Source organism: Strigops habroptila, chromosome 1 (assembly GCF_004027225.2).
Source record: "Strigops habroptila isolate Jane chromosome 1, bStrHab1.2.pri, whole genome shotgun sequence".
Taxonomy (NCBI): domain Eukaryota; kingdom Metazoa; phylum Chordata; class Aves; order Psittaciformes; family Psittacidae; genus Strigops; species Strigops habroptila.
This window is the reverse complement of record NC_044277.2, coordinates 11,747,226-11,853,578: the sequence shown is the minus strand read 5'-3', so window position 1 is coordinate 11,853,578 and position 106,353 is coordinate 11,747,226. Positions and strand designations below refer to the sequence as shown.

The following is a 106,353-nucleotide window of genomic DNA, read 5'->3' as shown; positions in this document are numbered from 1 at the left end:
AGTAATCACTCTTGCTAAAACAGAGACACTCTTCATCAGCACTTAGTAGTTGCTGAGGCCATTCAGGAAGATGTAAAATATTTGTGTTTGGGCAACAGCATCAGCATCTTTCTAAGGAAGAGACTTGAGTGACCAGGATAAAAGATGTGAAGTGCAAACAGGGAGCCAGGGGGCAAGGCTGGTCACATCCACAAAGGTGACTCTTTTGGGTGATGTTTGCTATCTTGCTATCTCCTTGTCCTGAAAAGGGAGGTGAGTCCACAGAGCCAGAGAAACCACCCTCCTTGCTTTGCGCGTTCTAATCTGAAGTTGCACTTGAAATAATGACTGTTTTAAATACATATTTGCCAAAAGCACAAGGAAAATTCTCATGCCTGCAGCACTGAAATAACAAGATACTTCCTCGACTTTAGTTGCATGTTTGATATTGACTCAAACTGGTGTGAACACACCGTGTACAGGGGTGTTGACTCACCAGCCTACTTGGCAGAAACTCCCAATTTTATATTTGTACCTGGCCTACCATTTGACCCATGCTACAGAAGTTGCACCACATAACAATCCGAATGACCTGAGTATCAAAAGGAAGCCAAGAACTGAAAAATAGCCATTGCAAGGGGACAAACTGAGTGCCATCAGCAGAACTGTAGATGGGAGTTTGCATTACATCTCCTGCCTCCTCTCCACGCTATGCCTGAGTAATTGGCAATAAATGTGTCAAATTGATTTCTCAGCCTGTAGGTGGTTTTGCTGCACATGTGGATGAGTTTTTCTCTGCAGGCAAGCCACACTAGAAATGGAGTATTTAAGAAAAGGCTAAGATTCTCAGGTGATATTGTTCCAACAGCTCAGCCTATTTAAAAAACAAAACAAAACACTGGCAACAAAAGACACAAAAGGAGACTCTCATGCCTTGCAAAACCTTTAGTGATAGAATCATGATAAAATAAAGATAAACCTGGTCCTGGAAACACTTGTGAAAAATTTTTGGCATTGATCCTGTCAAAGAAATGGCCCTGTGCCCTACTCACTAGGAGAAACCCCTTCCAACTTGCTGCTCTGATATGAGAAAATGCAACATTTGTCCATCGTTTTCTTCAACTGAATTAAGCTAGTACTGGCTGAGTAGTTTGCAAGAGCTAGTGAGAGCTGAACACCATCTGGGATGCCTAAATCAGGGCCAAGTTATCAGATGTTCAGAAGTGCCAGTGTGGCTATTTGTGAAGATGTTTGCTATGCCCCAAAGTTACTGCAGTCATTTGGAAAGCTTGTTTGGTTAAGAATCCAATCCTGAACCAGCTGAATCACAATCTGCCAGTTCAGAGGCAGTGTTGGTGTTTTCTAGCCCAGGTGACCCACACAGTCAGTATGAGGAACAGGGAGCTGTTTAAGAGGGGAGCCTTTGCCTCCCTATAAAATCAAATGAGGGGGCGAGTAGCACCTCATATTGGTAGATGGGACCACATCTGAGAAGTCTCTATCAACCATATTGGGAGTTTTTTTAGGGGCTCTGAATTACAGGGTTTGGGGAACTGGGCTTTTGGGGGACTGTAGTACCTATGCTGGAGGCTGAAGAGGCTATCTGCATGCTGCCCTCTGCTGTATTTTGTTTTCTGGAGCTGGTCTGCAACGACGTTAGGGCATCAGGAAGAGAGCCTACTACCTATTACTGCTGTAATCTCCTGTTTAAGACCTTCATGAAGCTCTGAAGCTGAGCCATATGAAGACATCACCATTCTGGTCTCATTCTGGTTTGAGGCATCACAGAAGAAAATTAAGTAAGGAGGCAATATAAAAACTGCTCTACATATTATCCCACAGGTATTATGAAGGCAAAGCAGGGCAGATAAAATACACGGAGCAATTCCAAATCCATTAGCAGTGGATGTGCTTAGAAGTCCCATGGAAATTTGTGGGCAGGTGTTCATAAATTGATAAAAATTCATATTCTGAGCAATGCTCACAAAGCTGAGGTTGGAACAGTAATGGAGAAGGTGTGCAAGGCACTGACACTAAATATTCTCCATAACTATACATACAGAGAAACAAAGATGAGGCTGGGAAATCAGAATTAATGGCAATCTGACTTAAGAAGGAGGAGTTATATTTTCACAGGGACTTGAAGGAATTAAGTCTGTTTAATGCAGAAATTAGGAAGAAATAGAAGAATCATTGTGTATAATCGGGGACTCAGTATGACTTACACCAAAATCAAAAGCATTTCAGTAGTGTCCTTGCCTCATGAAGCCTAAACTATGGAATAAGGTCCAAACGAAGAAGCGTATGGTGTTAGAGATGCAGTAACTACTTAGTCATGCAGACGGAGAGAAGGTATACAAATGATCCTATGGGCAACGTTAACTTTAAAGCAACTTGTTTGTAGATAATTAGGTTCAGGGGCAACAAAGGAGGGTAATAAGATGAATTTTGGAAAGGAGAATGAAAGATTACTGTGGGCAATGCTGTGTGAGGTTTTAAAGCACAAAACACTCCTTCGTCCATATGATCAAGCAGCTGAGGCTTGGAAGCTTGCCTAGAGGTGGGATTTGTATCAAGGACACTGCTGAGAAAATTCTGTAGAAGCTTGTTTCTCTTTGAGTAAAAAAAAAGCAAAATAGGCATCTGCTGACATATGAGCATAAAAATGTCACCCACAGGATTTCAGATTCAACTTAAATGAATAAACCTGTTGTGGATTAAATAAACCAGCAGAGCATATCTATATGGAATACCAAGAAGTGCAGTTGCTAAAAAAACTTCCTTTCCCTTTCCTAACACAACACGGTCAAGTTTTTAATGCACAGTTATGTTTTTAACACATGACTTTGTCAAGGTTTTAACTACAGTTTTGCAAACACAACTGTTTGAATGGTTTATACAGAATTTTATCACAGAAGAAAACCAAAACATCTATGTCTGAGCTGCATGGGAAGCTGTAAGAATGCAAATGAGGAGAAGAAATCTAACTGATTCTCATGGGAGAAATTTGGCCATGTAAATTCCAGTCTCTCAATACTGTAAGTGAGAGTGAGAAAGTGATGCATGTGAGGCAGAGACATCTCTTTGTATGATACCTTCAAACCATTGGAAAGGGCTCATGTAGCAGCAGCAGGGGCTCCAGGTACAACCCTTAGTAAGCTACATTTGAGGCTACTAGGTGAAGAATGTGGTTGTGGCTTTGCCTGTGAGGCAGACAGATAAGGTGTCAGTGATCACACCACAGGACAGGTCAGTCTGGTGCATATTTACATGATGTCTTTTCTACTTGATGCCATTTGCAATCACTGCAGAGCTCTTATGTGGTGTCGGCTAATGAAGTATGGGGAGACTGCATTTGTAGCAAGACTATAGTGGTCTTGCTGATGGGAGTATGTCAACATGAGTAACTTTCTTCACAGTGTTGGTTATTAGATACATCTTCTTATTGTGCCAGTAGGTGTAATCTTAATACCACAAAACTGGGAAGGACTAATTGGGTCTTTTATTCCACCTGCTTTCCTGGGCCATGGCTGCAGATGTTGAACCCAAACCTGCTGGGAGAGCTCAGGGGGTTCCCCTGGCAGATGTCCACACCTGCATAAGTTGCCTAGAAGTATGTTAGGTCAGCCAAGCCCTCAAAGTGCTTCTTCACCTCCACTGACCAAGAGGCTCCAGATGACTAATTCATATGTGGACGTTTAGTCTGTGGACAGCTGGAAATGCTTTGCTCTTCCTTCTCTCCCCTCCCAATTCAGCTGTTACAGACCAAGAAAAACAAAATAAATCCAACTCTTGGGGGCTTGTCCCTCTTGCAGGGTTTCTGAGGAGTATGCTCTGCCATCATACCCCAGCAGATACTCCTCTTGCTGTATCTGCTGCTGCTATCTCTACTAACTAATTCAGAGAAGAGAAACAGGGTGGCTCCTTACCTCCCTTTCTCTGGACAACTTGGATCTGCAGGAGAAATCATGCCCAGGCTTGTGCTTTATCGAGGCTGTGGCAGGGCAGAGATGGGCTCAGCCTCCCTGATATGCTTTAGGCTGCACAACAACTTCAGTTAGGCATCATGTCATCTCTGTGCCTTGGGGAGTTCCTGTTCAGAAAGCAGAGAGAAAGGGGCCATCCAATTTTTATGGCAGGTCATAGTTAATTTGCATGAGAAGTCTTCTTCAGTGCATGGAAAATGTTTTTCATAATGCATGATGTCTATTCCAACCCTTTTACATAAATAAACATCTTTTCAGGACTGAATTTATTAATGAAAACCCAGCAACTTCCTTCGAGAAGTCTGAACTGCTCGAGAAGCCGAAGATGGTGACTATTAACGGTGAATTTGAAAAACCTTTGCTTTAAAAACCTACTATATTTGAAAACCTTGTACTCTGCTCTGAACGGAGTAGCTTTACCCTGAGTTTGTTCTAATATATCAACATTACATGGCCCTGTGCTAAGTAGCAGCAGCCGAACTGCTTTGTCTGTTCAACACTGTAGTTATGATTCTTATGCAAAGTGCTTCTACAGACAGAAACAGTGAGAATTGTTTCCTGCTTGTCTTTGCCATTCCTCTGATGATTTTAAAGGCCCTAATGTATCCCACCCATTTGTCCTTTCCAAGCATCACTGTGCTAATTGTTGTAGCTGTAACTTGTCTGGAAGCTACATCATGCCCTCGGTCACCACAGTCATTCTCCTCTGTCCCCTGCCAGTTTCAGCTGTCTTCTTCTGGGAGGGCTGCATAGAATATTAGACTGCACAGAATATTAAAACCAGGTCTATGGAGTGGCATAATACTTTTTGTCACAGAAGGAAGAAATAATGGATACTTTGTCCACAAAAAGGACTCTCAGACACAACCAATGCATAAAAAAAATGTCCTTGTAAAGAAATCCCCAAGTGATTTTTTCACACTAAACCTCTCCATTTGTACTTCCCCTTTCCTTCTGAAGTGTATGAGAACCTCTGGAGCTTTGCCTCTTCCTTGGTGGAGCCCTTTTCCTCATTGCCTGCTCTCCCATTTCTGTCCAGCAATGTGCTTTGCTCAGACTGTGCTTCTACTCAGCATTTTTGTGCACTACAATACATTACTCAAACCCTGCCTTGCAAGCATAATGACACTGTTCAAGCTAGTAATGTATATATAATGAAAGCTAGCCACACCTTTTGGCTACTGTTATCTAAACTCTCTAATCAACTTGCCTTGTCAGGGGTTGAGGAAATACTAGTGTGTAAACACTTCTGAGTCACAGTGGTTTCTAGAAATCACCTGCCTCGGGAGCGTGAAAGTGCCCAGGCTCACATAATCTCTCAGCCAGGGAGCTCTCTCCTATCAGCATTGCATGGCTGGAGATGGGTCCAGATAGACCCATTTTTGCTTTTTCCCCCCCACTATTCAAACACAACAAAGTTTTCCATGTTTAATCATTGGGTAGCTGTTTGAGTTATTACTGTCAATTAATACCCATCCAAACCCTACTGTTGGAGTATAGCAGAAGTCCCACTGTGGATTTCCAATTGAGTCAATCATTACCTCTCTGCAAAGTCTATTTGTGCTACAAAAATACTCTGCTATTTTTATGAGTATTTATTAACCCTAAGATATTGGCAGAGTGAAAGTATCAACGCATTTCTCCTCTTCCTTTTCTCCCTGCAGACAGCAGACCATCAGCTCCAGGGCACTGAAGTGTCCCTCATTTCAGTTTAATTTATTTCACTTCCAAACTTCAGCAAACCAAATCAAATTACTACCACGGTAATTCTGAACATGTGTCTCTGCACAGAGATTAATGCAGTTGAATTTGTCCACTTAAAAAGTTAATTCAGATTAACACCCCTGAGCCCCCTGTGCAGTAGAGCCATCAGTGATCTCCCACAGAGCCAAGAGACTGGCATCTTCCAGGAAATTAGAGAAATAAAAATGCCTAGGGTGAGATCAGTGTCACTTAATCTCATTTCAGGCTGGATGTGAGGAAGAAATCTTTTACAATAAGGGTTGTAAAATACTGGCACAGGTTGCCCAGAGAGGTGGTGGATGCCCCGTCCCTGGAGACATTTAAGGCCCGGCTGGATGTGGTTCTGGGCAACCTGATTATGTTGAAAATGACCCTGCTTATTGCAGGGCAGTTGGACTAGATGATCTTTAAAGGCCCCTTCCAACCCAAACTATTCTAAGATACTATGATAAAGCCCCTTTCTGGTCCATGCAGAGAAGTGAGGCACAGCTCTGCTGGCCTCCTCTGGACAGGCACATTAGGAAGCACCCTGGAGCACAGAATTGAGGGCATCTTGTCCCTGATGGGTATCTGGCACCATGTGAGATGCTTCTCCCTACTGAAGATGGGTCAACATCCTAAATGTGAAGGAATTCATTATGTCAATTCTGTAATCTAATAATCAGTGGCAGCTACAATTTGTACTGAGCTAACTGTGCTCTAGAAAAATGCCCCAAACAATTATGAAACAATGGGATATGGGATAGAGTTTATTTTCTTCCTAGTAGTTGCTACAGTGCTGTGTTTTGGCTTTGGTCTGAGAATAATGTTGGGCAAGCAGCTGTGTGGTACTTAGTTGCCAGCTAGGCTTAGACCACAACAAGAACTCAGCACTGTGAAAGGCAAACTCCCTGGAATGTGGGAGCTGATTGAGGTTCACCCTGAATAGCTTGGAATGACTTTCAGAAAATTGAGTTTCCATCTTTTGTTTTATTTGAATCAGTTTTTGGAACTCAACTCTGCAGTGTTACCTACTGAAAACTGGTGGGTCTCACTCAGTTTCCCTAATGTGCTGTATCACAAGCAAAATTGGAACTGTAGTAGCACAGGCACATAGTGCCATTAGGGATACCAGGGAGCTCAGCCACCCACAGGGGTTGGCAAGTATAGCACAGGATCCATCGGACACCCACAGAGCAGTGAAGGGAGACCAAGTGGTCTCTGATGGCCCCTGTTGAGGCAGAATTGCTCCCTTTGCATCCTTATTTTGGAACCTGGATCCTCTCCTATCTCCAGTTGCTATCCAGATGAGCACCTACCTAGACATACCTAGAGCCCTCCCTCAGAAACCTGCTAGAACTACTTTGTCAGAATAAACATGTCTTTGGGTGAAGGAAGGAAGAAACAGCACTCCTGGTACCTGGTACCTTCAGAGGCCACACAGGGAACTGATAAATCTAGAAAAAATATTTAAGATTGTGGTTTCACCAGCACTGGAACCAACCTGATGGCTCCATCTTTCCTCCTGTCCTTCCTCCAGCTCCCTGCTACTTAATGGCTCTCCCTCCTTTCCTCCTAGCTCCAGACTCCCTGGTTTCTCCTACAAGACAGTTCCAAATTGTCCACTCATTTCTGGTGGATTAGTGAGTTAAACTAGTTCAGAGCACTGTTGCTATAGTTGGCATAACATAAGCAACAGTAACATGGCTTTTAGCAGAAGAGTGGATTGGTAAAGTGGAGTGATGCCCCCATCCCTTCTTAGCAGCAGTGAGCTGTTGAATTGCTTCAGATCGCTGAGTGAAACCCCACCAATGACGAATGTCTAAGCTAGGTGGTATGAATGTGACTCTGTGTGTTTTCCTTAGCACCTAGAACATCTGTGCTGACTAGCCAAGTGCTGAAACAGACATCAACCCTAAAAAAATCAAATAAGAAAATCCTAACAAATATTGATGGCCTTTATTGTGTCCCTCTGACACAGCCTGTTTTTAATTGAGATGAAAGCAGTTTCCGTTTAGAAAGACCCAAATTAACCTTAATGATGTAAGACATTCATCTTGCCGAGAGATCAGGCTTTTCTTCCCAATTTGCTCCTCAACACAACCCCTTGGCAACTCTCGAACATGAATTGCAAAGCTACTGAACTGAGGATTCTGCTCATGAGTACTGAACAATGTACTGCCCAATGAGCCAGGTCTCCTCTTTTTGTGCTAATTGTATTAATTGCAGCATTTTGTTTATCCTTTTGTGTGAATGACATTTTTTAATACGTGAAACAGGTTTACTTTTGCAGAACTGGAGAGCACAGTGAAGCATATATATATACATTTGATATGAGATATCCAATGATCAGCTAGTTAACACCCTCTGTATTTGGTCAGCAGGTTGATGTTTGGTTAGTTTAATTAGGTTAAGCAAGACATTGCCTAAAATATGTCCGTGCTTTGTCCCCAGGTTTACACTTCTATTGCTCCAATGACTAATGGAAATGCTGCATTTGCTGTATTGCTGTGACACTGTACAACACCATTTGCTGTGTGAATAATTTGAAAACGTTTTGATTGCAAATGCCCCAGGGAAACAAGAAAATAGAATCATTCCCATATTGCAGCTGCATCAGCTGTAGTTCAGAGCGCATGTATGACTTGTGCAGTCACAGTAACATCAACATTGCTGCAGGGAGCAGATTTCATCCTCAACCCGTGCTGTAAATCCTGATATACCTGCACACACCTTTACCAGTAGCAGAATATAGGATCATAGGACAGGATCCCAGGAGAACTGAGCTTGGAAGGGCCCTCGGGTGGTCTGTAGTCCAACCTCCTGCTCAGAGGAGGTGAGCCATGAGTGCAGACCATGTTGCTCAAGGCTTGGTTCAACCAGGTTTTGGAAATGTGCAAGGACAGAGACTGTACAACCTCCCTGAGCACTTGTTCCAATGTTGGACTCTCCTCATCATGAAAACATTTTTTGTATATCCAGGACATATTTGGAGCAATATCCCTAAAGGGAACTAAAGTCCTGAGCTTTTTCTTGTGCCTATCCACTCCACCAGTCTCTAATATCTCGAACAAACTCCCATTGATATCATTGGGATATTTGTACACAGGGGAGAGCAGTCTGGACTGGCAAGCCTGGGGAGAGTGTCTATGCATGCGAAGAAGGACCAGGAATTGTATTAGTGCAGCAAATACCTGAACTGCACAAAGCCCTGTGAAACGAAATGCATACCCCATTTGTGCATTGTCGCACCCAAGAACATCAGGCTATTGTTTTTCTGGAGCTGTTTTGTGAGCCAAAATGCTGCCTCAGTCATAAGCTGGTTCTTCTTGGCCACAACAGTGGGGAGAACCCACTCGTGGCAGCAAGGAGAAGGAAAAAAATGTCTCTGTAAAGGAGCACAATGAGCAGAACCCAGAGAGTTTTGCTAGGCTTCGCTAAGCAGCGAACTACACTTGTACATCTTAGTGCTTTAGGAAACCTTATCCAGAGTAAGACTCATGAATATAATCAAGTGTTTAAACAGCCTCACCCTACTCTGGCAGATATTGCAGTGGGTTAATCATAAACACAAGCAGAATCCCTATGGCAGCCAAGGGAAGAAGAGTGATGTGTCTTGCAGGTGCTGGATGAGTTGCTGGAGGCCAGTTTGGCACCAGAAAACAATAAAGTGTAGGAGATGGAGGAAAAAAAGCCCAGGTAATGTCTGCTCTATTTTTCTTCTTTTTTGGGGAGTGGGGGGACAGTGAAGATATAAGACATTCTGCAGTGAGAAAACTGAGGTTTAGAAATATTTCAAGACTTAGAATTTTAACACTGAGGTGCTTGTGTGAGGATTTCATTTGTGTCAGCAAGTTTTGTATTTATGATTTTTATACTTTAAAAATCTTTAAAGGAAGGTCATTAATTCCACTGAACTGCAAATGGGAGGAGATGGATGTCTCTGGCAAGCATATTTTCTGGTGTCTTTAAGGTTTTCTTTTCCTATCCACTGTTTTTTAGAAGTTTAGTGTCTTCAGAATTACCCTGTTTCACACTTGGTGGGCATTGACCCAGCGGTGCAAGTAAGAGAACAGACAGAAATCACTCACGTGCTCTGGTTCAGGGCTTTGAGGCTCAAATGTGTAAGAGTGGCTTCTATCACCACATCAGCTGGTTTAACATAACTGGTATCTCTCTTCATAGTTTTGTGATTCTGCCTTGAAAAAGTATGGAGAAACAACATGCCATGTTTTCCAGGTAGATGCATGTATGCTTCACTTTACCCAGTAAGAACTGCTTTTGATTTCAATAAGATGCATCTAAGGGCAAAATTTGACACTTAAATTTTTTAATGCTCAGGTGCAGCAGCTGGAAATAATCTTATTTTCCTGAGATCAATCTAAATCATGAGCTAAGGATCACTGATTCACGGAGTGCTTTTTTTTCATAAGAGATAGAAACTCTTTTTTTGCTGAAACAGAACAAAGGACTGTATGGTGTTTGTGCCTATGAGTGTAGTATACATATATATGTATATATCCATGGTTATTTGTATGTTTCTGTATTTCTCTTTACAGTAAGGTTATTTAAATAGGATATCTTGCTTATAGTGTATTTTCTTGTTCCTACCTTCTTTTGCAGTAGAGCTGAATGTGGTGCTAGCAAACAAATTTTGCCCTGGCTGTAGTAGACCAAACCCAGAACTTTTTCATGGATTTTGTAGAGTCTTTACAGGCTCAGAGATGTGGAACTGAGACCAAAGATTAGCCAAAGTGCTTAGAGGATTTGCCTGAGAGTCTACCATAAATTAGTTTATATAAATAGTAAATAAATGGTAGTTAAATGGTTAAATAAATTTAATGTAGTGGTGAATTTTAATTTGTGCCTGCCCTAAATTCTAGGACAACTGCACAAGGTTTTGTGTGTGAACAGAAAGCCATGTTTTGTTCCAACAGTTTGCTTCCTTCATTGAAACAGGTTAACAAAATGTGCTTAACTCTGGTAAGATTTAGATCAACTTTTCTATTCCTTCTGCTGAATTGGATTTGTTCTGCTGAGAATATTGCATGATTTTGGAGTCTGAGTTATTTACTGTTTCATGGGTCTGATTCTGCAGACAACAGAAATCTTCTCCGTCAGATGGTTTAGTCTTTGCACCAGAGAGTTCCCAGGCTCAGGGTTTTTAAAATTCACTCTGAACAATTTATTAGTTTTGGAAAGCGGTAATAGTTTATTTTTCATGGATTAGATACATCTGGTTTCAGTCGGTGTAGCTGGATTTTAAGAAACCGTGGTCGTAACATGCGAAGTGTTGTAAATAAGCAGTGCTAAAGCACTTGGGAATCTGAATTGTTCACAGGAAAATGTGAAATAGCACAATGAGAGGAATCCAATCTAAGAATTAGTAATACGAGTTCCTTGCTGCTCCTTTGCTTAGATTGCTTTCTGACATCAATAGATTTTTACTTTGAGGATGCTGAAGTACTTAGTATTTCATTCAGTCCATGATCTCTTTTTCTTATGTACTGCTATTGTAACTTCAGAAGTGACCTGGGTTTCTATGGGTAGCAAGGAAATATGGGTAATATTAGAGCTGACATTCTACTTGTTGATTCTGATTTTCTCGCAGATGCAGTTCTGGGGTAGCTCTAAAGAAATAACTAATGGCACAAGCTAGTCCTTGCATGTGAGCATGGAGTTTCTTCCAAAGTTGTCTTGAGTTGGATTTTGATTAGCACTATGGTTAGGGGGGATGCATTGTAGCTCTTGGCTACAATGTTGTGTTGCTATGTCTCCCCCACAGCATATGGTTGTGTGGTGTTTAGCTGCCTGCGGCTTAAGCCACGACATACATGCAGTTGTGGCTGGCCTTTGCTACTTCCTTAATTAGCACCTCTAGTAAGTCACCTGGGGCTGAGGGGCAGCAGCAATGTGTCCTACCTGTAGCCCTTGGAAGGCCCCCAGGATTTGTCTTTGGCAGTAACCTAATATCTGCAAATAATTGTTTAAGGTGATATTATTCTTTTTCTCTCTCTCGGGACTAGTTCAGGACCAAAGAAGGAAGGAGTTTCTTTGGCCTGACAGGCTACAGGCTATCCAGAGCAAAAATCAAATCACCCTGCAATGGTTGCTGTCTGAACTTGGACATAATTTCTATACCAGCTATTTCATATAATGTTCAGTTTAAAACTTGGTATCTATAGAAAGGCTGAAGGTAACATCTGCTTTTCTGGCTTTCAAAAGATATAATGTGTTATGAAGATAATCCTCTAAAGGAAGATTAATTTGAAAGTTGTGCAGAACAGGAGGTTGTTCTGGAATATATAACTGTTAAGCTAAGCATTCTGAGCCAGAAATAAAGGAATTCTTAGCAATTTAAGAGAAGTGAGATGTTCATCCTGTTTCAAGAAATGCCAGAAACACCTGGTACTAGCCTCTTCATCTAGGAGCATCTTTTACATTCGTCAACGACTGTCTTGTTACTTATTAGGACTGGGACTGAAGTGGGACAATAAGAACAGATTTATGATGGAATGGTAGATTTAGGAGGGAAAGAGATCCAGTGTTGGTGATGTGAGATCACAGGGACATAGAAAGTGAAAAAGTGTTGTCATCACATGGGCAATGCAAAAATCATGACTTCAATCTCATATTATAAGCTCAAGAATTGGCAGTAGCTTTTGGTAAAGCTCTGGGAGGGCAACCTCCATCCATTATCTTATCTTCAACATCTGCCCATCAATTCCCACAGCAAACAGTTTGGGTTTGTTCCTATCCCAGAAAGGATTCTTTTGGGATTATCACTTCCCTGCTGAACAGCTAGCAGTTACGTTCCAGTGCAAACAAAATGCTGATAGAACAGAAGCATCTTTTCAAATGTCGCTGCTGAATTGGTATTCACAGAATATTTCATGTCATCACTGGAGAGTGATGAACAGCCAGCAGTATGGAGGTCATATTTGTGGGCTGTAGTTTTGGGCTATGAGTCCTAGTAGCTGTACCGAGCAGAAGGCAGAGACTCTTTTCCCCATCAAAGCAGAGGAAAGCACATGGCTCTGCCTTTGGGACTGTCAGGGTTTGGTACAAAATAGAGCAGCCCTAAGGATGTTTCATATCCGTGGCCCAGGCAGCCTTTGATGACTGGAAACACATGAGTGTGGAAGGGAGTGAGAGGAGTTAAATCTCTGTGGCTTAATTCATACCTTGACAAGAAACTAACTTGGGACTTGGGACTGATCCTATGGCCATCTCCAACCTTACATATTATTGTGTGCCAAGTCCTCCCAGATGGGACTTATTATCCCTCTCCTAGCTCCACAGTAATTTGCTGACAAATCTTGCCAATGGTTTTTGTAAAGTTGAAGATTAAATATGTTAGAAGTACTGTAAAATAACAAGCCCCGTGGGGAGAAGTGGAATGCATAGCTGAGCTGCAAAACATGGCCTTGAATGCTGAGACCTGGCACTGGCTATGAACGGTTGAATCACTGCCTGTGAGAAATGGTGCAGTAAGGGATACTTGTCTGCCTGACTTCTTGGGAACAAAGCTTGGTCAGGAACAATTCCTGTCCAGGATGGAGACCCAGGCTTGATTTTACACCCACAGGGCACTAAGGGAGGCATCAGCGCTGACTATAGGCTGATAACAGACCCCTTCTGACTGATCTGGCAATGAGGCTTCTCTCTGCCTTGCTGGCTGAGCACATTTCTTTTGCAGACCAGCACAGACCCAAATCTGTCACTGATGCTTCATTACTTTGTGAATACAGTAGGTTTTCATGACATTGCAATGCTGCAGCACCAAACAGGTAGGTGGAAGGGGAAGCAGGGGTGCAGAGACCTGCCAGCAGCTGCTCAACTGCTTTGAGACAAACTTGGGATTACAATTCATGACTCCCAAGTACCACCCCCTCTGCACTTCAGTGTGTCTTTCTCTTCCTAAAATAACATTTCTAGTAAAGTAAGTGCAATAAGATTGCATTAGAGATGATGCCACAAAGCTGAGGTCCCTCGGGTAGGGCACTGAATGTGGTACTTCACTGCCACAAAGCATTTTCTTTAATTTTTCAAGTTTGAAACATTTTCCTATAAATTAAAGCATCCATGAGTTCAATATTCAGGAAGAAATACACTCACTGAGGGTAACCCAACAGCATTGCCCCACACCAGCCATGTCTTGTGGTACTTGGCAGGTTCTGGCGCTCCATCCCTGGCTGTCTGCCCTGCAACGTGCTCCCTGAAGCTGCAGAAAGCATTGGGAAAATGCTCCTGCTATGGTCCTGAACAGATGCTTCCATATCTGCACTTCTCTTGGCCCACAATCAGCTCTGCAGCATCACCTAAATAAGTCAAATCCTGTTTTTTATACTTGGCTCTGTCAAACCTCTTATTTTTAAATGGATCATTAGCTAGATGTTCCTGCATAGTTTTTAACATATGGATTCTTCCCTTAAAAATTACAGTAATCCCATTTCTAGGGCCAGCCAGTCACTGGGATAACACACGAATTTATATCTGCTAAAGAGAAGGCCTGTTTAAGCTTCTCAGTTTTTCTAACCAGATATCACTTTCTCTCAAATCAGGTTGTTTCAACTCTTTGAGGGCTCCCCAGCAGCAGATGATATGTGTTTCATGTTCTCTGACATACCATAGAATGATTTAACTACTGTTTATAGCTGCTTGCATTTGGCAGCAGCATGCCCAGTTTGGGACCATTTAGAATCATAGAATGGTTTGGGTTGGAAAGGACCCTTAAAGGTCACCTAGTCCAACGCCCCTGCCATGAGCAGGGACATCTCCAGCTAGATCAGGTTGCTCAGAGCCCTGTCCGACCTGACTCGAATGGTTCCAGGGATGGAGTGTCCACAGCCTCTCTGGGCAATCTGTTCCTGTGGCTCAGTGGAGCAAAAGGCACCGGGTCCCTCAGGGTTTCAAAGGTGATTGAGAACAATATTCTGCACCCATTAGAAAAAAAGTGAAAATAAAAACATGTGGATCACAAAGTGCCAATGGTAGCTGCAAGGAACCATGTTGTTCTGGCCTTAGATGCACTCGCCCATCTCTGTAAACACTGTAGTTTTCATCAGAGCACTTCTGAAACTTCTCTTTAGTCTCCTGATGATCTTCCCATGGGACAGGTAAATGTTTTAAATCCATTAACCAAACAGGCCACTGACAGCTGCGTAACTTCATGGGTGGAAATAGACTCTGTATCTTGACTTTCTTCTTATCCTTTCCACTGGAGGCCTGACTTAGCCCAGGACTGGTCTACCTTTTATGATAGAAGAGGGACTGAGTCACTTTTTTAACTTACTGGCTATTGAGAACCTCCCCTTAGGTAATCTTTCTATTTCTTTACACTCCTAAACATCCTGTAACTTGGGCACTTGGTTTATCAGGCAGCTCAGAGAAACACCCCCTTTGTAAATACAAGGGAGTTTCTGTTCGACCTCAAATTCATAAAATGAAAACCCCAGCACTTTCTGTTCACCCATTCCTGTGGTGCAGAGCAATTCCCCGGGCAGAGGGATTACTGCCCGCTGCCACCTTGCACAGCAGGCAATGTTCTGGTGACATTTTCTACTGCCCTTGATCCAACGGCAGGTAGAGGCCAGGATCTGACTGTATTAAGGCCAGGAAAGGAAGGAGAGGAAGAGGAGTCCCAATTAACTCAGGGCAGCTGCTGAAAGGTCACCTCAGCTTTTGCTACTCAAGTGCTAACCAGGTGCTCAGCTTCTTGCTGAGTGGGGCACATGTTTCCTGGCTTGTTTTGGGTCTTATGGAAAGATTTGTGCAGTTAGGAAAGAAGCTGTTAGGGACCTGGATGGTGTAGGTGGCTTGTAGTCTGGTAGGGAGTCTGTGTAAGGAAAGTTTGGTTACCTGAGGGGATGCTGGTGAGAGAAACTGATCAGCCACAGGCGGGTATCCAGTGTGCTCAGGCCTGTCTCTTCAGGACAGCTTTTTCCTGCAGAGCTGCCAGTTCAGCTTTTTCATTTGCAAATGTTAGGGCAAGGTGGTGAAAATGTTCTGTGCTGGTAATGAGACATTTCTGAATTCAGCCCTGCAAGAGAGATAGGGTTGGAGGTCATGAAAAGAAAAGTTTGAAGTTTTCTTTTTGTTTTGGATGTTACCAAACTGTGAGCAACCTTCCACTGAGAGGGCTCACTGGCTGTTCATGGTGTTTAGGAATTCATCTAGAAGCAGAGTGCTTTAAAAACCTGGCTTTGGTGAATGTGCTGCGTGTGGCATGTCCCAAGGGACCACACTCTTCTGCTGTCAGCCAAGTCTGCTTGGACTGGGCATGCTGTTGTACATGTTGCTATACCCTTCCTTAGTGTAGTTCATGCTTTTCACTGAAAAAGTTATTAAACCTTGTAAGAGAATTAAATAGCTAAAGCAACAGTAACTGCCTGGGGCATAGGCACATTATCATCCAAACCTAAGGGATGTGTTGCTGGTGAATTCTGTTAACACTGTGGTTTTTTTATAGTGGCTTGTTTGTGTTAGAGAAGGAAGGTGAGAGAAAGTAAGAAAAGAAATTGAAGAAAAGTACTCCCAGAAAAAGCCCGAATAAGAACTTGGGGATAATGGTGAACTTCAGAAGGGTGAATGAAAAAAAACCCCATTTAATTTTCTGCTCCAGTGGAGAAAAGGGTATTTTGCACATGCTTTTTAAAGATATAGGATTGCATGAAATATCTGATTTAATTACCATTTCTCCTTCTAGCAGAACTTCGCCCAATTGCTCCAGTCAAACAAGAGTATGATTGGTGCTGGCGAAGGGCAGGGTTGCTTCTAAACAGCTAGGCTGGAAGCTTGTACCTTGTTGAACTGAGTCAGAGCAAATAAGCCTGACATGCAGAGGCAGCCATCTCCTAGAAGTCACCCAAAAGAAACTAAAGGATGCAGAATTTTGGACCTGGCTGATCACTTGGATTAAGCTGCCAAACGTGGTTTTATTTCTCTGCTGCATTTCTCACTCCAGTAAAACTACTGATCGATGCCTCACATGCTATGGGTACTTCACCACAGCTGGGCACTTTGTTATGTATCTTGGGAAGAATGAATCCTCCCCCTTCTGCTGGGGTTTGAATACTTAGTTCCAAAGTCATCTTTAAAGTGATGTTCAGCCTTACGGTAAATAGACTATCCTCTCTATAGGTCAGTTCCCATCAGACAAGGTTAAAAGAACAGTGTGAAAATGGTCTTGTGGGAAGTCTAGAACAAAAGAGTTCTTAAGCCTCTGTAACCTGTTCTCAGAAAGGACTGGAGTATGTCCAAGAGGAAATGTCAAGGAAGTAGTTGTATATACAAGACTGGAGGCAAGAGTTGTGAATAATGTGAAAGTTTACTAACTAAAAATAACACATACTAAGCCTTTTAACTAGTGAGATGGGAGGAGTAGAAGGGGGAACCACAATCCAGAGTCTGGTACATTGAGCTGCGATAGATGGAAGTAATGCAAGTTATGGGTGGAAAAAAGTGAGAAAATGGAGAAAAAGAAATTGTGTTCTTATTAAATAATAAATGGGCATAAATACATGAATACTTAAAATAGGCCATTTTTCCAGAGACTGGTTGCTCAGTCTGCCTAAAATCTAAACCTTTTCACGGTGTCTTCGTGAGTGTAAAATTCTTGTCCTTTTAGCTTGGAGCTGTTGCTTGAAGACAGTATGTGTCTTGCTGCAGGTGTCTGCAGAGCAACAGGAGTTGATGTTTGCACAGGGATAAGTCGTTGTTCTTATTCAGTGTTTACCAACGTGACTAACCAGGCACTACATTTGCTACAAGCAAGTAGCAACCTTAAATGAAGTCTTAAATGCAAGTTGAGCTTGGAGAGCCCATTCAAGATATAAAGGGTAACGACTGGAAGAAAATGAATAGGATGGAGCCCTCAACAATGGTACCTCAGGCCCACAGGTATGTCTAATACCCTCAGGAAATTCTTCCAAGGTTTGAGTTAAATTTGGCTAATTGTATTTAAAGGACTTCTTTGAGAAGGAAAAGAAAATAAACAAGTGCTTTAATGCTCGTTGAACTGCTTCTGGCAGATGCGATTATTATTGCTGGTATTTATCTATCCCATACTGCCTTGTGCTTTCTTTAATCATTTCTACCTGCTCAAATTCAAGGGGAGACTGTCTAAGCCCATCAAGTGATAGCTCAAGCTCCCTGCAGAGGGTACAAAAAGTGCAGGAACAGGAGAAATGAATCTTCTGTGTGTAATAACTGCATTCTTTATTTTGTGGACATATGTTAGTATTTAGTAGATCTGTTAGCCAGCTCTTGTGCATTGACATAAGAAAAGTTGTGGAATATGACCACTAATTTATGCCTGCTCAGGATGTGACTTCTTTACTGTCATGACTCATGAAATATAAGGATGCTAAATGTGTCAATAAAAAGCCATTGCTTTTCTGCTGAAGGGACTTGAACGAACAGAGGCTGTGTGTGCCTGATTAAAAGGCCATTATTTGCAGAAGTCCTGTGCTGCAGTGTTGTTGTCTCTGGAGCCTTCTCAGAGCTTTGGAGTTTAAGGTCATTTGTTGCAGAAGTGTGCACAATTTAAAAGTTCAAATTCTAGGTTGTTCAGAGTGTTTGAACATACGTGGTATTTCTTCTTCCAGATCATCTGTCAGTCATTCTGCACAGAACAGCACCTTGGGAAATAGTATTTTTTAAATTAAAATACTAAAACCATGGAAGAAACTGGGTCAAACCATAGGGTCTCCTTCACTCCAGTTTCTGCCTCCCAAGAGGGGCCAAGGGTGATACTTGGGAAAACAGTCTGTAAACCAGGCATGAGCAAGTGATCCTGCCCTTAGCAGTTTCAAGCACTTAGGAAGATTATGAAGGATAATGGACGCTCTGACCACAAACTCTATAAATTTACATGAAATTTGTTTGAATTCTTTAGTCCCAGCAACATGCCTGCAACATGTCTTACGATTTATGTGTCTCGCTGTAGAACACTTCTGCTCATTTGTTTTAAACTTGTTGCCTGATAATGCCATTGAGTGCTCATGTTTTGTGATCTGGGAACTGAAACTGAGAAACTCCTCCTCTATGCATCTCTCAATGTCATTTGTTATTTGATAGCTCACTTCTAAACACCCCTTCAGCTGCAATTAGACAATACAGTAAATCCAGGTACCTCTCGAGAACACAGTGATCGCATGAGGCTGTGCTAATTGGGGATGAACTCACTTTGCTCTTCAAGTATATTCCAAGAATAGATTATTTTTTCACTGTCAGGCCTTATGCTAGATTAAGCATTATTCTGGCAAAAGCTTGTGTTTGTGATTTGGTCATTCTGACAGAAATGTGATAATGAACCAATATGTGATCCAAATCTAGCGTGACTGCCAGATGACCCAGCCATGCACAGGTCTGGTATCTGTGATCAGGGAACTACCAGAACATAAGAAATACTAGATGGTGAGATCCAGTATCCATCTGGTGTGGTGCTCTGCTTGCAGCAGCAGTTGCAAAAGGAAATGATATTCAGTGAGAGCACATGAGCCTGGCTACTTTCTGTGGTCCGTTCCCCCAGCACCCAGAACATTTTTATCATGCCTGTTGATGAATACATCTCTGTCCGGTCCTTTTAGTATTTTTAGACCTATTTCATCAAGTGTTGTGAGTTTTGCTGAGCAACAAACAGTTTTTGCAACAAACAAGCAGCTGAGCTGCTTTCCCTCTGTTCACCAGCTTAAATTGATAAACTTTGATCCTGTTCCCATTAGTTATCCCTTTTCCATATGAAGAATCCCAGCTGTTTCAGTCTCTCATAAGGTGGCTTCTTCCATTCTTTTTCTGTGCCTCCTCTAATCCTGTTATCTTTCTTGAGATATGGACACCACAGCTGCATACATTATCTGAGATGACAACCTGATTTATTCTGCGATCCCATCTTATGATCTTGTGGGGGTTCACCAATGTTTTAGGGCAAAATGACACTCACTGCCTTCTTCCTAATATCTGCCAATACTTAACGCTCTGTTGGCTTTTTTTGTTGATGCTGCACACTGAGCTGCTCACTCCAGAGATCAGCAGTGATGGCTCCAGGACCACCTCCTTCAGCTTGATTGCCAGTTCAGAGCTTCTCAGGAATGTTTGATTATTTTTACTTCACTGTACCACCTTAAAAACACAGGCTATCATCTCTTTTCCAGGCTGAATACTCTGGCAGCAACCATTACCCTCCTTTGAACACCCTTACCAGTGCTTTCTGTACGTTGCAGAATTCTGAGTTCTTACTGAGAGGGGCAATCAGAGCAGTAAGCAGTAGCCAAAATGCGGTAATTTAGTGGCATATAATGTTCCCTGTCATATTTTTATCTAATTTCTTACACCTACTAAGAACTTATTTCAGTTTTTGATTGCTGCAGTACAATGAACTGAAGTTTTACAGAGAATTATCTACAAAGAGAGCAGAATTTCTTTCCTGAGTTGCAACAGCTAATGTTCTTGTATGGACAGAGTTAGTGTATAACTAATACTGACCACCATACTGTCACCACGCAATTGTGTTTTCTTATTGATGAGATACTAATAGTCGAGACAAGACTTATAATGTCATAGCGTCACATGTGAAAACCACAAGCTTTAGAACTGATACTGTGTGTGTGACACAGTTGGTTTTTAAATAGCAGCTTGTCTTACAGGATTGTGTATTCACCTTCTTAAGCAGCTGAAGCTTTTCCATTGCAAATCCTTGGACCTATCAAAACAGCAAATCCAGTGGGAAATCGGGAAAAATGGAAATGAGTTAAGACAGCTTGTGAGAGCTCCAAGCTGTGAAAGAACCACAGCACAAATAATGGACTTGGGGATAAAGGGAGTTTCAATACTGAATCAAGATAAAGTATCTGACAATATACTGTACAAAACAAACCTTCTCTGGGAAAGGAGATAAATTAAAAGAATAAAGAGGCAAAATATTTCCTTAACTTCTGTAATCCTGTGAAAAGAAAACATGAGCTGAGTATGTCATTAACCATTTATTAAGTTATTTTTTCCTTTCCATGTGTCCAAGAACACAGAAGTTATTTTATTCAGCTGTCTTTGACAATTAAATGTAATGCAATAGATTTCTTCCCTGGGACTTCATTTATTATCAGAAATGAGATACTAGTTTCATAAAAAAATGTTTCTGAACTAAGTAATTATGCTTGCATTATAGTTATAGATTGCTTAGGCTTTTTGTTTTGAATCTCCATCTTTTATTGTAATTATGTTTTACTCTTTGAAATGAGCATTTTAAATTATGACATAATTTACTTTTCATTTACCTTGACCAATACATATTGTGGAAGTGATAACATGAGCTAAGAGTCTTATGTTTTTGCATTTGAAAAGGAAAGAGAACTTTTTTATACCCTTGAGTATTAGGTTCTTTCTGCTTGTGTATATTTGATTAAATTAGGACTAATCATGTGGAGATAATTATTCAACTAGTGCAATACTGTTTGATCTACTGCAAAACTCTTTGGAAAATGAAGATAAGTTTAAAGAAGCAGAATTTTTAAGGAGCTGCAAAAAAAAAAAACCCCAAACACCAGAACAAACAACCTTACAAAATGCAAGGATACAGGCCCACCTAACAATTTTTACATTCATATGCAGGAAGGCTGAAGGCTGTTTTTCTGCTTTCTTCAGTTTCAAATACTCTCAGTCAAGACACTCACTATAGCCGTACCCATAGCCTGACAGTCCTTAGGCACTGGAGCTGGCTCGGATCTGAGCTGCAAAAACCTTTGATCATCCATGAGCTAAATCATTTTGATGGTGCCAAGAAGTTTGCTGAGACTGCTGCTCCCAGGAAGGAAGGAACTTGGAGGCAAAAGCAGGGCAGCTGCTCCAATAAGGACCTTCTTTTGCCAGGAGCATGCTGCAGCTCACTCACCCTGTCCACAGGAGGAGTTCTGGATGGTCTCAGGAGGTGTACTGGATAAAACAGGGTTTGTTTCTGTGTCTGCCCTCTGTTTCCAGCTCTCACTCCCTGGTTTTGTTCCTCTGTGTCCACCAGGAACACGGCTCATGTGCCAACACTAGGAAATGGTATCCCAAGGCTCATGGCTACAGAAATGGACCTTGATAAGCATCTTGGTTTAATGCAGGGTAAATCCAAGACTGGTTTTTCTTGAACAAGAGGTAGAAAGCTGCACTGAGAGTTGGCCTTGTGTAAGGGAACGGAAGGTGCCTCCTCAAGCTAAACACAAGCCTGTGTTTAGATGGCTCAGGTTATTCTTCTGACTTTATAACCAAAGGAGAAGTGATTTCTACCATCCTAGTGTCTTGAGTGAGTTCGATGACTTGCACCATGGAAGTGCCTATTTGTCTCTGGACGATGTGTGACCATTCGCAAAGCAGAAAGCTATTTTCCTCATACATCATTTCTCTGAGCGCACAGACTTCTGGAAGGATTTTGCAGGAAGAAGAAACTAAATTTAAACAATGTGGAGAAATTCCAAGGAGATTCAATATTTAGTAAGATCATTTGCACTCTTTTGCTGACGACTCTGAAGTGCCTTCTTTTTGCCAGCTCTTGTTTAAATTAGACTGCAAATTGCAATTATTGGATATCTGAGAGAACATTATGCAATGCAAGAAGTGATCATGAAGCCTCTTTTATGACAGGACCGCTAAACTGAAAAGAAAGGGCATGAAAGGACTTTTTGGAAAGCTAACAAGCTAGAAATCAGAAGCTGCCATGGCTATATCTTGGTAAGAGGAGAATACAGTTTTTGAGTCTTTTTGAAAGAGTATGAAAATTAATTCAGAGACCCAGTGGACCTGTGGCATTGATAATAGGAAATAAACCCTTATATTTACAGATTTCTGGTGCAAATCCAACATGGTCTGAGCGTAGTCAAATTCTGTGGTATGGTTCGTGTCCTGCTTTTACTATTTATATCAGGGAAACCTCAATAAATCACAGTCATAAACTAGGGCCCACGTTGTCACTGTACATTTGCAGAAGAGAAGAAATTGTCCTTGCTCCAGATTTTTTTACAATTGCCATCTGGAAGGAGCTGGGAGATTCAGTCCTATTTGAACTAATGAACGTTCTTGATTAGCTGAGAAGGCTGATTTTTTAATTGCTTCTAATCAAGGCACTTACAAAGGTAAACCTGTTGGTAGCTTACAGGAACTATTTGCTTTACCTTCTCTTTGGACATGAATTTGTTTTATTGTGTCTTAAATCGGCTTGTTGGATTCAGGAAGGAGCAAAATCCTTATCTCTATTTGGGCATCATGTAACATATGGGGGCTAAACCTGTCAAGACAGATGAAAGACTTTTTCTGCACCCCAAGTCTCTTTTCATTTCCCAGGTTCTTGCAGTGCCATGTTTGTGCCTTGCTGACAGCCAGAAGGTCCTGTGAGGGACATGGGAGACACTTCCTTATGACATCTTTGCAATCTACCTAGAGGTGGCACACAGTTTTATGCCTCATTTAGGAATTACAGATGGGTATGAATAACTTTGGGGACATTATTAAGTCTGGTGTAACTGCATGGACGCCTGAAACCTTCCCTTCTTGGCAACATTCTCCTGTGAAAACATTCACTATCTTGGGGAGAGGGGAAGAAGTAATTTTCAAGATTTCAGAAGTTGATTGAATTTATGTTGAAGTCACAGTGAAAGGAAACATTCTTTGTGGAAATTTGAAGAAAGATTACTTTTTTTTTTGTCTTTCCAAGCGCACAAACTTTCTATCACAAAAAGAGTATCCACAGAACATTTCTGAGAAGCCTAAATGATTTTATTAAGCTTTGTGGATTTTACCTGTGTGCACAATATTTGGAGCACGTATGCCGTCATTGAATGATAAGCAGTGTACATAGTAAAGTGATGGAGCCTCTCTGTTGTGAGGGATTGATACTTTCAGTTCCCTGAAAACTTCATTTACTTAGCTTAGACCCTTACAGAAAGATTTTCTCTGGCAAATCCCTTGCGTAATGTGTGCTGCCCTGCCACCTTGTCAAACAACCCCACGTTCTTCTCCTTTCTCATAGCTGAGCATTGCAAGTGGTTTGTCCTTGCTGTGTCTCCAGTGCTTTTGAGGCACTCTTCTCTGCATGGTCACAGCTGCCCTTGGCCAAAGTAACTGATGGGGCAAGTGCAATAGGAGAGCTCAGGTGCACACTGATGCATTTCTGTGGTGAACCTCTGGCAGACTAAAAAGCTGAGATTGAAATCCAGTTTGCTTCAAAGCTAGATTTTGCTGTTGGCACTCGGTGGCACCTTCTGCAGTTCTGTCTTTAAGCAGTTGTGGTGTTATGGTGTTATGTAAAAACCATAGAAATCATGGAAGATGGCACAGTTTCCACATCAGGCTTTGTTAATGGCCATTCGTCCAGTTGCCCTCTGACTCCTGCTTTGCTTGAGCCATATTTTGTCTTGATACTACATTTCCGCTCTTGCTGGTCAGGTTTTAGCATTCTTAGGCACAATCACAGAAAATGTACAACTTCCATGTGCCAAACATTGCTGACATTCCTCTGTGGCCTGGCCAGTAAGCTTAAATTCCTTGCTCTGAATACAACTTTTAAACGTTATCAGCTTCTCTTTCCAGTTTGCAGTAACTTTTCATCGATAGCTAAATGCACCTCAAGTTTGCAGGTGATTTCAGATGTTTGAGCACTGATTGCTGTCAGGTTTGCTCAGTGCCTAGGTGTCTGCTTGATTAGGCTACTTGGGCTGTGCACTTCCGCAGGTAAGTTTTTATTCCTGCAGCAATTTAGTCAAACAAATCCTCTGATGATAAGGGAAAAAAAATGTGCTGAATGTTTGTCACTGCAACTTGAGGCCAACAAAGAACCTGAAAAATGTTGCCGTTATACTAAATCCTTTGTGTTTGCACTCTCACCCCCTGGTTTGTTTGCCAATAAAGTTAATAGCACAAAATTCTCAAGCAGCATAGGTTGCTTTTCCCTCTGAAATATGTGGTATATTTGTTTCCTTGGAAAAACTATAGTATCAAATCATGCCCACAGAGAGCTCCTCTTGAACCAATGTGACCTATAATTAGGAAAATAGTACCGAGTACAGAGCTACATACTAACAAAAGTGAAAATTTGTGTGGGATTTAGTGAGTGTTTCAGCTCCCAAAATGAGGTGAAAGTATATTTTCAAAATATAAAAAGATGTAATTGCAACATTTAAAAATGAAAGGTTTCAGATATGTCAAAATGTTTTTCTTGACATTTCAAAATGTAAGAGACCAATTAGCCTGCAAACAGAACCCCTTATTTCACTACTATATAATATGAAATCTGAACTATGTTGGTTTCAGCAAGCAGGTAAGATCTGAAACAACGGGATTTACATTTTCACTCTCAAATAAAGCGAAGTGATTCATCTGCAATGACTTTAGATTTCTGATATAAATCAGGTTGGTCTCATTAATTCAAATGAAAAGTCAACAGGATTTTATTTAACAAAAAATAACCTTTCAAGCTCAGTTTGGTTCTACTGATTTATTTTCCTTTTTATTTATTTTAGTTAGCTTTCTTTTTCTTTTTAGTTTAGGCACTCAAAGCCATTATTACCCACTCCTAGTCCAAGCACTGTCCAGTTTACCATTAAGGAAGAACTTCTGTGTATGTTTCCTCTGTTACTGTGGCTGTTTTACCAGACCTTAACTGGCAGCAAGGAAAGACATGCTGACTCCACAGGTCATTATTAAACATTGGTTCAAGCCTCTAAAAACCTTCAGAAACCTGGAGAAATTAAACTGCACGCTCCAGTGCTCAGAGATTTGATTTCTACTCCCCAACCCCTTCTCGAATGATGAATCATGCGGCTTAAAACTACACACTTTGTAGAAGGGATAAAAGATAAGAAAACTGTGAAGATAAACAAAAAGCAGCTGGTCCTTTCCCCACGTGTAAGGATAACTGTGCTAAATTGCCGACTTTAATCTCTCAGGAAGGCAATTGCAGGACAGCTGGCTGCTTCCCACTCCTTCTCCAAAATCTTGGGTTGAAAGCGGCTCTCCATGCACAGGTCTAATGCAGAAAATGGTGTTTCTGTTCCACATTCCTATGACTGGATGTTGTTCTGAGCCCTGCTTAGGGACAAAAGAGAGAAGTCCCATCTTATTCCTACAGCTTTCCTTTCCACAGTGTATCATGTCCTGCCTTGGCTCTAGAGTATGGCAGAGCAGAAGTTGGAGCAGTAGTCAGGTGTGAATTGGAGACTGTTAAAGTTCATCTTGTAGTCAGATTTGTTCTCTGCTTGCAAAACATCAGAACAGGATCAGTGTCCTATTGCAGGATGCATGTTTATGGACCCTGACATGAAGGTAAACAAAGAGTTTGATGGGATGAGGCTGGCTGGCAACTAAGAAGGAAGGTCTGGTGGCTATGGGAGGAAATCGGAGACCCTTTGTGTAGGTGAAAATGCTGTATGATATTTGTAGAGGTATTTCCTTTTGCCCCCCTCTTTAAAACCAACTTCACAAAACACAACAGGTCTTTTTCTCTACTTACTGAAGAGCTGAAGTACCAGTGAAGGAGTAAATTAGGAACGGAACAACCAGCACAAACCTCTGAACAGTCAGCCTTGGCAAATGCTGTTATAAGCACTGGGACAACTGCTTTATCTTAGTTCAGCATCTGTACTGCCTCCTGCCTTGGGGCCATGGGGAGTTTTGCCATTCATTTCCCAAGAAGCAGAACTGCACCATGGGTCCTTGCTGAGTGTCTTGACATGTTTTATCTGTGATGGCAACCAGATGGGGGCCACGCTTCCCTTGCCTGCATCTCGCCTCACAAACACACCTAGCTCCTGGATGACTATGGTAGTCTTCTGGCGAGGAGTTGTGGTTAAAACTGAATTGAACTGAAGGAATAAGGAAGCCCTAATGAGGCTATAGAGCCACTTTAGAGAGGCATGATCTGAAAAACGAACTCACCAAGCTTTAACTGGGTTGGCTAGTTTTAAGCTGGATCAATTCGCTTATCTAGTATAGGAAGAAGTGGAAGGCCCCACACTAGCTGGGGTTGATGCTGGGCTGAAGCATGTCTATAATACAGCTTGAGCACAGGTTGAGGAGAAACCCTTGTCCGGGCCTGCTCATGAATTTGTTGTTGGAAGGAGGTGAGAACTAACTAACTAAATGACAAAAGCTGTTGTGGTGTATGTGCTGCTTATACAGTGGGTATCCTCACCAAGGAAGTTTATGCAAACACTTTTATGTTTATCTTAATTCACTGGAACACTGCTTTTGATCTGGAACCTGTAATTTATGAGAAGCTTTTATCTTTGGTCTTGTCACAGGCATAAGAATTATGTGTGGGAAGTAATTAATTAAAAACTTATCTTGAATTTCCTTTCTTTGCCTCTTGTCTTGGTTTGAAAAGAAACTTTGGCTCTTCTCTCAGGATGTTGCCTGTACATGGCCAAATTTTAAGAATAAAAAAAATTAGATGAAACATAAAATCAAAGCTTTCTCTTGTTTGCTTTCAAGAGAAGGAAAGTCAGAATATAATGATGATGCTTAGAAATCAAAACTCCCTCACAACAGCTCCTTGAGTTAAACTAGAGTCCAGAACAGAAAAGTGCTTGAAGATACACTGATTGCTTTTCTTTACTTTTTCAGAAAGGGACTCTTTGCTGGCATGAAGCTGAAGAAGAAGAAAAAACGCGAGAAAGGGTTGACTATTGCAAACAAAGATGCACTGGGTAAGGCCTCATAAATCAATATTGCAATTGAGAAGAGCAGATGGGGGATTATATTATATCTAATTTCACGTGAGCTCGTTTGAATTGTGCCTTAGGGCTTAGTATTGATAAAAAGGACAGTAAACTCTTTGACACTCCCAAGTAAACAGAGAGCTAATTCTTTTTGCATTACCTGTTTCCTTAAGTATAGTTTCAGATTCTGTGAGTTCAGACTGCTGCATCTGGTAAAGTAAAACAAAAATGTCAGTCTGACTCTTACCATAGAGAGATGACATGTTTTTGAAAGGTTTTTTTCTGCTTTAGAGGTAGATGATCCATTACAGGTGTGTAACTCCTCTAAAAGATCTGCTTCTTCTAGAAAACATAAGAACCCAACCTGAGTATGCTCTGGATGGGCTGTCTCAATAAAGCTTGGACCTTTATTTTGTAGCAATTCTCCTCTTAAATGTAGAGCAGCTATTTTATTTTAATTTTTAACTTTAATAATTATATTTTAACTTATGTGGGTACATTCATAGGACATTCAGAGCCTCCTATTTCTTTCCCTAACAGACCATTAGTTTTCAAGCTAAGGACATGTCCCCTGCATATCCTACCACTCTCATTCTTCTCCTATCACCACAATTCTGCCATTCACCAAAACATATAGTTCAGCCACAACAGTCTTTACCTTTTGTAGTTTCATTTTGCAGTCTCATGCCTCAGATTTGATGGATTTTAAAAACATGGACTACTATGTGTTTAGTGCAGCCCTTGAATTACAGTGTTGTAATAAACCAGTCATGTGTGTCTTGACTTACTCTTGGGTGGAAACAGGAATACATATTTGTGCCATGAACGTTATTTAGCAAAAGGGCACTACTTTTAAAATGATTCTCCTCTGGTCCTTACAGCCAGGGGTTTGGGCTTTTGGAGCTGAGAAAACAAAAGACCATTGAACTTCTTACTAATTACAGACATGTTGGAGTTTATTTATCTTCTGCTCCATGAAATGTACCGTGCCCTACAAGATAGACTGTATTGTAGTTTGCTTCAAGTTTTCCATGTAAGCATTCAGATCTCTCTTTATTTCAATCATTGATTGAAATATTTTTGAATCATTGGGTAAATTGGAGTCCTTCTGCTGCATCTTCATCTCTTTTATTAGCATCTTTGCTGCTGATGTTTGAAGTATCAAAAATGCAGCAATCACCAGTTGTTTCTTCTCTTGACTGGGATTTGGGCTTAGGAGATCTATTGGGGAGGTGTGTAGTAGGGGAATGTTATCACTCACTGAACCATTTGTATTTTCTGTCAGTGGATTCATACAGGGGAATAATTCATGCTGGTTGGTTATACACAAACATACACATGGTTATTGAAGGGAAAAAGGATAGCGATTCAGACAGTAAAATGTCAGGGAGATGGAGATGTAAAGGGAAAGAAGCATTGCAGAGAGTTTACATCTCAACAGAAACAACATGGAACACACACGCTGATGCCTGACCCCCACCTGGTGAGAAGTTTCATCTGATTTATCCTCAGAGCAAAGAAAACAGACTGCTACAAGCCCATAATCAAACAGCATGCTCTAGAGTAAATAGGGTATGGAGGGTAGTCATGGGAACTTGGTGCTACAGGTGCAAAACTATAGACAGATGCCTTTGCCTCAAAGGCTGAAAATCACGCAATGCCTACATGGATACAGAGACAAGTTCACCTTCCCTGTGCTCCAGGGAGGTTGGACAAGAGCCAGAGGGGCAGTTGAGGAGCATATATGTGACATGAGATTGCTAGTAGAGTAACCTTCATGGAGCTGGTTCATGCCTGGCTGCCTTGCAACACAAGCAAGAGTTGTGCCTGTCTGTACCTGTCTGTTGGTTTGCCTCCGAGTAAGGGCTTGTGGAAGCCAGCTGAAAAGGAACATTCAGCCCTGGTAAGAGCTGTCCAAATGAGTTTTGCAGTGGATGGTCCTTTGCTACCGTCACCAGTTTCTAAACACCCCTCAAGTGACCATACCTTTGCAAAGAGACAAGGAAACATCACAACCCTTAGTCTTGTTTTGTAGTGGGAACACAGTACCATAGAATACTTGCAGAAAATGCACTTGTATGTGTTTCATTTCATTTGGTGCAAGGTCATCCATAGGGTATTGTTGGGCAAGTTATCTTTACTGTTTCAGGTACAACTTGGCAGCCTCTAGGCCAGAAATAACTGCTGCTCAATACAAACCACTACTGTATCTCTATTTGTGATACCCAAATAATTAAATATTCAAGTCATGCTGATGAATTTTCTGTTAGCTTTTTGCTACTTGAAATCAGAGGTGATTTTGATTTCTTGATTGCTTTCTTCATCAGGTGATCATGGTGAAACTGCAAATCTTCAACATGGCACTCTCAGAAGACAAGAAGAGGGAGAGGAAGATTTAATGAACAGTGATGCACTGTCCGATGTTTTTGGACCCTTAAGCCCAAAGAGGAAAAGGTGATCCCTTGTGTACCTCACCTAACATTACCCTAAACACCTTTGGCATCCTTTTCAGGAATGGTCTTGCCCTAGGGTAACACATCTGCTGACAGAAAATCCATTTGCTGACAGCACTGATCCCTTCACTTCTGCTCTCCCACATGACAGAGTGGGATGTAATTGTCAGCAAAATATATCAGCTAGAGAGAGATTGTCACCAGATGCTATCCAGTGCAGGGAGAGATTGAAATGGGTGCTAAGAGTGCCTCAACTGTGCTAATGAACTCTGCTAATGAAAATGAGTCAAAGGGGACAGCAGTCTCTATAGCCAAGAGCTTGTGTAGTTGTTCTTTTCATACAGGGGAGGAATGGAGTCAAGTTTAATAGGATCAACAAGTGAAATCGTTCTCGTGCATGGCAGGTAGCTGCACTGGTCTGTGGATGCAAAACATTTTCCTATTATCAAGTGTATAAGAAAGACAGAGATGGTCTCTGCTGATGAAATCAAGCATAACATTTCCCAACAAAGCTACCTGCCATAAACAATGCTTGCTTAGTGACGAAAAGTCTTTCCAACACATGCCCAAGTACCAGCTCTTGCTTAGAAGTGCCTAATGACCTGTTTTGTCATTTAAACAGGGCAAAGCTGATGACCAGAATTCATGAAGAGGAGATGAAATCCCAGAACTACCAGGTGAGCAGGGTCATGGCCCTTATGCACCTGTGACATCCCCAGGCAGGCTGGACCTGAGCCCTGGAGTGTGCATGGTGTCCTTGTGCCCCACAGATTGCCATCACCATCATCGAGGCCAGGCAGCTGGTGGGTGAAAACATTGACCCTGTGGTGATCATCGAGATAGGTGATGAGAAGAAGCAAACAACAGTAAAGGAAGGCACAAACGCTCCTTTCTACAATGAGGTAGGTGCTTTCTTTTGAAGAAGGCACTATCTTCAATGGCTCTGGGTGGCCTCCACCACTTGGTAGCTCAAAATGGGGTGAACTAAGTTTGTGGCACCTTCCTATCTGAGCAGGGAGATCTGTCCAGGAGCTGTTTGAATTTCAAGCTTGACCAAGAACCACTAATAGTTCCCTTGGGTTTAGCTTTATTTGCTCTTTCTCTTCTCAGGCACTGTCCATCCCATTCCCAGCACCACCCACTGCATCATGCCCTACTACCACTGCCTCTGCATTTTTTCAATTGATCCGTTTGGGAGCTTTGTATAAACTGCCCCTTCCCCCCCAATCTCTTTTTACTTCCATTTCACTGTTTCAGTCTTTCCTTGGCATGTCTTGGTCCCAGCTGGTGATAAATGAGACCAATACAATTGCCCAAACCAACCTTTGTGTTTTCTTCTGCCTCCTGTGCCTTTTGACATTACTTTCTGATGTGGGATGAGGGCCACAGGCATTTGTGAAGGGCAGTGCTGTGCAGCCATGCAAGGAGGAGAGTAGAAAACAGATCTGGGCCACAGCAGACATGATCCAGGGAGCAAGGAAAGAGTTTTGTTGTGTGGACCACCACCTTTCCAGTAGCTCCAGTGTCTTACTGGGGCTCTGTGCAGTAACCCCAAAAGCTAGACCATGCTGCTGACTGCGCTGGCTACCAGCACAAGGACAATTCTGATCTGCTGTCCCCTTTTCCCACAGTACTTTGTGTTTGATTTCGTTGGACCGCAGGTGTTCCTGTTCGACAAAATAATCAACATCTCTGTAAGTACCTCAGAAAGCTTAGCACAGTAAGTAAAGGTCATTGTTGTTTGTGTGAGAAAAAGAGGAAAGGCAGCTGGCAACGATTTGTAGGAACATTACCCTAAAGGAATACTAAGCGTGCATTTTCAGGGGCACTCATTGCTGGGTTGGCAGTCTACAAGGTAGAATGTGAAAATTCAGCTTAGTTGACTCTAATCAGCATTGTCTTCCTCCCCTAATTTTCAAGCTGCCGCTTATTTCAAATGATTGAGTTGAAACTTGTGGCTTGCCTCAGTTCCTCAGATAACAACTCTTTCTAACTAAACTGTCTAGGTGCCTTATCCTCAGCAGTAGCTCTCGGGCTGTCTGGGAGCGTCAGTGACATGCTATTAGCATGGAGCATGGGCTCCAAGTGTTCAGTGCTGTATCCCGCTGCTCACTGTAAGTAAAGTCCTGGTGAAGCTACATGACATCTCAGAACAGCCCAGATAGGAGACACACATGCTCTTGGACTTGAGGCATTAGATAACGATTTATAGTTTGGAAGGCCAAGTCTATGGAGCCATACTAATTGTCTTAACTGAGGCTCATCACCACATTTAGCAGAGCTGCTAAGGAATTAAGGAAGATGTCATGAAACTCTGGACAGTGATGTATTTTTATTATTTGGAAATATCACAAGCTGTGCCTTTCATGAGCCATTTTTCTTTTCTTTGCATTTCTACTGCCAGAAGTCCTACCACTTGGCCAGAGAAATGAGCAGTGAGATTTTTGCCCCAGGAAAGGTTCTTTTTCCCCAAAGTGCTTTGTCCATTTCAAATGAGTGCACCAGGAGAGGGTCTATGCGGTTGTGCTTGACAGAGACAGGCAGTGGTCAGGAGCTATAGCAAAGCTCTGTGCAGAACCTGTTAGAGATGTTCACTGTGTATCTGCTTTGCTGAGCCACTAATAAAGTGACTTTCCCCAGCTACAGGAATAAAAATTGTTCATTTACACATGGCCAGCTGGACAGTATGAAATTCATACCTGCATAAGGTGCCTGCAGATCTGACCTTCAGTTATCCCTGAGGACAGAGTTTACTATAGGCTGAATATGGCTCATCTTTTGCATGGGAGTGGGTATCATCTCACTGTTATGACTTATATCAAAAAGTATGGCCACTGTATGTGTTTCTGACATAGTATCAGCACAGCACCAAGGCGCCAGCTCTTGTGAGCTACTGCTCACAAATTCTTTGCTCACAAATTCTACTGCTCAAACTCTTTTGACAAGGATTCCAAATATCCAGCGATGGAGAGAGGAGTGCCAGCTTTCTGAGTGTGATGGGGGTGTGGGGAAATGTGTCACAATTACCTGCTTTAAATCTGCATCGTTTCATCAGGCTCAGCAAACTTACTTGATTTATAGCTGGTGAAGGTGGAACACTAAGAAATTAAAAGTCATTTAGCTAAAAATGGCTTTAAAAACCCCAACAAACCACAACAAAGTAACCCAGCACAAGGCATATGTATGCTACTGAAAAAAGAGATTCATTACCTTGCAACATAGTTTTGGAGAATGCAATATATCAGGGGAATAGAAACAAATAGAGGAAATACGTGTGTTTGGAGTGAAGGAAACTCTGAGGGGTGGAAAGTTTCCCACCACTTGCTTAGATGAATCTCACCTAAGGAGAAACAAAGATTGGCAGTCTCCATTACCAACAATTGTTCATGCACCGAATTTGCTTAACCTGTGAAAAAGAACTCATCTGCATGTGGAAGCTCAATGAAAACAAAAAAGATGAGTGCCATTGTCCATCAGTTCAGCAGTTAATCGAGCTGCATCCAAACCCTGCACATGAGGGCAAAATGAGATTTTCTATTTCTCAGCACCTGTTAATTAATAGATATTTTTTCTTCATTTATATCTTCCACTTCATTCCAGCAATCTTGTAGTAATGCTGTGTTAAAACTGAGATGCCTCTTTCATGCTAAACCTGTGTCTCCAGTACTGAAATACTCCTCAGTTTCACACTATGTGTGATTGTCCTCATTAAGAAAATTTGAAGAAAATCCTTCTGTCATCTACAGAGTCAATCAAGTGTGAAAAGACACCAGCCTTTGATTAGATACAATGTAGATGTGATGCTCCCTCTCAAAGAAGACAAGAGGTGTTTTCTCTAAGCTTCATGCTCACCTCCTTTGTTAAATTAGAAAAAATATGATTAAAAAAAATTACTAGAAAGGATGCAGAGCATTTAATAGAAGCAGTGAGTTATTTCCTCTGTGGTTAAAAGCAATGTGTGCTACAGGGAATGGACACCCTCATTGATTCAGTGGGAACAGGAGCATTTACCCAAGGGCACCCCATTCTAGTCCAGTCTCATAGGAGCGAGGGTCTGGTGCTGTGATGGGACCTGGTATCATTAGGGATTGAGGAAAAACAGCACCAGTGCAGGAAGCATTGGCTTCATACTGACTCCTCTCCCACATGAATGTTGCTTAATTTTTAAGCTTTAATAGTAAAGTAAATAAAACTGCTCCTTTGCCCACTCTTGATTTTTCAGCCCTAGAAACTCTTTCCATGTTGAAGCAAGGAATTATCAAGGACAACTGAGTGTGTTCCTTAAATCACAGGGGAACAGTGGCTCCAGGCTCTTAATGGGGAATGACATTATCCTGCAATGAGAAACCTGAATTTTCTGGTAGAGCTTGATGAAGATTTCAGTGATCTTTATTTTGGAATGTTATGTCTTCTGGTCTTGAAAAATGCACACAATAAAGTCACATGAAAAATCCAGTGCAAAATCACAGAAATCTTGTATCGCAATAAAGGATGTGTAGGTCCAAAGCCAGGGTATGATGTCTTCCAGATTCCTAAAATGTCCTCAGAGCCTTGGTTGTTCAGCTCCAGCATTTAAATTGACCTTGTGTGGACATAAATCCCATGGGCTTAGTTCCTTTTTGCAGTTTAGCCAAGGCATTCAAGACAATTCAGCCTGCTTTCAGGAGCTTTTCCACAACTAAGAAAGACGTTTCAACCTTTTAAGCTGTTCTGAAACCAGGTCAGATACATTTACAGATTTATTGAGAAATACAGTTTCAGAGCCAATCTTCCCTTAGAAGATGTTGCTAGACTCTGCCTTGTCTGTAAAGTGAAGCATATGCATGTATTTGAAAACCAGGCACAGAAATAATTAGGTCCAGGAATCACGACACAGGAAAATTATTAATTAAATTTGAATTAAATTAAATTAAATTAAATTCACTACTTGGCAGGAAGGATAAGGAGACAGACTCGCTGGGGCCTGCTTGCTCTCACATTTACATGTATATGACTTCTCTGATTTCATTAATATTGTGGGGGATAAATCAGAATTAAGTCCTTCATGTACACATTGAAATTGCAAAGAAGCACTCAGTTCTTTCTCCTCTGGGGGTACTCTGTTCTTATGGCAATTCAGCTATTGCACAGAAAGCGATATGATTTCTGCAGCCTAGTGTGAAACCATTTATGCCCCACGTGCTTATATTAATTATGATTTATTTATAACTGCCAGGATAAGTAATATAACTGCATCTGCTCTGAAGACACATCCATCTGACTCCTGCTGTATATAATCCTGGGACCTGGAATGAACCTATGTGATTCTACCTGGATGCAACTATGTTGGTTTCTAAATTAGCATAATCTTGGGTAAAGGACAGATTTCAAATGCTTGCTGTACCTGCTTTGGCTATGTACACCCAGTTTTGGATGGTGGTGGATGTCACTGCTTATTACCTCTGAACCAAATGGCATCTTTGGATTGCTTTTTCTTATGCTGGCTGGATAGAAAGAGAGTGACATTCTTTAACCAGCCTTTTTTCTAACAGGTTATGCACAATAAACTGATCGGGAGCATGCTGATCGGCTCCTTCAAAGTAGATCTGGGGACAGTATATGGTCAGCCAGGTAAGTGGTGCATTTTTTGCCCTTTTTGTCTGTTAAATGAGAGGTGAGGCAAGGAAGGTGAGGAGCGGGAGGTGTGCTGCTTTTCCACCTTAGACGCTTGTGGTTTATGCCAAGGAATAAACTTAACAAGGTTTTTGGAAGGGTTGTTTTCCTATTTGGGTACCAGAGTGCCAGCCATATTTTTGGCAAAAAGTTCAACACTGAAAACACCTTGACAAGTGGGAGGCACTTATTAAGGATGGTTTTCTTTAGGGGATCAGAGTGGGCAGCTGAAGGTTCTACGAAACCTAGTTCCATTCATTCATTACAGAGCATCCAAAGCTCTGCTGCATGTGTTGGAGTGGAAGGAGTGAAGGGAATGAGAGCTGAATGGCGTGTGGAAGGAACAGTTAGGAGAGCATGAGACGAGAAGAGGGGCAATGAGAGAGAGGAGATGACAAAAAGCTCATGGTCCATCCTCAGAGCTGCCCAGTGCCTGAAATTTGAAGCTAGGAAAAGATAACCTAGCCTGGTTTTGGCCTTTTTTTACAACCATCCAAAACCCATTCATCTTTCTCTCTTCCATAATTGCTCAAGGACCTGGTCTCTTCTCAGTCTTTGGGAATGAACATGTTTAGACCACTTGCTATAGATGTCATCCAGATATGCAAAAGGGGAGGGTCATTCAGGCCACCCTCTCTTCAGGGCTGCTGCAAGAGTCAATAGAGAGAAATGGCCTGACTGAACAGTCTATGTCCGTACTCACCGCATTTGCTTCTCAATTCTGTCCTGTATTTCCTGCTCACATTATTACAGCAGGGTGGTGTCTGAGTGTTGACCTTAAGCTCATATCCCGGGTACACTCTGGTCTCTACCTCCCACCCCTTTACACGCCCAAGATGATGGCCAAGGACTTAATTAAGGTTTCAGGACCTTGCTCAAGGGGTGTTGCTTAAGCAGGGCTGCAGCAAGGGCTGTTGTGGGTCAATTTTCTTGTGCATTTTCCTACTGGAAAGATGGAACTGAAGCTGCTTCTGGCTGCTGCTTCTTCCTCTGGTGGCTCTCCATTCTCCTTCTCCCTTTCTTAGCTGGCTGGCAGTGTTATGCCTGGCCGCAGGTCCCAGCAAGGGTTTTGCTGACAGAGAGTTCTGAGATCTTCAGTCAGTTCTTATCAAAAAGTTGGCCTTTACTCACAAAGCCTTAATTCAGCTGCTGAAATCTCATCCAACCTTCCACTAATCTTTAGTCACTGATCTCAGTAACTATTGATGAAAGTGAGTTTGTTCCTGATGAGCTCTAGATCAATCCTTTGTTTGCCTTTTTGATCACACAACAGTTTGAACCCTCAAGCTGTGCCTGGTAAACAAGTGTGCTTCAGCATGGTCCTTCTGAAAGCACAGGTGTTTTGTTTGCAGTGCCCTTTCTGGGAGCAGAGAAGTATTTGCAATTTTTGCATCCTCTATTTGAATGTTTAAGTTTGTCCATCTTACAGGTCATCAGTTTTGTGACAAGTGGGCGCTTCTCACAGACCCTGCTGACATTAGGACAGGAGCCAAGGGGTACCTGAAGTGTGACATCAGTGTGACTGGGAAAGGTGATGCAATACAAGCTATGCAGAAAACAGCTGATACAGAGGAGCAGATTGAAAAGTATGGCAACATTTTCTTTTTTACTGCTTCCTTCTTTACCAAGTGCTCATTGCAGGGGGGTTGGACTAGATGACCTTTGAAAGTCTCTTCCAACCCAAGCTATTCTGTGATTCTGTAAGAGTCCTCTGCCCTCCTTTCAGTCCTTTCCTCGCTAACTCAGGGTTAATAGCAGGATAGCATTGTATACCTGGCTGTTCTGATGTGCTCAAGCAGAGTTTTTACAATCTTCTCAACTAAATTGAAGGGCATGTTAGGGTCACTTCTCTGCAGCTGATAGGGTTGACCATGCTCGGTGGCTAAGTGCCAGATTTTCCCTGACAGAAAGTTCATCTATCTAAAACCAGTCAAATATTTTTGAAGTATTTCTGAAGAGCAGTGAAATATGAAGAAAAAATACGAGAAAAAGCTATTCCTTCTCCTCTATCATCAGATGTGTGTGCATGGATATTTTCCATATCCTTAGATAAACTCAAGTGCATTAGCATTCTCCTTGTAAGATACAGAAGTTTAATGTTATAAAGCATGCTGCCAGCATACTTTAAATTTAATAGGAGCAAAGTTTCTGGTCAGTACTGACATACTGGGTCATGTCCATGGAGAGTCACCAAAAGGATGGAGGGCTGGAGCATGTGGTCTACAAGGAAAGGTGTGGGTGGGGTCCTGGTAGTGGTTTCTCGAGCCTTAAGAAAAGGAGGTTCAGGGATATTCTATATGAAGAGGGCAGGGCCAGACTCTGTTCAGAGGAATACAGTAGAAAGGTGAGAGGCACTGGATGCAGGTTAGAACAAGGGAATTTCAGAATGGAAATATATTTATTTTTTTTGCCATGAAGGTGGTCAAATGTAACAGGGGCCCAGAGAGGATGGGGAATCTCCATCCTTGGAGATACTCAGAATTTACTGGATAAGGTCCAGAGGAACCTGGTCTAACTGGGCCTGGTTCTATATCACATATACAAGTTTGCTGAGTGATGCTTTATCATTTTCTCATGGTAACCAGAAAATGTTTAGTTTAGATGCAGAAGCAAATTCATACACCTTTTTGTATCTTCTCATGACGCAGACTAAATTGAGATGACAATTTTGTTGGGAAAAAAATATTACTTCATTGTCTTAGTTTTCAATGTTAAGAAAATGGCTTCTTTATTCTTTCAGGAACCTCTTGATTCCCAAGGGTTTTCCATCTGAAAGACCGTGGGCCAGATTTTACGTGAGAATTTACAAAGCAGAAGGACTGCCGAAGATTAACTCTAGCATCATGGCTAATGTCACCAAAGCATTCATAGGAGACAGTAAGGACCTTGTGGATCCCTATGTGGTGGTCATGTTTGCAGGTCAAATGGTAATTGGGATCTTCTTGATCACAAATGTAGGCTTTCTTTCCCGTTAGCTACAGCGGGTGATTATGCTGATGTCCTTTAACTTGTAGTTTCATTAATTAATACACATATTTCTGACATCAGAAAGAAAATTTTCGGTTCTCAAATTATGCAGGAACAAAGTGATGGAAACACTTAATGCCAGTTCATCTAATATCAGCCTCACAGCAGTAGGTTAGAGTAAGGCAGCAGGAGGGGAAAGAGAATTCTGTAGATCTGTTACTTAGACATCAGGTTACAAGACAACAGATTACCTAGTGTGGTATTAGGTAAGTGCTATGTTCTGGTCTCCCTAGAATGAAAAAAGGAAGCAGTAAAAGAAATCAGTAAAGATAATTCAGTCTGGATTTTAGGGCAGTGAATTATTCTTCTGTAATTCAGGACCCTTGCAGCTTTTCTGTGGGTAGCAGAAGAGGAAGCATTTGATTAGACTCTGTCTCAGTGTTGTCTGGCTTCATTGCTCCTGGAGCTCCTTCAGCAGATAGCTGCTGAGAGGGGCTTCTGACTTTGGTGGAAGAGGAGCACAGAGGAGGTCCAGGGGCCTGGTTCCTCTGGGGTACATCCATGAAACACCATATCAAGGAGCTCGTGTAAATTCTTGGTATAAATAAAGAAAGAATCAAATTATTTTAAGCCAGAGATGCTTTCTGTGTACAAGGAAGTCTCAGAAAGAACTCCACTTAGTCCTTTACAGATGTTTCAGGCATGAGAATGAGGTCCTTGCTGCTGAAAGCAGATGAAAACATGTTTTGTTGTAAATTCAAATTGCAAAATATTACTTTTCAAACTAGTGTAGATTAAAATGGTCAAACACATACAGCTACCTCAGGTTTAATAGAGGGCTGAAGAAGACACAAAAATAGGTCACTGATGTGAGTTTGCACCCTGGTGTGTAAAATACGGATTTAGAGGTATCATTGGTGGGTATCCTGGCTCAGTTCTCCCCACCAAATGAGAAGGTAGAAGACTGTGATATGGTTCTGCCATTTCCTTCAGGCTACAAGAAATTACTCTGGTCTCTGCCTTCCTAACATACAGGCATATGCCCAGAATGCAAGCCACAGTAATAATATTTTATACTAGATAAATTGGCTCATTTAAGGTATTTCCATTGGTACATGCAGCCTGGCAGCTGTAATGAATTTAATCTTTTATGAGACAAACTGCGCTGCACTACCATTACCCAGGTATTTCAAAAGCCATTTGAAGGCGTGCAGTTTGCAGCAGAAATGCCAAAGTCTGGCTTCACAGATATGCTTTGCGCACAAGGGCCCTGTTCCAGGCTCTGCTGTGTGCAAGTGAGAGTTCTTTAGCCATAATGTGGTCTTTTATTAGCTACGGAGGGGAAAGTAAACAAGCTAGTAGAAAAGCTGAATTACTTTCAAGATAGATAGGGTATTTTTGCTTTAAAAATGACTGGAGAGATATTGCTAAATGCAGTTTGTGCTATACTCGTTGCCATTCTCCAGAGTCTGACCCCTCTGGGGTTAAATTTGTTGGACTTTCATTTCAGGGTAGGACAACAGTGCAAAAGAACTGTGCAGATCCAGTATGGCATGAACAGATTATCTTTAAGGAAATGTTTCCTCCACTCTGCCGAAGAGTCAAAATCCAGGTCTGGGATGAAGGCAGCATGAATGATGTGGCCTTAGCCACCCACTTCATTGACTTGAAGAAAATATCAAATGAACAAGATGGTGACAAAGGTAAAGGGGAAAATGTTCCAGAATATGCCCTAAAGAAAAACCTACTTGCTTGGGATCTGGGCACAGGCTAATCCCAAGCCCAGAGCTCAAGCAAACATCCATAGTTTTTGTTGGTTCTGAGACACTTCCTCTTGCTTAATTTGAAGTTATGTTACCTTGTGCTCAGTGCATGGTTGTCTGCCGCTGACTTTCTTGTTATAGGGCTGCTACACAATTTGGTACCTTCTTTGTGACTGTGGCAATAGTATAGTCTATTAGGGATGACCGACGTATGTTCGTAGTTCATGTCAGTTTTTGTCAGTCAATGAAAGCACAAAGTGCAAATCCTGGGCAGAGCAGACCTGTGGTTTTGACCTACCCAGTAAGAGCAAAGTGTTTCGGTAAGGCTCAATTGGGTGTTTGACAGCCCAAGGAGGTACCATCGACTAGTGCGTTTGTCCTCACCTATGTGAGGTAAAGCTCAGTATCTGGAGTCTTTTCACTGATGTTTGAGTCTACATGTATAGCCTTATTTATGTTGTGTGATCTCTGTGTGGAACATGGTCAATTATCACAGCTCAGCAAAGTAACTCCTTAAATTTGGCAATTTAAATGTGTATCTGAGTCCTTAATCAGAAAATAAAAAATAAATCATATAAATTGAGCAGTGACATGGGCTTGGGAACAGTTTGGAGAGGGTGAGAAAGCCTCCATTCCTCTTCCATCATGTCCCAGTCCTCATTTTATGGGAGCAAGCTCTTTTTTCAAGAGGTGCAAATGCCCCAGCACTTATGGTATGAACACCTTCTAAGAAAGAGCTACATACCAGCTGAGTCCCTGGTGGGACAGGATCCTTGGGCCTAAGAATTGCCCTCCAAAACTGCTCTATATGAGGTGGTCCCCACCTGCATAGAAATGGGTCTAGGTTTGGCTTTTGATGTGCAAAAGGCAAGATTTCTCGGAGCAGACAATAAGGAGACCATGTAACACCTAATGGAAATCACATAAAAGGTGCTTTATCTCCAGGGTTTTTGCCTACCTTTGGGCCTGCCTGGATCAATCTCTATGGCTCACCCAGGAACCACAGCCTCATGGATGATCACCAGGAGCTTAACGAAGGTTTTGGAGAAGGAGTCTCCTTCAGGGGACGTCTCTTCATTCAGATTGCTGTGGAGATACTTTCAGGAGGAGCCCGTGAGTCGAAGTTTTCAAGCATTATCAAGGATATCAAATTGCCATCTAAAGATAAAGACTTCAAACCACCCAAAGGAAAGGACAAAACTGAGAAAGCAGGAGAGGATCGCAAGTCAGCTTCTCCTTCAGATAAGATGAACTCAACTGAAGTGGAAGTTGAGCCATTTGATGTGCCTTCAGAGGTCGGTATGATATAAGAGTCTGATTGACATATGTCTCTAAACCTCCAAGGGAGGCACTGATGTGTGTGTTTGGATTCAGGTCATGTAATACTGCTTTTATGTTCTCCCTGCAGCTTCTCCGTGCCTCCATAGTCTTGGGACCTTCCCATAACAAAGCAGCACAAATGGAGCATAAAAAAATCTCAAATAGGACTTGGCTTCCATAAAACTTATTCTCCTGTCCTATTGTCCCATCTGCATTAGCTGCACCCATGTGTTCCTACTAGAAACTCATATGGTAGATCTACTAAAGGACAGAGGGCCAATGGGGGCAGATGGCAATTATGAAGTCTAATTTCCTACATTCAAGAAAATCAGTAGTTTTCAATTGGATTCAGTAGGGAATCACCCACATCGGGTTTGTACAAATGCAGCGAGATACAGCCTAGCCTGTTTTACCCTTCTCCTTTAACCCTGCACTGTCGATGTAGTACTCTCTTTAGGAGAGGGGCTGCAAATCATGTGCTCAGTTTCCACTGGTGTTTACTGATGTTACTTTCCTAACTTCACCTGTTGCACTGGGTTACATCATGGGAAGATCTGTGCTACGATGCTTTGAGAAGGTTGTGAGGTTGAGGCAGGGCATGTGGGCTCAGGTCCTGAGCCAATCCTTTAGCTTTGATTCTCTGCTCCATCACATCACTTTCTGGAGCAACAGCACATTAGTGCATATGCAAGCTCAAATTTTTTACCCAATAAACAGGAAGAAAAATATTCTCATAACCAATTTCCTTCCCACTTCAGTATGTCATTGATCAGAATTTTGGCTTTTGTAGTGGGAGTCCTACCTCAGTGCTTAAGGCACTCACATCCTTTGTTAGATCTGATTCTTGGTCTTTTGACTCCAGCTGTATGAGTAAATAGGAGAGGAGTAATTATTCTTTGGTCTTGAGGCCTAGCCTTGACACTGTTCTTCCTAGGCCTGTGCCCTGGCATTGCTTGCTTGAATGCTAGCTGGAACAGGTCAAGGAGTGTGTTAGCATAGAAATAACATGGGTAACTGCAAGCCAGTTGTGTGAACCTGTGCCCTGGTCTTGATTTATATGCTCATACAGCTGTCCCTCATCTCTTCTCTGAAAGGTGTGATAGAGGTGACGTGAGAAGAAATGTATTTCCATATAGATTTTCCTTTATATGGAAGAAATCCATTATTGTGAGTGGCTCAAACACTATTGTCTTAGATGCTATCTAAATATTCCAGGTAGAGGAACAAATCCTGCTGTAAGGATTAATAAGTATTAATAGTAGTAAAAAGAATTTATTTCTGGCTACTGGCCTCAGTTTCAAATACAGGATGGATAAAAGGCAACAACATAATAAAGTGATGCTTGATATTCTTTTGGTTTTAACATTCAACAATGTGGCATGCTACAGTAGACACAGTACTTGTATTACAAGTACTGAAAGGAAAAGCGGGAACTGAAGGCATTACAAATAAGGTGAAAAATGTCTCATAGAGCCTGTGAGACAACAGAGGCAAATTACCCAGCCTCACAGCACAACTTTATTGGCCTATTCTGGCAGCAAGAAGATATTAAACATTTGCAATTTGCTTTCTTTAAAATGGGATATCTCCCATATGTGTGATATGTGTGTCATAGTCTCTGAGCCTCAGCTTCATTAGGCATCCTGTGATCTCCGTTTGTGCTGAAAATCATTAAGGTACAGTGAAGCTAAAGCTACTCTGGTGTTGCAATCTGTTTGTGGTGTTAGCTTTGATATGTGATGCTGCTAATCCATTCACCGAAGACCTGTGCCCTTTTACTGTGCATAGCAGAGGTTTTTGAAAATTAGGAGAACATGGACTGTGTCAAAAGCTGTTTCTGCTTTGCGGAAGTCAGGGAAACATATATTAACTCACAGCTGATGTTTTATTCATTGCCTTACTCTGTTGCAAAAGTAGCTGGTACCGATCTTGCCTAAAGGGCTTCAGTATGCTGGTGTCCGTGCTGTGAAACCAATAGAGTTTGCATTGGAAAGACTGCAGCAGTCAGGATGTAAATGTGGGGAGAACTCAAATCATAAAATGTATTTCCTTTGAGCTTAGTCTTTGTTTGGGGCTAATAGCTTGTTTTGTTAATGACCCAAGAGCACTAGAGGTGTCAGCTGGCCTTCCTTGAGTGAGAGTGTCTGCCAGGAACAGGGAGACGCTCAATCTCCAATGGGTTTAAACAGAGTCTAGCAGACTCTTAAAACTCCACAAAAGGTCTTTTCACTTTGCACTGTTTGCTGCTGTGCTGAGACCCTTTTGTTCCTGTGCTTCCAAATTCTGTCAAAAGCTGAAAACAAGGTTACTGGGCTACTGGTTTCTATGCTGTGGTGTCAGGGAAGGCAAAGAGAGGAAGGCTGCACCCCACCCCACCTTTGGGCCTGTGGTTTAAAACACAGTGGGATAAAAGAAAAAATGAAGGACTGCTTGGTTTCTATAGGCTTTTGCACAGAGCTACCATCTAAAATGTGGATACCAGAAATCTTTGGGTCTTACTAGTGTCACGGGAGGCTGCGTGTCAAAGTCTTGACTTTGGGCATGGTCAAAGTCTTGATAGTAGGAATACATGGGCAGTAGGCTAAAGTCATCCTGGTGAAAACAGAGCTGGGCAAGCACCCCTCTATCTGGTTGCATTACGGTGGCAGCATTTGCTATTGCAATGTAAAGAAAGACTACTGCCACACTCACTGATAAATGATTTATATCAGTATGGTAATATTTGGTTGCTGTTGCCCTTGAACTGCCATACATGTGTAGTTTGGATGATGAGTAAAGAGTATCTGGTGAAGATGCTGAAGCCATTTAATAGTGACTACTAGTGAGGCAGAGTATGAAATGAGGGGTAGTGACTTTTATGTAATCGGTTATGATACAACTGGACAATATTGCAAAACCAAAGTCACACAAGCTTATCTCTTTTTCCAATCATATCAGTTTCTCAGAGAAGAGATATTACTTCTTCCTGCAAATTGTGCCTCCTTGGAGTGATGTATCTATGACAGTAACACAGCTGCTAGACTTACAGAGACTCCTCTGTGTTGTAAAAAAGAGTAGAAGGTGAAATAAATGTCTTTTTTCTGCCTCCGTCTTATCCAATAGATCTATGAAGAGAAATTTGAGGAATTTCTTCTCTTTGGGACATTTTTTGAAGCCACAATGATTGATAGGAAGCTTGGGGACAAACCAATAACCTTTGAGGTTTCTGTTGGTAAGTGTGAGTTCGTAAGCTCTTCTCCAAAGCAGAGAGGGAGTCTCAGGAGGAAGGGGATGCTATGTGTCATTGGCAACTGTGTCTCAGTGTTCAGGAGTCAGCTTCGGAGTAGGACTTACTTACATTTGAATAAAACCCTGATCATCATTTCTCTCGATAGCAGTCAAGCTGGGCATACTGATACCTAGCTGTCTCTACTCTCAAATGCCCTCTACTAATACAAATCATCTTTCCCACTATATACAGCAATTAACCCAGTATTAACCTCCTAATCTCTTGGCAGACCAAACTCAAATAATTTACTTCAGGGCAGAGTTCATTCCATGGTGCCCATTGAAATTAGTCACTGGCTGTAAAGGAGCCCCTTTGCAGTGAGGATCCATGTGGACAGTCTTGGCTAACCCTGCTTAGCTACATGTGGGTCTGTGAGTGTAGCATGGGTGTCATGAACAGCCAAGCCTCAAAATGCATGCACCAGCTTGTCCTCTAAGATCCTCCTCGTAAGTCCTCTTGTCTTTGCAAGTAAAGCAGGTCTGTAGAGTGTGAGGAACCTCTTCATGGTGGAGCTGAATTCTCCCCAGGAGCAGACTAAGGAGAAAATGAAGATATTTTTGTGAACATTGAGTGGATAGTTTCAAAGCTATTCGAAGTTTCAACTGTAAAGCTACGTGTGCAGGGAAAGATGCCTGTGACAAACAGGGCAATCAATGAGTGATACTGGTTCCTGCTGAAACTTAGGAAGCAGAGCTGAGAATGTCACTAAACTAATTCCTATAGTTGTGCAAGAAATTCTACTGATTCTTGTCAGAAATAGTCCTAAAGATGAATCTGGCTTTCAATTCTGGACCTGAATGTTTACCAGCTACCTGTGCAGCTGAAATTTGGATGCAAGTTTGGCAGATGGCCATTATTTACATGAAAGGCTGGACCAAAAGTCCAGATCAAGATGTTGTACGGGGTGATTCAGCACATCCTTCTCCTATACTGAATGTTTTCTGCCTGTCTCCCATAAAGGCCGTTAATTACCAATCTGATGAATGCACCTCATTCCTAGTGCTGGTAATTGCCCTTCAAGGCAAAATCCTATCAGAGAAGAACTCTGCTAATGGCTGTGTCATTAGCAGAGTTGTCTGGCATTAGTCTTGAAGCTGGGGCCTCAAAACATTGTTATTACTAACTCTGCAACTCTATTCTGAAATTTGCTTGTTTGAAAATGAACTTTAACACTTCTGAGATCAGACTTTCAAATGATCATCCATATGTTGTAAAGAAGACATACATTTACTGTATAAATCAAACACATATTGGGGCTCCTGAGTCTAGAAATATCACCAGCAGTATCAGTTTTGCTTCTGAATTTCTTTAGCAAAAGCAGAAGTTCCTGGGCTCTAACAACCTGGGATAGCAGCACTTAATGATGTGGGGTAGTATATTAGGTATGTATATATCACATAGGGCAAATAAGGAAGCACTGTCCTGGAGTCTGAAAAGTCATTGGGACTGACATACTCTGTCAGGACCTTTATAAACTATGGTATGGCCAGAACAGCTAATGAACAGGAAGAGATAAATAATTTCTACTGCTATGACTGGACTTTCTGGGTTTTTTTTAAACCTCGTTTAGTTTTATCACTTCCAAGCTAGTAATCTCTTCACTTGTAACCCTGTGTCTCTAGGTAACTTTGGGAATATTACTGATGGGGTGTCAGCAGGAGCTGGAGGGAAAAAGAAGACACGTGGTGGAGAAGCAGAAGAAAGTCTGTTGCACGAGGGGGAGGATGAAATTTATCCTGACCTAGGAGTACCCCTGACATCCACCACACTCCCCGAGAAGCCACTGATCACAACTGGGAACAGGTAGGATCTGTGTTTCAAAAACTCAGCATGCAGGACTCTGGTTCCTATTTTATAATCCTGTGGGACTCATTAGCAAACACTGGCAGCACTAAACAAGTTGTGTGGAATAGAGGCTTTAAAATCCTCAATAACATCTTGCACAACAGTAAATTTTCTGAACTCCAGTGAAGTGAATGAGCTCTGAGCCATTTCACACTCATACTCTGATCTTGGACTCATAGGCTCTTGAACTTCTGGTGTTTGTAAAAGGGCTGTGTTTACCAACTGTACATTGCAAGGCTTTAGGAAAGCATGACTCCTTCAGTGCTATCCCTGGTTTAGAGTCCTATACTGTGATCACAAGTAACAGCTACCCAGTGACCAGCTGTGCATTGAAGAGCTGATAAGATTTTAAGCCCTGCTCCTTTTTCACAGAATCACAGACTGGTTTGGGTTGGAAGGGACCTTAAAGATCATCTAGTTCCAACCCCCCTGCCATAGGCAGGGACACCTTCCACTAGACCAGGTTGCTCAAAACCCCCTCCAACCTGGCCTCGAACAGTTCCAGGGATATGGAATCAGATGGATTCCCTTGTTGCTTCCCAGCATTAACAGTATTTCAGAGCTTCTCTGCATGCCTTTCTGCCTCTCTGCTTGGCTTTTCTCCCACCCTGGGAAGCACTGAAATTAGGTCCATTGACTTCAAGCTTTTCTACTTTTTTTCCAGGAATCCCACAGGTAACATAAGTGATCCTTGTGTTTGTTCTTCCTGGTCTTCGCTGGTTAGCACATGTGATCGTCTCCTGTCATGTCTTTAGTTTCTGTCCTATGAGAGAGCCCGAAACAGTTTTACTTTCCCATGACTACTCCTGAATTCTTCTCTCACCTTTATGATCTGCTCTGTACTCTGTTTTCACAGGAACTACCAGTACCTGCCGTACAATGAGAGGAAGCCCTGTATCCTTGTCAAGAGCTACTGGGGCAACCAGACCTTTCGTCTGTACTCTTCCAACACTCTTGAGAAAATGGCAGATCACTTGGTAAGTGGCAACCATCCTCCCAGGCTCAGCAGAGTATGGCAGTGAGAGGTCAGGTTCCCCAAAACAGGCCTTCAAAATTTTCCCCAACTGCTCTCTTTGCTCTTCATTTTGTGAAAGAGTAGCTTATATCATCCCCTTCTCTTTTTCTTTCTTTTTTTTTTCCCCCAAATTGCTTTAATCTACTAAAACTAGTTGAATATTCCTTTCCACAAATTTTTAATTTCTTTTTGGCTGTAAGGCTATTTTCTTTTCTCATAAACATTTTATTCTTTGTAAGAAGAGCCAAATAATTAAAATATGAGATATAGAATAAATCTGTCTCCTATGGCTCTTGCTTTGATGTCTTCTTACCCAGACCATATGGTTTAACCTATGTTTATGCTGCAGACTTTTTAAAGGACATTTTTTTGGTTTTAGTTTCCCTAAAAACATTGATAGAGACAAAATGGCATATCATCTCATGGGCAGTCACTGTGATGCTTTAGTCATAGTGTTTTCCCATAATGAAGTTTCTTTCTACCCTTGTTTGATGTTGACTATGAACAGTCCCAACAAAGCAGTAGTTTGTTGGGTTTTCTTAAGTAACTTCTAGTGTTGAATATTTTAATTTGGGGCACTCAGATTAAGAGTCCAGTTCATCCCTCCTTTATCCTTATACACTTCATGAGCAACAATACTGAAGTCATACTTATGCAAGGTATCGTGAGAAGGCTTATAGGCCAACGTTGCAAACTCAGGTAATTGAAAATTTAGTATCTAAATATGTATATGGAGAGATATGTTTGTCAGTGTACCTGAACACCCACAGCCCTTGCTGAAAACCCAGCCACTTGTTTAAGTTTGTAAAAACAGACTCCATTTCTCAATGATAGCAGAAGGTGTTGTAGTAGACCTTGCATATGGATTCAGGTGCCTACTAAAGTTTAAGATGTTAACTGCAGCAACTTGCTAAATTCAAGCAGCAGGGCTGGAAACAGAACCAAGGAGAAGTGCAGTTTTATTTCCTACCTAGTGGAGAATGTTTGCCACTGACTTTTCTTTGTCAAAGAGTTGAGAAAACAAAGCTGCTCCGAGTAGTAGAAGTTTGGGCTACTAGTTGGAAAGGCTGGGGAAAGGTTGAACTAAATTATGCTGCTGGAGTCTTCTGTCTGTGCACTTCAAGCATAGTGATATGTCAAAGGTCTTGTTCTGTCAGGTTACAAAGTTACAGATGCCTTCCTCATTCTTGCTGGTCATACAGTGAATAATAGTATTATAACACTGGCAGAATGGCAAAGTGCCCTCCTTTACGTAACGGCTTTTTCATGTGTTTTTCACAGGAAGAATCATTAGAGCAAGTAAAGGACTTGATCAAAGTGTCAGAGATTGCATCTGAGGAGAAAATGAGGACAACCCTAAATGATTTTATCAGTCAAAGCAGGTAACTATGTTTACTGGAGGCATACAGGAAATCGACTTTGTATGTTGACCATAAATTTGAGGATAGACAAGGAAACTGATGATAGCAAAAAAAGTTACAGTAAACTTATTGATACTGATGAGATATATATATTATTTATTCTGCTATAAAAGCAAAGGCCTTCCCAAACTGTGGTTTCTATTTATACAGCTAAAATAATTTATTGTTCTTTTCAATATTCGGTATTCACAGTTGACTACTACCAAACACTGTTGTATTATTTTGGCTTTATGGACTCTAAGCATAGAATGTATATGGGATAAGTAGAATTTAATAAACTGTGTGATAGTGTGATAATAAACTGTAAAAAAGTGCAAGGTTAAGATAAAAACAAAGGATTCCACATGCTGGCATAAATCACCCAGAGGCCTCTGTGTCAGATTTCATGGCTCAAAATAGATATAAACCCTAATTTCTAGATATTAACCCTGTTTCTGTGAAACATGGTGCAGAGTTTTTGGACTCCATTGTTTGGATCTTACAGGTGCTCAATATTTATTTTAGAGAATTCCAGCATCTGTGTCTTGTGGTTGATGTCCTGGAGCAGACAGAGAACATTTCATTCCAATGTATTTTAGCAGCTCACATTAAAAAAATAATACATCTAAGGCCCTGTTATTCTTCTGTCCTAGGGCCTTCATTACCATTGCTGAAAAGAGGCCAAAAGGGTTGAACTACACTGCTTTGGACAAAAACAGACTCATGCTGTTCAAGCAAGAGCTGGTATGTATATTTTTTCCTTTAAGTGTTGATACAATGATGTTAACTGAAACCACACTGGTTGTATATATTTTAATTTCTATTTTATTTCACCATACTGGAATGCTTTGTAGTTAATACAAATATAATATCCAAGAGCATTTTGTTTACTAATGAACCTCACTGTGCTTAATAAAGAGTTGTAAAATACCCCAAAATAATTCAGAACCTGATGTTTTAAAATACAAATAAGCCATTATAATAATGAGCTGATTTTTCTTTTCCATGCATCTTACAATGGGATGATGCTGAGTTCAGTGGAAAACCACTAAATTAACACTGCTGTTAGGCATTTAATTACTGTGGTGCGCTGAACTTTAAGACTAGTAAAGTCTGGCATTTGGTATTCCTGGACCTAGTCACCTCCTGCAGGCAACCAGTGAGAAGAAACCAAACTGGGTGGAGGTTGTCTGAATGTTTATTAATTAGCTTTATTTCTTGTTTGGAGCACAGAACTTAGCTGTGAGCTCTGCCAGGACCAAGACCTAGGCAGTAATCCATGTCTTCTGGGACTTCCATACATGCAGTACACATACAAAGAAAGAGAAAATGGAGGACATTCACATTTTATGTTATTCAGCTCCAAAGAATTAATCACTTTCCATTGTGACAAAGAAGATAATTGTTACCTTGAACCAACTGTCTCCATCTTCTCTTTTCACCTGGAATCAGACTGTTTTCTCCTTCTGTGTCCAGTTCAAACTACTTTATAATGCATAAAAAAATATTTATTGTCTTTCCTGACTGCAGGAAGCAATGTCCAGTGATGCCAAGGGAATTGTTCAGCAGCAGAAAAAGAAGATACCACTGGATGAAATGATGCGTGAAACTCAGAGCTTTATAGATAAAATTCGGTTCTTGGCTGATGAGGTAATCCACACAGAAATTTAAATTTAGATAAGTTTATCCCATATGTATACTGGTGGTTTGGGGACAGCCTGCTTTCTGACCTGAATTCACGCCTCCACTTGTATGGATGCAATGATTTTGGCTGGTATGAGCTCAGGGGTCTCTATACTATATTTCACTGTGTGGGCACTGCTTAGACATGCTATTAAGCCTGAGAATAACAGAAGAACAGACATGCTTGGTCAGGCCCAAATCCAGCCAGTGGGGTCCTGTCCCTCTGAGAACTCTCTATGCTAGCGAACTAAACAGGTCTATGGCTATTCCCTGGGTCAGACATCAAGTGGCACAGCCTGGCATGGTTTGCAGCTTACATCCTTCCCAAAACAGAGTGACCTTGCTCACCGTGCCTCCTGGGAACAGCCCCTGAGCTGGTCTTTACTTCAAACCATGCTCAGGCTTTGCTTGAGGAAACGATTTTTGGACAGGGAAAGGCAATGTTATGGAGCATCCTCACAAGCAGAATAGATGATTGTACACCAGTGCTTAAGTCTGCTCCTTTTTGGTTTGCTGGTATAGATGAAGTTGATGGTATTTCCATGATAGGTACTTTTACGTTAAGCAGTTTGTGGGTAAGTTATTTCCTGAGACAGGATTGTACCCAGCTTTTTAATTTTAGTTTCTCTTGAAATGATTTATGGAGTGGGTGCTCCTTAATCACTCTACAAAGCTCTTTACCTTCAGCTGAGCTTAGGACTGGAGGTTGGGACTACAAAGCCTGAAGTGACAGCCTCTTTTAGTCTGCATGCACATCTGCCACTCCACAGGAGCCATGAGGGCATCAGCTCTTGGTAGAGCGTATTTTAACAGTGGTGGTGGCTTATAGAAAGAATTCAGTTTGAGTTCAATATTCTTCATTATTTAACAGCCGCAGAATACGGTGCCTGATGTGTTTATCTGGATGCTCAGCAACCACAAGAGAGTTGCATATGCAAGAGTCCCAGCAAAAACCATACTCTATTCCCCAGCAAAAGAGCAGAGAGGCAAGGACTGTGGGAAGATTAAAACCCATTTCCTGAAAGTAAGTTTGGGGTGCTCTGCAAACATGGGTAATGCCAGGGGACATTTGATATTCAGATTTCTTCCAAGGATTGTATTTTACTGGCTCATCTTTGTAATGTACTAAAAATGTGCACAGGTTTATATCTGCCATCTATTATTGTTTGCTTCTTACACTTATGCTTGTCCTTCTTTAAGCACGTATCACTGCTAGGCTTTTGGTGTATGTGTAATTAATTCTCTCACTACTTGTTATGGCAATAATATAGCATTATTTATGTATAAATGTACACATAAACAGATAGAAGAGGCACAGCCTCTTTACTGGAAATGATGCCAGAATGCAGCACACTGGGAAGAGACTGGTAAGAGATCAGCACACAGCAACTCAGATAGCAAGGAAACCTAGGTATTCAGAGGTAATACAGCAATTGTTTATGCTTGCTACCTAGAATGTGCCTAGGTTTGTGCAATATATGTCCAAAATATTGTTATGGTTTTATGCATCTGGAAGGAAAGTCGTAGTGGATATACTCCTACGAAGGGAGTGTGACCGGTAGTACCTGGCAGTGGAATATTATGCAATGTAATGGTTACCGTAGCCACCAGGAAAAGCCCAAACACACGAGACAATAGTTACTTTGTATAATGACTTATCAGTGTTTGTTTTTTTCACCTGAACCTGCTGGGAGCACTCCCTTAAAGCACAGCTAAAATGCAGCTAGAAATACATAAGCTCATGATAGTTGCCATAGGTACTCGTTAAGCACAGTGCTATTTGCCTGCATGCACAAAAAATGCCACAATTAACTCTTCTGCCCCTTCAATATCAAGAATTACCCTAGAAACAGATAATACTAAACAGTGAGCTTAGCAGAGCTACATGAAGTGGGAAGGGAGAGGAAAGAAATACCAGTCTTGTTTGTCAAGACTAATACTGGAATGTTTTCTGACCTGCCCGATGGAATAATATTTTTAGTAAAACATGGGACTAACTATTGGAGACCAGCAAAACTGCATGAAATGGAAGGTGGGCTAATCTGGGAAAACTAGAGTATCAGCTGGCACTGACATGCTTGCAACTCTTAGGTAGTTTGCACAAACCTCTGCATACCAGGCAGTATGCCATTTACATAGACTTTCAACAGAGCATTTCTTCCCTAAGAATCATAGAAGTTCTTTGTGCTAAATGAGTCTCAGGGCCGCTCACTGTGGCCCTTTAACAGTGATTCAGTTCAGTGAATGCTCCTTTATTTTACTCTGGGTTGGTAGGATTCAGCATCCAGCCATATCTTTCTTGTGAATTTATGGTGATGGGTGGATTTTTTTCTTCAGTTACCAGGCAAGCGCCCACTGGGCTGGACTGTGCAGGCAAAGGTGGACATCTACCTATGGCTTGGACCTGCCAGCTATGCCCACAGCATCATGGAGGATTTGCCCATAGGATATGAGACCGAATTGCCATCTAACACCAGCTCAGGGCACAGTGTGGTGCCCTCACCTGCTTGCCTGCTGTATAAAAGTAAAGCTCTGTTTCTTCTCCATGTTAGCAATTAAGAGATACGGCCCCTAAAGCTCTAATTCAGAGGGCAGCAATGCCTCTAATTTAAAGTAACTGTTCTAAAATGATCATGGCTTAGCATCTCTTCATTAGAAAAGGCTGGGGGTTTTTGCCAAGTCATCAGCCCTGACACTTTATGGATGTCTAGGAAAGAAAGGACCTGTTTGCTTGCAATTTCTGTTCTCCGTCCCGTTGGTCTGTCTCCTTGTAGTGAGGAAACATCCTTCACTTTTCCTGATGAAGCTACCATGTTGAACACCTCATAGATAAACCAGTGATGGGAGATAAAAGAGTTAATAACCGTGCAGTTACATTGGACATTGATTTTAAGTGAACACAGAAGTCTTACACAACTTCTGAGTGTCCCAGGTATCTCTTTAGTGAGACAGTGCTAGCAACAGTTGCCCTTGTCAGATCCCAATTAGACAAGAGATGATGAATCTTCCCTTCCTACTTATGTGCTGCATCAGTTCCATGAAGCTGACTTTACTGTTTTCTTTGCACTGACATAGCCCTGCACTTCTTCCAGCTGAGAGCCCACATGTATCAGGCAAGGGGGCTCATTGCAGCTGACAGCACTGGACTTTCCGATCCTTTTGCGAAGGTTACTTTCACATCACACTGCCAGACCACAAAGGTAAGTTCCAAAGTCTCTTTCAGTAGGTGAAAACCATTTCTTTCCAATTAAGTCAAGAAAAGGAAAAGTCTTCATTTTGCAAGGAGGTACCTAGCAGGAGAAGTTAGCTGCCTGCTGCTTAAGGGCAACTACTGAGGGCTGACTGCAAGCTAGACAAAAGTTTAGGTGTAACCAGCTACTCTAACATGAGGTTCAGTAGCACTAGTTTATCTTAGCTCAGATGTCAGATTCTCTGGGGCTACTGGGACTTTGCAGCAAGTGAATTATCTTTCTCTACATCTTTTTCTAGATGTTTTAAGTTTGGGCTGTTGTCATTTCTTGGCATGAGGATGAACGCTCATGGTTTTCTTTTCCTATAGTCTATGCATGCAATGGTTGAGCAAAGAATTAAGACCTTCATATGGCTTCTGCAGCCGTGTGAGCCTCTTTGTGATGGAATTCAACAAAGCACACTGTTGACTTTAGAGTGGCAAAGTTGAAATGAGCTGAAAACGGAGAGGTGTGACTCTCTTCACCACTTGAACGCTTCAAAAATATAGCCATAGGGAGTGGTCTCACATCTCCCTCAGGCATCTCCAGGGGGCAAATGGGCAAAGTAGAATTTGGCCCAGGAAAAAATAGGATTTTATAGGCACAGAAATGTTAAGTTTATTCACTGCCTGAATAAAATATTGCAGCCAATAACTTGTATGTTTTTAGAAGATTGCCAGCCAAGTGCCAATAAACTGTAGTCAGGAGCCTTATTTCCATTTGAAAGAGTGATAGCAGATTATGAGGCATTTTGCAGTTGTCATATTTTTCTTCTTTAAATGTCATCTTTGTTAACTGTCTTGGCAGGAAATATATTTAAAACATTGTCTACAATGAACTGCAGTAAGTGTCCACATAAGCCAAATTACAACAAATTAAAAACTATTTATTTATTATCAGTGGTTCATTACTTATTTTTTTTCATAGTGTTACGTATCATTACACTGAAGTAAAAACAAGTCTGAACGAATGGACCCTGGACAAGTGAAAACTGGATTCTGTTTAGGGCAAAGGCTTTATTTTAATAGCATTGGACATGCACCTGCTATCCTAAACCAACAGCTTTCCTCTAAATTTAATACTGAGCTTTGTCTACACAGTCTAGAGGTCATGTGCTTGTGAGGGGTCTGAAAGGCAAACAAGTGAGTGGAGATAATGGAGATATCAGCCTCAAGGTGAAAGAATCATATTCTTCTGGCTGGGAATAGCTGCTGAAAAACACGGTGTCTCAGACAAGGGATTGTTCAGGCTGTGGGAAAGGACATCATCAGCAGGCCAGCACATCCTGCTGAAGGACTCCTAACCAACCAGGTCATAGCTCATTGTACATTTCCTCTTTCTCATTAGATCATTTCTCAAACGTTATCCCCCACCTGGAACCAGATGCTGCTCTTCAACAGCATTGTGCTTCATGGTGACAGAGAGGAGATTGCTCAGTTCCCACCAGAGATCGTCATTGAGCTGTATGACGATGATGCTGTGGTAAACTCGAAATCCTTCTTAGTAAAAACCTGGGCTCTTACATCTCATTGCTAGTGTGAAAGCAAAGCTATTCCACTAAATAGACATTAAATGGATGATCTTGCTGAACTGAGCTCAGTGTTACAGTAGTTTGCAGTTTAACGTCTGAAAACAGCCTTGACACCTTGAAAAGCTGTGGCCATTTTTTCCCCAAGTGAATCTTGCTCCCAAAGACAGGCTTAGAGAAATCAGAAACATCTTGCCCCGACCTCCTTGGCACACAACTGTAAGTATTTTATCTAAGTCTGAGGCGACTCAGACTTATCTCTGGCCATGCAAACTCTGACACCATCTCACTGACTGAATATTGAGCTCAGAATCTTTGGATGCTCTGAAGAGGTAATAAATACCCAGTGTTTCCATTTTTATAGTTGCCTAGGATTCCACCTTGATCTTTCCTTCAAGAGAAGTTGTTTTCTTTCACAAATACTGAACTTTGCGTCATCTTGGCTCCTATGACAGATGTGAAATTCAAATGAATTTGACGCCTGTATTGTCCTTTATTTAGGGTAAGGCAGAATATATTGGGTCTACAGTGGCTGCCCCTGTGGTGAGACTTGCTGATCAAAACTATGAACCACCTAAACTTTCTTACCACCCAGTGTATTGTGGAAATCTTTCAGGAGGAGACCTTCTTGCTACATTTGAGCTTCTGGAGGTAAACTAGACTTTCTTGACCACTACACTTTTACACCCTGTGCTCAAAAAAGCAGCCACGGCATCAAGGCCAATCATCCTGATGAACTGATGGGAATTGCAGCTGGATCAGGATCATTCTGCTGTTGGACCTCATAGTTCCCATGCAACCTCTGTCACTCCCTCCAGCCTGCCAGTAGCCACTGTCCATGCACACACCACCACCAGCCCCTCACATGCTTTAAGCCTCATTTGCCCATCACTTGCCAGTAAATTGGACTCTGGCCTGAGAAACAACTGAAAATCCCATCTCCATTGCAATGACCTGTTCTTTGGAGCAGTACGTGGCCCTGACTTTAGCAGCCTCACAGCTCTTAATACTTCTTTTACTCTTAGAAAAAAGACGTGGTGAATAATAAGGGTTGGATTAGGGAGACTGGGTTTTCGGACACTGAGTTTTCAGTTTAGAGTGGGGTGTATTGTGCCTGGGATTTCAGGGAATTTCAGTGGAATTTGCAGAGCCACTAGTTAGAGGAAACATCTCCCTGCTGAAAACCTACAGCAGTTTAGTCTGAAATCTGAAATGGGAAAAATGTGGGACTTGGAGACATTTTTTACAGATATTCCCAAGATAAAACAGGCTTTTAAGTGTGATGGGCTAATTATGTTCTTTACTGAAACTTGAAATGTTCTACTATGTGGAACATTTCCTCATTATGGTGTGTACCTCGGGGGTAGAGTCTAGCACCTTACCCATAATTTTCCCTCTTTTTAAATTGAAATCCACTTTTTGGTGAACAAAGAGAGCATTATATTTTGTTTTGCCATCTTTTGGGGCAAATGAGGCAGCACTGCTTCTGGGATATATTCAAATATACCTCTGAGACTTCTCTATAGAGTTGACAAGAAAACGTATGGTTTAGCTGATGTGTACTGTCTGTTCACCAGCCTTTTAAAACTAGAATCGGATCTAGAATTTTCCTGTGTGGAAGTCCTCTAAGCAGTTTTGCTCAGGATTTTGTTAAACAGAATTACCATACTTTCTATTTTTGGTAAATAGAATTACCATACTTCAGTACATGCATGTCTTTAGGGCAGACTATCTCCTGCCAGGACAAAGGAGCTTTTTTTTCCAGAAAGATGCATAAACCCAATCTATTGAATACTCTTCCTGCCAAATACTTTAGTGTCACAGCAAGACAGATAGCAATCCAGGTCACATTACTCTCATGGCACAACCTGAGTCCTCCGCAATGTGTCTTGTAAAACTGCATTAAACTGATTGTTCTATGTGCCATTCGCAGATACTTCTGATACTGGTTTTAGTCTTCAAAAAGCAGCGTAAGTTTAAGACTGCTTTATTTTTCAGATTCCTATGTCAGATCCAGACAGACTTCCCCCCCTGGATCCACCAGATGCTGGCCAGTTTTACCCAGTCCCAGCTAACATCAGACCTGTTTTAAGCAAGTATAGAGTGGAGGTAAGTTACTTAGAGTGTTTCCATTTCCAAATCTTAGCTTCATTTTATTATCTTATCAAACTGTAACAGTATGGGATGATGATTTAAAAATCCTGATCAATAGGAATCATGTAAAAATAGCATACGGATCCCAAAATAAATGTGGTAAGCTCATATCAGATTGATTTTCCAAGGCTGGGCATGCAATGCAGTGCTTCCACCTGAGGCTAGAAAGGGCCACATTACAGTCCTCACCTGCCAGGAAGGGACTGCTCCCACAGCAGAGCGTGACTGATGGACCTGCACTCTGTGCAGCCAAAGAAAGTGTCTGCAGGAGATGAAGAGCTTCCCCTTGCACCTCAGCAGAGGTGAAGTTCAGCATCAGCAACCTCCCAGGCTTTTTTTCAGTTCCAAACTTCAGCCAAGCCGTGTTTCCTGCCTGTGTACAAATGCTTGCACCTTTTCTGTCCTCCTTTCTTACACCGTTTGGGTCCAAAGTCTCCTTGTGTTAGAAAGCAGGGAAATGTGGCAGCTTTTTGTGTCAGTGTAATGTCTGGATGCTCCCCAGCCTCACCACTCACTGTAACTCATCCTGCAACTTTCACACCACCTGCTTATTTGCCTCTTTTTCTGTGCCAAGTCAGACCCTGATTGCATTACCTGGTGGCCCTTCCCCAGAAATACTCTTTGCCCAGAAGCAGTTCCAGCTTTGCATTCAACAATCAAGAAATTGAGCTGCTGAAAAGGACAGAACTGTTATTAGCTCTGTTATATAATTTAGTTAAGCTACTGTTTTCTGTACATAGGAAAGAGTTTTTGTTAACAGTATTCATCTTTTACACCTGACATTGTGAGGCAAATAAGCCCATAAACTACTCTGCTGATGCTAAAGGGACAACTTAAAGCCTTAAGCTTAGGTGTTCCTCTGAGTATTGTGCCTTCTCACTGCCCCTGCAGCATGATTGCTTTGTGCTGCTCGTACATTTTCTGTTTCACACTGCTGTGACATTCATGCCAACTAGCTCTAAGGCACCCAGCTTATAGGCATCCTCACTGTAGGCTTCTTGTTTGGGCAGCTGATTAGAGCAGTCACCCTCCCAGAGTGAGTCAGATCTTAAATAGATTTTATCTCTGTCTCCGTTGGTTCTGGAGAAAGACCAGGCACCTCCACTCCTCAGTCCAATACCTTGGGCACCTTAAAATCAGGGAAATTGCGTCCAGATCCAGGCAGATAAATTACTATGAGAACAGGCTTATAGTTGAAGTTCATGTATACGTAGGGAAACATGAACTCTGGAGGGTATCCAGCAAGGAAATAACACAGAATGCATATAACACAACTATTTTTTTAAGATATTATAAGCTATATCTCACACTGGTGGAAAAGGCCATGGAGCCATTGTAACTATAAAAGTGTGCCCCAATTTTAACTGGAGACCCCTGGGAACAGAGCAGGATCTCACTGATCCTCATGCCCCTCTAATGCCCCTTGCCACTCCCTGACTCACACAAATCCCCAGTCCTGCCAGCGTTCAAGCTGGCCATGAAGCTCCCCATGCTCTATTTTGGTTCCAGCCTTCATTTCAGGTTCATGAGACTCACGGCTTCTCTCACCAGGCGTAAGTCCTCTCCTTCAGGGCCCCCCAGTGTGTGCTGTATAAAGTCCTGTTTTTCCTGCAGATCCCTATTTTACCCAGTGTCCTTTTTGTCCTCCAGAACAGGAGCATGGTCCTTTAAAGTAAAGCTGCTTGGAGACCTCTCACCATCCATTGCAGACCTGAGGGCTAGCTCAGCTGGCAAACCTCTGTTAATCACCTCTGCTCATATGGGATTTGTTTGCTCTTTCAACAGCTCTGACACTTTGAACAGAGTCCCTGCTGTTCAGATGAATAGTCCCTTTGCCCTGCTGAAAAGACAGCTTTTGCAAATGTGATTGTTATGGCTTGCTGTTGGCAATAACTCCTTGATAACAGTTGAATGTTATCAAATGTTTTAACTTCCACCATTAATCCTGATGATTATTGGATCTCAGATTTAAGTTGTTTGCTTTTTTTCTGGTAGTCCTGCATTCCCAAATGGGTACGAGGTGATGGGATCGCAGCAGTGGCTTCCCCCAGGCTGAGGGGTATCTGCAGAGTACTGGTGTTTTTCTTTGCCACACAGGTCCTGTTCTGGGGTGTTCGAGAGCTGAAGAAAGTCCAGCTCCTCTCTGTAGATCGCCCCCAGGTTCTCATTGAGTGTGCAGGAAAAGGAGTGAAATCCCCTGTCATCCAGAGCTACAAGAAAAATCCCAATTTCAGTGGCCTTGCAGACTGGTTTGAAGTGGTGCGTACAGCATGTTGCTCCTTGCCTGTCCACTCTCTGGTTAGGCAAGGTGTTAATTACTGATTTCCTTCCTTTCTTGACAAATGCTTTCCTCTGTCTTGATTAAATACCAGGGGACATCACTTCCCATGCAAAAGCTACTGATTTGAAGATGCTTTAAAAGACTTCTGCTACAACCACATGATAAAAGATGATGTTCCTCATGTTATGTCCCAAGTAGGCAAGGAAATATGTTGCAATCAGATTTCTACTGATAGGTTGGAACTTGTTGGCAGATAACAGGCCTATTTTTAATACTTTTTCCTCCTCCTTCAAGAGATGCTTGTATATGACAGCATGGGACTCAACTCAGAAGCACAATCTGTACAGTCCACTCTGTATTTTTAAGTACAAGGCTTTCTTCAGACTTTGCAGAAAACTGTGGACAGGACTATATTGCTGTATGCATTTTGTATTTTGAGTATGTTAACAGATAAGGAGGAGAAGGGAGGGAAGAGTAAAGCCTCATTGATGTGCATAACAAATATTCTATACATATTCTATATTGTCTACAATCCTCATGCTGCTGTCTGTCCTCCTCCAATAGGAGCTGCCTGAAAATGAACTCTTGCATCCACCACTAAGCATCTGCGTAGTCGACTGGAGAGCATTTGGGAGGAGTACTCTTGTTGGGACGCATACCATCAATTGCCTTAAGCAATTCCTATGTAAACCCCAGCTGGGTCCTCAAGCCACACCAAACAGACTAGACATTGTAGAAATTGACAAAGGTAAATGTCCAATCCTGACCCCAAATAAAAAGACAAAGGACCTACCAAGAGGCTTAACACCTAGGCACATACATAGAAGATATGCTTAATTATGTTGAGTGGCAGGGTCCAACTCTTAATGATAGGATTATTTGATGATCACCAAATGTGATGATAACATCTCTGGCAAAATCTTACCTAACTTGCAAAGTTTCAGTTTCAGCTTCTCCTGAGTCATCCCAGGCTGCTGAGTTATCCCAAGAAGAACCATTTTTAGCTGATCACACCTATGCCGAGGTGGAGCAGGGTCAATGTACAGTGGTAAAGCCAGATCCGCATCTCACAACAATTCCTGCCACTGAACCAGAGCACTCTGCCTCTGAACCAGAGAGAGAGAGAAAACAGAAGGTGGGTGTACCTGACGCTGCCAGCTAACTCTTTGCTGCAGACTTTAACCCTTCCTTTTAAAATGGTAATCTCTTACTTTACAGGATTAGAGATTCTGGGTACTGATGTTAACAGCCACGCTATCTTGCTGGCCCTTGAGAGTATTAGTTAGCAATGCAGCTTTGACTCCACATATTTTCTTTACTTCCATTGATAGATACTTCCTTTCATTCCTTTTGTGCTAGATTGTCATCTCATGGGCAAGTACTACTGGAGTAGTAGGATTTTTTTCTTTTCTTGGCCTTGAATGATCTACTTAACTGCGAAAGTCTCACTGTGAATGACTGTTTCTGTGTTCATGGCATTTAGATGATGTACAGACATGGAGCAGAAACTCTGTTTCCGAAAGATTTTATGGTCAAAGTATAAAACTGGTGTCAGTCTGTGGGTAGAAGATAGGAAAATACAGGAAAACAAAGCAGTTCTGGTCAGCATGACATTTACAAAGCAGTATGTGCTCTAGATTGTACACAATATTTTTGTTCAGATGCACATGCTCCTCCTGTGTCTGTAGTTTCTCTCATCACAAACACTCTTTTATTAGCAACAATAAAAGAAGAGAATGCAGGACTGAGTTGAATTTCAGAAGCTGTTTCTGCAGCTACATAAAGCATGCTTCTTTAAACTTTGATGTTTCAGTGGTCAGATGTTCCCTGCATCCTTCATAATTAGGTTGTCAAAGAAACTGCAGCGCTGTCTAGATCCGTAGATGTACACACCAGTCTGGATCTTTCATTTGGTACAGAACAATTTCAACGTATGACATCGAACTATAGTAAGGAAAGAGTCCTCAAGTGAATCTGTAATTTAACCATCTGTGTTATATTTATTATAATTAATTATTCATTAATTATCTGTGTATCATTCCCAATGATCTGTCTTTGCTCTGGCCTCCCCAGCCCAACAGACAACTCTCTCTAAGGGTGTAGGATTAAACACTCTTTAACAAGGGCCAATCTTTAGGCAAGAGTGAAGTTAGTAAGATTTGCCACATGGTGATATTCAGGATCAGATTTTAGCTTTTTATAAGAAGAGCACAGCTGAACTGCAGCAACTGTTGAGACTCTTTGTTCTTCCAAAAGGCAATAAAGTAATAATGGGAGTTCTTAAAATACTTGCAGACTTAAGTGGGAGAAACCAATTTGTATTTGAATGTTCACATCCCTTATAACATCATTACCTATTTCTCTGTGTAGATTTGCCTGTTGTATGGGTTGCTCCTGTGGCAATATCTCAAATGTTCAAAGTTTTAGCATCATCAGTAGGTAATACAGAGATAGCTTTAATAATATGATGATCATCTAGTTGAAGATGTCCCTGCTCATTGCAGGGGCGTTGGACTAGATTACCTTTGAAGGTCCCTTCCAACCCAAAGTATTCTATGATTCTACAATGAAGTGTTTTGCGATAAAAGACAGAGACACTAATTCATATTGCATTTTATTTAGCTCTTGGAGGTTGAAATTTTCTTCATATACATCTATTCATGCTTGATGTCATGATTCAAGTGATTAGTTTTTATCAGGAAAAAAGTGTTTTCCCCATGCTTTGATAGGATATGAAAAAATCCATTCGACGGTCAACAAAGAGGAGAAAAAGAACAATTGCAGATGAATCAGCTGAAAATGTTATTGACTGGTGGTCAAAATACTATGCTTCTGTGCTCAAAATGCAAAAGGTAAGTCACCCAGCATGCCCAAAACTCTCATGGATGAACAATGTTGTAAAAGCAGATTTGCTGCTGAACGATTCCTTTTTGGTATTACATGCATAATGAGGAGTTTGTCCATCGTCTTTTTCTTTTGAAAGGCTAAAGGAGTATTTTCCAATGAGGGAAAACCTGAAGAGAGTAAGTAAATTATTTGCATTTTTCTATTATTTTGTAATATTAATACTTCGCTTCTGTACTATTTTACTGTCAACACTTAACGTCTGGTAACAGAGTACTGTGAGATACTGGGTTCTTTCCTCCACAGCTGACCAGATGGTGGGTAGGGTAAAACTTCATGCACTCTTAGGTTAACATGAGCCTCCTGTCATTCAGATATCATACACAAATATATGCAAAGGCAGAGTCCTAAATGATAGAAAGTGGAAATTATCTGAATCTTAGGTTGCATTTATAACAGGTTCAGAAAAAGGAGCTTCTCTCAATTTTGAATCCAGTCCAGGATCAATGATGTAGGAACAGCTTCTGCTAGGAAACTCCATAGTCATGTGTGTTACTTCAATAGCTGAAAAGCTTTATGTCTAGCTCAGGTTCTAGCAGAACTTTTTTTTTTTTTTTGCACAAGAACCTAAAAGAATTGGCCAGGAATAGGCCCTGTGCGTGTGCATGTATATGTGACTCTATACATGTATACTCACTCCATGGCTTAACAGGTCCTCCCACAATCAAACGGAGCTCTAAAATAAAATGTTTTTGGGCAAATGTGACTGAGCAGACTGGGAAAGAAAACAAATGTTTGCTGTTCACATAGGGTTGCTATTCAGAATTACAGCATCTTCCCATGCCAGAGCTGACAGCACCTCACCAATGATTGAGGTGATTGCTGTTTTAAAGGAGGGAAGCAGGGAAGGAGTGATACAGGACACCATCACACATGGTCCACCAAGCTCATCATGAAAGCTGTTAGCCACAGAGAGGATGACATGTCACCTCTCTGCCTGGGAGGAGTGGTGGGTAAAGAGAGGACCTATGCTTGGCAGTAGTAAAATGAATGGAGAAGGAGTGAGGGGGACTCCCTAAAATGTATTTTGCAGCCTTATCTGAAGTGTTTGATGTGCTTTGCTCACTAAAACCTACATGATGTCATGAAATCTTTGCAGATAATCAAACTTCTGACCACATTGCATTGATCATAGAAGAGGAGCCAGGCAAAAAGAAGAAGGAAAAGACACTGAAAAGGAAACAGAAAGAAACTCCAAACCTAGCAACACTGCAGGTAAGGGAGAAGTAAGGCTAAGAGGTTATTCACTGTCTCCCCAAAGCTTGACATCAGCAGCTGAATTTAGCAAACCTTCCTTATATTTATATCAGAGACTTTAAAATTAGTAAACCACACAAAATGATAATGATCATGCACTTCAGCACATGGAGCCTAGAGGAAATCAGGGTCTTGTACAGCAGATGTGGCCAGCTTGGCCTCAGACCTTTAATTTACCAGTATAAACATACCTGGAGAGACTTCAGTGAAAATTCAGTTTTGTTGTTTGCCTGTAAACCACTGAATTTGGAAATGCCAAAGTTCATGTTGGAAATATTGCAGCCTATTGAGAATGACTTAAAAAAGAGTATGGAAAGCATCGCTGCAATTGCTTGTGCATCCTTCTCCTGGGGAGGTAAAATTCAGCTTACATTAGAATTTGGTTGGGTAACGATAGAGAGAATTCAAAGAAACCTATATGGGTCATGCAAAATGACTGGAGAGATGAAGAGGTTTGAAAGGATTAGGAACTGCTTGGATTATATTGTAGCTGAATAAAGGGGAATTTGAAACTGCTGTTTTCATTTTTAAGAGATTGCAGTGGTCCACTGAATAACACTTGATAAACTACGTGAAGTATTGAAAAAAACCCTATTCTTTTAAAAATTATTTGGTCTTTTTGCCTATGCTAAAGCTCTGTCCCCACAGCACGTTATTACTGTCTGCTTTGCTCTCCTGTTGTGATGCATTAACCTAACAGAGCGGATCAGTACACCAAAGGCACATTGCAGAGAGAAAACAGAAGCAAAGAGCAGCACATTCAGTTTTTCACCCACACCAGTGCTTACAAATGTTCATTCCAGCCCTTCCAGAGCCACTTCTACCTGCTGATTTAACATGCTATTCCAGTAGTTGGGAAGGACTTTGGTTAAGGACAAAAGTGTTCCTGTTTTAGGTGGGGAATTAACTTTTTTTTCCTGAAGGACTTTGCAAAACCTTGGTTTTATTAAAATCTGTATTTTGAGTAAAAATGGATTTCTAGACATCCTGTAATAAAAAAGTTGCTATAAATATATTCACTGCATCACAAAAAATAAGCATTCTATTTTCAAAGATTTATGAAGGAGACTTGGAGAGTGAATTTAATAACTTTGAGGACTGGGTGAAAACTTTCCAGCTCTTAAGAGGAAAATCTAATGATGAAGTTCATGCTGACTCTGAAGACAGAATAATAGGAAAATTCAAGGTGAGCTTTAGTGTTGATTAAATGGGTAATAATTTGGAGACTTTATGTTTTCATGCATATTTCAGATATACCAAAGATGAAAGAAAAAGACATTGACAGTCTGTTGTAAATAGAATTATCTCTTTTTTCGGATCTAGAGTAATATTTTTCCTTTCCCGTTATCTGGTAGATGAAAGCAGCATTCAGCACCACGTGTTCACTGCTGTTTTGAAACAAAGAATTACAAAAGAGTTTTAAATCACAGAAGAGGAAGAAAAGAGATGTTATGTAATCCATATTGTGCTAATGCAACTTAGTTACTGCACTGTCAGCTACAGCATCTTATATGTAATTTTCAGTAATTTAAATGGAGGCCCTTACAGCTACTCCAGTTGGAAACAATTGCACAGCCTCATCCAGGGCACCATCAGGCAAGCTGAAAATGTATTTCAAAGCATGAATAATATTAGTAGGATTTCAAGAACTTTGTAGTTTAGAGGCACTGATTGAACTCATTAATACCTCAACTAGTTTGTAATGCAAATTTCTGTTCAAATGACTTGCTAGTTGCTTTCAGGCAGTATGAGCTACTCAGCAGCGTGAGTTAATATTGGTTTATGAGTTGTATAGTGGCTGCAAAAGTACAGTTGGATTCCGTTCGCACTGCTGTAAAATTGACTCAGTGGAGTTACCAGTTTGCAAATATACAATTAAGGGCAAAATATTATTTTTTAGAATATTAATATTAAGAAAACGAGTTTTAGAACACCTGCAGGTGTTAGTACCTTTAAATTATAAAATACAGAGCTAAGAGCATGCAAGTACTTCTTGCAATCATCTAGACATGGTGATTGCACTATGATTTGATTGTAGAGCAAAAGCATTTTAAAAGATGATGTTTATCACACTGAAGCCTGTGTTCCCTTTGAGTGGTACCGCAAAATGTGTTGTGTATACATATATACTGCAGTGCAAGCTGCGTGAATGGCGTTTTGTTTGCATTCAGAGAGTTGGTTTTGTATTGAACTTGATCTGTTTTCGAGGGAGATAAAAGAGAGTATATTAACAGGGCTCCTTCTGCATATACCCAAGTCCTGAGGATGGCAGTTTGCTGGATGGAGGGCAGCCCCGCATCCTGCAAGGGATACCACCAAACCACTCCGTCAAAGTCCTCATCAGGGTTTATATTGTGGCAGTAAGTAGACAGATGTTCTTTTAACCTTGGAATAACTTAGATGTTTCTTTTCAACTCAGTTTACCTCCAGTGTCTTTGCAGTGAAGCTTCTAAAATCCTTACTTATGTGGTAGAATTTTTTTGGGTCATATTTCAGACAATGTTTTGTGTTTTAGAAATGGGTGTCCAGAGTTGACAAGCTTCTTGAGGACACAGTCTTTTTTCCTAATAGGCACTTAACCTCAGCCCAGCTGATCCAGATGGCAAGTCAGATCCCTACATTGTGCTGAGACTGGGCAACACAGAAATTAAAGACAGGGAAAACTACATCCCCAAGCAGCTAAACCCAGTATTTGGAAGGTCAGTGATCGCTTATTTTCTTATTCAGGGATGATTTCTGTTTTATCACTTGCCACCACTATTAATGTTACTATTGCAAAGTGGGTTTAAGATACTTATTTTTGCCTGTTTGGATGTTTTGTAATTCTGTTGGTTGAAATGTTGAGAACTGTTCTCACCCTGTGTGATAATAAATGCTTTAATTTTCATACCAGTCAAAACACATCATGGAATGCAAGCTGTGAGAGGTTTTGCAAAATGATGCATGAGAGGAAATGAGGCAACAAATGATCTTGTCTGTGCTAATTAATGCAATTGTTAAGTTGCAAGGGAAATAAATATTGGCACAGTGAAGTGTGATTTCACAATCTCTGTTGCTGTTTCAGGTTGAATAGAGTGCCAAATAAATCTCATGATTTTAGGACTAGGATAAAAACCCTAGTTTTTTAAACCCACACAGCCTTCTGAATGGGTGAGCCAGGGGCAAGCTCTCAGTAAACATTAACTTTGTATTTTCAATGTTTTTTACTTATTTATATTGTTAATGCTAATAGCTGTGATTTTTGGCGGCAAGTTTCCTGTTTTAAGAAGGTTGAAAGTGTTTAGAATTGGGATGGGGCTATTCTTTTAGAACGTTAAGACAGAGAAACTATATTAGGTTGGACTGAAAGCCCCCTTGGCCAGGGTCCGGTCTGCAGAAGCGGAGACTCAAAGAAAACAGTATAAGGAAAAAAGACAAGAGCAGATCAGTGCCTCCATATCATGCCATTTCAGTTTCTGTGATTTAATCTCTTCCTTAGCAGAGGTTGCAGCTGAACCACCATCATTATAAACTGTAATTCACAGGTAGTATAAATGCATATACATGGAATGGGAAATCACCATTATGTTTGTTTTAGAAAACATTAGGAATGGGCTGTTCGTTTGCATAGTCCTTGCTGCTGCCAGTGGCAACGCTGGGGTGACTGGAACAGCAACTTCTTGTCAGCAGTAACATCAGCCATAGTAACCACCGCTTGTCATCCTAGAAACCATGGTCAGCATGGCACCACCGACCTCTAGCACTCCCAGACTGTTTTCAAACTTCTCTCTTCTCCAAAACCTGTTCTGCTGTTGCTAAAAAATTGACTTTGACCACTTGGAGAAAAAGGAAAAAACTCATCCTTCAGGAGACAAAGCTCAGTTTTGCTTTGGAGAAATCTGGAGACAGTGTTGTGCTGGTGAGGATGTCCCATCTTCCACCAATTTGTCACGTCCCATTTAAAATCACTTTTATACTTTCAGCATCCGTAAAAGTCTCAGCAATGATTTCTATACCTGAAAAATGCACTGAATGAAAAGGGAGTTCTGATCTTTACTTTTTTGACACTTGTTTAGAACTTTTGCCTGATCATTTTAGTGGGTGACCCCTGATTTCTATATTCAATATTTAACCTGAGGTTTTTGGTAGGGAAGCAGGAGAAAGAAAATGCTTTTGCACCATGTGTTTCTAGTATGTTTGGATAATTAATTGAAATGAAAAAGCACTACCAAAAGAACCCCCACTGCTTATTAGAAGTTACACTGTCCATGCATTTCTTTATTCATTATTCTTTAACAATCTTTTAAGTTCAAAACTGATTTGACTGCACGTAGGTCTCAATTTTTGCTGTAGATCATTTGAATTCCAAGCTACATTCCCCAAGGATTCCTTGCTTACAGTCCTGATCTATGACCATGACTTCGTGGGAACAGATGATCTCATTGGAGAGACTAAAATTGATTTGGAAAACCGTTTCTACAGCAGGCATCGAGCTACCTGTGGGTTACAAAGTCAATATCAAATGTAAGTACCTCTTCAGATAGCAAGAGAGCACATGGTGAGGAACTTGACTGGAGGAGAAATTCCAGATGTGCCTACATACTTTCCTCAGCACTAAAGCATCACTGGAGGTATTTTAATTAAAATTCACCCAAGAGCTTAGCAGTGGCATTGGGCAGCTGACAGCCTCAGTAGGAAGTGGGTATATTAAAATTAACAGCATTGTTTGTTCACCAAGTATTTTAGGTAGTGAACAGCCTATATATAACATATAGCTGCTTAATAAATTGCCTTTGGACAGGCATAAATGGCAAACGGAAAAAAAACCTGTCAGAGAAGTTATGACAGGGCTCTACTCTGCTCTCCATTATTCAGCTGCAAGTGGAGCGATTGCAGCAGGGCTGGTGGGGCTGCTGTGGTCCTGGGGGGAGCAGGAGCAGAACGGGGATGCTGGCATGGCCTCTGTAGCAGAGGTGAGCCACAGACAGTGGTGCTGAGCTCCTGGTCCCTGCCATATGGCTGCATTCTCAAGGACATTGTGCACAAAGATGAATTAATGCAGAGAAAGTCAAACTAAAATAACCCTTTGCTCTGGGCTGGGGCACTAACCTGGGAGATGTGGGTTTGGGGTTCTTCTCCTATGATTTTTTCTCTATTTTACCAACAAACAAAAGGCAGACAATGCAAAAAGCAATCTAGGAGCACAGACCAAACCCCAAGGCTTCCCTTGCCAGGTCAATCTCCAGTGCGATGTATTTCTTCATGAGCTTGTTCCAGGTCCCAGATATCAGCTTCTCCTCTGCATGTGGGAGCCACAGAACACTTCTCCTTAAGTGGAGGTGGAACATGTATCTTGAATCCTTTAGGTAAAACAGGGAACGAGCTCTGGTCCTTTTCTTCTTGAGGAGCATGCCAATACCTGGGCTACTTCATCTAAGCTGTGGATAAGGCTGCTTCAACTTCTCTGTTTTAAGAGAAGAGTGATGGCCCCAGGACCTGAGCAGGCAGAGGGGGTGTCTCCAGTAAGAACTAGTGCTGGACAATTCAAAGGGAAAGTTTGGCTGAGCAGATGTCAGGGCCACTGACCACAAAGCAAACCTCTTCATGGGAAGTCCTGATTTGCCAGTGCACTTTGCTGAAGGAAAACCTCACCCATTTCTTTTCATTCTCTGTTCCCTCCTTGCAGAGAAGGGTACAATGCATGGCGAGATGCAACCAAACCAAGCGAGATCCTCACTAAGTTGTGTAAGGACTACAGAATCAGTGGACCCTTCATGAGGCCAGGGGAGATACAAGTAGGAACAAAAGTCTTTAAAGGACAGACAGTCTTCATAGAAGATGAGAACGGTAACGAAGTACTTCATCATTCTTCAACTGCATTGTAGCAGTACCAAGAGCCCGCCAAGGCTGTAACTGTGGCCATTAGGAAGGGTTTAATACCAACTCTTTAAATCCCAAACAAACCTTTTGTCAACTACCAGGACCTCAGGGAGAGCAACACCCACAGGAAAAGTGATAACAGTTTCCTGACACAAAGAAGTCTTAATTTGCTTCTCACCTGTGAATTTCTCTCCTAATCTAGAAGATATCCCTCTTCAGTAGTTTGTGTTCTTTTGTAAAAAGCCACTCAAAAAAGGAGGAAAGAAAAGCGTAAGAACTCAAAAGGCTTTCTCTGCTTTCCAATATCCTCCCTGCTTTCAATATTCGCACTGGTCCTTCCTCGAGATGCCATTCTCTGGGGTCTCACTTCTTCCAACGGCCAAGCTGAGCAGGTCAGAAGGTGGCATGTTCTTGCCCATGGACTTCAACCCTCTTCCCTTGAGGTGTGATTTGGTTGTCCAGGAGGGTCTTGCTGTTGCCATCACAAGGCAAAATGGGGTGTAGATATAACTACTAGTGCCTATTTACCGCCAGCTGCATCAAAATCGAAGTTTCCATGTCTTTTGTGAGCTGTAAAGAAGCAGATTTGCAATTTTCTGTAAAAGAAGTTTCTCCCATCTTCCTGTGAGAAACTGCTGATGTAATAATGAAATTATTTGCTGTGTTTTACAGATAAACTGCTGCCTAAGTGATAATATTCTAGTTATCCTGTGGGTACCCTTATTTACAAGAATTAAATGCATTTCTTTACTTAGCTGGGATATATAAAACCTTTTCTTTAACTCAAGCAAATTTTTAATGACCATCTTTAATAATTAACGGAACATTTTACCAAGGGGTTCAACATCATAATTCAGCTCTCTTTGTTCTTTTTGTTTTACTTTTTCCTATAGAGGAGCCAACTGAATCGTATGAACATCTCTCCTTAAAGGTTTTACACTCATGGGAAGAAATCCCTGGAGCTGGGTACAAACTGGTCCCAGAGCACATTGAGACTCGGCCTCTGTACCATAAGGATAAGCCAGGCATAGAACAGGTAGAGCAGCCTCAGAGGTGGTGGTGATGGTAGACCCAGGAGCAGTTTTCTTTTCCTCCAGTTATTGTGGTTTCTATTTGTATTTGCAAACTCAGAGAGACGGCATCCAAGTGTTGTACTATACGTGAAACTTTGTACAATATCAACCTGGAAACCGTCCCACATGTATGGAGACAGTTACTTAAAAACACAGTAATCACACAAGGTGTAACTGCATCTTTTAATGCTTTTAAATGCTTTAGTTTATTAAGTTCACACAAACTCTGCTTGTATTTAGACTTAGAGTTGGGTTTTTTAATGTTCATCATGTACTATTTTTATACGGAATTTATCTTGAAGTTGCCAGTGTTTGAGCTCAGTTCCAACTTCACCAAATTCCTGAGAGATTGATAGAATATGTTTATGGAAAAAAATATTTTATGGTAAGCTTATAGATTAAATCATAGTTACAGGATAGTGAGCTGGTTGGTGCTTATAGAGGAAGCAGTGTTTTTGGATATCAGAACTACATTTTAAAGTCTCTCTAAAACAGGGTTTACAGATATGTTCATCTCTTTGTTTTCAAGGGTCGTGTACAGATGTGGGTTGACATGTTTCCTAAAGATATGCCTCTGCCAGGACCCCCAGTGGACATTTCACCAAGAAAACCCAAAGGGTAATACTCTGTGCTTTCCTGCCAGCACAGTAGCATGAGTCTTCTTAGAAGAAGACTGCATCTTCCTTCAAGTGTCTGGAAAGAACTACCACAACAAACTTCTGTAATCCTGATAAAAGTTTTCTTAGATTCACGTGACTTCAAGTCAAATGAGAGCATCTAGTTCAGTCTCTTCCATTAAACAACTCAAAGGACTATTGGTGATTTTTTCATCAAGGACTATCACACATCTCTTTTAGAAAGATATCCCTTTTTCATATAGAGATTGAAGGTGGGTGGAGGCAAGAGTCCCTTAACGATTCTGATGTTATCATCCACTTGTTGAGCTGAAATAAGTAATTCCACTTTCACTACCTCTTTCAGCTAGGTAGCTTATTTGACCCCGGTTGAGATCTTTAATTTGATGCAATAGTTGCCATGGAAATGCAACCTATTGCATTCCCAGCACTTTGTGCAAAGACAAGACCAAAAAATGCGTAAAGCAGCAACAAATAGAAGAGATATGTTTGGAATAACCTCTCAGATTTCACACATACATATGCTGCTTTATATGCAACACTACACAGTTCTTCATGATAATTGAATGTAAATGAAACACAAAAATGAGCAACAGAGTTCTCAGCCTATCTATATCAGCTTTATTCCAATACTTTAGCAAGGCCTTTCCTGAGAATTTTATGTCTGAAGCAGCATCAGGTACTATTCCTGTATTTGTGTTTGAACAAGAAACAATGCAATAAAAACTTGTTTCTTTTCCTTTCCTTTGACAAAAGTAAGAGTCCATGTAACAATTACTTTCTTCCATCAGAACTGTCTACACCGCTCCTTAACAACAACAATTGTAAAATGAAAATACATTTAAAACTAACCATATCCACAAAAACAAATTGTTGCTGCCATTTATGTAGTCTACAAAAGCAGGGAAAAATATTGTGAAACCATTCATTATGAGAAAGTAAAAATGCAAGCATGAGTTACACATTTTGCTGAGAAAAACCTTTTTGCTGCAGCAGAACAGGCTCCAGGCTCCAGATGACTTTAAACACTCTGTGAAAATATTTCTGGTTGATGACTGAACAAGGCTCTGATGGAGCACTGCAGGTGAAAGTTTATTTGGCTAGTGTGGAGGCTTGGTTTTCATGGTCAACATGGCCTTAAGAGCTGGTCTTGACAGTCCTGGGGTAATGTTTGGACTTGATGATCTCAAAGGTCTTTTCCAACCTAATTGATTCTACGATTTTATGACATAGAGTATCTGGTAACTTCTAGGGCAAACTGTTTCATACCCAAGATTGAGGTTATTACGAAGACAACACATTTCATATCAGAAAAATCATATGCTGGTGTTCTCAAACATAGGTTTGGGGATCTTTTTATTTTGCAATTCATACAATGACTGAATGCATACCTAAATTTTTAAGTATAATTTTTTTATGTTACCTGCAACATCTGTATTTCAGTTCAAGCTTCTAAAGCTTGGCCACTATAAATGTCTATATAGTGAGTGAAAAGGATGTGAAAATGTCAGTTCCTTTTTCTGTTGCTTTTAAAGATGATTGCACTTGCTTAAATGAAAATATCTCTAAACAATGCTTCTCTTCCCTCTTAATGCACTGGATTGCACCAAACACAGTGGTTTTAGGCATTTCTTTTGAAAAGCACCTCCCAGGTTGCTCTGGGGTTTATTAGCAAGATGCTCACTGTTTTGGAGACTTCTCTGATGATGTTGTTCCGATCAATTTTGCTTTGTTTCACTGCAGCATTTCTGTGAAAAGAATTGAAACGGAACAGGCACATAAAAAGCAAGGAATTTTCCATCACTCCAAAACTGGCAGTGACCCTGCTATAGTCCAGCACACTCCACGAGCTGAAAGGAGCCACATCCCCACCTTATCACTAGACTTTTGTAAACAGAAGAGGCCTGAGGCTGATGCTATTTTTAGAGTTTTGCGAAAATACAACATTTCTCACTATATGAAAGCATGATTTGATAAAGGTTTATGTTTGTGTCTAACCAGAGCTTGAATATACACAGGCCTACTTTCTTTTCTTTTTTTCAGCTATGAACTGAGGGTAATAATCTGGAATACAGAGGATGTAATTCTAGAAGATGAAAATATCTTTACGGGGCAAAAATCAAGTGATATCTACGTAAAAGGGTAAGTTCTTCGGGACTTGTCTTCAAAAGAACATGTAATATTTCATTCAAAAATCAGACAAAGAAGTGTTGAGAGAATATTGGATAAGCTGTTTCTATAATCTTGGTACTTTGCTCTAAATGGCTGCTCAAATTACTCATTTATATTCGATACCGCATCTTTTTTGGCATCTTAAAATCCAGTAACTGTGAAATGATATTTGTCCTTACTTACTGCTCAGGCAGAGATGGCACCAGAAGAGAACCAAGCCTACAAGCAGAGATCAAACCCTTACAGGACCTGAACTGTAAGAGCTTACACAGGTGCAGAGAGTTTTGACATAATCAGAGAAAAGGGAATGATGACCACATTAGAAACAAGAAAGCAGGTGTTTGCTGGGCTACCTCTATTGGAAATATGACCATGGCCATGCTGGGAAGAACATAACATGGGCACTTTCTGCTCTCCATCTCCTCCCTGCTGCAGACAAAATGTCTGTCACAGCTTCACAGATGTTACTGGGATAACCAGTAAACCATATCACAGAAAAAAAAGTGAAAAGAGAGAGAATGAAAAGGGAGCTCAACATTCAAACCAGCTCTTTCCTGAGACTGCAGCAGGCTATTTCTTAAAAATGCTTTCCTGTTTTGGAGTACTGCTTTGCACTTTCTGCTTCTGAGCAGTATTTGGATGCAGGTAGCAGATAGGGGTAGGAGGAGATTATGGCATAAGTAGGAAGCATTGGAAATCTCAGGTCTGAGACTGGTCTTAGATTTCTTGCTGTGTTTCCACTACTAGAAAGTGAGATTATATGTTAATATGAATTGCATCACTGTGGAGGCCTGGAAAAGTATGAGTTTGTAGGGTGCTAGGAATATGGCAAAATGATTTTCCCCAAAAACCTGTTGCTGTGTTGCCACTGACCAAATGCTAAGAGCTGGAGGAGGGAGCACTGGGACTGATGGGGCAGGGAAAAGAGGATATTTTCCATTCTGCAGGTTTTGAAAATCATGTGAACATAATAACAAATCCGAAGTAAGCATAAGGACAGGGCAGTCTGGTAGCAGCTCTTACTCCTCTGTAGGGTATATCTACATGCATTTTACCAGGGAAAGTTGGGTTACCTCTGACCAAGCTGTGAGGTGCACCAGGAATGGTATAACTACTTTGGAGCAGCTGAAATTAGCCCAGGTGAAGCACACACTATTATAAGCATGTGGTCCTCAGCATGCTGCATCTTCAGTTGTTGCACACACTGGCTGAGCAAACCTCCACTTGCAGCTCCTGAGAGGAGCTACCCGGACATCACTGAAGTTGACAGAGATATATCCAACTTCGCAATGAACTAAGGTGTCCAGAGCAGTAGCAGAATAGCTCTGAAATTGCAAAATTGAGGAAATAAATAAGGAGCCAGCCTTTGTGCTGACAATATGAGGACATCACTATCAATGTCACAGCAGTCTGACAGGGAAAGCCAGCAGTGGAAAAGGATTTGCTTCTGTGTGTTAATGATGAGGACACAAATCTCATTATGTTCAGACAGTGTACATGGCACTGAATCTGTCACCAGGCATGGACTTTCGCAGTGCCGTGCTTGGGATTGTTACTGTTTTTCCCAATTCCCTTTTGAAATAATGGGGCTTGCAGGGGAAAAGCCACTCTTTGGATGAGCACAAAAGGTTGATCTTTACTCAAACTGTGATAAATCATCTTCAGAACTAAAACACACCTAGCTGGATCATCACCTTAGTGGATCTCTTCAGAAGAGAAGATTACGTTGAGGAAAGCATTGTCCTTTTGTACCATAGCATTGCACGTCAGATGTTGTTCATGCTGTAGCAGAAATCCAGAGAAAATCGCAAGGGAAAACGGAGACTTCTGCAGCCATACTTATGCTATGTTTATACCCCCAAACAGCAACTGCAAACAATTAACACTGAGCACTGAAATCAGTTTTGGAACATTGTCACAGAATTTATTAGTGTGGCAAACATGAATACAGGGTGATTAATAGTGGATAAATGACTGATGTTGTCTTGCCTGTCCCAGGGAAGACAGACATCTTGGCCAATAGAAAGTGGCCAACTGGTTGTTGCTGTGTGTAACAGTCCTGAATGGCGTGTTGCTTCCTACTGATTAGGTAGGAATTAGTAAATGACCATGCTTGTAACCAAATAATGACAACCACAATTCAAGCTCCCCTGGTGACAACAGTGCTTGCCATAGGTGGATAAAGGGCCTGGAAGAGGACAAGCAGGAGACAGACGTACATTACAACTCCTTGACAGGAGAGGGCAACTTCAACTGGCGCTTTGTGTTCCCGTTCCACTATCTCCCAGCAGAGAAACACATGGTGGTTAGTAAAAGAGAAAACATATTTTCCTTGGAAAAGACAGAGCGCAAAATACCTGCTGAGCTGGTGCTTCAGGTGTGGGACTTTGAAAGACTCTCTTCAGATGATTTCCTGGGTAAGTATTTAATGGATCTGCCTGGACTTCACCTGAGGTCTTGCCAGACCTATATATTGTATATCGTACGTATATACGTACGAAGCAGTGTCTGAGACCCAACTTTTGCTTGTCTTTCTTTGAAGTACCACATTGCAAACTTACACATTTCTTGCAAGGGGAATAATTAGGACCTCAGACAAGATGATGCTAGGGCAATACAAATGAATGACTGACAGTACAAAGAGATCACCAGCTCTGAAGCTTGGGCCCAAGCTGATGCATTGCTCCATGTATCTCATCTGGGAGCTGAGTGTGAATGTCTTCATGTCTGCCCGGTCTCTGAGAGTTGTCACATTACTTCTCCCTTCAGGTACTCTTGAGCTGAACCTGAATGGATTCCCTCGAGCAGCAAAGACAGCCAAGAGCTGTGACCTAGGCATGGTTGTGGCAGCAAGCGAAGAAAACAAGATCTCCATATTTCAGCAGAAGCGTGTCAGAGGCTGGTGGCCTTTCATCAAGGCTGGGGAGCTCACGGTAGGCAGCTCACTACAGATGATTAGCATTTCTCTGGGTCTGATATGCTCTGCTGAGATCCTGAGACAGACACATGCTGATTTTGGATATGGCATCTGCAGAACAAACACCACTGACAACCCATACGTCTCCTCCAAGGGCTTCAGTGGTTCCCTGTAGGTATAGTTCAGATAATCCCAGGCAACCGGAGCACTCTGCACTTTTTCTTTGCTTTCTTTCACTATTCATATCCCAGCACACTGGATGGGTAGAGTGGAAATCAGGTGGTTCCAGCCAACTTTCTGCCAGCTGAGGAAATCCTGGGAGGAATTTCACCTGCTAGGTTATTTCTTTACTGTTTATTTCTCACTTCAATCAGGGTGAAGGAACTGATTTTAGAGTCTACCGTTCTTCTCCTTGCTAGTGATGCATTGTCGTGGTTTAATTCCAGCCGGTAATGCTGAACCCAGGACACACATCTGAAATGGAAAGAGCACAGTCGCCTCTTTTAGTTGAAGGGTGCCCAATAAGCCAGTATTTTTTGGTTTAGTGGCAGGATACAATTGGTATAAAGGAATGCAAAGAATAATGACAGCTTCCCCAAAGACTTGTTATGTTAGAAGTATCCTCCTAAGAAGAATATAAATGTTGCCACACAAATTTTCATCTACCTGAAAGCCTCTAGTGTAACGAGGCTTGCAGCAGGGCGTAAATCTCACTCAGCATGTACATAGCCGTTTATCTCAGGGTTTTCTGCTGCAGCTTCTCTTTATAATGTTGTAGTGCTTTCTGTGTATTATCTGGAGCTATGCTGAAATTCTCAGTGTATAACACAACTTCTCCATTTTCCCTGTCTTTAAGAGTTTTTATACTGTTACAGCAGTTTAGGGACCCTCAGTGCAAACGAAAGATAGTTCTGAGCCTTTATTTCCCAGGTGGAATGCACATATCTAGGCATTAAGTACATACTGATAGCTAAATTTGTGTATGGTCTTTGGGGCATGTCTACATGAAACAGAGCTGTGTAGGCTAGGGAAGGAAAACCCAAGCTGATGTGTTTACATGGCCACAAAGCACTTTGGGAGCTTGGACTCGAATCTGGGCATCAGTTCTGGGATTAGTGTGGTTGGAGTCTTTTTAGGTGCATCCAGATCCTTCTGGGGACACAGAGCAAAACTGTAAGTTACCTTTCTGTAGTATAGCCCTCTACAAATTCACTTGCTTTGACCCTTTTTTAGGGGATCTCCCTGCTTCTCTAGACTTTCATTGATTCTCCAAGGGTTTTCATAAACCTCACCCTTCCTTCATATTTCTGTCCATTCCATCAAGAATAATGTTTTAATAAAAATTCCATCTTCAAGTTCATTGCCTTCTTCAGATTGAAGGTGATTGTGTGCTTTCCATGGATTTAGTGAATAGGCTCCACTCTCAAATCCTGCTTTAGCTCCAGTTTCTCAACTCTAGTACAATTGATCCTCTTTCTCCCGGTCCACTTCCATCTCCTGATGCCCTTGTCTTCCACATGGATGTCTCACGTGCCTTGAGCATAAATTGGGAATTTGGCGTCTGGGTTTTCCTTTGTGATTTCTCTTTAACTGCAAAGACTTAGTCTTATTTTCTTTAATCAATTTCTTTTGCTCTCAGCTGGTTCCATAATTTCTCTACAAGCCAAATCCCACTGTGATTTGATGATAATAACCCAGCTTTGGATGCTTACGTATGATCTCTCTGATCCAGGGCAAAGTGGAAGCTGAGTTTCACCTAGTCACAGCAGAAGAAGCTGAGAAGAATCCGGTAGGCAAAGCTCGCAAGGAGCCCGAGCCTTTGGAAAAACCCAAGTGAGTAGGAGCATATTCATTGAACAAGCTGGGGCAAACACACAGAGAAACAGAGATATTTTTAATTAAGAAACAACAATTTCAAAACCAAAAAGTTATCTTATGGGAGCTACTAGACAGTAGCAGACTCTTTTATGTACCAGAGCAAAGGCAGCAAAGATTTAATGCCCAGGAACTAAAGAGAAATATGCAAATGAGAAATAAAGTGCAGTGAGTTTAATTTTGTGCTGGCCAAAGTTATCCATGAAGTTATCCATCTCCTCATCTCTGCTGATCAAGAGAGGATGCTTTTCTGGACTCACTCTATTATAACAAATGTTCTGCTCTTACCGGTGCTGAATTCTATTGACTACATCGCAAAGAAAAATTACATGAGCAACAGTCTGGCTTTTTTTTCCCTGTCTTTCAAGATTATGAAAAGCCCTCAAGTAGTTGGAACATGCAGACTAATGGTTTTGTTACTCAAGTCTGTGATTTAGTAAATTTTACTGCTTAGAGAATGCAATTTTTAATAATTCCTTTTAACCTGGAGGCTTTATTTGTTGATTTATTTCTGAGCCATTTCACTATGAAACACAGCCTGTAATTAAAATATATTTAGTTGGCCTTTTAGATTTACAGACTTTATATCACATTGGCATTCACTTCCACATGAAGTGGAATGCTAAATGCTGAATTCTCCAGATGACTAAGGCATTGCTTAATGCCTTAAACAGCTCCTGAAACAGCTTTCTGGAGTGAGACATGGACATTGCTTTTTGTGGCCCTCAGTTAATTTTGTTCTTTTTACTACTGCACCATCTGCATGATTACAGTGATATTTGATAAGAAAGTCAACCTACACCCAATTTTGCAAGTGCTCACATTGCTCCACACCACTGTACATGTCAGGTCATCCCACCATACAAAGCTGACAGATGTTGCCTCAGCTCATTGCAGGCTGTTAAAGTCAGAGACACAGCAACCTCCCAGGCTGGGTGGCATGCCAGAGGAGAGAGCATGCCAACATTTTTCCTAAGGAGAACTTTGTTTTCCTCCCTGAATGCAGCCAGTTTTGCTGTACAGTGTGAAGAAACTCCTGGTTATGGAGGAGAACGTGACATGGGGCCACATTTGGAAAACAAATGGGATTGTGAAATGCAGATATTCTCCACCAGAAGGTGGCTCTCTACTTAGATTTTGTGTTTCATCTCTTCAGTTTTCAGGAGGCCTGTTTTAAATTTCCTTCTGAAAATATGCCATTTTGGGCCATATGCCAGGCTTGAGCTGGCTTTGACTGTTACGGCACAGAGACTATCACTGAGCAATCAGATTTTTTCGTAGTAGCTTATTACTCCTTTGTTGTGGCTTAGTCCCAGCCGGCTACTTAGAACCACGCAGCCGTTCAGTCACCCCATCATCCCCCTCTCTGGGCGGGATGCAGGGAGAATTGAAAGAATGTAAACCCCACAGGTTGAGATAAGAACAGTTTAATAACTAAAGTACAATATACTACTACTACTAATAATAATGATAAGGGAAATAACAAGGGGAGCGAATACAAAATTAAAAGGGAAAGGAAAAAGCCCCCAGTAAACACAAGCGATGCACAATACAGTTGCTCATCACCCACTGACTGATACCGAGCCCAACCTAAGCAGCTATCGGACTCTTCCCAGTTTATATATAGGGCATGATGTGCTGTGGTATGGAATATCCCTTTGGCTAGTTTGGGTCAGGTGCCCTGTCTCTGCTTCCTCCTGGCTTCTTGTGTCCTTCCTCACTGGCAGAGCATGAGAGACTGAAAAGTCCTTGATCAGGGTAAATGCTACTTAGCAACAACTAAAACATTGATGTGTTATCAATCAGCATTATTTTCAAACTCAATCTAAAACACAGCAGAGTACCAGTTACTAGGAAGAAAATTAACTCTATCCCAGATGAAACCAGGACATCTTTTTGCATAGCTAAATTCCTTGAAATGATTAGAAATCTTTGTACTCAAGGTTAAGGTGTCTGCATTTCTTATTTAGAATCTTATTTACAGACAAGACGATCTTGCCTGTCATTTTGAACCCTGTATCTTGGCTGAAATTGGAGTAGTTATGAAGTGTGAACTGGAATTTCACTCCAAATAGTGTGTGGAGATTGGACTCAGGGACAGATGGAAGAATGACTTAACAGTTTGTGGAAGTTCCCCCTAAACTATATAGTGGGTTGTCAGGAGTTACAGGTCCTTTTTAGACTCAAATATATATTTTGCAGTGGTGTAGCTTTGGCGTAGCTGGGTCTGCCTTTACAATTTTTTTCCTCTTTTTCTTTCTTCCCCTTTAGCCGACCAGACACATCCTTCTCTTGGTTTGTAAACCCTTTCAAGTGTTTGTATCACCTGATCTGGAGAAATTACAAGAAGTACATCATCATCGGCATAATTCTCCTTATTCTCATCGTCTTCCTGGTGCTCTTCATCTACACACTGCCAGGTGCCATCAGTCACAGGATAGTTGAAGGATGAGAATAGGTTATGGCTCTCATTGTAACCAATCATATACAGACACTTCAGTTAAAAATAAAAGTCAGGCATACAGAATTAATTAACCTGAAACACACCTCATTCCTTGTAAAAAAACCCCGTAACTATTCATATCAGAAACTGGAGCTCTCCTAGAACATTTCAACGTTGTCTTTGGTTGCTTAGTCGGACCCGGCTTATTATTAATATACTGGTGCAGCTTTATTGACAATTAAAGTTTGATTCTGCACCTAAAACTGAGTTTGAATGTAAATTCCTCAATGCTTTGCAGAAACTCATTTGTCAGTCGTATTTATTATTACAGACAAATTGTTAAAAATTAAGAGCAAAACATGCATCAAGTTAAATGTATAGTTCAGTCTTTGTATAGTTTTGTAATTAATGATTTGAACTGTTTTTCAATGAACTTATAACAACATGATTATTTTGAACTAAAAGGTATATTAAAAAAGATCTAAGGTTGAATTGTCTCATTCGGTTTCATGTGCAGAATTCATCCTGAACCCCACAGCAGGAGCTCTGTGCTCTATAAAGACATCTTACATGCATCGATCCAGGACAAGCCTTGGCTCTGGACCCCAGCAGCAAGCAGTAGCAGCAGCCCTATTAGGACAAGATGGCTGAAATGGCATCCCCCTCCAAGTCCTGGTTTGAGCCTGGATGAGCAGGAACCATGCAAAGACCTTGTCTCCTTTCATCCCTTGCATCCCAGTGCAAAAAGATATCACCTCCTTCACCCCTGCTGCCCCCAGGGTGTTCAATTCCCTGCAGCACAACCATTCCTGAGCCGCTGAACGCTGAAGTCCCCTTACCCTTACATAGCTCTGCAGTCTGGGCTAAAAGGGCATCACACAGTCAAAAAGCAAACCAGCTAACTCTTCCACAACTCTTAAATTACCTATCACTACACTCAGTCTGTGTAGGATGAGCTGGATAGCATTGTCTTACAGGGTAAAGCTAAATCAAATACTTTTTCATAAGCTTCCAGATGGCTGCAAAGTAGCTGGAGAGGTAGAATTGTCAGTAATCATTAAAGAAACAAAAAATACAGCAGCACTTCATGCTGGAGTACTCATACAGATGCCAGATGTTACAGTTTTGCATCTTAAGTGAATTTATGGTGACATAGGCTTTGTCGTTAATAGAGAGTGAGGTTTATACAGAGAATTATTGTTATGTCAAGGGCTCCTATCAATTTCATATGAAAAGAAGAGATCCTTATCATAAACATTTATCTTACTGTGAATATAAGATTGTACTCTTGGGATGGGAAAGCTAGCCCAGGTAACCTGTGTCAGAGTTTTAGACACAAACTCACCTTCTTCTGGCATTTAAGGAGCAGAGTGGGAACAGAATCCCATGATTTAGTGTTGTCAAGCACATTCGACATTGATTACCTCTTTGTGCTCTAGGCTTCAGTTGTAGCTGATTTGACCTATGGGCTCATCAAGATGAGCGACAGGGGACAGACATGTCAGAGGGTTGTGCTGACCAGATTGAAGCCAGCTCTAGCACGGAAACATGTATTGGTGCCAAAGCCTTGCTACTTTCAACACAACACATCAGAACATAGTGCAAATAGGAGCCTACTGTCACCCACTCATGTGGCCATTGTTGTAGGTGAATGTGCTGCATTTTCAATCACTAGGCAAAACTTTGCACCACAAGAAATTGCACAGGTTTATAAATGCTACCAGCAGATGTCCAACAACAGAGCGATAGAGATGGAGCAACAGGGGAAGAGAGACCCCTGCTTTGTCCTGTTGATACAGCTGAAGAACATCTGAGGAAGCGAAATGCAAAGGCTACTTTTAAAGAGGAAAACCAGAAGCTAACCAAGATACAATGCGAACCACTAAAAGAAGAATGGTTCTCTGCAGAAAACAATCTCAGCTCCAGGAATATTCATGGGCACACTAAGCTGGAATCTTTATGAAACATTATCACATTAGTGAGAAGGAAGAAGCATTATTGCCATTGAAGAACAGAGAAAGGAAAACACGTACTTTAACAAAGCAGAAGGAAAGCGATAGAAAATCACTGTCATATCTTTGCTGTCAGGGTCTCTTATAAAAGGGAACAATACTGAAAAAAACCCACCTACAGATTACTGAATTAGGAGTCCTTGAGCAAAATAGCTATTTGTTTATAACTCTGTCTTTTCCATTGGCTTGGTTAGGGAACAAACAGTGGCATGGTCATGTTACACATAAACAAGACCGTGAAACGCTTAAGAAACAGCAGAAGTTTTGAGCTTGGCCAATAAAAGCAGACAGCTACCAGTAAGCAGTACCGCCACAGTGGGGTTTGCCACAATCTTGCCTGATTGTCTATTGTAAGAACAGAAAAGAGCTGTTGTCACTGATTTGGCTACAAGATGACCAATTACGTGACAGTGTTAGGTGAGTCTTATGCGTAACTGACCTCTTTTGACAGTTTTGCATTCCCGTATAGCTAATCAGAACCCCAAAAATCTTGTCTCATATTATACAGTGTGGTAGATCCCAAAGAATACGCTTGCTGATCTTGACTCTTGCTACTGAAGTCTGCAATGAAAAAAACCCATCTATCTGTGCAAGCAAAAGCAACCTTAACCCAGCTGCTGAAGTACAGCTGTTTATATATTCTCATCTAGAAAGTAACATAGTGTGAAATGATCACCAGACTCACTAGGAGTGAAGGATGGGGCCGTGTGCAGAACACATTATCAGCCGTTTCCCACTCATAACATCCCAGCGCATCACAAAACCCCCAGGAAAACTCAAGCATAGGCTTCCCTCCACTGCCACCACAACTATGGAGCTTAAACTACCACAAGATAAAAAGGGTTTGGGGAAAAAAATTGTCATTTCTAATTCCCCTTCCATTCCCACAGAGTGAGACAGGCAAAAGCAGCACTTGATTTCCCTGCAAGCCAAGTTCCCACCAAGCCCCTATTTATGCTGAGCCACCCAGCAGAGGCAGGACAATCACAGCATCCCAGACAGCCCTGGCTCTGGCAAGGTGCAGCCGTGAGGCCGTGCTGAAGGATGAGGTTTCAAGCCTAGGTTTGCGCTGTGCCAGCCAGGACACACTCAGCACCATCTACAAAGTTGTTTCTGCAAAACTCACCAGGACCATGCCACTTTCTGTGTGTTGTGCAGTTAGTCTGCATTTCATATGGTGAGGTAGCGTCCCAGCAGTGTGTAGGACTGGGCTGGTACATGGGCTGTCCAGATGTGCTACACTCACATCTGCAGCTTAGCACCCTCTCTAGAGACCTTTTCTGGGGATCTGTTTTCCTTTCTTTGCCACGTAGACCCTTGGCCCTGGCATGGACCCATTGGCAGCAGGAACATCCCTCTCCTGTCTCAGTGTGACCTTGGCAAAGGGCTGATTTGCTTCTGCTGTGAATGAACCGGCACATCTGCCTCACTCAGAAAATACATGCGCATCAGTCAGCAGCCGTGGTTACACAGCCATGGCTGCAGTGCAGCAGCTGGCACCTCCATACCTGCTCCAAAATGCCAGAAACGTCACAAAACAGACAGACCAGCAGGCCACTCCAGAGGAAACGTGACTAACTGAAAACAAACTAATCCATCAGCCTATATCCCTGAAATGTTTCAAGGAGAATAAAGCTTTCAGGATAAACCAGGCTTCACTTAAGAGTGATACTTAATACCCAAGAGGCAGAGCAGTCCTTTCCTGCACAAGGGACATAACCACGTGCCAGGCCAGGTGCTGGCATTTGAATTCTCTGTGTAGAAAAGCATCACAAATAGAGAGATCTGACACTATTTCCCAGCTCTCTTGTGGACTGTGCCTTTTGAGAGGGCACAGAGAGGTTTTCGTGCAAACCATGAGAAGCACCAATAAGAGGTTAAATCTGTAAAAATTCCCATGTAGAGACACTTAACAACCAACCAAATTGTGATGAAGGTGAAAGGACAGCTTTCAAAATGTGTCCTCCAATTTTCAGGCTGTAAGGAAAGGATACCTTTTTTGTGTTGAAAGCCCAGTCTTTTTACTTTTTTAGCTTCTTGCAAACATTTCAAAAAGGGAAGATAGCAATGTGACTGGTAGAAAAGGTGCATAGCATACTCACTCAATTAGTTTCGGTGGGGTTACCATACTGAGAGTGGCCATTTGTAGTTAGACTACATTAATGTTGTACTGAATATTGAATTTGTGGATTGACAGAACAATTTATCCTACAAAGCAAAGGAAGGGGGGAAAGCTAAGCTCCAAAACAGGCTGTATACATGTTTATCCTGCAGCTATGGTTCTTCTGAGACAACAAATTCAACAGCTCTGTGCCTCTTGGAAGACTTAATTCTTTGTGTTTTAAAGCCCAGTAAGAAATAGCCTGCATCTCCTGGATTTGGGGAGTTGGGTATTTTTTGTTTAGTTTTGGGGTTTGCTTTGTTGTTTTGGTTTGTTTTGGTTTTTTCCCCAAATTTTTGCAAGTTAGGATTCTGCACAAAGAATCTCTTTACAGATTTTACCTGTAAAGAGACTTTTTTCCTGCTCAGAAAAGGTTGAAGGCACTACAGTTGATGTTGATGTGATCATAGCTTCAGACGCTAGTTACAGAAGTGGCTTTTGATTGCCAGGAGGAGCTCCTCATTGCTCTGTGTGCCAGCTGTGAACTCCAGAAAGAATATTTATGGGCTTAGCTGAATAGCCTGTTTACCTTCAGCTCCAAAGTACAGAGTGCTGTCTCCTTCCAGACTAATTTATACATTTTCCATCAGCTATTTGTGACTGGGGAAAAGCTCAACCCAAGATCTGGTTTCAGGTTCTCAGACTTTTGGTATATGAAAACCACCTCTCCCTTCCGCTTTCTAAGTAAGTCTCAAAAGCAAACAAATAACAACTTTTCACGTATTTCTGATGCAGAAAGGACGATTTATAAAAATCTTCCAGACTGTGTCTCTTTTAATCACTTCTGCAAGCAGGAATGGAGACTAATCAGAGCTACATTAATTAGCAGTAACTATGCGTCTGCTTCCTGGATGCCTCTGCCAGAGCTCCAGTACTCCATGGGAGTAACAGAGGCCATCTTCATTAAGAGCAATCTGGAAAGATCTGTAGTAGTTCCCTCTCTCCCACTGACTGAAGAGTGGCTCTGGCTGAACTCTCTCTGATGACACTGACAGCTAATTAATGGGCTAATTCCAGCACTCTGCTCTTTCAGAGTTACCTGCTCATCACAGCACAGAACTTCTTGCATATTTCAGCTCCTCAAAAAGGCTGTGTTTGACCTGCTGGCACAGGAGCACACTGTTACCGGCAATGCCTCCCCCTTTTGCTGCACTGGTGCCTAGTACTCTTTCTGCAAGCAGCTGGCTCCTGACACTGTGCAAGGTGGAAAGCAGCAAGTCCACTGCAAAACAGCACCTGATCCAGAAGCTGGGATGAAAGGGAGGCCAGCAAAGGGAAGGGAAACCATCTCCAGTTTTCCATATCCAGCCCCAGCCTCCATTTTCCCTTGCCATTCATGGCAGACCTCCGGGTGATATCTGCAGGTGTTATAAGACTTCCTTCTGTGCTCGCAGCCAAGAAAGCCAGCTGTATCCTGGGCTGTATCAGAAGTGTGACCAGCAAGTTGAAGGAAGTGATCCTGCCCCTTTACTCTGCTCTTGTGAGACCTCCCTTGGAGTGTTGTGTACAGTTCTGGTGTCCTCAACATAAGAAAGACACGGAGCTGTTGGAGCAAGTCCAGAGGAGGCCACGAGGATGATAAGGGGGCTAGAGCACCTCCTGTATGAAGATAGGCTTGGAAGTTGGGGCTGTTCAGTCTGGAGAAGGCTGTGTGGAGACCTCATAGCAGCCTTCCAGTATCTGAAGGGGGTCTATCGGGATCCTGGGGAGGGATTCTTCATCAGGGATTGTAGTGATAGGACAAGGGGTAATGGGTTCAAACTTAAACAGGGGAAGTTCAGGTTAGATATAAGGAAGAAGTTCTTTACTGTGAGACATGGTCTAGTGTGAGGTGTCCCTGCCCACGGCGGGGGGGTTAGAACCAGGTGATCTTAAAGTCCTTTCCAACAGAAAACATCCTATGATTCTATATATACTGCCATCACCTTTCTCCAATGATTTCCTTTTACTCTAGTTCTTTGTTATTCTCTGCAATTCTCATCCAGAAGAGTCTCTGTGTGCCCTCATTCCCCGAATCAGGGCAGTTGAACACCCTGTAGTACCACACCTCAGAGGGATTCCTTTACCCACTTCTACTACCTGCAGCCTAAGTGACTACAGCTGGTCCAGTTGTCGTGTTTGGAAGCCCTGACTCTCAAACCTCCACCCTTGATCAAAGCACTGTGCATCCATGAGCAGTGGTTACAGCCGCAAGCCCCCGCTGGGCTAAGGGACAGATTTCGGGCACAAGGAAATCCAGATAGGTTTGTCATGTCCAGGCATGCTGGTCCATGCCGTTTGGCTCTGTCCTGCAACTTATGTGCCAAATATCAGGAAAATATTAGCAAAAGAGCCAAGTGCAAAAGCAACTCCAAATGCTGTTGGCATGAGAGATGTTGTCAGAAGCGACAAGGATTTATTTTTTGTTTACTTATTTGTTAGTGATGTTTCTTTTCCCTGGCAGATAAGCAGTAGTTAATCCACTCCAGAAGCAAGCACGTAATTCTGATATACTGACAAAGCATTGGCCTGTATGTATGACTGTACAGCAAATAAACCTTCGCTGCATTTGGTGCACGTGATGAACTTTTAGTTAGCCATTGCAATAAAACCTCACTTGAAACACTAAACAAAGTACTTTTCAAAAGCCTATGGCCTGTTGACACCATCATTATGTTCTTGGCTCTTGTGAGAATAGCTTCACCGAAGAGAGCAGCTCTGCCTTCAACCAATGGCCCTCCACAGCTGGCACCCACAGTGCAGATAGATGTGCACAGCTTGTGTGAAAGTGCTGCTATAGCAACTTCAAAGGCTGTTTTAGAGCCTTGGAACACAACTGGACTGAATACCATACAGTAAAGTCAATCTATTAAGCAAAGAGTAATACTAAGAGAAACCTGTTAATCAGAGGATTAGTGAGAGCCATCTTGTTCTGCTCCTTCAATATATTAATTTGGAAATGGTTTTCATTTCCAGGCTCTGACTGATTCTTGATGGAGTGCAGCTCACACAGATGTCTCATCAGCAGCTATGACCACAAAGAGGTCATGGCTCTGGAAGCATTGGTGGATTTTGAGGGCCAGGTCATCCTGTTCTTGGCACAAGGAGCTGGAGCAGCTATTTGTGAGGGCCACTAATGGACTGGATGTGTGAAGCATGACAATATGGAGAACAGGTTTTAAAGCCAGGTACTGTGATTTTCCCTCCCAGGAGCATGGTAGACTCTTAACAGAGTGGAATATCTGCCTTCTCCAGTGCTGTCCATGTGACCCTGGGTCAACATTTCTCACTAATAATATTCACTGCCCACCAGGACAGACCTTTGCAGTGTGGGGCCAATGCATGTGCTCAAGAAATAGGAACTTATTAGGTTATCCAGCTGTTGGATGGGTTTTGCTGGATTAAGAAATGGAGATCACGATCATACATATTCATAAGTCAAGAGCCCGGTGAAAGCTCAGAGTTAATGTATCATAAGTTTTTCATGTTGGACATGAAAGGTTTTTCATCCTGAAAAGTTTAGCTGGAATGCTCTGTCAGCATCCCGCCCCAGTCTGTGGTGGGGAGAGGAAAGATGGAAAGGCTGAACCCTTTTTACTGACTCCATCAGGGCCTTTTTGGTTTGTAAAACCAAGGATTGTGCAGGCAGCTAAAAAGGAAAAGTTTGGGAACAACTATATTTTTCATCCAAATCCCACTACAGCCATCTAAAATTCCCGTGGCTGCAGAGCCCCTGCAGCCCCATGGGTCAAGAGCCAAACCATCATTATTTCCAAGAACATCACTGTCCCCAAATCACCTCTAATTTGGGGGCTGAAATTTTACAGATTGGCTTTAGAGCTTCCATTCATGTTCAGTGGTTTGAGGAGTTAGATGGATTTAGGGACAGGGAAGCACAGAATGATGAGAATTTGGGGTTGCCGTATGAGGTCAGATCACGAGCCATGTAAGCCAGCTGGCAGGGACAGTGGCAGAGCTATGCACAGAGTTGTGTGAGGGGCATGAACCAGGCTGAGTTCTTGCATCAATCCTTGTGGGCCTGAACCACTAACATGCTCCAGACTGTGAGATCTTGCGCAGCTGAACACCCCCTTGCCAAAGCCGTTCCTTACTCCATCAGGCAAATTACTTCCCAGCAGGTGTTAGGTTATCCAAGGTGTTCTTCCCATTGGACCCAAAAAGGGAAGCTGCAACTGTAAATCACTTGCACCTGTAGTCACTGGGGTGCTGACTGAATTCCCTGTGGGATCCGAGCATGCATCAGACCCCAGACACTGCAGTGCTTATGCTAGGTACAAGACCTTTTTTTAGGAACAGAATAAAAAAGGTCTGACTTCTGCCTGAAAGGTTGTTCTACTTGGTTAGTATTCAAATATGCTAATTTATTCATGGCAAGACAATTATCTTGATGCACACGAAACTAAACACTGACACGTTTCAGTAGCTTCACAAAAAGTGGTGGGTTTGACTCTGAATTTACTTCCATTCATTTTGCTCCCCCTGTGAGGAAGGTGAGGCATTGAGAGCATCCCAAGGACCTCCCAGACAGGCTGCTGGGAGGAGAAATATCAATTCACTAATTGAGCCTGATCTTGGAAAAACTGTAATTTAACAAGCCCTGTGGATCATGCCTTGCTTTGTTAATTGATACCACCCAATGGGGCTGAAGGTCAAACAGAGTGTGCAATAGAAATCCTACCTGTAAATTACCTTTGGGTCACTCTCTGCTTTCAGACCTCTCTTCTGCATGCTTCAAGGGCACAAGACTTTCCCTGCAGTCCCTGATCAGAAGACAATAAGATTTCCCAATCAGCTTTCACTCACTGCTAAAATTAAACATTCACTATTGCCAAGTGACCGGCTAAACCCCCTATTTGTTCTTCCCCTGTGCCACCAGTTACCAGCACTGCAAGAGCAGACAAGTAATTCTCTCTTTGGAAGAAAACAACCTCACAGATTCTTCTTTCATTTTAAATACCAATCAAGTAAGCTTATCTTCTAGCAGTAATGAAAAGTAGATGCACACCTGGTTTAACTGGGCTCATCCTTACATGTTATTCACTGAGCCTGTATTGTTGACTTTCTTCAGTAATTGGCTGTAAATTAAAGGATAAAAGCAGGTGGATCACATCTCTGCAGTCCTTGGGACTGGGAAACATGCAGCCTGCCTGGAAATAAGTGAAAATCTGCTACAGAAAGTGCATTTTACAAGAGGGTTTGGCAGCACAGATCAGACCCAGCGCTGAAACCCAGCTCCTGTGCATCCTAACCCACAGCAGGAGCACCAAGGAGGAACCAGCTCCAAATTTCACAGCTGGTCCTGCTACCTCCAGGTTTCAGAGCAGCTTGAGCATGACAGGAGCAGACTTACCAGCTGGACCAAGGTGCCCTGTGGGATGTGTGATGGAGGACAGGCTCCAACACTGTTGAGGCTTCTCAGTGCTGACCAGGATCAATGTCTGACAGCAGTAGCCCACCCCTATATGACCTGATCTCATCTCAGCTCTCTGGGTCTGATGGCATTTTAGTACTTTTTGCAGGTCTTCATTCAAATTTTTCAGTCTACAGTTGATTCAAAACTACTGGCAGTTTCTCTTGGAATTGAGTTAAATAAATGATAACCACTGTTTCAGAAACACAGGCAGTATTGTTTTGTTGGTGCTTTTGAGGGGGCAAGGTAAATTTGCCAGTGACAAATATTATTTTAACCTGAAGCAGCTTGCAAGTACTTCATACGTGACAGCTCTTTGATTGCACTGCTTTTGATTACATTAACTCCGGGCTTTCACCGGGCTCTTGACTTATGAATATGTATGATCATGATCTCCATTTTCTAATCCAGCAAAACCCATCCCAGGGTCATAAGGTCATTTTTACACAGGAATCCTTGTGAGTTGGTTTTACTCATTACCACGTACCTCACTGAAACGAAAGCAAACTCACTGTAGTTCCAAATGGTGGGAGTGCAGTTGCAAGTCATCTGCTGAGCCGTGTGCAGCTGGTGTGCGTCCTGCTTGCACCTTGTAAAGCTCTCACGGTGAGACCCACCATCAGAACAGAGCTCCTGAAACACTGGTGTGTCAGAGCACTCATGCTCAGCTAATTACCAATCAGACAATACAGTTTGTGTGGTGAATCATCCCCGGCATAGTTTAAACATTAATCTGAAATGACTCTGCCAGTGTTCAGCCCCTGGTGTAGCAAAGCATCACATGGAGAAGTAGTTCTGTTCTCACTGAACATGGTGGGAGTTTCATTTCTGATGTGTGTAGGGCTTGAGATTGCTAGACTTCATACAGTCAACAAGTTGAGAGTAACTAATTTTGCTGCTGAAGGCTTTGGAAAAACCCCTGTTGCTTCTCATCAAATATACGTGCTTCTGATAGTTTTGTATTTTAGAGGAAATTGAACACACAGTAAAGAAAGAACCACTGCGATGAAATACTCCAAAACACATAAAATACTCCAAAATACATAAAAAAGTGCTAGTAGCTTCAGCATTTCACGTGTTCAGACTTCTGTTGTGCAGGACTTAAGATGAGGACTGGGGAAAAAAAACCATAAACAACAAATCTCTCTAAAGAAAAGCTTCTCTAAACTCCTGCAGTGTGTCTGCAGCCCTGGAGACCAATTTTCTCCATCCAGGATCCATGGATGCAGTTCCTACTGCATCCAGCATGCTGCCCGCTGGATGGCAGTTCCTACATGCCACCCGCTTGATGGCATGTAGGAACATCACACAGAGACATCAAGGCAGGACCAATATCAGATGCCCCATTTACATGGGTATGGTGGCACAGGCACTGAGGCAGAGCAGAAGCAGGACAGTCAGCTGCTTGCATTCATTCCACCGTCCTCCACTGCAGCACCTGATGTGAGGATCTCACCAGCAGATCTGCAGATGCTTCTCCAAGCCTGGATATGAGCTATTGCTGCAAATAACACCTTAAGGAACATACTGAGATGGGACACAGAACATTTTTAACAGTCAGTAGCTGCAGAATTGAATCTTCCTAGTCAAGAGCATTTCAATGCTGGAAAAAAGGAACATACAGGACACATAGGGCAATTTGGAGTGAAGGTAGAGAGAGATCTCCCGAATTCAGATTGCTTTGCACCAGGGACCTAGAACAAGCTGTTTCAATAGACCTAGCAACCAAACAATCATGAGATGGTGCTGGGGTGACAACCAGAGAGTACAGTAGAGCAAGGCTGGGCCAATAGATCAAACTTCTGCCTTCCTATTTTGGTGGTTTTCTGTCCTTCTATTGCAAAAGGTGGAAAGGAGTACAATTAAATAATTTCTCAGCTATGGCAAAAGAATGGGTAACATTTCAGTTTGAAAATTAGTAGAATAGAGAATATGAATAAAATGAATGAGGTGGAGAAGATTCTAGCACATCATTTGTGATTTTCAACTACATCTACCTTTTTCACTAGATTTTTATTGGGATGACATTTTTTATCCAAAATCTATGCTGTGCTTTCACTATTCACCTTTTATTGTTGACCAAAATGTAGCAGACTCATGCCAGAAGTCCCCCATCTCATCGTAAATTCCTGGAAGTTTATATATTGGCTTGCCATTACACAACTGGTAAAGCATTAAAGGGCAAAATTTGAGGCACCTACCTGGACTATTACCATCTGTTCCTTTTTCCGCATTTCCTGTTTGTACAATAAGTAATTCACAGTTATATGCGGTTATATTTTTTTATTAAGTCCTTAAGCAGAAAAGCTGTTATTCCAGTGCAGTTACCATGCTGCAGAGACTCTAAATCCACGTGGCCTAATGAGGATGTTGGTGATGCAAGCACGTCAGTACCTACACTGCAAACTGCAGCACTGAGCTCAGTTGTTTTGACATCCTAAAGTAAATCCCCATGTAAGCATTTCTTTAAAGAATATAAAAATTATCGAGTCAAGACAAGGTATCTAAGTTAAGACCATCCAGCCAATTCCTTATCCACTGAGTGGTCCATCTGTCAAATCCATGCCTCTCCGGGTTAGAGACAAGGATATTCTGCAGGACAGTGTCAAATGCTTTGTACAAGTCCAGGTAGCAGGCAGCTTCACTAGCACATAACAGCAAAGTTGTCATAGTTTGAAGAACTTTGTACCAGACCATCACTGAAGGAAATGTGGTTGTTACCTCTCAAGTGGAAAGATAATAATAGGATGGAGAGAAAGGTGCTGAGGTAGGTATTGCCTGAGGCAAAAGAAGGCAAGATAGATAGCATAGAAAATGTGGAGACGTTACCAGGGAGAAGGAAATCATGTACTGTAAAAGCAATAAGGCTATAGAGCCACCGATTTTTCGCATACAATAAGACATGAATTTTAATTACCAGGTTCATGTTTGCCAGAAGTTTTATAAGTTTCCTTCGTTCATTTTTTGAGAGAACCACTAGGAAGAGTTTGGATTTTAGGAAGATTTCTTGAAGTCTTTATATAACAGTATACCTTAGCAGGAATATGCATAGTATACTTTGCTACTGTTTGAATATCACGTCTATTCAAATAACATCTTCCCACCATATTGTCTTCAGAGAAGACTCACATCCACTCTGAAGAGGACATAGCTGGGATGGTGGGTTGTGCTCAGTGTCCCTGTGCGGCTACTGGGAATGGAAGCGGCTGCTTTAACCTCGGTGGAACCAGATTAAAAAATATATCAAGCCTGTATGGTTACCCTCATACCTGCAAGATTGTTTAGAGGCTGAGAATTTGTAAGGCTGGGAAAGGTTATTGCCAGTGAGTTGCCTGCCTGAGGTGGGCACAGGAGAGTGAGACAGGGTTTCTTGTTGGTCAGTAATTTCAGGGAGCACACTCACTGTACGGAAATTCACTTTTTGTGAACTGATTTTTGAAGAAAAGGAGAAATTTGCTGGTGGGACATAGTTTTTTTGAGAAAGAGCATTCTATAATTGCTGCAGAGGGATGGGTTGCTCCCAGGCATAGGAGGAATGGCCAAGTGTGGAGGAAACCCAGTGTTCTTCCTGCTCACATCTCTCACTGTGTTCACAGTAGGCTCTATGTACCCTCATTAAGCAGCTGTTTGTGGTCCCTTTGAAGTAGAATTTAAACTGTGACATCTTCCTTCTTGGGACCTCATATGGGCACCCTGATTTCACCTTTTGTTTTCTGAGCAGGTACTTGGCCCTGCCTTTGAGATGTCTTTTTCAGCATATTTATTCTTACGGGGATGCAGAAGCAAATAGTCTCCATGCTGTTCATGGAACTGGGAGACCTTGTAAAATGAAGAAATGATTCTTGTATGTCCTTTGTGTGTTGTCCTCTCACTGAGTGCCACTGAAAAGATCCTGACTGTCTTGTTTATTCTCGCTCCATCAGGTTTTTATACACATCAGTAAGATCCCCAAAGCCTTGTCTTCTCTAAGCTGGACAGTTCCATCTTCAGAGAGATGCTCCAGTCCCTAAGATCGATAATCATCTTCATGGCCCTTTGCTGGACTTGCTCCAGTATGTCCATGTCTGTCTTGTATTGGGAGCCTGTCCTTGGGTACAGCACTCAGGTCAGCCATGCTGAGCAGAGAGGAAGAGAGGGAGGATCACCTCTTTCTACCTATTGGCAATGCTTTTCCAATGCAGCTCAGGATGCTGCTAGCCTCCTTATTATACTCACAACTTCTGTTCCTATCTGTAAAATTGACATCATATCAGCGAGGTGATAAAACTCTTTAAAGACTTTGAGGCACTCAGAAAGTGCCAACAGAGCCCTTCATAGTTTCCTTGATTTCCTTAAATCAAGGAAAAAGTTTTGCTGTCAGGTAATGACCAAAGTAAAGAAAATCCCTTCAGCTGCTTCCCCCATACCCCATGGCACAGTAAACAAATAAATACTGACTTCCCAGCAAGCCTTCTGTGAGAGGAGTGTGAGCAGTTTGGACAACTCCATCCTCTGCATTACTGACATAGCTCCTGGCCCCTGTGGACAGATAAAGCTCAGTAGGCTGTAGGCTGCATACAGTAGATGTACAATAAATGCATCTTATGATGTGTCATTACAGCAGAAGGAAAGTCCCAGCCAAAGAAGACTCTAGAACTGAGGTGTCACCTGGGAGGACAAAAAGCTCCTGTTACATTTGCATGTTATACCTCCAAGCCTGTCTCCAGAAGACATCATGGGGGAAAGCATTAGAACAGAGGGTCCCATATAACAGTAGTCTGAGCCACTAAGGCCGCTTTCCTGTTACAGGGGAAAACAAACAACTGCAATTCAAATACAGTTGGGAAAGGAAGTGCATCTCAGGTAAAAGGAGCAAGAAAGAGCTCAGCCACAGCTACCCTAGGAGAGATGGGGAATGTGTTTGGTCAGGGCTGAGGTCTCATTGGTCAAACTCCTTTAGGGTTCTGAATAGCACCGAATAGCAGCATGCAGGGAGGTGAGTGGTGATGCCTGAACTGCTTTCTGTTCTCCTGCTGAAACAAGCCTTAGGGCATCTCAATGACTACCAGGGAGGGATGTTTCTGCACAGGTAGGATTTGAGTTTGGGTTCCTTTATTCTACCTTTCTCTTATGTAATCTTTTTATTCTGCCTTCTCTTTCTGTAATCTTTGTTTGAATTGCAGCTACCTATCCTTTGATTTGGCTGAAATAAACCTGCCACATTGCCATCCCTGCCTTGCCTGGTGTTAGAAGTCTCGGAGAAGTTGGAAGACTCTTCAGCAGAAGCAAAGTGAATTAGAGATGTGCACAGGCAGCACCACTGCTGATCTTTAAAGGAGGTTCATTAGGCAGTTTTCCCAGCTCCCAGAGAGAAGTCCCTCTCCAGCAGCTTCCAGCCCCAGGCACTCTATTTGCTTTGTCTGTTCTTGTCATATACCTCACTTGTCTGAGGGAATGGAAAGTTTTATGCACAGCAGTCACCAAAAACACTTGGGTCTTTTCTGCCTCAGAGTTTATATTCCATGTTTTGATTCTGCTGAGATCACAGCCTAGGCACAGTACGGCTGTCCCAGCAGGTATGTCTGTCTCCTCACATGGACTGCATTGCCTCATCTCAGCCAGTGCTGGGGCATGACCACATCTGAGATAACCATGAAGAAAGGAGGAACTACCTCACCTCCATATTTGACCAAGTGAAAATACTATTATCCTGCTATCATCACAGCATTTATCCATCAATCTCTTTCACAGAATATGTGATATCTGTTTATTTTTCTTCAAATGATGATATCATTCTTGCCTTTTCATAACTGTTCTGATACAGACATTTCTTGTACTCCTGCCTGGGGTTCAGGACATTGCTGTTCTTCAAGTAATCAGCAAGAAAATCATTGCAGAGACTTCAGAAATCAAGTATGCTCTTCCAATCTACTAATTACTATTATTAAAGCTAACTAGCTGAGGAATTAAACTGTGCTGCAAATAGGTGTTTGATTGAAAAAAAGAAAACCCAACAAAAACCCAAATGCCCCAGCTGAGACATCATCCATGGTGAACAGGGCAGCAAAGAAACCTTTGGGGGCCTTGTAGGCTAATTGCAAAAGTCATCTTAACAATTAGCCTAGTGTGATATGCCGGGCTGTATTGCTTGGGGAAAGGTGGTGAAGTCAGGCAGGTTCAGTCACTTACTCTGTTGTCTGAGTTTTGTAGGCGTATACTGCAGTCAGCCTGGGAGAAGGAAGGAAATGGTCAAAGAAAACTTTATTTTCCCCATCATTAATCTCAGTGGATGTATAAAGCTATTCTTAAAAGTTTTCCATTGAAAGGTGATTGGGGAGCATAGGAGTATAAGGGCAAAAAATATTGAATTGTAGTGTGGAAAAAATATTGAATTGTAGAAGATGCCTTACTGTATCAGGGCACTTCTAAATCCTTTTTACTTTAAGGTATCATTATATGCAGAATGACCTTATGGAGTATTATATGCAGTATCTGAGCAGAAAAAATAACAAGAAAAAAGCTCCTGTAGGGATTCAGAGAGACCATGAACACTTCAAAAAACAAGTAAAGAGCAGACATGTAGCCTATTTGCATGTCATCTAAATTCTATGTCTTATCCCGATCTCAGATCAGAATTATTAAATTATTTTAAGTTATTAACTTTGTAGAACAGACACAAAATGTACACAAAATTGTCTCCACCACACAGTCAGCCTCCTGCTTCTGTTAATATTGGATTATTTGTGACTGCCTAGGCAGAAAATTGATTATTATCATAAATTATTTCATGAACCCTCTTCTGGTGCAGTAAAAGGCAATGATTCGGCTAACCAAAAAATAGCGAATGAAAAGAAATTAAGGACTCAGTTAAGAGTAATTCTAGAACAGAAATGGGTCAATGGAAGATTACTGAATCCACTTGAAGTTCCACTCAGTTATTTTTATTTCTGTAACATAGCTCCATCCAAAGTAAACCAGCTATAAAGCCAGTAGAATTACCCCAGCATTCCACAGTGTGAGATTGCACCTTGACTAACCACAGCCAGTAAAGCTTTTTTGAACAGTTATTTCTATTTTAATGTATTCTTTCATTTAATAACATTAATATTTTCCCATGTTTTCTAGAGAGCACTGCAGTTTCTTTATCTGTGTCAATGCAGCATGAAAATAACCCCATCTCTGAAGCCCTAGTCCGGAGCTCAACACCTAAACTCTCAGTGGTACATGAATCGTATTACACAAATGTCAGAACAGTAAGTAAGAATGGTGCAGTCCCTAAGCCACATCAGGGCAAATAACAGGGAGGAGGAGACAGGTTAAATGAACCTTTTTCTATAGAACTTTCCCTGGAGCTAATGCTTCAGTCAGGACTATCCTTTTTCATAGAAAATGGTGGAAGAAGTTTGTGTCCCATCATTCACTAAATGAAGCAATAACCCTGTGATGACAACACTTCAGCTGGGGACGGCTGAGGTATAAATCCTGTTTCTTTCTTTTTTTGTAGTTGAAAATAAAATCTGAGTTTTTCCTTTTGCCTGGTTTCTCAGTCATAAAACAATCTCGTTTGGCTCATAAAAAACACCACTTCTGTGGGCTTGAATATAGCTAAAATAATGGCATTTTGTGCATGCAGACCCCATGTTCTTTAAGTGAGCAGGTAACATATTACCTTGCATTACTGTCGGTTTTGATCTCCCCATACCAATAGAAAATGACGTAATTTTAGCCAGACCCCTGATTGCTGTTGCTGGGATACCATAAGCAAATAAATGTGAGACAAAGTAAAATAAAAGATGTGGTACTGCAGATAACAAGGGACAAAGCACCACAGATGTAAAATTTCTCAGAAAAGGACCTAAAAGGTAGACAGAAATCACTGCATTTAGGATTCATTCATATCAAGGCATTTAAAGACAACCAACTGGATGTTAATAATATTTTAAATTGCAAGGAAAACAATAAAAGAGAGGCTGGAATCTGAAGATTGAAGGACCATGAAGCATGTTATAGGGATTACTCTCATCCTGTGGTTGGGGGCTTGGCCAGTGAGGTCCTGAGCAAGAAGGGATGTCCCCCACATAAATAAATTTTTTGTTATTCTGCTTTACCTAATCTGGCAATTAATGTGACTTGTATGACAAGGTCCTAGGGTTCTCTTTGTTATCTTTGCCTGTCCAATTAAAACAATGGTGGAACAGGTTAAGTGATTATTTACATACGTAAAAGACAAATGCTTTCAACTGAGAATTGAGACATGGCATACACAGTATCTAGGAATAAGAACATTCCACTGCGAGTCAGAGTGCTTTTGTCAGATGAAAAGGGTATTTGAGTAATGATTGTCATATTTACAGGAATGATGGTCTTAAGTAAGGCTTTAGGTGGATTTGTAATGTCACTTGATGTTATGGAACCTGATGTTAATGGGTTTGCTTTTATTGAATATCAAAGCCAAAACCTGAAAGCATTTCCATGAAGTGTTCTTCTTCAGACAGGGGAGACGTACAACAACTTGTCAGTAACACTGACTTTGGAGGCTCGTTCCTAGGGTGAAAAACCCATCACTCCACTCACTGGGCTGCTCACTTCCCAGAGCAGTATTGGGAACCCTTGTCAACCAGCAAAATGACTAGGGCTGCTATTTGGTGTTCACTGCTGGAGAAGGATCAGACCCTGCAGCTGGAGTTGCCTGTAGGTCTCATGTACCCAGGGAACATGGCATTGGACATATTCTCAGATGCAGAGGACCGATATTATACACTTAAAACCAGAATGTAGCCAAAAGTCTCCCAGAACCCAGTATTTTCTCACCAATTTCTTCACCATCATCATGAACCAGCAAAGTTGTAAAGGCAGACGTAGAAATAATTTCTTCAACAGCACTGAAATATGCCAAGCAATCTCTGCAACTTCCCCATGTCATCCCAGCACAGCAATTTACCAGATTCTATTTCTAAGCATGTAAAGATGATTTCTCTCTCAGTGACACCCTGCTGAATACCCACAATTTGCTCATACCTATTTTGCATCCTCATGCCTTTCATCCAGTGCCTTGCTGGAACAAGCCCAGTGACCAAGGCAGACTTCCTTTAAATCACAGGCTCTGAGAACAAGCACATCCCATTGCAGTATGTTCCCACGGACGTAAGAGAAGAGTAGAGTTCCTTGTATAAATCTTCCTCACTGACTTGCAAATGCTCCTGGTACTTCAAGGAGTCTCATCCTGACACCACTTGTATTTCCCTGGCAGCTTGTCACCTCTGAACCTTTCACTTCACTTTAAAATCTTCCTCCCCTCCTCCCCCCTTATCTTGAAGTACTTAATTAATGCCTGAAGCTCTGTTAAAGCATTTAAGTGATCTGACATCTGCAGCCCACAGGGAAAAAGTCTTCCTCCACTAATTGGTACATGGAAAATTGCAAGAGTCAGCTATTGTGAAAAACAATTTTGAGTTTCAGTAAATTCGTGGGTCCAAAGTCCTTGTCCCTCGGGACCTGCTCCGGGGTCCCTGATCATGGCTTCATGGCAGACTCTACTCTTTGAACCCTAAGCAGTCAAGGAAAGATCAGCCCCTGCTCCAGAGGGGATCCAGGCTCAGAACACTTCCTCTGGTTCCAGTCAGAGGCTTCTTTCACTTGGTCCTCAAAGAGAAATACCCGCCTCCAGACTGGCCAAGAAAAGCAGATAAGTACTGCTAGCCCCTTCCATGTCAAACAGTGCTCTGTGCTGGGAGCATCCAATAAGGCACAGACAACCTCAGCACTAAAAATGCTGCTTTTGGGATAAGGGCAACAGTGCAGCTTCCGTATCTTGTCATGAAGCACTTGGACACCAAAACCTTCACTACTACTCAGTGATACTGTATTGGATCTCATCCTTTTTTTCTAGATGCTCTTTTTTCTAGAGCATCCTATAGAGACATCTCCAGAGATCGCCCACTTGGGTTGCTGGGTCCCTTAAAACAAAGACTTAAGGCAGGGTTCAGGTGACTGAATGTAAATGTACAGGATACAAATATCTACTTCTGAGCTAGTCAACCCAGATACCTCCTGGACCTGATGTAATCCATAATTTCATGGGTGTAATTTAAACTGATCCTATGGCAGATGGCTGAAATAGCTCACATTAATTGCACCTAGCTTTTTGTCTTTTCATTTAAAAAAATTCTCCAAGATACCTGTTCTTATGCCAGGAAATGGTTTCTAGGATTAGCTGCTCCATCACCTCCCAGGGATCAAGGTGAGATTGACCAACCTGTAGTTCCCTGGATCCTCCTTCTTGCCCTTCTTGAAGGTAGGAGTGATGTTTGCTTTCCTCCAGTTGTCACTGCAGGGTGGCCAGTACTCCAGATTATAGCTTGGTGCTCTTTAACAATGCACAATATGGAGGGGACAAAGTTAAAATCTATTTTCAAGCCCTTGAAACTGGGCTTGAAAACTGGGCCACACTTTAGAGTAAAAATGGGTTTTTCAGGGAAGGACTTCATCCTTTAAGCATGGGTTTCCATAGTTGAGAAGCACAGCTCCCTGCCCCATGTGTGACAATTGCATGCAGAGGAAATCTTATCTTCCTGGTATTCCAAGGCCATCTGTGTGGTTGGTGCCTGACTGACTAACCTGTCTGCACCCAGGTCTCTCTCCACCTCAGAGACCATGCCTCTGAGATGGGTAATTGCATGAATCTCAGAGTCCGTATCTCGACAAAACTGTCTACTTCAGTCTGTGTCATCTAACACCCACTGTACATGACATTATAAAGTAGCAAGAAAGACTAAATTAATCCCTCATATAATGCCATGGACACAAGAGATCATAATTTTCCAGCACTAATTTCATTTCCATGAAATTAAATATATCTCTATATCCATTTAAAAAAATCAGTGTGAAATGAAACCTGCTTTTCTGTTTTCTGGATGTGCTTTGAGGGCGACTCATAGGAAGTGCTGCACAGAAGGAACCATTTGCAGGGCACAAACTTCTCCCCAGCCTTGGCCACCCTGGGACTGCTCTGTGTATTGCTGAGTGCCATCTGCTGGCACCTCTACTGTGGAGCTCTGGTACACAGACAATGCTCCTCAACCCTGAGCAATCCCTAAGGGTTTGCACAGTGCTGCCATTACAGCCAGCCCACTCACAGTGAGCCTGGTTGCTCCATCACCAGGTCAGAGCACTATAGCTGGAGGGTGTATAAATCACAGAAGGCCAAATCTTCAAAGCTATTTAAATGCTTAGCTTTGCCCTCCTGGTCATCTACTAGAAAGTTTCAGTCTCGAACCTGTATCTTTCCTTTCAGGGATGGGGATTTATGAACATAGCTGGCTGATGAGCCACAGACCGGTCCCAGCCAGGACTTTATCCCCTATTTTCCTCCAGGTCACCTACATAGGTGTCTGGTCTCTCTTCTGTGAAACACACTCAGTGTCCCCCTCCCACCCTTCTTTTCTGCTCATATTCCTCCATCCCACTACATTTATATAACAAAGTACCTGATACTTTTTTGGAGAGGGAGCTTTGTTGCCTCTTTTCTTGTCTGGTGGTTCAAGAGGAAGCAGAAGGTGCCATCAGGACTTTCTGAAGCTCTCTGTTCAAGGCAAACACATAGTGTGAAGCTCTTACCTGTGTCTTTGTGAGCCTTTAACCCTAGGTAGGTTGCTGTAGGGCACTTCAGTGGATTTGTAAAACTCAGTGGTTAAAGAAATATAATGTCTGATTGATCTGGGTGGCAGGTGAACTGTGGAAGAGCCAGCAACACCTACCAGCCTGCCTTGCCTAAAGGGGTAGATGGGTACTGAATATCCTCAAGAATTTGGGTTTGGGTATGCAGGAAGATGTCACCCATGGAAGTGTTGCACGAAGGATTCAAATTCATGAAGCTCAATGGCTGGAGAGTGTGGTAAGAGATGCAGCTTCTCGCAGTGTGTTTTCTTTTGGTAGTGAACAAATACTACAGAAATGCAGAACGGTGAGACAAAAATCAGGAGGGAAAAAAAGGAAACTGTAAAACTGCAAGAAAAAAAGCTTGTTCTCTACTGTAGCAGTAGGACACAATATGAGAAGAAAAGACAACTGATTTCAATTATCATTATGGGCAATTGAATAATTTGAAAAAAAAAAGATGGTAGGTTTGTAGGGTTTTGGAAGGGACCTCTGGAAGACATCTAGTTCAGCTTCCTGCTCAAAGCATGGCTAACTTCAGATCTGACCAGGATACTCAGGGCCTGTTGCAGCTGAGTGTTGGAAATCTACAAGAGCAACAGATTCTTCCATCCCTGTGGGTACCTCCTCCTATCCTGAACCAACCAACATGCCCAGCCCCACTGCTTTGTCTAGGCTGTCTCTCTTCTGTGAGACACAGGGACTGAATGTACCAGCACAGATCCCTGTTTTCCATCATATTCTCATGACGTTAATTTTTAAATGGTTACAGACCTGAATTAAGAAACAAAGTCGGATGTGTAAGCATACGAGCACCATAAAGAAATCTTGCCCTGTCTTTTGTTATTCACAGCACTGGCCATTTCTAGGTATATTGAAAGCAGGTACAGCATAATGCTTCACACCTAAGCAAGTCCAAGGAGTATTTCAAGGGCACTGTCAAAGAGGCAGTTTGAGGAACAAATACCATTTCCACCTACAGATTACACTAGTAAATCATTTAGTGCATTAGAGGACCTTACCTTACCTAGGAATATTTACGTTGCTAATGGCCTGTGCCTGTGTGCAGAAATCCAGCACCTACAGTGCAGATGGTAGATAGTATGTATAAAATCCATCAATAGTCAGTTTGGCTCCTCCATCATAATTCTGTGGGGAAATGAAGCATAATACAGCTGCTGCTGAACTCAATGCATGTCTCCCAAAGAACTCCTCGGTGGGATTGGACTGAGTACCAGAGACTTGAAAGTATGTCTATCTTTTCAGAAACTGGTTTCTGAAAATAGCCAGTACAGGTATTTCAACTACTTCCAGACTCATGGTCCATCTTCCCTTACACTTGTGGGCAGCAGGTAATATCTAGAGCAGTTGTCCCTCTGGCTAACAAAGGAGTTCGTTCAATCAACCAGCTAGATGACATTTAGACAACAAGCATAGCTTGAAGTCTGAAATTGCTTGTTCTGTGTGTGCTTTTATGTAGAGCAAGCATGATCTGTACTAAGACAGCTATGTCAGTTAATGAGCGCTGTGAGATGAGAGAGCAGGCAGAAAGTCCCTTTTGAGCTACTCCTGCTAAACAAGATACATGTCAGTTGTAAGAAAATGACAGTGCACTTAGGACACTCAGCACATGACTTTCAGATTTGGTTTCCAGGCTTTTTACTTCCTCTCACAATTTGTTTATTTGTTTGTTTGTTTTCTTGTTCAGCTACGAATCCAATCAGCTCAACTTAAGAGAAGAATATGATGACGACATTGGAATAAGCAGAAATTGTGTTTATACAAAAGTTCTCAAAATGGACATGACTTCAAGCCCAGCATTGTTCAGGTAGAGCTAATTCTGTCCTGAATGCAGTCACAAGAATGCTATAAAAACCAAATATATTCCTCCTTTACATTTCAGTTTACTGTTGTATTTTTGCTGGCCTGGCCTGAAAAGCTGATGTCTGTGTAAGACTTAACCCAGAGGAAAGAAATGGAGTCATCGTTTGAAAGACACAGATGAAAAATGAAATCATGGGCTGAAACTAGATGATCTTTTCCAACCAAGAGGTCCTTTCCAACCCTAACCATTCTATGATTCTATGATAAACATGCAGATTTTCAGATGTCTGAAGACTGGCACAAATACTGCCCTACAGTCCTTATTTTCCCCTTCTGCCTCATAGATCTCCGCCTCAGAAGAATGAGGTGCTGACTTACAGACACCATTGAAGTGTTTTAAGAAATACGAAAGATATGAGCTGTATGAACTGTATGAACTGTAAGGTATTACGATTATTAATTTCACTTACAGATGTAACAATGATAGTTTTCTACCCTGAGGACTGAAGGTAAAGGAAGCAGACTGAGAAAGAAAAGGAGGGAAGAGGTGAAGAGGCTGAAGGCGTTTTGCCAGTGAGATCCCTCTATATGGTGCTGTGGGAGGAGGCCAGTTGAGCCTTGGCCTGAGCAGAGCTTACCCTGATGCACAGCTGCTGCTCATGGAGGAAACATTAGAAGGCCAGGACAGAGGTGAAGTGAGGTGATGGCTGCACAGTCCCCATGGGACTGGCTTGCTCAGCAGTGCTCCACTGGTTTTAGGTAGGATCCAGAAGGTACTGAAGTAGTTCATGTTCAAGCGTTGACAACACAAAATCCCCTCCATTTTGTATCCACAGCATGCAAATATATGTAATTATATTGCTTTCTCTAACATTTGCACACAGCAAAATCCCTTTGTATCCCACTGGGCTCTTTCTGATGCTCCATATCTGTATTTTCTATCAGCTGGAGAAAAGCTCCTCAAATTCACTTAATCAAATCTGTCCCATTATTAGGTGCATTGCTTTACACCAGAAATGCACCCAGCATTTCCTACCTTTGCCACGTAAAAAGGCAATAACAAGAACAAAGACACTTCATTAGGATAAGAAGAAAGACAGGGAAAATGCTTGCCACCTGAATGTGCACAGAAGGTCATTACTGCCATTACAACATGACTTTTTAAGACTGATAATTTATTTTTAATTGCACAAACACAGAAGGTGATTCTATCTTTCACATCATAGCTTATGACCAGAATCCATTTGCCAAACAGACGTGACAGCAGAAAATAATCTTGCTTTGAAACTGGAAAGGTAGTCACAATATATATGCTATTGTTTATACCAGCTTCCCATGGGCTATCTGGGGAAAAGCTATTTGAGTAGAATTAGCAAATGTTACAGAACAGCACACTGGCAAAATAATCTCTCTTAAGACAGGATCCTGTCAAGTGAATTTAGTGAAGAAAGTCAGAACTGAATAAGGAGATAGATTTCATTAAGTTGTGGCTGAAAATATCCTAACTAACAAATTTCCTCTGAAAAAATATTTGCTTAGCGGAATTCAGACTTTTCTCCTTAATTCCCTGGGCCACAGCTCCAGACGAAACTGTCTGTATTGCTATAAAATTTCATATTTCCTTTTTTTTTTTCTCCCCAGTTTGGAATGAAAGGTCAGAAATGTTTTCAATTTTCCACCACTGGGAACAGTTTCCCAGTGGTGGAAACTGCCACTCCTGAAGAGCTCAAAGGATGGAAATGAATCAGGAACATCCTCCTCAGACTCTGATTTCAAAATGGCAAGAAGCTTCAAGAGAAAGACAGGGAGAGCAGGATTGATCTACAGCAGAAGACAAGTGGAAATTAGCCACCTAAATGCCAGAGTACACCAGAGTGTGTTACTGAAGACCAAAGGGTCTTGGGGGACTTTATCTACACCTCAGATCTTTACAGGCTGATATACTACTGTCAGCACCTGTTTCAGTAGAGTGAGAAAAGACTGCTTACTGTCCTAGCAGTATGCTGTAATATACTCTGTAAAGTACAGCCCTTGCAGTACTTTCCACTGTTAGGAAGTGAAATAGGTAGTGCTCAGGTATCCCTGAAAATAGAGAGATACTGGAACAAAGTCCAGGAAAGAGACCTTCTTCAGATGATGCTGCCCCAAAGGCATAGGTCTCTTGCTAGAAATAATCTTCCCAGTAGGTGTTGCTCTGCCTGTGACAGCACAGACAGACACTATTATCTCTAGCAGATCAGTG

The 106,353-nt window shown here is 41.8% G+C and overlaps 1 protein-coding gene across 1 annotated transcript; it reads left to right on the top strand.

Moving 5' to 3' along the window:
- Nucleotides 1-17,568: 17,568 nt before the first annotated feature.
- FER1L6 (fer-1 like family member 6) lies at nt 17,569-81,348 on the top strand. Its single transcript, XM_030505628.1, has 41 exons — nt 17,569-17,588; nt 27,225-27,364; nt 29,704-29,830; nt 30,452-30,506; nt 30,600-30,731; nt 31,461-31,523; nt 35,361-35,439; nt 36,911-37,067; nt 38,222-38,408; nt 39,959-40,151; nt 41,157-41,506; nt 44,634-44,742; nt 46,422-46,602; nt 47,501-47,621; nt 48,941-49,041; nt 49,713-49,803; nt 50,590-50,709; nt 51,614-51,766; nt 53,080-53,266; nt 53,818-53,942; nt 55,320-55,454; nt 56,002-56,151; nt 57,499-57,609; nt 59,752-59,913; nt 60,500-60,683; nt 60,886-61,070; nt 62,665-62,787; nt 62,919-62,958; nt 63,939-64,054; nt 65,151-65,282; nt 66,331-66,456; nt 66,668-66,795; nt 68,429-68,599; nt 69,762-69,922; nt 70,849-70,991; nt 71,558-71,646; nt 73,707-73,805; nt 76,011-76,252; nt 76,605-76,768; nt 78,485-78,585; nt 80,899-81,348. Exons 1-41 carry the CDS (start codon nt 17,569-17,571, stop codon nt 81,077-81,079), a joined length of 5,634 nt encoding a protein of 1,877 aa, XP_030361488.1. The 3' UTR covers nt 81,080-81,348.
- The last annotated feature ends 25,005 nt before the right edge of the window (nt 81,349-106,353 follow it).

What these genes read in the sequence shown, in the direction of transcription:
- FER1L6 (XM_030505628.1), top strand. Translation starts at nt 17,569, where the DNA reads ATGGTACCTCAGGCCCACAG. An exon ending in ACAAAATAATCAACATCTCT is followed by an intron (nt 31,524 to 35,360) that starts GTAAGTACCTCA and finishes TTTTTCTAACAG; the next exon opens with GTTATGCACAATAAACTGAT. An exon ending in TCACCAAGAAAACCCAAAGG is followed by an intron (nt 71,647 to 73,706) that starts GTAATACTCTGT and finishes TCTTTTTTTCAG; the next exon opens with CTATGAACTGAGGGTAATAA.